Source organism: Procambarus clarkii, chromosome 39, assembly GCF_040958095.1.
Source record: "Procambarus clarkii isolate CNS0578487 chromosome 39, FALCON_Pclarkii_2.0, whole genome shotgun sequence".
Lineage (NCBI taxonomy): Eukaryota > Metazoa > Arthropoda > Malacostraca > Decapoda > Cambaridae > Procambarus > Procambarus clarkii.
The window spans coordinates 24,361,455-24,503,349 of NC_091188.1; the positions used below are offsets into that span (position 1 = coordinate 24,361,455).

At 47.2% G+C, this 141,895-nt stretch overlaps 16 protein-coding genes across 16 annotated transcripts; 5 read left to right on the forward strand and 11 right to left on the reverse strand.

Moving 5' to 3' along the window:
• Nucleotides 1-32,202: 32,202 nt before the first annotated feature.
• LOC138372631 (zonadhesin-like) lies at nt 32,203-35,057 on the forward strand. Its single transcript, XM_069338125.1, has 2 exons — nt 32,203-32,281; nt 33,988-35,057. Exons 1-2 carry the CDS (start codon nt 32,203-32,205, stop codon nt 35,055-35,057), a joined length of 1,149 nt encoding a protein of 382 aa, XP_069194226.1.
• Nucleotides 35,058-35,117: 60 nt separating this feature from the next.
• Nucleotides 35,118-37,581, forward strand: LOC123760435 (dentin sialophosphoprotein-like). The gene is made up of 4 exons (XM_069338126.1): nt 35,118-35,457; nt 35,625-35,918; nt 36,822-37,112; nt 37,280-37,581. Exons 1-4 carry the CDS (start codon nt 35,118-35,120, stop codon nt 37,579-37,581), a joined length of 1,227 nt encoding a protein of 408 aa, XP_069194227.1.
• Nucleotides 37,582-37,951: 370 nt separating this feature from the next.
• LOC138372632 (uncharacterized protein C11orf24 homolog) lies at nt 37,952-39,079 on the reverse strand. Its single transcript, XM_069338127.1, has one exon. It carries the CDS (start codon nt 39,077-39,079, stop codon nt 37,952-37,954), a length of 1,128 nt encoding a protein of 375 aa, XP_069194228.1.
• A 1,498-nt stretch (nt 39,080-40,577) lies between these two features.
• LOC123760436 (uncharacterized protein C11orf24 homolog) lies at nt 40,578-41,705 on the reverse strand. The gene has a single exon (XM_045746123.2). The coding sequence runs from the start codon at nt 41,703-41,705 to the stop codon at nt 40,578-40,580; it is 1,128 nt and encodes a 375-aa protein (XP_045602079.2).
• A 13,348-nt stretch (nt 41,706-55,053) lies between these two features.
• LOC123760437 (mRNA decay activator protein ZFP36L3-like) lies at nt 55,054-56,136 on the reverse strand. Its single transcript, XM_045746124.2, has one exon. The coding sequence runs from the start codon at nt 56,134-56,136 to the stop codon at nt 55,054-55,056; it is 1,083 nt and encodes a 360-aa protein (XP_045602080.2).
• A 104-nt stretch (nt 56,137-56,240) lies between these two features.
• Nucleotides 56,241-56,729, reverse strand: LOC138372633 (mRNA decay activator protein ZFP36L3-like). The gene has a single exon (XM_069338129.1). The coding sequence runs from the start codon at nt 56,727-56,729 to the stop codon at nt 56,241-56,243; it is 489 nt and encodes a 162-aa protein (XP_069194230.1).
• An 11,690-nt stretch (nt 56,730-68,419) lies between these two features.
• Nucleotides 68,420-69,238, reverse strand: LOC138372634 (mRNA decay activator protein ZFP36L3-like). Its single transcript, XM_069338130.1, has one exon. The coding sequence runs from the start codon at nt 69,236-69,238 to the stop codon at nt 68,420-68,422; it is 819 nt and encodes a 272-aa protein (XP_069194231.1).
• A 2,233-nt stretch (nt 69,239-71,471) lies between these two features.
• LOC138372635 (keratin-associated protein 9-3) lies at nt 71,472-72,032 on the reverse strand. The gene has a single exon (XM_069338131.1). It carries the CDS (start codon nt 72,030-72,032, stop codon nt 71,472-71,474), a length of 561 nt encoding a protein of 186 aa, XP_069194232.1.
• A 2,961-nt stretch (nt 72,033-74,993) lies between these two features.
• Nucleotides 74,994-75,788, reverse strand: LOC138372636 (mRNA decay activator protein ZFP36L3-like). Its single transcript, XM_069338132.1, has one exon. It carries the CDS (start codon nt 75,786-75,788, stop codon nt 74,994-74,996), a length of 795 nt encoding a protein of 264 aa, XP_069194233.1.
• Nucleotides 75,789-76,357: 569 nt separating this feature from the next.
• Nucleotides 76,358-76,885, forward strand: LOC138372637 (uncharacterized). Its single transcript, XM_069338133.1, has one exon. It carries the CDS (start codon nt 76,358-76,360, stop codon nt 76,883-76,885), a length of 528 nt encoding a protein of 175 aa, XP_069194234.1.
• Nucleotides 76,886-78,721: 1,836 nt separating this feature from the next.
• Nucleotides 78,722-79,435, reverse strand: LOC138372638 (mRNA decay activator protein ZFP36L3-like). The gene has a single exon (XM_069338134.1). The coding sequence runs from the start codon at nt 79,433-79,435 to the stop codon at nt 78,722-78,724; it is 714 nt and encodes a 237-aa protein (XP_069194235.1).
• Nucleotides 79,436-88,164: 8,729 nt separating this feature from the next.
• Nucleotides 88,165-88,863, forward strand: LOC138372639 (collagen alpha-1(I) chain-like). Its single transcript, XM_069338136.1, has one exon. The coding sequence runs from the start codon at nt 88,165-88,167 to the stop codon at nt 88,861-88,863; it is 699 nt and encodes a 232-aa protein (XP_069194237.1).
• A 3,726-nt stretch (nt 88,864-92,589) lies between these two features.
• On the forward strand, nt 92,590-93,294 carry LOC138372640 (uncharacterized). Its single transcript, XM_069338137.1, has one exon. It carries the CDS (start codon nt 92,590-92,592, stop codon nt 93,292-93,294), a length of 705 nt encoding a protein of 234 aa, XP_069194238.1.
• Nucleotides 93,295-96,443: 3,149 nt separating this feature from the next.
• LOC138372641 (sperm mitochondrial-associated cysteine-rich protein-like) lies at nt 96,444-96,836 on the reverse strand. The gene has a single exon (XM_069338138.1). The coding sequence runs from the start codon at nt 96,834-96,836 to the stop codon at nt 96,444-96,446; it is 393 nt and encodes a 130-aa protein (XP_069194239.1).
• Nucleotides 96,837-100,191: 3,355 nt separating this feature from the next.
• Nucleotides 100,192-100,584, reverse strand: LOC138372642 (sperm mitochondrial-associated cysteine-rich protein-like). The gene has a single exon (XM_069338139.1). It carries the CDS (start codon nt 100,582-100,584, stop codon nt 100,192-100,194), a length of 393 nt encoding a protein of 130 aa, XP_069194240.1.
• Nucleotides 100,585-104,057: 3,473 nt separating this feature from the next.
• On the reverse strand, nt 104,058-104,444 carry LOC138372643 (keratin-associated protein 4-5-like). Its single transcript, XM_069338140.1, has one exon. It carries the CDS (start codon nt 104,442-104,444, stop codon nt 104,058-104,060), a length of 387 nt encoding a protein of 128 aa, XP_069194241.1.
• Nucleotides 104,445-141,895: the final 37,451 nt, after the last annotated feature.

Below are 141,895 nucleotides of genomic sequence, written 5' to 3' on the forward strand. Positions count from 1 at the left end.
ATGATCCGTTACCAATTGAGTTACAAGCTAAATGGCAGATACTCACAACGGATTTCAATCAGTTAGGTGTTTTGAAATTTCCTCGTAATGCTTCAGGACCAAACTTGCCCACAAATTTGCACGTTTTTTGCGATGCCTCTGGCAAAGCGTATGGCGCTGTAGCCTACTTAGTTAATAGTGCACAATCAATTTTGCTCACATCTAAAGCAAGAGTTGCTCCCATTAAGATCTTTACCTCAAATGGAGTTAACTGCATTGCTGGTGGGAGTAAGATTGGCTCATTGCCTGACCAAGACACTCAATAATATCCACTTTGGTGAGATTGTCGTGTGGTCAGACAATGAGGCAGTCTTGCAATGGGTAAGAAACAACAACAATAAAATTCCCTACGTCAGTAATCGTGTTAGGGAAATTCATGAATTATCTGCTGGATATAAATTCAGACATGTTCCCACTAAGGACAATCCTGCAGATTACTTATCTCGAGGATTAACATTAAACCAACTTATCAAGTCTTCGATGTGGTTTAATGGACCTTCATGGCTTGTTGGTGGTCAGTGGCCCAAACAAAAGCCACAAGTCATAGTGACCAATATCACTACTCCCATGAATGAACCAGAATCTCATCGAATCTTAGCTATTGATCCTCACAATTATTCCAACTTGAGTAAGTTATTAAGAGTGACAGCACATGTGTTTGACTTTCTTGCTAAGATAGGAATCAGACATAAGTTTCCCAATCCTATCCTCTACTGGATCAAACGTGCACAGCAAGAGACATATGGAAGCGAATATGAAAATCTTCCAGATAAATTAACCAAGTCTCTCGGTATCTGGTATGATGCCAACACTCATAATATATTAAGGTGTGGAGGACGTTTGCTTCATGCAAAAATTTATGTGGATACAAAGAATCCGATCCTTCTACCACGTCACCACATCATTACCAACCTTATAGTTTTACATCACCATCAATATGGTACTTTGCATGGTGGAGTGTTAGACACTCTCACCGACCTTAGACAGAAATACTGGCTTCCTCAAGGTCGTCAGACAGTCAAATCAATTATTAAATTCTATGTGATCTGCAAAAGATACGATGCTCGAGTGTGTCCTTATCCAGGACCTCCACCACTCCCTGAAGAAAGAGTAGTTCATCTTCGTCCTTTTGAGACCACTGGTGTCGATTACACAGGAGCCTTGCTTCTCACTGGCAATCCAGATAAAATACCAGTGAAAGCTTACCTTTGCCTCTTCAGGTGTGCTACCACGCGAGGCGTACATCTAGAAGTGACTTCGGATATGAGTGCTGAAGCCTTCATCCAAGCTTTTCGTCGATTTGCAGCTCGCAGATCCTGTCCCAAACTAATGATATCAGACAATGGTTCAAATTTTGTGGCAGGAGAAGCCTGTCTGTGAGAGGTATGGAATCATCCAGAAGTGCAGTCCGTCCTGCAGAGACGACAATACCACTGGAAATTTATTGCTCCAAGAGCCCCCTGGCAAGGTGGGTTCTACGAACGTATGATAGGAACTGTCAAGAAGTGTTTAAGGAAGACCTTACATGGACAGAAAATTAGTTACTCCGAACTTCAAACACTTGTCGTGGAAATCGAGGCGCGAGTCAACAATCGCCCATTAACATACCTATCAGATGATTTCTCACAGAGAGAACCTCTGAGTCCCTCCCACTTAATACATGGAGGCCTGCAGAGCCCTCTAATACCGTTGGCAGAAGAGGACCCCGTCGACCCTTCACATGTGACCAGGAGTGACTTAGTAGAAAGTTACCAACATATCTCAAGAGTAATTGAAAGGTGTAATGAGGTGTGGACTCGAGAGTACCTCACAGCTCTACGAGAGTACCACTACGGAGCTTCGAGTCCCTATAATAAAGTACAACTTAAACCAGGAGACCTAGTATTGGTTGACAGTGATGGACCAAGGTCCGAATGGCCCATAGGCAAAATTGTTGCTATCCACCCAGATCACCAAGGCATCCTGAGAGTAGTAAAGGTTTTGTGCCGAGGCAACACTACTCTAAAAACCTTAGAGAAGTTGGTACCTCTCGAATTAGCTGAACGAGAGTGTTTACCAGAACCAGCTTCACCAACAGTTTCCGAGGACAACAATTCTGATCCACCGAGCAACCGCCCTACTAGAGCTGCTGCTCAACAATGCAAGCGTTGAGCAGCCTACAAGCCTATTATAGCTCTGACCAAGAGCAAATACCTTCCCATCCAATTTAAGTAATCATGATGATACTGTGTTGTGATGTCAAGTAACAAATCGTTACAAGTCACAATGACCCAGAACATTATCATCACAGTGGATTCTCAGTTACTTTAAATTGTATGATTTAATTCTTAATTTGTTGTATAGACTATTAATAATAACATTATTTCGTCTAGAGTATCTGAGAGTTTACAAGACTTTAAGACTTAGTAACATAAACATTACATGTCATAGCAACACCAGTCCCAGAGTTTATTGTAGGCTTTCTTAGTTATTAACTTTAGATGATTCATAATAACATGTTCCATTCAACATGAATTTCTTTGCAAGACTTAAGTTTCTTGTATGTCCTTGACAATTACGGGACATCCGTTATGTGTGTACTAACATACTAACCTATTAACATTAATACTAACTTCGGGATAGGTATGTCAGTACTCAACATTGCACAGCGACCCGAGAAATCTCCCCCCGGAGTTATGTTGGAAATTTCCAACACTAATACAATACATACATACAATACAGTATTATAATAAATTAGTATTAAAATATACTAACTACTGTAGTTACTAAAACTTACTAACAGTAATGTTCACATGAACTAACTATTATATCTGCATATGGATACTGGAATTCTTACGAAACCAAGCACCAGTATTGCTTCAGATTATACCTAGTTAAACACATTTATATCCAGTGTGTTAGAGAATTGAATGTGATTCTCTAAAATCATCAGTATTCCGTGTGATAATTATTTATGGATAACATAACTCCCAAATAATTCTAAATCGAGAGTTTTTAGTTACAATTGTTATCAAGTAATAATTTTACCATCACGCGTGAATGCCATGGAGAAAACTAAAATCTTCTCCATTTCTTGTTTACTACTATAAGACGAGAAAGTAATAATATTTAAATCCCTAGAATTACAACCCAGTCTTTATTAAAGTCTTTCAGCCACAATTGCACGAAATAATATTATTCGTGATAAATAATTTCTGTGGTGAATGCGGGACGTGGGTTGGGGGAGGAGGGAGAAGCCATTGTGGATCGAGACGCCATTGTGTGTGGCGTGGAGGACTCGTGTTGCGGAATTGAGCAACAAGGTCGTGGCGTCAGAGTCTGAGACACGTGACGTTGAGATTATCAGCAAGAATTACACTGGTATTCAACACAGAATGAGTTATTATTGTTCTACGTGATCTGCAGTGACCGGCCAACTAATAACGCGTCGATATTCAAGCCAAGCTATCAACCACGTGTACGACATTGCGGAAGTTTGAGCTTGAGACGCAGTATCAGCAAGCTTCAACATAATTTGTACCCTTAGATAAGTATATAGTTCCCTTTTGATGCATCATTAGAGATTGTATATGTCGGGACAGCTTGTCGTTATATCGAGCGACCATAACAAATCCAACGTTAGTACCACATCAAATATATTTTCCATTTCATGAATATAGAGATTTAAGTAGCCTAGTTCAATGCTACGTAATATCCCTTAAATTACAGCTCGCATGTGAGGAGTCAACGAGCTGTTACCTAACTTCGTGTTATTCACCTCTAAGTGTTTCTACGAGGAATTCCGGAGATCACGAGGATGAGGCGTGAATGATGTCATAGAAATCGTCTTAAAGCTAAGACTTTTTTGTACTCATTTATTTACTCTAAAATTCATTATTTATACATCATTCTATCTAATCGGATGCTCATCATGTGCATTGGAGATAATCTGTGTTTATTTGAATGATTAATTTCTGATGCTAATAATCTTTATAATTTCTGGTGATAATCTTCTATAGATTCTTTAATTTGGTCATAAGATTAGTTATTATACAATGGACTGGTGCACGAACCACACTAGTTCCTAGACGTATATGAAGTTCTAGCAATACCCCCCCAACGTAGGTGTTTGAGGCTTTGATTTAAATTAATTAACTATACAGCCCATTAATTATTTAAGTGATTATGCTTCATAATGTTTAGCCATAGACACTGGTTCTTCCTTGTGTTTCTTATGATCACTTTTTATTAGTTTCCCTCTTTTCTTAAAAATGGGTGGTCCTTCGTAATTGTTTTCATTAATTTAATAATAAAATAAATTGAGTCAAGCCCCAGATATCCCACAGACATACCCTGTGGGTAGTAATGGACCCCCATACTGACACTATGAGGGGTAGTGGACACTATACAAACACTATGGGCGGTAGTGGACACTATACAAACACTATGGGCGGTAGTTGACTTCATGGCGACCCTGTGGGTGATAGTGGACCCCCTGCCGACCCTGTGGGCGGCAGTGGACTCCCCTACCAACCCTGTGGGCGGTAATGGACCCCTACCGACCCTGTGGACGCCCTACCGACCCTGTGGGCGGTAGTGGACCCCATACCGACCATGTGGGTGGCAGTGGACTCCATACCGACCCTGTGGGTGGCAGTGGACCCCATACCGACCCTGTGGGCGGTAGTGAACCCCTTACCGACCCTGTGGGCGGCAGTTGACCTCCTACCAACCATGTGGGCGGTAGTGGACCCTTTACCGACCCTGTGGGCGGCAGTGGACCCTATATACTAATCCTGTGGGCGATACTGGACCCTATACTCATCCTGTGGGCGGCAATGGACGCCAAACACATCCAGTGGGTGTTATTGGACCCCATACTTATTCTGTGGGTGGTTGGAGCCCACAGAAGATAACAGTGAAGGAACAGGTGATGAAACTTAGGACGGGCGAGGACAGGAACATAGAGAATGATAAAGAGGTGTGTGAAGAACTCAACAAAAGGTTCCAGGAGGTCTTTACAATAGAACAAGGAGAGGTCACGGTGCTAGGAGAGGTGGCAGCAAACCAGGTGACCTTTGAAAGGTTCGAAATTACAAGAGATGCGGTCAAGAAGCACCTATTGGAGCTGGACGTGAGAAAAGCTGTTGGGCCGGACGGAATCTCACCATGGATATTGAAAGAGTGTGCAGGAGCACTTTGTTTGCCACTCTCCATAGCGTATAGCAGGTCACAGGAAACGAAAAACTTACCAGAAATATGGAAGACGGCTAATGTAGTCCCAATATTCAAAAAGGGTGACAGACAAGAGGCACTGAACTACAGGCCAGTGTCCTTAACTTGTATACCATGCAAGGTGATGGAGAAGATTGTGAGAAAAAAACCTAGTAACACATCTTGAGAGAAGGGACTTCGTGACAAACCATCAACTTTGGTTCAGGGAGGGTAAATCTTGCCTTACAGGCTTAATAGAATTCTACGATCAGGTAACAAAGATTAAGGAAGAAAGAGTAGAATGGGCAGACTGCATTTTTTTGGACTTTCGGAAAGCATTTGACACAGTACCCCATAAAAGGCTGATGCATAAGCAGGAGAAACAGGCAGGAGTAACTGGTAGGGCGCTCCAGTGGATAAAGAAGTACCTCAGCAATAGGAAGCAGAGAGTTACAGTGAGGGGTGAGATCTCAGATTGGGGTGAAGTCACCAGTGGAGTCTCACACGGCTCTGTACTCGGACCTATCCTGTTTCTGATAAACGTAAATGATCTCCCAGAGGGTATAGACTAATTCATCTCAATGTTTGAAGACGACGCCAAAATTATGAGAAGGATTAAGACAGAGGAGGACAGCTTGAGGCTTCAAGAAGACCTGGACAAGCTGCAGGAATGGTCAAACAAATGGTTGTTAGAGTTTAACCGAAGCAAATGTAATGTAATGAAGATTGGGGTAGGGAGCAGGAGATCAGATACAAGGTATCATTTGGGAGATGAAATACTTCAAGAGCCAGAGAGAAACCTGGGGGTTAATATCACGCCAGACCTGTCCCTGTAGCTCATATCAAGAGGATAATATCAGCAGCATATGCCAGGTTGGCTAACATAAGAACGGCTTTTAGGAACTTGTGAAAGGAATCTTTCAGAACATTATATACCACATATGTCAGACCAATCCTGGAGTATGCGGCTCCAGCATGGAGTCCATATCTAGTCAAGCATAAGACTAAACTGGAAAAGGTTCAAAGGTTTGCCACCAGACTAGTACCCGAGCTGAGAGGTCTGAGCTACGAGGAGAGACTACGGGAATTAAACCTCACTTCGTTGGAAGACAGAAAAGTTAGGGGGGACATGATCACCTCATTCAAGATTCTCAAGGGAATCAACAGTGTAGATAAAGACAGGCTATTTAACACAAGGGGCACACGCACTAGGGGCCACAGGTGAAAACTGAGTGTCCAAATCAGCCACAGATATATTAGAAAGAACTATTTTAGTGTCAGAATGGTTGACAAATGGAATGCATTAGGAAGTGATGTGATGGAGGCTGACTCTAAACACAGTTTCAAGTGTATATATGACAGAGCTCAATAGGCTCTGGAACGTGTACACCTGTTGATTGACGGTTGAGAGGCGTCAATCAACAGAGCTAGAGCTCAACCCCCGCAAGCACAATTAGGTGAACACACACACACACACACACACACACACACACACACACACACACACACACACACACACACACACACGCACACGCACACACACACACACACACACACACACACACACACACACACACACACACACACACACACACTTACACACACACACATGTCAGGGTGAGAAGAGAGGCAGAAAGACGATACGAAAATGACATCGCAAGCAAGGCAAAGACTCAGCCTAAATTGCTGCACAGCCACATCAGGAGAAAAACAACAGTAAAGGAACTGGTTATGAAATTAAGGATAGGGGCAGAAGGATTCACTACAAACGACAAGGAAGTGTGTGAGCACCTTAATAAGAAATTCCAGGTCTTCACCATAGAGCAAGGAGAAATTCTAGAGATAAGAGAGGGAATAGTTAACCAGGAACCACTGGAAGAATTTGAGATTACCAGCGGGGAAGTAAGGAAGTGTTTACTAGAGTTGGATGTGACAAAGGCTATAGGCCCAGACGGAATCTCCCTTGGATACTAAAGGAAGTTGCAGAAGAACTGTGCCTGCCATTCTCCATAGTGAATAACAAATCACTGGCAACAGGGGAACGACCAAAAATTTGGAATGCAGCTAACGTAGTCCCTATATAAAAGAAAAGGGATAGACAGGAGGCACTGAACTACAGGCCAGTGTCCCCTAACCTGCATACCATGCAAGCGGATGGAGAAGATTGTGCGAAGAAAGCTAGAGGAACATCTGGAGCGAAAGAACTGTGTAGCACAGCATCAACATGGGTTCAGGGATGGCAAGTCCTGCCTCACAGGGTTACTTGAATTCTACGACCAGGCAACAAAAATTAGGCAAGAAAAAGAAGGGTGGGCAGACTGCATATTTTTTGGATTGCCAGAAAGCCTTTGATACAGTGCCACACAAGAGGCTAGTGAAAAAGCTGGAGATGCAGGCTGTAGTGAAAGTTAAGGTACTCCATTGGATATAGGAGTACCTAAGCAACAGGAGACAACGAGTTAGTGTAAGCGGTGAGGTCTCAGATTGGCGAGACGTTACAAGTGGAGTCCTGGAGGGGTCAGTCCTTGGACCTATACTGTTTCTGATATATGTAAATGATCTCCCGGAGGATATAGTCTCGTTTCTCTCAATGTTTGCTGATGATGCAAAAATTATGAGGAGGATTGAAACAGAGGATGATAGTAGGAGGCTACAAGATGACCTAGACAGACTGAGTGAATGGTCCAACAAATGGCTGTTGAAGTTTAACCCGAGTAAATGCAAAGTAATGAAACTATTCGGTGTAAACAGGAGGCCAGACACAGGATAAAGATTAGGAGATGAAGTACTTAATGAAACGGACAGAGAGAAAGATCTAGGAGTTGATATAACACCAAACCTGTCTTCTGAAGCCCACATAAAAAGAATAACGTCGGCGGCATATGCGAAGCTGGCTAACATCAGAACAGCCTTCAGGAACCTGTATAAGGAATCATTCAGAATCTAGTATACCACATATGTAAGACCAATCCTGGAGTATGCGGCCCCAGCATGGAGCCCGTACCTTGTCAAGCACAAGATGAAGATGGAAAAAGTTCAAAGGTATGCCACTAGACTGATCCCGGAACTGAGAGGCATGAGTTACGAGGAAAGGCTATGGGAAATGCACCTTACGACACTCGAAGACAGAAGAGTAAGGGGACATGATCACAACCTACAAAATCCTCAGGGGAATCGACCGGGTAAACAAGGATAAACTATTCAACACTGGTGGTACGAGAACAAGGGGACACAGGTGGAAACTGAGTACCCACATGAGCCACAGGGACGTTAGAAGGAACTTTTTCAGTGTCAAAGTAGTTAACGGATGGAATGCATTAGGCAGTGATGTGGTGGAGGCTGACTCCATACACAGTTTCAAATGTAGATATGATAGAGCCCAGTAGGCTCAGGAATCTGTACACCAGTTGATTGACAGTTAACAGGCGGGACCAAAGAGCCAGAGCTCAACCTCCGCAAGCACAAATAGGTTAGTACACACACACACACACACACACACACAGGGTGGGCCTTGTAGGCCCGTAGGCCTCATAGGCCTCGTAGGCCTCGTAGGCCTCGTAGGCCTCGTAGGCCTCGTAGGCCCCTTACACGAGGCCCCTTGTGTAAGGGGCCTCGTAGCCTGGTGGATAGCGCGCAGGATTCGTAATTCTGTGGCGCGGGTTCGATTCCCGCACGAGGCAGAAACAAATGGGCAAAGTTTCTTTCACCCTGAATGCCCCTGTTACCTTGCAGTAAATAGGTACCTGGGAGTTAGTCAGCTGTCACGGGCTGCTTCCTGGGGTGTGTGTGTGTGTGTGGTGTGAAAAAAAAAAAAAAATAGTAGTTAGTAAACAGTTGATTGACAGTTGAGAGGTGGGCCGAAAGAGCAAAGCTCAACCCCCGTAAAAACACAACTAGTAAACACACACACACACACACGGAAAGAGACAGACAGACAAAAACTGAAGGGCGAGTGAAATACAACAGCATGAGCCAGGAATCAACCCTCAATTTCCAGCTATATCCAGATATTAACTAGCGCTATTGAGAAGAGACTGGCGACCAGGTCCCCATTTTGAGGTCATTAAGGTGTAGTTGGCCGACGATACAAGTCAGGAAATATCGGTAAGGCAAAAATAGCCAGGAAAATTGGAGGTGGAAATTGCAACATTGATTATATCCTCCTTTGGTACACGGAGCAACGTGTCCCGTCTCAAGGCCGCGGTCTACAGATGTCGGTTGTATGCGAATGCAATACAAGTAAAAAATGATTGAATGTATGTTATTACAGACGGTGAAGTGTGTCACAGAAGACGCATGAAGAGTGCTGGACACAGTGAAGTGTGCCACAGAACACGCAGAAAGAGTGCTGGACACTAGCGGTGCTGGACAATAGCGGTGCTGGACATTAGCGGTGCTGGACAATAGCGGTGCTGGACATTAGCGGTGCTGGACACTAGCGGTGCTGGACATTAGCGGTGCTGGACACTAGCGGTGCTGGACAATAGCGGTGCTGGACATTAGCGGTGCTAGACATTAGCGGTGCTGGACATTAGCGGTGCTGGACATTAGCGATGCTGGACAACTCATTGCTCATGAAATCGCTGATTTATGCCTCGCAATAAATTTATGCCTTTCTTCAGTCTCACTGTTAACGTAAATATTGCTGCTTTTTTATCTTTATTGCTCGAGTGTGTTTGGTGCGGACAGGTTAGTGGTGAGCATGCTGAAGTAAGAACAAGAGAACATAAAAATAAAGGTAACTGCAGAAGGCCTATTGGCCCATACGAGGCAGCTCCTATATAAAACCACCCAATCCTCCACAGCTACAGTTACAGTTAAGTTACAGCCCCTCTCCTGTGCCAGTTAAGTCCACGACGGGCTCACCATACCCCGTGCTACTTGTGAGAATGCCTAGGGGTGGGTTATTGGTGAGTATGCTGAGGGGTGGGTTAATGGTGAGTATGCTGAGGGGTGGGTTAGTGGTTAGTATGCTGAGGGGTGGGTTAATGGTGAGTATGCTGATGGTTTGGTTAGTGGTGAGTATGCTGATGGTTGGGTTAATGGTATGCTGAGGGGTGGATTAGTGGTGAGTATACTGAGGGGTGGGTTAATGGTGAGTATGCTGATGGTTAGGTTAGTGGTGAGTATGCTGAGGGGTGAGGTTAATGATGAGTATGTTGATGGTTGGGTTAGTGGTGAGTATGCTGAGAGGTGGGTTAGTTGTGATTATGCTGAGACGAGGGTTAGTGGTGAGTATGCTGAGGAGTGGGTTAGTGGTATGCTGAAGGTTGGGTTAATGGTGAGTATGCTGAGGGGTGGGTTAATGGTGAGAATGCTGATGGTTGGCTTAGTGGTGAGAATGCTGAGGATTGGGTTAATTGTGAGTATGCTGAGAGTTGGGTTAATGGTGAGTATGCTGAGGGTTGGGTTTGTTGTGAGTATGTTGAGGGGTGGGTTGATGGTGAGTATGCTGATGTTTGGGTTAATGGTGAGTATAATGAGCGTTGGGTTAGTGTTGAGTGTGCTGAGGAGTGGATTAGAGGTATTCTGAGGGGTGGATTAGTGGTGAGTATGCTGAGAGGTGGGATAGGGGTGAGTATGCTGACTGGTGGGTTAGTAGTAAGTATGCTGAGGGTTTTGTTAGTGGTACGACTGCTGATGGTTGGGTTAGTGGTCAGTATGCTGAGAGGTGGGTTAGTGGTTAGTATGCTGATTGAAGGGAAAGAGGTGAGTAAGCTGATGGTTGGGTTAGTGTTGAGTATGCTGAGGATTGGGTTAGTGGTGAGTATGCTGATGGATGGGTTAGTGGTGAATATGCTGAAGGGAAGGTTAGTGGTGAGTATGCTGAGGGGTAGGTTAGTGGTGAGCATGCTGAAGGGTAAGTTAGTGGTGAGTATGCAGATAGTTGGGTTAGTTGCGAGTATGTTGAGGGTTGGGTTATTGGTGAGTATGCTGAGGGGTGGGTTAGTGGAGTGTATGCTGAGGGGTGGGTTAGTGGAGTGTATGCTGAGGGGTGGGTTTGAGGTGAGCATGCTGAGGGCAAGATAGTAGTGAGTATACTGAGCGGTGGGTTAGTGGTGAGTATGCTGAGGGTATGATAGTAGTGAGTATGCTGAGGGTATGATAGTGGTGAGTATGCTGAGGGTATGATAGTAGTGAGTATGCTGAGGGTATGATAGTAGTGAGTATGATGAGGGTTGGGTTAATGGTGAGTATGCTGAGGGGTGGATTAGTGATATGCTGAGAGGTGGATTTAGTGGTGAGTATACTGAGGGTTAGGTTAGTGGTGAGTATGCTGAGGGATGGGTTAGTGGCGATTGTGCTGAGGGGTGGATTAGTGGTATGCTGAGGAGTGGATTAGTGGTATGCTGAGGGGTGGATTAGTGATGATTATGCTGAGGGTATGATAATAGTGAGTATGAGGGATTGGTTAGTGGTATGCACTAGACAAGTGTACACCAGGATTATGCATGTCCAGACTACTGTAGTCACTGCTGGTCTAGTGTACACCAGGATTATATATGTCCAGACTACTGTAGTCACTGCTGGTCTAGTGTACACCCGGTTTATATATGTCCAGACTACTGTAGTCACTGCTGGTCTAGTGTACACCAGGAATATATATGTCCAGACTACTGTAGTCACTGCTGGTCTAGTGTACACCAGGAATATATATGTCCAGACTACTGTAGTCACTGCTGGTCTAGTGTACACCAGGTTTATATATGTCCAGTTGTCATGACCTCATGCTCCACAGCATCGCTGGAATCCATAGCCTGACCAATATCAATAATTGTCTAGGGTTTAATCAAAGGCTAGCAAAAATATTCCAGTTTACTGGGGTATATGACATAGGTCACCGTAAAACAATAAGAAAATTACACTCTCTACAACTCACTTATATCACATTATCCAGCTTCTTAAAGCTTTGCTAGATCATCAACAGGCCTTAAACTGCACACCCTCGGGACTAGCTGACACCAGGCTTTTTATCCTGGAGCAGTGGTACACTTGCCCCTTGTATGCTGCAAATATAATTACAGGCTAGTGGTATCACACTCATTAATCAGTGAGGTTGAGGAATCAATATCATAACACCAGTCTCCGTGGTGTAGTGGTAAGACACTCTCCTGGTGTTCCGCGAGCGCTTCGTCATGGGTTCGTATCCTGGCCGGGAAGGATTTACTGGGCGCAAATCCTTAACTGTAGCCTCTGTTTAACTCAACAGTAAAATGGGTACTTGGTAGTAAAAGCGTTTCTTCGTTGGGGTCGTATTCCAGGGACCATAGGATTAAGGACTTGCCCGAACGCTACGCGTGCTAGTGGTTGTATGTTACATCCCTTGAGATCTTAGTAAGGTTCTTTTCCCGCAGTGATCAAAGTATACGAAAATCGGCCTTGCCAAATAGTGTCTAGGGTATGAATAAAACACTGCATCAACGGGAAAACAATATAACTACGCTAAGGGTGACAAAACATAACAAATAAATGGTAAAAATATAACAGCCAGAAATATTCTTTAGCATGCAATAATATCAATGAAAATCCTTAGTAAACCCAAATCATCGCTTAAAACACATGAATGAATAAATAGTGTAGCACAATTAGTCATACCAAGAGAATTAACCGAGTAATGAGCTAAATAAACAATATCCCCTCACTTGTACACGTCTCCTCTCCATGCAGCTACCCACGCGTCTGGCTAAGGCTCCCAGAGCAGGCGTCCTACCAAAACATCGACTAAACATCCACAAGAACTCTTGTGAAACTCTACTAACAAAAGTATATTACTAAGAACTAAATAATTGTTAATCTTAAGAGTATATAATACTGTTACATTACTCAGTAGAATTTAATGGCAAACAATAATAAGAAGTAATCAAGGTTGAAATATAAACGCTAGCTTGACAACAAGCCCACACTCTGGACACATCCAAATATGGTCATCCCCCCACACGGAAGAAACCACACTCCCGCCAAAAGGAAATAACTTGCACAATCCTCATAAAATAATAATTAAATTCAGGGACACTACAGCATGTTACAATATACATCATATAATAGTCTATAATCATACAATGTCAATCGGATACACAACTGGATACTATACTAACTATAGAACAGAACAATAAAGTATTATAAGCATCATGATAATGTTAGAATCCATACAAGATTCGTAACATCCCTCCCGGCACCCTAAGAAAAAATGAAATTAACTGAAGGTTGATTTCATTTTTTGACTGCATGAAATATAACATGAAAATACAACATGAAGATACTTCAACAAAAGATCAAAGTAGAAAACAATAAAATTTCACACAGTAAAAATAAATAAAAAGAATTTGCATGCATCTTATGAGTATAGAACACTACATATTATGGCACTGCAATAGGAAATCCTCTGTATATGGCATCAGCAATAACATTTTGCCTCCCAGGAATATGCCGAATTACAGTATTGAATTCTTGCAGAATCAATGACCATCTAAGTATTCTCTGGTTTTTACCTTTCATAGAGTTAATGAATGTCAATGGATTATGATGTATATATACTACAACTTGATTTCCTGACAAGTATGTCTCAAACTTCTTAACGGCCAATATCAAACAAAGTGCTTCTTTTTCAACTACAGAATAATTAGTTTGTGTCCTGTCAAATTTACGAGAGAAATAATATACAGGATATTCTAACTCACCTGGTCCTACTTGGAACAGAACAGCACCTGCTCCTAGATCTAAAGCGTCTATGTGCAGAATAAAAGGTTTATCATACTGTGGACTAGCTAGCACAGGTGAGGTAGAAAGAATTCCTTTCAACTTCTGAAAAGAATTCTGACACTCCTGTGTCCACTTAAATTTTACCGTTACCTTAGAACATTGGTTATAGGTGCAGCAACAATGGAAAAGTTTTTACAATATCTCCTATAATACGCACACATCCCAATAAATCTCTGCACAGACTTCTTATTTGTTAGTACTGGGTAATCCACAATTGCCTGGATCTTGTCTTGCAATGGGACTATCCTACCTTGTCCGACCTCATGTCCTAAGTACACTATTGTTCCTTTAGCCCAACTACATTTCATCATATTCACAGTCAAATTAGCATGTTGTAACAGAGTAAACAATTTCTTTAAACTGGACATATGAACTACCCTACTCTTACTGAATATCACAATGTCATCCAAATATGCCCTACAATCTGGCACATCCTTCAACAAAGAATTCATTAACTTCTGAAAGTTGCTGGATCATTCCTTAATCCAAACGGCATTACATTAAACTCGAAAGCTCCATCAGGAGTGATAAATGCTGTCACTTCCCATGCAAAATCAGTAAGTGGTATCTTGTGAGATCCCTTAGATAAGTCCAATTTAGATACAAACTGAGCATGACCTATAGTATCGATACAGTCCTCCAATAAAGGTAATGGATACATATCAACTACAGTTACCTGGTTGAGTTTTCTATAATCCACTACTAATCTCCATTTATCCTCTGGTTTTGGTACTACTAACCACGGTGAACTCCAGGAGCTCTGACTGGGTCTAATGAACCCATATCGAAAAAGATAATCAACCTCCTCCTGGATCATACGTCGTTTCTCGTGTGTCACTCGATAAGGGTGTAGCCGAATTGGAGTTACATCTGTCAGCTTAAGGTCATGAGTAATGAGAGAAGTCTGAGTGGGGACCTCCCCAAACAAGTTAGAGGACATCTCCAAAAGGTCCTGGAACTCTGCTCTCTCCTCATCCTGCAAATGACACCATTCTTCCCCGGAACTGGAATTAGACAAACAAGGATTACCATCTTTCCCTGCAACAGTCGATTCTTCAGGATTTACCTCCTCAGTAACACAACAAGCCACAATAAGCCTTCAACCGGTTCACATGTACACTCATGGTCTGACGTTTCTGTTGGGGATGGCAAACTTTGTAAATAACTTCCCCAAGACGTTTTACTACTTGTAACGGTCCTGAAAATTTATGTCATGGAAGTACCCATACGAGGCTTCAAGACCATTACCAAATCTCCTGGCTCAAAAACTCTAAGTTTGGCCTTGAACCTCTGGTCATGTTTCTCTTTCATTACCTGTTGTTGTTCCCTCGTTCTGGACAGCTTGCTCTTTACATCCGTCAGGTAACGCTCACTCTGCCTGGCTGTAACATCTCCTAACATTTTCCCATGTAACATTTTTAAAGGTCCTCTCACCTGATGTCCAAAGACAAGATCAAATGGAGAGCAGCCTAGGGCACTGTGCAATCCATCTCTAGCAGCAAATAAAACAAATGGTAAATTATCGTCCCAATGTCTGGGTGAATCTTCCCCAGTTGCTTTCAATATTTTCTTGAGAGTTTGGTGGAACCGCTCGATTCCCCCTTGACTCTGAGGATGGTAAGGACTGGAAAAATTATGCTGAATACCAAATGAATTACAAAAGGTTTTAAATGTGGTGGAACAAAAATTGCTCCCATTATCAGTTTGAATTATACGGGGCATACCAAATAGTGAGAAAAATCGTCCCAACTGCCTTATAATAGTAGAAGCTCTAATGTTACGTAAGGCATATGCTTTAGGGAACCTGGTGGTCATACATAAAATTGTAAACGTATACATATTTCCGGATTTGGTACGGGGTAAAGGTCCGACACAATCCAGTACCACATAAGTAAAAGGCTCCTCTGGCACTACAATAGGGTATAATGGTGCTCGTGGCACAGTCTGATTAGGCTTACCAACAGTTTGACACACAACACAATTGTGACAATATCTGACCACATATTTTTTGAGTTTTGGCCAATAGAAAAATTTACAGATCTTTGATACATACTGGTAATGCCTTGATGGCCTCCCATCAGGTCATCATGGGCAGCTTGCAATACCTGCTCCCTATACTCTGTTGGCACAACGAGCTGAGTTTTAGATTCACAATCATCTGATGAGGGAGTTCCTGATGGTCTCCATCTTCTCATCAGACAACGATCATTGAAATAACAACCCATAATCTTCTCCGAAGTATCAATTAAGTCGGCTGCTTCTGCATAACATTCAGCTAGACTGGGGTCAGTACTCTGCAACTTACTCAAGGTGTGGAACTCAACAGCTGGAGCGAGCGGGCAAGGAACTGGTACCTGGGCCACCTCTTCCAGACCATCTGGGTCAGAATAAATTAGGGCTTTGGCACCGGCCTCACTCTTGACATCCGCGTGAGCTAAAAATGTATCTTCAAGGTCCACCTCCACCTCCCTATCTGAAGGGGTCCTGGTCTCGAGAATCTCCACCTTGGTAGTAGCATGATTTACGACATTCTGCTTACCCATGGATCTGGTCACAACACAGGCTGGATAAATGACACCATCATCCGCATCTGGTTGAGCCAATACTGCACTAGGGTTAGTAAACATAACAGGACAATCGGTCCCACTAACTTGACACTTGTCAAAATCATTACCTTCAATGATATCAATCCCAGGGATGGGCAACTGCTCACTGACTGCTACAGTGCACCAACCCGGTGTAATAGAATTCAGGTTAACTTTAATTAATGGTACACGCTGGATATGACCTCCAAGTCCTTGCAATAACACTACTTCTCCAGTGTCTTCTGTGCTAACATCAGTAAGAACACGGCGAGAAATTAAAGACTGGGAAGCACCAGTGTCCCTTAACAACTGCACTGGCTTCCAGGTTCCACTAGTACATAATAAGGTACCGGAATGTAGGTATGGTTCAAAATTAGTCATCCACTTGGGCGTGACTGGAGCAACATTGGCATTAATGGTTTGCAAACCCCTACTCATAATCAGACCAGTTGGTCTCAACTCAGGGTGCAAAGCATAACAGGAATTTACCACATGACCTCTTCTCCTGCAATGCGTGCAATATCTGCCAGTGGTCGGAACAGCCGAACCAACTGCAGGCTTAATACCTACAGTACATGAGGTTGACAACCCTGTCTGTTGTTTCTCAGTTTTAGGCTTTACAGGAGCAGGGTTCAAGGACGAAGGTGAGGTAGCTGGTCGGGCCTGGAAAACATGATTTTTAGGAGCATAATAATTAGTTTTAGCATTATAACGATTAATTGGTGCTCGAAAAGGCACTGTAGTAAGTAATTCGTGCTCATCAGCTAGCTTAGCTAGTTTCATAAGATCAGTGGTTTGTTTATTTTCTGCTATAAACAAAGCTAATTTCTCTGGTAGACATCCCAATACTTCCTCAGTTACTATGAGGTCTCTCAAAGTCTCAAACTCTGCAATATTAAGTGCTTTAACCCATCTATCAAAGTGATTTAATTTAACCCATACAAAATCAGAAATAGTCTGGTCATGTGCTCTTTTTAAACTTCTGAATTTTTGTCTGTGTCTCTGGGATCTGTTGGTATGCATTCAAGATGCTCTGTTGAACAAATTTAATATCGAAAGAATTCTCAGCAGGAATAGATGCAAATACCATTTGAGCTTTACCCTTAAATTGTCCCTGCATAATGGCAACCCATTGATCCACAGGCCAGTTCATGCTGACTGCTAATTTCTTAAAATGCAAAAAGAATATTTCTGGATCTTCTTCATTAAACTTAGGTAAATCTACATTTTACTGTTCTTGGAAGAACTAATTGTACTCTCTGGATTATTACTAATGTTACTCAGCCCTGCTGCAATTCTCTGCTGTCCTAACCTGTTATTATTTTCAGCCATACTCTGCTGAATTTCTAATTGTTTAGTTTGCTCTTCGGCTTGTTGTTTCTTTGTTGCCTCAAGTTGCAACTGGGTTACTAAACGACTATTTTGTGCCTCAATCTCCAACCGTCGAGTTTCAAGCTCTCTCTGTTGAGCTTCAACCTCTAATATTTTCTGTTGCTTTTGAAATTCACATTCTTTCTCTCGAGCCTCAATCTTAGCATATGCTACTTGCGCTTCTAACTCAAGATGCCTTAAAACAATCTGGTCACTTGTCTCCTCTCATAACTCATCCAGAATTTCTTCTAACTCACCATTCTCTACTAAATGGATCACTATTACTCTCAATATTTGTATTACTCTCAACTCTTGTATATATCTCAAAAAAAAAAATGTCATCACTTAAGATACTCAGGTACCCACCTCAAGATATACATATAAAAAGCACCTACCCCCTGGCATACATAATGTACATCTGTAGAACTGATCCATGGCAACTACTATCTTGAGGTTATCTTGAGATGATTTCGGGGCTTTAGTGTCCCGCGGCCCGGTCCTCGACCAGGCCTCCACCCCCAGGAAGCAGCTCGTGACGGCTGACTAACACACAGGTACCTATTTTACTGCTAGGTAACAGGGGCATAGGGTGAAAGAAATTCTGCCCATTGTTTCTCGCCGGCGCCAGGGATCGAACCCGGGACCACAAGTCCAATGTGTTGTCCGCTCGGCTCCTAATAATAATATCTGCATAATCTTATATATCCTAGTAGTCAACAAACACAAAAAAACGCAAGTAAAACCAGAGCTGGAGCACACGTCCACCACTATGGGAAGCTCAAAAAGTGTTAACGGCTCAGGGTCGGGCGGGGCCGCTCAACACACTATTTCCAACTCGGCAAGTCAACCGACTTTCTTCTTTCAAATATCACAATTAAGCTCATATCAAACCATTTATCACTTAATAACTTCTAAATCATAAAAGTACTGAATAAATTACCTTACATGAGTATACATATCAATGAATAAATACTTAAGAGAATATATATATATATATATATATATATATATATATATATATATATATATATATATATATATATATATATACATATATATATATATATATATATATATATATATATATATATATATATATATATATATATATATATATATATATGTCGTACCTAGTAGCCAGAACGCACTTCTCAGACTACTATTCAAGACCCGATTTGCCTAATAAGCCAAGTTTTCATGAATTAATTGTTTTTCGGCAACCTAACCTAACCTAACTTTTTCGGCTACCTAACCTAACCTAACCTAACTTTTTCGGCTACCTAACCTAACCTAACCTATAAAGATAGGTTAGGTTAGGTTAGGTAGGGTTGGTTAGGTTCGGTCATATATCTACGTTATTTTAGCTCCTATAAAAAAATTGACCTCATACATAATGAAATGGGTAGCTTTATCATTTCATGAGAAAAAAATTAGAGAAAATATATTAATTCAGTAAAACTTGGCCTATTAGGCAAATCAGGCCTTGCATAGTAGGCTGAGAAGAACGTTCTGGCTACTAGGTACGACATATATATATATATATATATATATATATATATATATATATATATATATATATATATATATATATATATATATATAAAAATGGTATATATATATATATATATATATATATATATATATGTCGTACCTAATAGCCAGAACGCACGTCTCAGCCTACTATTCAAGGCCCGATTTGCCTAATAAGCCAAGTTTTTATGAATTAATGTTTTTTCGTCTACCTAACCTAACCTAACCTAACCTAGCTTTTTTTGGCTACCTAACCTAACCTTACCTATAAATATAGGTTAGGTTAGGTTAGGTAGGGTTGGTTAGGTTCGGGCACATATCTACGTTAATTTTAACTCCAATAAATAAAAATTGACCTCATACATAGAGAAAAGGGTTGCTTTATCATTTCATAAGAAAAAAAATATAGTAAATATATTAATTCAGGAAAACTTGGCTTATTAGGCAAATCGGGCCTTGAATAGTAGGCTGAGAAGTGAGTTCTGGCTACTAGGTACGACATATATATATATATATATATATATATATATATATATATATATATATATATATATATATATATATATATATATATATATATATATATATATATATATATATATATATAAAAGTGGTAGGAGAAAAGCACACAGAAACTGTATTGGAGGGGACCTACATTCCCTCCAATGCGTTATGTGTGGTTTCCTCCGAGGCTATGGGTCCCCCTTCTTCCAGCCAGAGGTGGTACTCCCTTCCCTATAAAAAAAAAAAAAAAAAAAAAAAAAAAATATATATATATATATATATATATATATATATATATATATATATATATATATATATATATATATATATATATATATATATATGTCGTACCTAGTAGCCAGAATGCACTTCTCGGCCTACTATGCAAGGCCCGATTTGCCTAATAAGCCAAGTTTTCCTAAAATAATATATTTTCTCTATTTTTTTTTTTATGAAATGATAAAGCTACCCATTTCATTATGTATGAGGTCATTTTTTTTTATTGGAGTTAAAATTAACGTAGATATATGACCGAACGTAACCAACCCTACCTAACCTAACCTAACCTATCTTTATAGGTTAGGTTAGGTTAGGTAGCCGAAAAAGTTAGGTTAGGTTAGGTTAGGTAGGTTAGGTAGTCGAAAAACAATTAATTCATGAAAACTTGGCTTATTAGGCAAATCGGGCCTTGCATAGTAGGCTGACAAGTGCATTCTGGCTACTAGGTACGACATATATATATATATATATATATATATATATATATATATATATATATATATATATATATATATATATATATATATATATATGTATGTGTGTGTGTGTGTGTGCGTGTGTGTGTGTGTGTGTGTGTGTGTGTGTGTGTGTGTGTGTGTGTGTGTGTGTGTGTGTGTGTGTGTGTGTGTGTGTGTGTGTGTGTGTATCACGAAAGTAGACACGTGATTAAAAATGTGACAGTGTCAGACCAGGGAGGAAAATTGAAACAGGAATTTCCTTAAGTACTTTCGTTTATTATTACATCTTCAGAAGGAGTGGTTTTACAGGTCGAGTACTGGACATAAATAGGCAGGTGAGAATGTTGGAGTGAGGTGAGGTACAATACGTGTTCACTGCAGAGGGCCTATTGGCCCATTCGATGCAGCAACCACACACAGGCCCACACATGGATAATTATAGCATAAAATAGTAAATATTTACAATGAATTAGTGATACAAATGTGTTCCAATGATCCTACTTAAATCGCCCTTTAATTGATCTATTAAAAATGGATCTAAGTTATATAGATCACTGCTAATGTTCAAATTATTTTCTTTTGTGATCTGTATCAAAGCAGATTCTTCATTTGAATTTGATACGATTCAAAGCGTATAAAAAATGTCGTCAACGTACCTGCAGTATATGGCCGGTTTCAAGTTCATGTCGACTAAGACCTTTTGTTCGATGGGTTCGATGTACGATGTCCCATCGAACAAAAGGTCTTAGTCGACATGAACTTGAAAGCGTTCTGCAGGTACGTTGACGACATTTTTACACAGGTACCTGATGTCAGACATATGCAGGAGCTGAAGGAGGCATTTGAGCGGAACTTTGTGTTGCGTTTCACTTACGAGATAGAGAAGGATGGGAAACTACCCTTTCTAGATGTAACAGTCATGGAAAGGAGCGGAGGTTTCCACACTGCAGTCTACACTAAGGAAACAAACATAGGAATGTGCCTCAATGCCAACAGTGACTGCCCAGACAGGTACAAGAGGAGTGTTGTTAACACTTATGTCGACCGTGCTCTCAGCCACAGCTCAGGATGGAAGCAAGTCGATGAAGAACTCTGTAGGGTAAGGCAGGTCCTAGTCAACAAAGGCTTCTCCAATGGTTTCGTTGAAGACATCATAAGAAGGAAGGTGAAACGCCATGCAACCTCTGAAGAGACAACTAACACAACACCTGTACCCCCTATTAGACTATTTTACGGGATCTTCTTTTCCACAGCTCATAAAACGGAGGAAAGGGTCCTGAAAGATATTGTTAATAGAAACGTTATCCCTACAGATAAAAATCAGAAGATACAATTGACGATTTACTATAAAACCAAGAAAACGGCCAACCTACTCAAAAGAAACTCTCCAGACACAAAGCAGAACGCTTTAAAAGAGACCAATGTCGTCTATGCCTTAAAATGCCCTCTTGGGGACTGTAAGCCTCAAAGAACTCAGTATATAGGCAAGACAACAACATCTCTTTCCAGGCGATTAACGATGCATAAGCAACAGGGCTCCATTAAGGAACATATAATCTCTTCCCACAACCAGACAATCACCAGAGAAGTCTTAACAAAAATCACGGAAATCATCGATAGATACAGCGATAGCAGGCGGCTTGATATCTGCGAGGCACTACACATTAAGAAGTCAACACCAGCAATCAACAGCCAATTAATGCACAACTATATTCTACCCACTTCAAGACTCTGCACCAGTATAGAAGCATCAAGAAATATGGGCCAATAGTCCCTTTGCATTTACTTCCATTCTTCCCCTTTAAATTTACCCAATATTTCGTGTTCTATCTTGTGTTGAAAGTTTGTTTTTACCTCATCCAAAACTGTTGTAACATATCACCTCACCCAAATGCAGGTATATAAAATGAAAAGCCGTTTGATTTATAGCATAGTAAGAACTCTGTTTAGTGTTTGCAGGTTATAGTTGTGTGTGTGTAAACTAAAGTCTTTGAAAATGTAATAAGTTATTACGAAACACGTTCAAGTGTCGCGTCAGAGAAGAAATAAAAATGAATTTTGGAGAATTGATTTTTCAATTACCATCGATAGTGAAAAGAAACATAAGAAATATTGAGAAAATTTGTGTTAGAATTATTAATCTTACTTTTTCGATCATATTTAATAATATATCTCTACAGGAAAGACTGCTACCAATATATACTAATATATATATATATATATATATATATATATATATATATATATATATATATATATATATATATATATATATATATATATATATATATATATATATATATATATATGTCGTACCTAGTAGCCAGAACTCACTTTTTGGCCTACTATTCAAGGCCCGATTTGCCTAATAAGCCAAGTTTTCCTGAATTAATATATTTTTTCTAATTTTTTCCTTATGAAATGATAAAGCTACCCATTTCATTATGTATGAGGTCAATTTTTTTTTATTGGAGTTAAAATTAACGTAGATATATGACCGAACCTAACCAACCCTACCTAACCTAACCTAACCTATCTTTATAGGTTAGGTTTGGTTAGGTAGCCGAAAAAGTTAGGTTAGGTTAGGTTAGGTAGGTTAGGTAGTCGAAAAATAATTAATTAATGAAAACTTGGCTTACTAGGCAAATCGGGCCTTGCATAGTAGGCTGAGAAGTGCGTTCTGGCTACTAGGTACGACATATATATATATATATATATATATATATATATATATATATATATATATATATATATATATATATATATATATATATATATATATATATATATATGTCTTCTGTGTTGGCATCATTATGTTGTGGTCTTGTCCCTACTCTCATGGTGGGTAGAGTAAATAGTTTCGTGATTTGGGTGTTCATGGTAGGTTGTTCTATTCATATGTGAATTGCTTCAAGAATTTGTAATCTTCTTGCATCTTGGGTTTTGTCTATTATACAGGTATTTATGTTCAACATTTCTCTTGTAATGGTGATGTCATGGGCTTGTCTCATGTGATTCCTTGGGGCACCGGATTGAAGATGGCTTGTCAAACGCCTCGTCAGCTTGGTCGACGTCATACGTACGTACTTAGATTGAAGGTTACATCCTTCGTGGGGGCAAGAGTACATGTATACAACGCTTGACTGCTGTAGAGGGTTCTCCGTCGGCTTCGGGCTGTTTTTGATAAGGAGTTCGGAAGTCTTCTTGGTTTTGTAGAATATTATCAGGTTTATGTTTTGGTTTGTGCGGGTATAAAATCAACCAGTCCTGAAAATTCTTTCACTTGAGAATGAACCATGGAGGTTCGAAACGTTGTGCAAATTGTATAAATAAGTGTAATACATTCTATAGTAATTCACTTCTTATCTTCACCTTGAAATTACGAAAATAAGTTTTAGAGAACTCCAATTTCAGCTAAGCCCTGATGCTAAGAAAATAGTTAGAGGGATAGAAGCCCTAAATCAGAAAATAGTAAATACAGAATATGCGGTCATATTCATTGAGACATACATATATATATATATATATATATATATATATATATATATATATATATATATATATATATATATATCTATATATATATATGTATATATATATATATATATATATATATATATATATATATATATATATGTGTGTGTGTTGTACCTAGTAGCCAGAACGTCGTACTCGGCCTACTATTCAAGGCCCGATTTGCCTAATAAGCCAAGTTTTCCTGAATTAATATATTTTCTCTAATTTTTTTCTTATGAAATGATAAAGCTACCCATTTCATTATGTATGAGGTCAATTTTTTTTATTGGAGTTAAAATTAACGTAGATATATGACCGAACCTAACCAACGCTACCTAACCTAACCTAACCTATCTCTATGCGTTAGGTTAGGTTAGGTAGCCGAAAAAGTTAGGTTAGTTTAGGTTAGGTAGGTTAGGTAGTCGAAAAACAATTATTTCATGAAAACTTGGCTTATTAGGCAAATCGGGGCTTGCATATTAGGCTGAGAAGTGCGTTCTGGCTATTAGGTACGACATATATATATATATATATACATATATATATATATATATATATATATATATATATATATATATATATATATATATATATATATATATAAGTCAACAGGGAATTCATATTAGCAAGACATGGTAACACTGGCTGGAGACTTCGGTACGCAAAAGGGAGGGGGGGGGGGGGGTAAGGGGGAGAATTACAAGACATTACCGGTCAGCCATAATACATAAGTATACATGAAATATAGTAAAGCATCATATACCAACATAAGGACCAAAATCTTGCCTCTGTGGCATACATTTCACAGTACCAGAACATAAATTACTGACATGATAAGAGGACAGTGCAATGAACAGTAATGAATTTGATGTATCACAGTACACATGCTCGTCATACATTAATTATTTAAATGTATACATTCTACATCATAATACTCATAGCATGTCCTATTCAGTAATACGCACCATTCCATGCCATAGGCACATAATGATGTTTTTCAAGCTTCAGGACATTAGGTTTCTGCTATTAACTCTACTTCCCATTTATCCACAAATACATGGCATATACCTTTGGTACTAAAACATAATATGTATACGTATATTAAACATACATTGGCAATACGTAATTTATACTAAGGTATTGTCAAAAAGAGATTATATAGATATAAATATATTTGTGATAATAGGCTAATCAACCATGATATTTCTATAAAGTTTGAACGCATCATACACCAGCCACAGTATGATCATACTGGTGTATGTGTGGTCATAACTCCAGTCTACTGTAGTCACCGTTGGTCTAGTGTACACCAGGATTATATATGTCCAGACCTTTGTAGTCACCGCTGGTCTAGTTTACACCAGGATTATATATGTCCACACTACTGTAGTCACCGCTAGTGTACACCAGGATTATATATGTCCACACTACTGTAGTCACCGCTGGTCTAATGTACACCAGGATATATATGTCCACACTACTGTAGCCCCCACTGGTCTAGTGTACACCAGGATTATATATGTCCACACTAGACACCGCTTAGCTAGTGTACACCAGGATTATATATGTCCAGACTACTGTAGTCGCCTTTGAGCTAGTAACCACAACTCTCACTGTGGTGAGGATTAAAATGTTTCTGATGTCTGACTGAGAGTAAAAAAATATACCATCCTGTGCCACATATCAGTACAGACTCACATCAAAGTTAGCCTCAACATTTTCCTGTCACCTAACAGTACCTGCATAATTTTGGTCCAAAATATGAGGCAGCAAATACTTGTCGTTAATATTCCCCCCCACTAAACAACTCTGCCACGCTGGCACAGCAGCAAAAATACATTTGTAATTAAGTCTGAACATGAAATATATTGACTCTATGCCATAATTAAGTCACGGCAAAATAGAAATGTAATTTTAAATATGACTGAGTGTATCAGGAGGTTTTGATTTTTTGCCGGGTTGTGGCTCGTTTTTTTCCCCCTGTGCAAGAGATTGTCCATTTGTGAATGAAGGGGTAACGCTTCCATTTGATGGTGTGTATGTGTGTGTGTACTCACCTAGTTGTGCTTGCGGGTGTTGAGCTCTGGCTCTTTGGTCCCACCTCTCAACCGTCAATCAACTGGAGTACAGATTCCTGAGCCTACTGGGCTCTATCATATCTACATTTAAAACTGTGTATGGAGTCAGCTTCCACCACATCGCTGCCTAATGCATTCCACCTGTTAACTACTCTGACACTGAAAAAGTTCTTTCTAACGTCCCTGTGACTCATTTGGGTATTTGTGTATGTGTGTGTGGGTATTAGTGAGCAATATATGTAGTAGAAATAATAGAGGAAAAATAAATTTGTTACAAAGGCAGGGTCTAAGAGCTAATAGTTGGAATCTGCAATACAAATAGTGAATACGTACATACACATGTACAAGAATGTAACTACTCGATAGCAATTTGATATGATGTTTAGCGGACTATATTTCTGCAAATTCTCACAAATCGATCCTTACACATTAGGGGGGTTTACATTAAATTTATATATATAAAGCTAATCAAACTACAGTATTAAACTACATATATTAGTAAATGTATTGAGGAGGTGTCTTATTGTATGGTAGGCTTAGTCCACCAGGCATAACTAGGATGTAGACACAAAATTATCCTCGTGAGAGGCTAGCTTCCATCACCCAAGTAACTGATGTACCAAGATTAATTCTTGCTTCCTCTTCTTGTTCCTGTGAAAGGGCACTAGCTGTAAGCTGGCATCCTAATATATGACAGCTATATCAGGGAAAACACTTTATATATTATTAGATAAGAACCAAGGACTAATTACCTGTGTTTAGTGGCTTGTCTAGTGTCCTAACCGCTTCGCCCTATATTTACTTAACATTAACTGGCCAGAAATGATTAGATAAACGGGTTTCGGTAAGACACTTCCCTTGTTTAGATGTTGACTGCGTGTTGATGATGGAAGAAGCACTAATTTGATCTCTATAACACTTCGTCCTAAGGAAAATTTATAAGAGCTAAATTTGCTCCAGCCACTATGGTCTTAAACAATGGCTGACCTGTGGGAACCGACCTGTGAGATTTATATTTATTTAATTTATATGAATATATATAGAATTTATATTTACGTTAATTTATATACTTCGATAGCAATTTGTATAATGATGAGTGGACTGTATTTCTGCAATAATCTCATAATCTCACAAATCGATCCTCTACACATTAGGGGGGTTTATATTAATTGAATATATATGCAGCCAATCAAACTACAGTAATAGACTACATACATTGAAGAGGTTCCTTATCTTATAGTACAGCAGGCTAGTCCACCAGGTATAACTAGGGTGTAGACACCAAATTATCCTCTTTGAGGTAGCTTCCATCACCCAGTAACTGATGCACAAAGCATATGCTTCCTCGTCTTGACCTGTCAAAAGGGCGCTAGCTGTAAAGCCAGATTCTATATATGACAAGTATTTCAGAGAAAACTGTACATGGAACATGAAGACCTGGCTTAATTACCTTTAATTTGAGGCTTCCACGTGCTCTAACAGGATCACCCTATATAATGACATTAATGGCCATAATGAAAGATACATGGGTTTCGGAAAGAACACTTAACTTGAATTTGTTGACAGCGTGTGATAATGGTACACCTTTGGTTTCCATAACACTTCGTCCAAGTAAAATTAACAGGAGCCGAATTTGCTCCCGTGTGAGCCTCTGGTCTAGTATCAACAACAATGGCTGCCCTCCTTCCCCACTGACGCCTGGCCTACATTGTCCAAATGTCAGAAAGTGATAGAAGGGTCACATTTACTCTACTTTAATATTGATAATTAAGTTAATTTATATATGATGTTTTTATGATGGTAAAGTCCAAAGACTAATGTATTTAAGAATAATTCCCACCATAATAGGTGGTGAATTATAATAGTATGTGGTGATGATATCCCGTTTTCTTTAGACGGTAATTCCACTACAAGTTACATTTTCTATGGTTAACTTGTTTATACAACAGCTATTATCTGTCTGTATGATTATTAAATGGTGTTGGATTTTCCGACATGACCTCCCTCTCCACTGACGCCTCGCTCTCCTTGTCCAGATGTCAATAACTGATAGAAGGGTCACAATTTCTCTATTTTGATACTGATAATTAAGTTGATTCAAATGAGATGTTTTTATGATGTTAAAAGTACAAAGACTAATGTATTTAAGAACAATTCCCAATAGAATAGCTGGTGAATTTATAGTACTATGTGGCAATGATATCCCATTTTCTATTGATGGAAAATTCCACTACAAGCTACATTTTCTATGGGTTAACTTGTGCATACAACAGCAGCAATATTATCTGCATTTTGCATTTAATATTAGTAATGGTGTCGGGTTTTCCGATAAATGCATCTGTTCTTGTATTTTTAACTCCTTTAAATAGGACACTAGCATGCCTGATGGATAGGTAGCTCTTTATCCAACTCAGAAGATTACCTTTGATTCCAAATTCAGCAAGTGGCTCTAGTATTATTTCGCTGTTCGCTACATCGAAATCTGACTTTAGGTCAATAAAGGCTGCCTGTGTCCCATCCTGGGAGTTTACAATATATTCAGCAAAGAATGTTTGTGTGCTACACTTGGGCATAAACCCATATAGGTTAGGAGCCAGTTTTTCTTTGACCTGAAACATGACACGATTGAAAACAATTCTCTCCAAGACTTTATACATGCAAGATGTAAGGGAAATGGGTCTGAATTTTTGAGTTAGGTTTAGGGAGTCGGCCGAGCGGACAGCACGCTGGACTTGTGATCCTGTGGTCCTGGGTTCGATCCCAGGCGCCAACGAGAAATAATGGGCAGAGTTTCATTCACCCTATACCCCTGTTACCTAGCAGTAAAATAGGGAGGGTGGAGGCCTGGTCGAGGACCGGGCCGCGGGGACACTAAAAAAAGCCCCGAAATCATCTCAAGATAACCTCAAGAAAGAATTGATATTATGAGACTTTGTGTCCATTTCTTTAGCAAGATACCTTGTGAGAGGTTCATTTGATAGAAGTCAAGCAGAGGGTGCTAGGGATATCATTCAGTAAGCTTAAGGTGTTATAAGTTATACCATCCTCACCAGGAGCAGCTTGTTTAGGTTTCCCTAATGCTGATGTTAATTCAAAGGGGGTTAGTAGCAAACTGATCTATTAAATCTGGTGAGGAGCGTGTTGTTTCAATTTTAAAGTTTCTGTTAATGTTAATATTATTTAAATGCTGCTGTATATCTGGGGGTAAGGAAGAAATTTGTGAGACACTAGACCATTGAGCTAGGAGCATGTCAGCATATTTCTGCAGGAGTATGATGAAGCTGAATTGGGGCTGAAGGTTTGGTAATGTTTTTAATTTTGTTCTACATTTCCGATAATGCTGTAGTTCTATTGATACCTTGTAGGAATTGTTCCCAATATTTGTCCTTAACTTGACCCTTAAGCTCGCGAAAAGCTCTGTTGGCATTGGAAATGCAAGTAAATTGTCAGCTGTTTTGTCTCGTTTATAACAGTCAACAAGCTGAAGCACTTTAGCTCGCTCTGCAATAATAACAGGATACTCTGTGCATGAGGAACAACGAGTGTTCTTTTTTTTCCTTGATTTAACCCAGGTATCATAATAACTGGTGATGATACTGACAAGATCATTCTAAAAGTGGCCCACTGATACAGGTGTATACCCAGTGTACCACTTTTGTATATAAGCCTTAGAGTGCGGTTTAAGATTGTCTGGAATGTTAATTTTAACTCTAGGATGAGGATTAGACCTAATATCAGCTATATTGTATTCACAATATATTGCAAAATGATCACTTTCTAGTTCTGGGATGAGCTTAACGTTGACGTTTGTTACAACCCTGGGTTCTTCAGTGGAAACCAGAAGCCAAAATTGAACTAAATAAGCTACGTTAGAGTAGCAAAACGCAACTCGATGTGTCTTTGTTTGCATCTTCCCTGCCAGACGTAAGACTATTCTTGTTTCTCAAAGAACATTTAAAGACTGAGCTGGGGGTTGATTATTAAATAATAACATAGGCACCAACTATGCTTACTAATACTTTCTAATCATTTGTAAAGTAAACCTGAGTAAACTTGGTATAGGGCTGCGGTACGATTAGTTGAGCAGTCTGCCGGCAGCGAGCCAGCTGGGGGAAGGAGACTGAGACCCCATCTTTTTCTGAGCTGGCGTGGTGTGGACAGGATCCTCCTACCCCTCCTCTTCATTTCCTTATTTCTGTGTCTTGTTCAAGATAAGTATATACTGAGTACATTATTCAATCTCTGGCATACTCATGTTCTATGTGTAGAGTAGTATATTTTGTGTGTAGTAGGTGTTTTTAGAGGTTATATTACGAGTTATTCTAAAGGGGGTTCCATTGGAACCACGTGGTCCCCCTACCCTAAGCTGACTCTAACTTCAAGTAATTCAATAGTAGAGCTTTACCCTAGCTTGTGTTCAGTGTAAAACCTTGTATCCTGCTTATGTGGACCAAGGCTTTTAACGTAAGGTAGTGTGGTAAAGTTATTATTATTATTGTTATTGGTGTGAATGTATATGGGGGGCTGTTAAGGGGGTTAATAAATAAGTACATGAATTATAAGAGTATCGTTCTTCCTGTGTAGGAGATCTTGATCATTCCCTAGACTGACCTTGTTGTGTAGCCAAGTAGTCAGCACTACTTCTAGTTTCCAAGGGGGCCGGGCCTTACTGATCTCCCCAAATAGATACATCTTTATTCTGACTGATCTTACCCCTGAATAGCACTAGTTTCCCCATAGCAAGCCCACCATTTTTTATAACAACGTTGCTATCTGCTAGGCTGTACCCAATCATATAATCCAGCCTACCTCCCAATAAATGGGTCTGTTTATCAGTATCATACACAGTAATATTATGATCATTAAGGTATTTCAAGAAGACCCTTCCATTATTGTTACACTGAACATCACCAAGAGTTCTTAAATAGTGTGACGAACATTAAAGTCACCCATACATAACATAGCTGTGTTACCTGTAGGTTTTGGTAGCAGGTCTGCATTAAGTACACTTCATCGTTCATATATGTTATACAGTAGGAAACGGCTATTTGCAGTTTGTAATTTGATTTTTTGATAATGTATACTATCACTCCTGTGATTTTTTTATTAGTTTACAGATTAATCCACTTTTAATATACGTGAGTAAACCAGTTCCAATATCGTTGTTGTATGTTATATATATCCAGGTATCCTGGGTGGAACCTTCTTGATAGTTGTGAACGTATATGGTTCCTGTAAACAGGTCACATCCACGTCTCTCATTTTAGCATACAAGATTACGTTATTAATCCGAAGATAAACACTTCGAATGTTCCAAGAAAAAACTTAATTGTTTTTGTTTGATGAGCTATAGTTAAGTATCAAGGGAATTAGGGTAACATTTATGCTCGTTAAACACTTGGAGAACATAACAAACTTTGCCCCGTGTGTCCTAAGTAATATCACCTTTGCGTAGGATGCGTTTTACCTGAGTAACAATTGGTGTTTTTCTAAACGCTTTATCTGTAACCATCTCAAGGGTTTCATCAGTGATCTAGTGGGGGTGTCAGTGAGGGATCAATAACTACTCTAACACCATTTCCCATGGAGGTTTAACACTCATGTTCCGTAGGGATTAGATAGAGTAGCCTCAACAGCTGAAAGATTGTCCCTTGCATCGCTACTGATGCTGTGAGAATTTACTTGATCACTATTGCTAGCATGATTCACTTCACTATCACCGGGCAGATTCGTCTCTAATGGTTTTATTTTAATTTCCAATTCATTAATTTTATTTTTTAACCAGTCAATTTCTTCTGTATCTTTGCTTGTTTGCTTTAGTCCTACCATGGTTGGAAACTGCTTACCAGAGGTGACATCAAGAGCTTCCTGCTGTCGAGGGCAGCCACGATGCCAAACATCTACGGCTTCACACAAACACCTGGGACACTCCCGGACCGGAGGAGAGGCTTCCTCCCCATCCTCAAGGGTAAGGGGGTCCCTGTGAGGACACTGCCTCGTATCGTGGTGTTGAGCTGAGCCCACACACAGGGTCATGTCGACAGTACAGAGAGATATGATGAGTACTGTGGCACTTATAATAAACAACAGGGAGGGAGGGGGGGATACCCAAGGTCTGATAGGACTTGATGGGATGAAATGTCCAAAGGTGTAATGTTCAGGAAAGGAACACTGCCTTTCCAAACAATGATGATCCTGTTGAGAAGTTGACCGTCCTTATGCATCCGTCTTTCCTTGTAGACCCCTTCAAGGTTATAAGCTCTCTCAAGAGGATACGCTTTGGGGAAACTGGTAACAAGATATTCCTTAAACTCGATAAATATCTCCGAAGGGTATCTGGTCAACCTGGCTGTGACTCGTATGTGATTCATATGCCGCTGCGAGCAGCTGCGCCTAACATCCTGGTTGACTACACGACCTAGGAATCACCACAAGGTAGCCAACCGTCACCTGACATTCGGAGCACTTTGTATAAAGTGTCACATTCACATTTTGTCAGTAACGTAAATTCACTTATTAATATTTTTTCTTTGCTTGTGTAAAGTCAAGTGGTAAAGGGATTTTTTTGTTTTTAATTTTTTTTGTAAAGTTTAAGTCTTTTTGTTATATTAAATATTTAAAGTTTTTATTTTCTTATTTTTTCCCACAATTGGTACACCGTTAAGGACTCAGCAGCTTTATTTCATTTTGAATTTTTTTTTATTAATGTGAGATTGGCACACCACCTGCCAAGGTAGTTAAAGTGCTATTCCAGATCGGTCACAATACATACATACATAAAAGCATACAAAGAAATATACATACACACGTATTCTTATATTTCAACCCTGCTTACGTTTGTACATACGAACTAATATGTTACATCCATATTAATACACACACATACATCAACTAAATACTTACACAAATTACGTAAATACTTACAAAAATTTATTGCGTACATATTTACACAAACATATTTTTGTACATACATGCTGTTATGACTGGCTCCATCAAGGAGTCACAAAATTTTGCTTCTCAGTGGTTGTATTCTTAATAACACTAACGTGTGCATAAGCTTACGTCTGCCTAAGCTTACGTCTACATAAGCTTACGTCTGCCTAAGCTCACGTCTACATAAGCATACGTCTGCCTAAGCTTACGTCTGCATAGGCTTACGTCTGAATAAGCTAACGTCTGCATAAGCCTTACGTCTGCCTAAGCTTACGTCTGCATGAGCTTACGTCTGCCAGAAACGTACGTCGGCATAAGCTTACGTCTGCCTAAGCTAACGTCTGCATAAGCTTACGTCTGCCTAAGCTTACGTCTACATAAGCTTACGTCTGCCTAAGCTAACGTCTGCATAAGCTTACGTCTGCCTAAACTTACGTCTGCATAAGCTTACGTCTGCCTAAGCTAACGTATGCATAAGCTTACGTCTGCCTAAGCTTACGTCTGCATAAGCTGTCGTCTGCCGAAGCAAACGTCTGCATAAGCTTTCGTCTGCCTAAGCTTAGGTCTGCATAAGCTTACGTCTGCCTAAGCTTACGTCTGCATAACCTTACGTCTGCCTAAGCTTTCGTCTGCTTAAGCTAACGTCTGCCGAAGCTTACGTCTGCCTAAGCTTCAGATATTGAGCCTGGATTATGGCAGATGCAGTGTCACGTCTACCTGTATATAGTGTGCAACTTTAAGAGAGTGAGGAAGCCACTTGTGACAGTGATTGGCACCACAATGTGACAGTGATTGGCACCACATGTGACAGTGAGGGTACCACTTGTAACAGTGAGGGTGCCACTTCTGACAGTCAGGGTGCCACTTGTGATAGTGAAGGTGCCACATGTGACAGTGAAGGTGCCACATATGAAAGTGAAAGTGTTACTAGTGAGAGTGAGGGTGAGACATGTGACAGTGAAGGTGCCACATGTGACAGTGAAGGTGCCACATGTGACAGTGAAGGTGCCGCATGTGACAGTGAGGGTGACACTTGTGACAGTGTGGGTGCCACTTGTGGCAGTGAGGAAGCCACTTGTGACAGTGAAGGTGCCACTTGTGACAGTGAGGGTGCCACTTGTGGCAGTAAGGGTGCCACTTGTGATAGTGAAGGTGCCACTTGTGACAGTGAGGTTCCATTTGTGGCAGTGAGGGTGCCACTTGCGGCAGTGAGGGTGACACATGTGACAGTGAAGGTGCCACTTGTAACAGTGAAGGTGCCACATATGACAGTGAGGGTGCCACTTGTGACAGTGAAGGTGCCACATGTGACAGTGAAGGTGCCACATGTGACAGTGACGGTGCCAATTGTGACAGTGAAGGTGCCACTTGTGACAGGGAGGGTGCCACTTGTGATTGTGAGGGTGCCACTTGTGAAAGATGGTGCCACCTGTGACAGTGAGCGGCCACTTGTGACGGTGAGGGTGCCACCTGTGACAGTGAGGATGCCACTTGTGACAGTGAGGGTGTCACATGTGACAGTGAGGGTGCCACATGTGATAGCGAGGGTGCCATATGAGACAGTGAGGGTGCCCCTTGTGAGAGTAAGGGTGCCACACGTGACAGTGAGTTTGCCACTTGTGACAGTGAAGGTGCCACTTGTGACGGAAAAGATGCCACTCGCGACAGTGAAGATGCCACTTGTGATAGTGAGGGGTGCCACATGTGACTGTGAGGGTGCCACTTGTGACAGTGAAGGTGCCACATGTGAGAGTGAGGGTGCCACTTGTGTCAATAAAGTTGCCACTTGTGGCAGTGAAGATGCCACTTGAGACAGCGAGGGTGACACTTGAGAGAGTGAGGTGCCACATGGGACTGTGAAGGTGCCAGATATGACAGTAAAGGTGCCACATGTGACAGTGTACGTGCCACTTTTGACAGTGAGGGTGCCACATGTGAGTGAGGAGGCCACTTGTGGCGGTGTGGGTGCCACTTGTGACAGTGAGGGTGCCACATGTGGCAGTGAAGGTGCCAGATATGACAGTAAAGGTGCCACATGTGACAGTGTACGTGCCACTTTTGACAGTGAGGGTGCCATTTGTGACAGTGAAGGTACCACATGTGAAAGTGATAGTGCACCATGTGACAGTGAAGGTATCACATGTGACAGTGAAGGTGTCACATGTGACTGTGAAGGTGCCACTTCTGACAGTGAGGGTGCCACTTGTGACAGTGAGGAGTGACACATGTAACAGTGAAGGTGCCACATGTGACAGAGAAGGTGCCACATGTGACAGTGAAGGTGCCACTTCTGACAGTGAGGGTGCCACATGTGACAGTGAAGGTGCCACTTGTGACAGTGAAGTATCCACAAGTGACTGTGAGGGTGCAACTTGTAGGTCAGGGTGTCACATGTGACAGTAAAGGTGCCACTTGTGACAGTGAAGATGCCACATGTGACAGTGGGGGTGCAATTTGTGATAATGAACGTGCCACTTGTGACAGTAAAGGTGCCACATGTGAAAGTGAAGGTGCCACTTGCGGCAGTGAGGGTGCCACTTGTGACAGTGAGGGTGCTACACGTGAAAATGAAGGTGCCCCAAGTGACAGTAAAAGTGCCACATGTGATAGTGAAAGTGCCACATGTGACAGTGAAGGAGCCACTTGTGAGAGTGAGGGTGCCACTTGTGACAGTGAGTGAGCCACTTGTGACAGTGAAGGTGCCACATGTGATAGTGAAGGTGCCACAAGTGACAGTGAGGAAGCTACACGTGACAGTGAAGGTTCCACATGTGACTGTGAGGGTGCCACTTGTGACACTGGGAGGTGACACTTGTGACAGTGAGGGTGTTACATGCAACAGAGTGGGTGCCACATGTTACAGTGAGGGTGCCACTTGTGACAGTTAGGGTGCTACATATGACAGAGTGGGGTGCCACTTGTGACAGTGAGGGTGCCACTTGTGACAGTGAAGGTGCCACATGTGACAGTGAAGGTGCCACATGTGACAGTGACGGTGCCAATTGTGACAGTGAAGGTGCCACTTGTGACAGGGAGGGTGCCACTTGTGATTGTGAGGGTGCCACTTGTGAAAGATGGTGCCACCTGTGACAGTGAGCGGCCACTTGTGACGGTGAGGGTGCCACCTGTGACAGTGAGGATGCCACTTGTGACAGTGAGGGTGTCACATGTGACAGTGAGGGTGCCACATGTGATAGTGAGGGTGCCATATGAGACAGTGAGGGTGCCCCTTGTGAGAGTAAGGGTGCCACACGTGACAGTGAGTTTGCCACTTGTGACAGTGAAGGTGCCACTTGTGACGGAAAAGATGCCACTCGCGACAGTGAAGATGCCACTTGTGATAGTGAGGGGTGCCACATGTGACTGTGAGGGTGCCACTTGTGACAGTGAAGGTGCCACATGTGAGAGTGAGGGTGCCACTTGTGTCAATAAAGTTGCCACTTGTGGCAGTGAAGATGCCACTTGAGACAGCGAGGGTGACACTTGAGAGAGTGAGGTGCCACATGGGACTGTGAAGGTGCCAGATATGACAGTAAAGGTGCCACATGTGACAGTGTACGTGCCACTTTTGACAGTGAGGGTGCCACATGTGAGTGAGGAGGCCACTTGTGGCGGTGTGGGTGCCACTTGTGACAGTGAGGGTGCCACATGTGGCAGTGAAGGTGCCAGATATGACAGTAAAGGTGCCACATGTGACAGTGTACGTGCCACTTTTGACAGTGAGGGTGCCATTTGTGACAGTGAAGGTACCACATGTGAAAGTGATAGTGCACCATGTGACAGTGAAGGTATCACATGTGACAGTGAAGGTGTCACATGTGACTGTGAAGGTGCCACTTCTGACAGTGAGGGTGCCACTTGTGACAGTGAGGAGTGACACATGTAACAGTGAAGGTGCCACATGTGACAGAGAAGGTGCCACATGTGACAGTGAAGGTGCCACTTCTGACAGTGAGGGTGCCACATGTGACAGTGAAGGTGCCACTTGTGACAGTGAAGTATCCACAAGTGACTGTGAGGGTGCAACTTGTAGGTCAGGGTGTCACATGTGACAGTAAAGGTGCCACTTGTGACAGTGAAGATGCCACATGTGACAGTGGGGGTGCAATTTGTGATAATGAACGTGCCACTTGTGACAGTAAAGGTGCCACATGTGAAAGTGAAGGTGCCACTTGCGGCAGTGAGGGTGCCACTTGTGACAGTGAGGGTGCTACACGTGAAAATGAAGGTGCCCCAAGTGACAGTAAAAGTGCCACATGTGATAGTGAAAGTGCCACATGTGACAGTGAAGGAGCCACTTGTGAGAGTGAGGGTGCCACTTGTGACAGTGAGTGAGCCACTTGTGACAGTGAAGGTGCCACATGTGATAGTGAAGGTGCCACAAGTGACAGTGAGGAAGCTACACGTGACAGTGAAGGTTCCACATGTGACTGTGAGGGTGCCACTTGTGACACTGGGAGGTGACACTTGTGACAGTGAGGGTGTTACATGCAACAGAGTGGGTGCCACATGTTACAGTGAGGGTGCCACTTGTGACAGTTAGGGTGCTACATATGACAGAGTGGGGTGCCACTTGTGACAGAGAAGGTGCCACTTGTGACAGAGAAGGAGCCACTTGTGACAGTGAAGGTGCCACTTGTGACAGTGAGGGTGTCACTTGTGACAGTAAAGTTGCCACTTCTGGCAGTAGGAGGTGCCACTTGTTTTAGTACAGATGCCACTTGTGACTGTGAGGGTGCAACTTGTGACTGTGATGGTGCAACTTGTGACAGATGATGCCACATGTGAGAGTGAGGGTGCCACTTGTGTCAGTGAAGGTGCCACTTGTGACAGTGAGGGTGCCATTTGATAGAGTAAAGTTTCCACATGTGACTATGAGGGTGCCACTTATGACAGTGAGGCTGCCACTGATGGGAGTGAGGGTGCCACGTGTGACACTGAGGTGCCACATGTGACAGTGAGGGGTACCACTTGTGACACTGAGAGGTGCCACATGTGACTGTGAGGGGTGCCATATGTGACAGTGAGGGTGCCACATGTGACAGTGAGGGGTGCCATATGTGACAGTGAGTGTGCCACATGTGACAGTGAGGGTGCCACTTGTGAGAGTGAGGGTGCCACCTGTGACAGTAAAGTAGCCCCTGGTGGCAGTGAAGGTGCCACTTGTGACAGTGAGGGTGCCTTTTGAGAGAGTGAGGGTGCCACATGTAACTGTGAGGGTGCCACTTGTGACAGTGAGGGTGCCACTTGTGACGGTGAAGGTGCCACATTTGACAGTGAGGGTGCCATTTTTCACAGTAAGGGTGCCACATGTAACAGTAAAGGTGCCACTTGTGACTGTGAGGGTGCCACTTGTGAGAGTGAAGGTGCCACATGTGACAGTGAAGGTGCCACATGTGACAGTGAAGAGGCCACTTGTGACTGTGAGAGTGCCACTTTTGAGAGTGAGGGTACCACAGGTGAAAGTGAAGGTGCCACTTTTGACAGGGAGGGTGCCACATGTGACAGTGAAGGTGTCACATGTGACAGTGATGGTACCGCTTGTGACAGTGAGGCTGACACATGTAACAGTGAAGGTGCCACATGTGACAGTGAAGGGGCCACATGTGACAGTGAAGGTGCCACATGTGACAGTGAAGGTGAATTTTGTGACAGTGAGGGTGCCACATGTGACAGTGAAGGCTCCACTTGTGACAGTGAAAATTCCACAAGTGACAGTGACGGTGGAACTTGTAAGTCTGGGTGCCACATGTGACAGTGAAGGTGCCACTTGTGACAGTGAGGGTGCCACAAGTGACTGTGAGGGTGCCACTTGTGACAGTGAGGGTGCCATTTGTGACAGTGAAGGTGCAACATGTGAGAGTGAAGGTGCCGCATGTGACAGTGAAGATTCAACTTGTGACTGAGAGGGTGCAACTTGTGACAAATCGTGCCACTTGTGACAATGAGGGTCCCACTGGTGGCAGTGAGGGTGCTACATGTGACAGTGAGGGTGCCACTTGTGATAGTGAGGGTGCAACATGTGACAGAGAGGGTGCCACTTGAGAGAGAGTGAGGGGTGCCACATGTGACTGTGAAGGTGTCGTTTGTAACAGAGAGGGGTGCCACTTGTGACAGTGAGGAGGCCACTTGTGGCAGTGAAGGTGCTACTTGTGACAGTGAGGGGGGCCACATGTGACAGTGAAGGTGCCACATGTGACCGTAAAGGTGCCACATGTGACAGTGTATGTGCCACTTTTGACAGTGAGGGTGCCATTTGTGTCAGTGAAGGTTCCACATGTGACAGTGATAGTGCACCATATGACAGTGAAGGTACAACATGTGACAGTAAAGGTGCCACAAGTTACAGTGAAGGTGCATCATGTGACTGTGAAGGTGCCACTTGTGACAGTGAGGGTGCCACTTGTGACAGTGAGGCTGACACATGTAACAGTGAAGGTGCCACATATGACAGTGAAGGTGCCACATGTGACAGTGAAGGTGCCACATGTGGCAGTGAAGGTGCCACTTTTGACAGTGAGGGTTCCACATGTGACAGTGAAGGCTCCACTTGTGACAGTGAAGGCTCCACTTGTGACAATGAAGGTTCCACAAGTGACAGTGACGGTGAAACTTGTAAGTCAGGGTGAAACATGTTACAGTGAAGGTGACACTTGTGACAGTGAATTTGTCGTTTGCGACAGTGAGTTTGCTATTTGTGACAGTGAGTGTGCCACTTGTGATAGTGAGTGTGCACTTGTGACAGTGAAGGTGCCACTTGTGGCATTGAGGATGCCACTTGTGACAGTGAATGTGCCGCTTGTGACAGTAAAGTTGCCACTTGTGGCAGTGAGAGGTGCCACTTGTGGCAGTGAAGGTGCCCCATGTGACAGTGAGAGTTCAACTTGTGGCAATGAGGGTGCCACTATTGACAGTTACAGTGCCACTTGTGACAGTGAGGTGCCACTTGAGACGATGAGGGGTGCCACATGTGACAGTGGGGGTGCCACTTGTGACAGTGAAGGTGCCACATGTGATAATGAGGGTGCCACTGGTAACAGTGAGGATGCCATTTGTGACAGTGAGTGTGCTATTTGTGACAGTGAGTGTGCTATTTGTGACAGTGAGTGTGCCACATGTGACAGTGAGTGTGCCACTTGTGACAGTGAGGGTGCCACTAGTGACAGTGAGGGAGCCACTTGTGACAGTGAGGATGCAACTTGAGGCATTGAGGGTGCCATTTGTGACAGTGAAGGTCCCATTTGAGTCAGTGAGTGGGCCACTTGTGACAGTGAGGGTGTCACTTGTGACAGTAAAGTTGCCACTTCTGGCAGTGGGAGGTGCCACTTGTTTTAGTACAGATGCCACTTGTGACTGTGAGGGTGCAACTTGTGACTGTGATGGTGCAACTTGTGACAGATGATGCCACATGTGAGAGTGAGGGTGCCACTTGTGTCAGTGAAGGTGCCACTTGTGACAGTGAGGGTGCCATTTGATAGAGTAAAGTTTCCACATGTGACTATGAGGGTGCCACTTATGACAGTGAGGCTGCCACTGATGGGAGTGAGGGTGCCACGTGTGACACTGAGGTGCCACATGTGACAGTGAGGGGTACCACTTGTGACACTGAGAGGTGCCACATGTGACTGTGAGGGGTGCCATATGTGACAGTGAGGGTGCCACATGTGACAGTGAGGGGTGCCATATGTGACAGTGAGTGTGCCACATGTGACAGTGAGGGTGCCACTTGTGAGAGTGAGGGTGCCACCTGTGACAGTAAAGTAGCCCCTGGTGGCAGTGAATTTGCCACTTGTGACAGTGAGGGTGCCTTTTGAGAGAGTGAGGGTGCCACATGTAACTGTGAGGGTGCCACTTGTGACAGTGAGGGTGCCACTTGTGACGGTGAAGGTGCCACATTTGACAGTGAGGGTGCCATTTTTGACAGTAAGGGTGCCACATGTAACAGTAAAGGTGCCACTTGTGACTGTGAGGGTGCCACTTGTGAGAGTGAAGGTGCCACATGTGACAGTGAAGGTGCCACATGTGACAGTGAAGAGGCCACTTGTGACTGTGAGAGTGCCACTTTTGAGAGTGAGGGTGCCACAGGTGAAAGTGAAGGTGCCACTTTTGACAGGGAGGGTGCCACATGTGACAGTGAAGGTGTCACATGTGACAGTGATGGTACCGCTTGTGACAGTGAGGCTGACACATGTAACAGTGAAGGTGCCACATGTGACAGTGAAGGGGCCACATGTGACAGTGAAGGTGCCACATGTGACAGTGAAGGTGAATTTTGTGACAGTGAGGGTGCCACATGTGACAGTGAAGGCTCCACTTGTGACAGTGAAAATTCCACAAGTGACAGTGACGGTGGAACTTGTAAGTCTGGGTGCCACATGTGACAGTGAAGGTGCCACTTGTGACAGTGAGGGTGCCACAAGTGACTGTGAGGGTGCCACTTGTGACAGTGAGGGTGCCATTTGTGACAGTGAAGGTGCAACATGTGAGAGTGAAGGTGCCGCATGTGACAGTGAAGATTCAACTTGTGACTGAGAGGGTGCAACTTGTGACAAATCGTGCCACTTGTGACAATGAGGGTCCCACTGGTGGCAGTGAGGGTGCTACATGTGACAGTGAGGGTGCCACTTGTGATAGTGAGGGTGCAACATGTGACAGAGAGGGTGCCACTTGAGAGAGAGTGAGGGGTGCCACATGTGACTGTGAAGGTGTCGTTTGTAACAGTGAGGGGTGTCACTTGTGACAGTGAGGAGGCCACTTGTGGCAGTGAAGGTGCTACTTGTGACAGTGAGGGGGGCCACATGTGACAGTGAAGGTGCCACATGTGACCGTAAAGGTGCCACATGTGACAGTGTATGTGCCACTTTTGACAGTGAGGGTGCCATTTGTGTCAGTGAAGGTTCCACATGTGACAGTGATAGTGCACCATATGACAGTGAAGGTACAACATGTGACAGTAAAGGTGCCACAAGTTACAGTGAAGGTGCATCATGTGACTGTGAAGGTGCCACTTGTGACAGTGAGGGTGCCACTTGTGACAGTGAGGCTGACACATGTAACAGTGAAGGTGCCACATATGACAGTGAAGGTGCCACATGTGACAGTGAAGGTGCCACATGTGGCAGTGAAGGTGCCACTTTTGACAGTGAGGGTTCCACATGTGACAGTGAAGGCTCCACTTGTGACAGTGAAGGCTCCACTTGTGACAATGAAGGTTCCACAAGTGACAGTGACGGTGAAACTTGTAAGTCAGGGTGAAACATGTTACAGTGAAGGTGACACTTGTGACAGTGAATTTGTCGTTTGCGACAGTGAGTTTGCTATTTGTGACAGTGAGTGTGCCACTTGTGATAGTGAGTGTGCACTTGTGACAGTGAAGGTGCCACTTGTGGCATTGAGGATGCCACTTGTGACAGTGAATGTGCCGCTTGTGACAGTAAAGTTGCCACTTGTGGCAGTGAGAGGTGCCACTTGTGGCAGTGAAGGTGCCCCATGTGACAGTGAGAGTTCAACTTGTGGCAATGAGGGTGCCACTATTGACAGTTACAGTGCCACTTGTGACAGTGAGGTGCCACTTGAGACGATGAGGGGTGCCACATGTGACAGTGGGGGTGCCACTTGTGACAGTGAAGGTGCCACATGTGATAATGAGGGTGCCACTGGTAACAGTGAGGATGCCATTTGTGACAGTGAGTGTGCTATTTGTGACAGTGAGTGTGCTATTTGTGACAGTGAGTGTGCCACATGTGACAGTGAGTGTGCCACTTGTGACAGTGAGGGTGCCACTAGTGACAGTGAGGGAGCCACTTGTGACAGTGAGGATGCAACTTGAGGCATTGAGGGTGCCATTTGTGACAGTGAAGGTCCCATTTGAGTCAGTGAGTGGGCCACTTGTGACAGTGAGGGTGCCACTTGTGACAGTGAGTGTGCCACTTGTGGCAGTGAGGGTGCCACGTGTGAGTGAGAGTGCCACTTGTGACAATGAGGGTGCCACTTGTGGCAGTGAGGGTGCCACGTGTGAGTGAGAGTGCCACTTGTGACAATGAGGGTGCCACTTGTGGCAGTGAGGGTGCCACGTGTGAGTGAGAGTGCCACTTGTGACAATGAGGGTGCCACTTGTGGCAGTGAGGGTGCCACGTGTGAGTGAGAGTGCCACTTGTGACAATGAGGGTGCCACTTGTGGCAGTGAGGGTGCCACGTGTGGCAGTGAGGAGTGCCACGAGGGTGCCACGCGAGGGCCACATTACCGTCGGGTCAACATTAATTTCCTGTCATCACCTGAGTAAATTTGATGGTGGCGAGGGATCATCAACACCTACACTAATACACCTACACTGCCTCCAGTGTGTCTGGTGCTGCCCTTTCCTGTCTGTCGGCGGGTATTGTACACCTGCGTGTGTATGTGTGGGTGTGGGCTGCTGTTGGTGCACCTGCATATGTATGTTGTGACTATGGGCGGTTTTGTGTGTGGGGGCGGGTGTTGTGGGTGTGGGAGGGTGTTGTGGGTGTGGGCGGGTGTTGTGGGTGTGGGAGGGTGTTGTGTGTGTGGGCGGGTGTTGTGGGTGTGGGAGGGTGTTGTGGGTGTGGGAGGGTGTTGTGGGTGGTGTGGGTGTGGGTGTGTTAGTGTACTCGCGTGTGTATGTTGTGTGTGTGGGTGGGTGGTAGAGTACCCGCATGTATGTGCACCTGGTGATAGTGTTGTGGATGACTTCTCGAGCGCGGTGGTGCACGAGGAGCACTGGACAGCTGGGTGGTGCAGTGTGTACACCTGTGTGGTACAGTGTGTACACCTGGGTGGTACAGTGTGTACACCTGGGTGGTGCAGTGTGTACACCTGGGTGGTGCAGTGTGTACACCTGGGTGAGTAGTGGAAAGAGAGACAATGACCGGCCATTTTCATTTTCCCAAGCCGGTCATTGAATCGTGGGGGGGGGGGTCATATTTTTCTCCATGCCAGTTATTGAGCAGTGATTATTTTCGTGGATGTCGACGGCCGGACATTGAGTTGTGATTTTTTTCTGCGAATGTCGAAGGCCGGTGTATGAGTCGTGATATAGTGATATATTATCCATGGATTTCAATGGTCTGCCTTTGGCCCCAGACTATGTGCACCATGGGGATTAAAAGGCTGCCTCCCGTTGCACTTAAATTTCTTTACCTCGGTGACCCTGCACAGACTATTGTTAATGGTAAATGACATCAGTCAATCGGTCATCTCCCCTGAATAACTGACATTGTGTTGGATCAACACAGATCAATTCCAACTGACATTGTGTTAGAATTGATCTGTGTTGTTTACCATACCGTTCATATCGTTATTATACGTATAGGATGCCATACCTGTGACAGGTAAAAACATGCTTTTTAAAAAAAAAAAAAAAGCGCCATATGTCGCAAGAAAGAGCAACACACGTTATACTAAATATGTTACAATTCCATTTCAATGTTTCAGATTGCATTGATAAATTGAATTTTCAAAGATTTCGATTTATTTTCATTTTGATTTAATTATTATGTGACATTGCTTTGAAATTGAGCTGTGTTGTCTATAATACAGTTTATTTCATGAGTACAATTTATTTTTAATTCTTTTACTGTTTTCATTTCGTTTTTTTTTAACTGTTCTTTTTATTTTTCAGTGAAAGGAACATTTAGATCATTTGATGTTCCCGTTTTTCTGATGGGAGCATCAGCTCAGTTGGGAACGCATTGAAAGAGGGAGTGGAGAATGGTGGGGAGGACGAGGGGACGGGCAGGGGGTAATAGTGGGGAGGAAGAGGGGACGGGTGAGTTGGAGATGGTGGGGAGGATGAAGTGGATAGGGGAGTGGAGAATGGTGGGAAGGGCAAGGGGACAGGGGAGTGGGGATGGTAGGGAGGACGAGGGACGAGGGAGGGGGGGATGGTGGGGAGGATAAGAGGAAGAGGGAGTGGGGGATGGTGGGGGTGGACGAGGGGACGGGGGAAGTGGGGAATGGTTGGGAGGATGAAGAGACAGTGGAGTTGGGAATGGTGGGGACACGGGGACAGGGAAGGTTGCTGTGGCATCAGCCTACTTGGTACCTGCTTGTTGGGGTTCTGTGAGTTCTTCTACTCCCCAAGCCTGGCCCGAGGCCAGGCTCGACCAGTGAGAGTTTGGTCCACCAGGCTGTTGCTTGGAGCGGCCCGCAGGGTCACATACCCCACCACAGCCCGGCTGATCCGGAACGTCTCTTAGAAAACAGTCCAGTTTTCTCTTGAAGATGTCCACGGCTTGTAACGGCAGTATTTCTTATAGTCGCTGGGAGGACGTTGAACAACCGCGGACCTCTGATGTTTATACAGTGCTCTCTGATTTTGCCTATGGCACCTCTGCTCTTCACTGGTTCAATCTTGCATTTTCTTCCATATCGTTCACTCCAGTACGTTGTTATTTTACTGTGTAGATTTGGGACCTGGCTCTCCAGTATTTTCCATGTGTATATTATTTGGTATCTCTCTCGTCTCCTTTCTAGAGAGTACATTTGGAGAGCTTCGAGACGATCCCAATAATTTAGGTGTTTTATCTCGTCTATGCGTGCCGTATATATTCTCTGTATTCCCTCTATTTCAGCAATCTCTTCCTGCTCTGAAGGGGGAAGTGAGTACTGAGCAGTACTCGAGACGGGACAACACAAGTGACTTGAAGAGTACAACCATTGTGATGGGATCCCTGGATTTGAAAGTTCTCGTAATCCACCCGATCATTTTTCTGGCTGACGCGATATTTGCTTGGTTATGCTCCCTATACGTTAGATCGTCGGACATCATTATTCCCAAATCCTTGACATGCTGTTTTTCTACTATGGGAAGATTCGATTGTGCTTTGTACCCTGTATTATGTTTCAGATTTTCATTTTTGCCGTACCTGAGTACCTGAAATTTATCACTGTTAAACATCATGTTATTTTCTGCTGCCCAATCGAAAACTTTGTTGACATCTGCTTGTAGTTTTTCAATGTCTTCAGTAGAGGTAATTTTCATGCTGATTTTTGTGTCATCTGCAAAGGATGACACGAAGCTGTGTCGTGTATTTTTGTCTATATCAGATATGAGAATAAGGAACAGTAGCGGTGCAAGGACTGTACCTTGAGGTACAGAGCTTTTAACATCGCTTGGACTCGATTTTATCTGATTGACTGTTACTCTTTGTGTTCTGTTCAACAGGAAATTGAGTATCCAGCGTCCTACTTTTCCAGTTATTCCCATTAACCTCATTTTGTGAGCTATCACCCCATGGTCACATTTGTCGAACGGCTTCTTGAGGTTATCTTGAGATGATTTCGGGGCTTTTAGTGTCCCCGCGGCCCGGTCCTCGACCAAGCCTCCACCCCCAGGAAGCAGCCCGTGACAGCTGACTAACACCCAGGTACCTATTTACTGCTAGGTAACAGGGGCATTCAGGGTGAAAGAAACTTTGCCCATTTGTTTCTGCCTCGTGCGGGAATCGAACCCGCGCCACAGAATTACGAGTCCTGCACGCTATCCACCAGGCTACGAGGCCCCTAGGCCCCACCAAGCCCCGAGGCTTTGCAAAGTCTGTGTATACAACATCTGCATTTTGCTTTTCTTCTAGGGCTTCTGTAATTTTGTCATAGTGGTTGAGTTACTGTGACAGACAGGATCTTCCCGCTCTAAATCCATGCTGTCCTGGGTTGTACAATTCATTGTTTCCATAAAACTAGAAATTTAATTCCTAATCACTCTTTCAAACTCTTTTATTATGTGTGATGTTAGTGCAACTGGCCTCTAATTTTTTGCCAAGGCTTTACTGCCCCCTTGTGCAACGGAGCTATATCTGCAGATTTAAATGCTGCTGATATCTCCCCTGTATTCAGGCTCTTTCTCCATATTACGCTGAGTGCTCTCGCTACTGGTACTTTACATTTCTTTATGAATATTGAATTCCATGAGTCAGGCCCAGGAGCTGAATGCGTAGGCATATTGTCACTTTCTCTTTCAAAGTCTTCCGAGTTTGTGGTAATATCCGTTATATTATCTGAAGCTTGAATGTCATTCATAAAGAAACTGTCTGGGTCATCAACTTTCATGTTGTTTATTGGTGTGCTAAACATAGCCTCATACTGGCTTCTTAGAATTTCACTAATCTCTTTGTTGTTACCTTCATTTGTAATTAACGGTCCGATACTGGTCGAGGTTTTTTATTTTTATTTTGCGAATGTGAAAACATATTTCGTATTTTTCCTTATCTCTTGTATAGCTTTCTGTTCCAATTCCATTTCCTCAAACTCATATGATCGCTTCAATGTTTGTTCTATTTCTTCGATCTCCCTGCTTAGGCTTATTTTCCTTGCTTGTGATAGTTGTGTCTGCCGAAGTATTTCCGTTATTTTGTTTTCCTTCTCCTGTACAGTCGTCTGCGTTCTCTTTCTAGAGTGGTCCTCTTTCTGCCCCTCCTCACAGGCACGTACGTGCTTCAAGCAGACCTTGTAAGATTAAGCTGTCAGTTGAGCTATTCCCTGTGTGGGAGTTTTGTCGCTTAAGACCGTCTCCCATTGAATGGTTGCAAGGTCTACAATTATTTTTTCCCAATCGATCCTCTTATTGTTGAAATTGAATTGATTGAATATTCCTTCTCGCTTGTTGGGTCTCTTAGACCTACTACCGTTATTTATGCTAGTTTGCACTTCAATGAGCTTATGGTCTGAGTATGAAGTATCTGAGATTGTGATGTCTCTGATTAGTTCATCATTGTTTGTGAATAACAAGTCTAGTGTGTTTTCGTTCCTAGTTGGTTCTGTAATCTGTTGATTGAGCGAGAATTTGTCACAGAATTTCAAAAGTTCTCTGACCTGTGGTTGGTTATTTCCCGGGTCATTCCCTGCTATGATATTTGTGTTTGCCATTCTCCATCTTAGACTCGGTAAATTGAAATATCCAAGGAAGATAAGTATCTGGAGCTGGGTTTGCTAGGTAATCAAGTATGTTCTCTACTTTGTGCATCTGCTCTGTGAATTCCTCAACCGTTGTATCTGGCGGTTTATATATTAGAATAATAATTAGGTTTCGTTTCTCCACCTTAATTCCAAGTACCTCTACCACCTCATTAGTTGATTTTAGTAGTTCTGTGCATACCAGGTCCTCTTTAATATACAGATCCTACTCCTCCATTTGACTTAGTTTTTCTATCACATCTATATAAATTATAATTTGGAATCCAGATTTCAAGATCCATGTAATCTTTTGTATGAGTTTCCGTGAATGCCCCATATATTGAGTTTGACTCTAATAGGAGGCCATTTATGAACTTAACTTTATTTCTTGACTTTGGCTTTAAACCTTGAATGTTTGCAAATATGAATGATTGTCCATATTGTGTGTCACTTCTGGAAGGTTTTGGTAGTTCTCCCTCCTCTCTACCCTGACCCAGGGTGTGTTGTTGTGGCAATTGTTTGTCCAGTTTTGGAAGTGATACTAGGGAGTGTGGTAGTCTCTGTGTAGTTGGGGGCTGTAGTATGTGTGGGCTTGATGACGAACCGTAGTCCATTCTTGGGCATTTCCCCCTCTCCATCCGTACTCCTGCCACGTTTCTGCCTACCTCTAAAAAAAATTCAGGCTATTATATTGTCTTCCTCTCTTATATAGCGCTGTGTACCTCTGACGTGGAAATCAGGGCAATGAAGATCGTAGCATTTCCTCTCATTAACTGAGAGTTTGCATAACTTAGGGTGAAAATATCTACATTCTGTATCAAAACGACATCTGCCTTTCCCTAACCAGTTTCGGTATTTCCGTGAGTGCATGAATGAGCATCCCGTGCCTCTGGGTCCATATCTACACTGTCCTTTTGCATAATACCTTCAAATATTTTCATCTGTGATTGTATTATTCTTGTTTGTACCCATGCACGACTTGGCTACCTCTGTGTTTTTTGTTCCAACTTTCTCGTTTCTGCATTCATTCTCGGTATTGCCCTTATCTTTCTCCTTGTTCCTTTCGTCTTTATCATTTGTGTTCTCATTCGTCTCATTTTTTCTCTCCTTATTCATATCACCAGTTTGCTCTACAATATTGCCTTTCACAATATTGCCTATCAGCAATGCGCGCATGCATTGCTGAGCCACAGCAATGTGTGGCCGGGTACAGCTAGTTAGTAATAAAAATATAAGAATGAAGGTAACTGCAGAAGGCCTATTGGGGCGTACGAGGCAGCTCCTCTCTCTCTCTCTCTCTCTCTCTCTCTCTCTCTCTCCATCTTATCTCATTCATATATATGTATGAAATTGGATGGATATATATGTATGTTGTATGAGATTCAATCTTATTGTTACGGCCCTACTGGGACGCAACTGGGTTCTCCTCTGATGGTAGTAGAGTTTGGGAATCCGGCCCCAAGTTAGTAGAGGCTTTCAAGGGGGGGTATTCCAGTAACGCAAGTTAAATTAAAGGGGGAGGGATACAAATGTTCCAGTTTTTCTGATATATTTACCACCACCATATATAAATAAATAACAGTCGCACGCGGGGATTATTACTACACTTATGTACAGTTGCGTCTTCCTCCTGAAGACACTGGATGCTCAACGATGCTCACTCTGGGTAGCCCTGGTTCCTTCTTCCATGGCCCACGATGAATCCACTATGACTCTATGACGAATCTACCCTAGCCACAGGCCAGTCCAAATCACAGTCCCACTGGGTGCTTCGTCGTGGAGGCCTTCAACCACAATCCAGCCTGTAGCTGGCAGGTACCAATCAGCTCCGCTGTGTAGGCCACTCCACGACCGATACTTAGGGTTGCGAGCCCTAGCCAGGAGCCTCGTGTGACTCGCTGGTCACTCTCCTCACACAGCATCACAGTGGCTAGTCTCTTCCACCAGCCAGCCCCGGATAAGGCGATACCCGACACTGCCACGCCTCAGGCAGGCTATTACACTCTCAACAGAGTTCGTCCGGGGGTGACTCACGGCTTCTTCAGCAGACTGGTGAAGAGACCTTGGCTGCCTTGGGTAGACTGATCCATCGTCCAACACAGCAGTCCCAGGTCGACTCTGCAATCAGATACGTCATTAATACTGGGACGCTCTAGGGAACCTCACTTACAAGCTTAGACACAAACGTCCACCTCTTCACTCCATAGATGGCGTTGCTGTCTAAGCGCCACCTCACTAGAGGTCAGCGGCGGCTATGTTATGAGCTGATTAAGACAGGAATCCAGCACGTATTGCCGGCGTCTCTCGTCATCACTAGATGGCGTCGTCCATTTGGAGGGGGTTTCAGGGAGCGGACTCACAGATGGCGTTGTTGTCACTGCTCCGTGCTCCGACGATGGACTCGGGTCCGTAACACTTATCCAACCTACGCTTCAAACAATACAGGGTCCCCATTTCCAATAGTAGTTTACAATAATAGTTTATATTAAATAGCTTACATTCTAGATTTACACACAACTATAACTGTAACTATGACCCACTAGTAGTTACCGTACATCTGGCAGCTGAGCAGATAAGTACCTGTGTTCATAGGTTAGTAAACTTTACTCCGATCTATCAAATAGCTGAGCAAATGTCGCATCGCAGTTCATCCATTCGTCTATCCTGCTGATCGAAACTCACCAGGATGTTCGCCACTATATTCATAGTTTAATCACTCTCAAACCTCAAAAATCCTAATCTTGCTACACAAATCAGCTAACATGTTTCTAAACCAACAGGCGTAAATACATACATTCATACCTACACATACTCCACAACCCATACATGCATAGAGAATAGCCTGTTTTGCCACCATAGCCCCATTAATGAGATGTAATTTATACCATATTAATTCCTAAAATGTATTAAGCACAAGATTTCAGTAACCCCACTGCTCATTCACCCCAAGTTATCTTAAAATTTTATACGGTTAATTCATATTAATGCATACCAATCAGCAAGGTAACCCTATTATTCAAGCAAGTCCAAATTATTATTAAATACCCGTATTATATTCAAACACATACATTTTATTCATACATATAAACATACATTCATACATACATACATGTATGTATATATACAGACGTACATATATACACCCATAGTTAATAATCCCATTTTATATAAATGACACCTCTATTTAGACAGGTGTAATTAGTTGAACCCTAAACCCTTTTTTTTCAATTATCGGTCATATTCTAGCAATAAATAAAGGGTACATTCCTCCCAATAATCGTTCAGTTGATAATACCCATAATATTTATGCCTAACAATCAAAGAGATTAATATATAATTTAAGCAACTCCGAATAATATATCGCAAATTACCCTATTTATACCTATCCTATCCTAGTCTAAACCAATCCTACACTATCCTATCCTATCTTAATCCTGCCCTGCCCCAATCCAATTTATCTAAACCTACCCATACTCCTTAAGATCCCTACCTATCATAGCCAAAATTCTATCTTATCCTAACCTATCGTAGTCTAAACTTACCCTACACTAACCTATCGAAATTCTGCCCTGCCTAAATCCAATCTATCCAAACCTACCCATACACATATCAGATCCTTACCTATCATGACCGGGAGCCGGCCGACCGGGAGCCGGACGACCGGGAGCCGGACGACCGGGAGCCGGACGACCGGGAGTCGGCCGACCGGGAGCCGGCCGACCGGGAGCCGGACGACCGGGAGCCGGACGACCGGGAGCCGGACGACCGGGAGCCGGACGACCGGGAGCCGGACGACCGGGAGCCGGTAGGCCGAGCGGACAGCACACTGCGCTTGTGATACTGTGGTCCTGGGTTCGATCCCAGGCGCCGGCGAGAAACAATGGGCAGAGTTTCTTTCACCCTATGCCCCTGTTACCTAGCAGTAAAATAGGTACCTGGGTGTTAGTCAGCTGTCACGGGCTGCTTCCTGGGGGTGGAGGCCAGGCCTCGGGGACACTAAAGCCCCGAAATCATCTCAAGATAATCTCAAGATAATCATAGCCAAAAAACTGTCCTATCCTAACCTAATCTATCCTAGTCTAAACTAACCCTACAGTAACCTATCCTAATCCTGTCCTGCTCCAATCCAAAACCTAACTTGCCCTATCCTATCCTATCCTAACATATCCTATCCTAATCTAACCCTGACCCAATCCAATTCTAGCCTATCCTAACTACACCTATCCTGTCCTATCTCAACATATCATAGCTTTGCTAGTCCTTCTTTAGTTATATTAAGAGTTATATATACCTACATTCATAATTTAAAAATAAAAACGCACAAAGTATGACATTTCCACGCAAATGTGCCATTTACGCACAAACATATCATTTTCACACAAAATATAATATTTACAAGCAAAATTTATAACTCACGAAATATATCATTTACTCACAAAATATGTCATTTACACACCAAATATACCATTTATATACTAAATATGCCAGTTGCACACAAAAATATACCAGTTACACAAATACTGCATATCCACTCAGAGTATGACATTTACACAAGTAGGGTGTTTGTACAAATATAGCAAATTGCTTATACACTCATACAAACGAAAATGCACTCTCATTAAATTTTCACAATTACATAAACATAATTTTCACAAAACTCCACACACACAGACACATAACCCAAATACACTTTCCCAATTGCTCATTAAGATTTTTTTTTCAGATAACATTGTACAGAATTTACACATATACACAATTTGCGCGAAAAATAGTTTAATCAGTTCCACATCACCAATTAAATCACAATTTGCATATATACACATTTCGCACAAAGATGATTATAAAACATGGACAATTAATAATCAACGTGTGGAACTGATACACATCTTTGCACAATTAATACACTCCAAACTTCTAAATAAATGTACTAATTGCACAAATGTTAATCAATATACAACAGGCGCAAATACACAATTCCTCCATATACAATCAAACAACATGCCCAATTAATACACAAATCGCACAGTTATTACACATCTTTCATAATTATTACACAACTTGCATCAATACAATCAAATACATATTCCAGCACAAAATACATGCAATACACAACTAGCTCAAATATGTAAAATACACAACTAGCATTAATACACAATTCACACACGTACAATTAAATTACAACACATACACAATTAATACACAACACGCACAAATATAATCAATACACAACTAGCACAAAATATGATCAATACATAACTAGCACACATACATGAAATACACAGTTACACTTACAAAACACATGTAATTAATACACAACTTGCACAGACAATACACAATTTGCAGGAATATGATCAATACATAATAACAATCATCATACAACATGTGCAGAAAACTATCAATACATAACCTGCACAATTAATACACAACTTGCACAATTATAATCATTGTGCTATATGGGCACACTGCACCCTATGGCCTCAGGCAGCATGGGGGATCAAGGCACCTTTTGGCCTCCAGGCAGCATGAGCTCTAGGTAGACATGTGAGTTCTAGGCAGCAAGTGGGCTCCAGCCAGCATCTGGGCTCCAGCCAGCATGTGGGCTCCAGGCGACATGTGGGCACCAGGTAGCATGTGGGCTGCAGGCCGCATCTGGGCTCCAGGAAGCCATTGGGCTCCAGGCATCAAGTGGGCTCCAGGCAGCAAGTGGGCTGCAGGCAGCAAGTGGGCTCCAGGAAGCAAGTGGGTTCCAGGCCGCATGTGGGCTCCAGGAACCAAGAGGCTCTGGGCAGCATGTGGGCTCCAGGCAGCAAGTGGGATCCAGGAAACATGTGGGCTCTAATGAGCATGTGGGTTCCAGGCAACATGTGGTCTCTAGGGAGCATGTGGGTTCAAGGCAACATGTGGGATCTAGGGAGCATGTGGGCTCCAGGCAGCAAATGGGCTCCAGGCCGCATGTGGGCTCTAGGGAGCATGTGGGCTTCAGGCAGCATGTAAGCTCTAGGGAGCATGAGGGCTAAAGCAGCAAGTAGGCTCCAGGCAGCAAATGGGCTCTAGGCAGCATGTGGGCTCCAGGCAGCAAGTGGGCACCTGGCAGCAAGTGGGCTCCGGGTATCAAGTGTGCTCCAGGCAGGAAGTGGGCTTCAGGCAGCATGTGGGCTTCAGGCAGCATTTGGGCTCCAGGAAGCATGTGAGCTTAAGGCCCATTGTGGGATCCACGCAGCATGTGGGCTCAAGGCAGCATGTGGGCTCCAGGCAGCAAGTGAGCTTCAGGCAGCATGTGCACACCAGGAAGCTAGTGGGCTTCAGGGAGAATGTGGGCTCCAAGCAGCAAGTGTGCTTCAGGCAGCAAGTGGGATTCAGGAAGAATTTGGGCTGCGGGCAGCATGTGGGCTCCAGGCAGCATGTGGGCTCCAGGCAGCATGTGGGCTTCAGGCCAGCATGTGGGTTCCAGGCAGCATGTGGGCTCCAGGAAGATTTTTGGGCTCCAGGCAGTATGTGGGCTCAAGACAGCATGTGGGCTCCAGGCAGCATGTGAGCTCCAGACAAAATGTGAGCTCCAGAAAGCAAGTGGGTTTCAGGCATCATGTGGGTTCCAGGCAGCATGTGGACTCCAGGCAACATGTGGGCTCCAGGCAGCATGTGAACTCCAGGCAACATGTGGGCTGTAGACAGTATGTGGGCTCTGGCAGCATGTGGGCTCCAGACAGCATGTGGACTCTTGCAGCATGTTGGCTCTGGCAGCATGTGGGCTTAGAAGCATGTGAGCTCCGCATGTGGACTCCAGGCAGCAAGTGGGCTTCAGGCAGAATGTTGGCTCTAAGCAGCAAGTGTGCTTCAGGCAGGAAGTGGGCTTCAGGCAGCATGTGGGCTTCAGGCAGAATTTGGGATGCAGGAAGCATTTAGCCTCCAGGCAGCATGTGGGCTCCAGGGAGCACGTAGGTTCCTGGCAGCATGTGGGCTCCAGGCAGCATTTGGGCTCCAGGCAGCATGTGGGATCCAGGCAGCAAGTGGGCTCCAGGTAGCATGTGGGCTCCAGGTCGCATGTGGGCTCCAGTCACCTTGGGGGCTCCAGGCAGCATGTGGGCTCCAGACAGCAAGTGGGCTCCAGGAAGGAAATGGGCTCCAGGCAGCAAGTGGGCTTCAGGCAGAATGTGGGCTCCAGGCAACATGTGGGCTCCTGGCAGCATGTGGGCACCAGGCAGCATGTGGGCTCGAGTCAGCATGTGGGCTCCAGGCAGCACGTGGGTTCCAGGCAGCATGTGGGCTCCTGGAAGTATGTGGGCTCCAGGCAGCATTTCGGCTCCAGGCAGCATGTGGGTTCCAGGCAGCATGTGGGTTCCAGACAGCAATTGGGCTCCAGGCAGCAAGTGGGCTTCTGCAGGCAGCATGTGGGCTCCAGACAGCATTTGGGCTCCAGGCAGCATGTAGGCTCCAGGAAGCATGTGGTCTCCAGGCAGCAAGTTTGCTCCAGGCAGCAAGTAGGCTTCAGGAAGCATGTGGGCTCCAGGTAGCAAGTGGGCTGCAGGCAGCATGTTGGCTCCAGGCAGCAAGTAGGCACCAGGCAGCAAGTGGGCTCCGGGTATCAAGTGTGCTCCAGGCAGGAAGTGGGCTTCAGGCAGCACGTGGGCTTCAGGCAGCATTTGGACTCCAGGCAGCATGTGGGCTTCAGACACATTGTGGGCTCCACGCAGCATGTGGACCCCAGGCAGCAAGTGAGCTTCAGGCAGCATGTGGACTCTAGGTTGCAAGTGTGCTCCAGGCAGCAAGTGGGCTTCAGGCAGCATGTGGGCTGCAGGCAGCATGTTGGCTCCAGGAAGCAAGTAGGCACCAGGCAGTAAGTGGGCTCCGGGAATCAAGTGTGCTCCAGGCAGGAAGTGGGCTTCAGGCAGCATGTAGACTTCAGGCACATTGTGGGCTCCACGTAGCATGTGGGCTGCAGGCAGCATGTTGGTTCCACGCTGCAAGTGTGCTCCAACCAGCATGTGGGCTCCAGGCAGCAAGTGGGCTCAAGGCAGCATGTGGGCTTCAGGCAGCACGTGGGCTCCAGGCAGCATGTGGGCTCCAAGGAGCAAGTGGGCTCCAGGCATCATGTGGGCTTCACGCAGCATGTGCGCTCCAGGCAGCATAAGGCTCCAGGCAGCATGTAGGCTTCGGTCAGCATATAGGCTGTAGGAAGCATGTGGTCTCCAGGCAGGAAGTTTGCTCCAGGCAGCAAGTAGGCTTCAGGCAGCATGTGGGCTGCAGGCAGCATGTTCGCTCCAGGCAGCACGTAGGCACCAGGCTTCAAGTGGGCTCCGTGTATCAAGTGTGCTCTAGGCAGGAAATGGGCTCCAGGCAGCATGTGGGCTTTAGGCACATTGTTAGCTCCTCGCAGCAAGTGGGCTGCAGGCAGCAAGTGGGCTTCAGGCAGCATGTGAGCTGCAGGCAGCATGTTCGCTCCAGGCAGCACGTAGGCACCAGGCTTCAAGTGGGCTCCGTGTATCAAGTGTGCTCTAGGCAGGAAGTGGGCTTCAGGCTGCATCTGGGCTCCAGGCAGCATGCGGACTTTAGGCACATTGTTAGCTCCTCGCAGCATGTGGGCTCCAGGCAGCATGTGTTGGATATTTCCTACACCGAATACAACACTGTTGTATTCTCATTACTTATTACTAACTCTATTAATTATTGTAGTAAGTAAAATTAACAACACGTAGAATTCTCATGTACTAATAATTTCATCTGTGCAGTAGGCTAGAATTCTCACGTCACCCGACGCCAGTATTGCGTCAGATTTCATTACAATAAACACATTATATCCAATGTATGTGAGAATTAAATTCGATTCTCTATAACTAAGGCATTCTGTATGATAACTAATTACCGATGGTTTGACCTCCAACTAAAAGCCGAATAGAGCGTTGGAGTCATAGCGATTGTCTAGTAATAAAAGTTAACGTCGCCAGTGAATGCCATGGGGAGACATTAATTCCTCTCCCTTATATATTTACTATCTCTAAATTGGCAAATAATAATATTTTCCTCTTCTAAATAATAAACCCGTCCAGTCTTCAACATTTCAAGCGTAAATGCGAGAAATATTAATGTTCGTGACAATAATTTGTTTTATGAACGCGGGACGCGGCGTGGGTTGAGGAAGCTTACAGTACACGTGGAGAGCCGCTCGGAAGCAGACCTGCTCATACCGTACTCACAAGGAGACGCCATTGCCCAGCCATTAGGGTAGACGTTATCCATCCCCAGATGAAAGTCGCCACTGTGAGGCGTGAATAACCTTGCAGATAATATCTTCAACTGGTGCTGGTGTCAGATAAGGAACCTCTCTAACCTGGTTCTTGACTACACGTGACCGGCCAGTGAAGCGCGCCACGATCCAGGATAGGCTTAGCCGGAGCCTGGAGACGCGAATTTCGGCAATCTTAAAACTTATACAGTGCCCTTTCAGCTAAGTATATTCCCTTTATGTGATGCATCTTGTAAAGTGTTTTGTAGTAGCTGGGTGCTTGACCGTTACGACGCACGATAACATCTAATAACAGGTTATTAAATTTGTCACTTGTAACTCTCAATTTCTTGAATATAGAGATTCAGTAGTTAAATTAGTTGCTACTGTAAATATTTGTCTTGCAGCACGTGAGAAGAATTCTCCCTGCCGCCTTCTCCCATGTTAATCCGTCCCATTCCTCAGCCAACCGAGTTCAGAGAATTAGAGGAAACGTCGTGACTTACCTAAAGGAATCATCTTTAAGCTAAGATTCTTTATATTCATTCATGAATTTATTACCATTATTTATATGCAGAATTCCTCAGGATTAACATGTGTTTATTGTGACTCTCATTACTATACTTATAATCTATGTTCCCATTTATGGTAATGACGTTAGTTTCACTATAATTCATAGGATTAGATTATTATTATTTGGATTAGTGAACGAACCACACTAGTTCCTGGACGTACTTACCTCCAGTAATAACCCCCCAATGTAGGTGTTTGAGGGTTAGATTCATTTAATTATACAGCCCATTAATTGTTTCTATGATCATATTCTCTAGTATTTTATCCATAGTTACTGGTTCATCTAGGAATTATCTAATAATCAGAAATTCTCAGTTTCCCTCTTTACTATAAAAGCGGGTGGTCCTTCGTAATTTAATTTACTACATTAATATTTAAATAATCAGATTCAAGCCCCAAATATCCCACATTATGGTCCTTATCGAACCGGATAGGCATTAAATTTATAATTAAAATATTAATCATTAATAACTAATCCTTGTGTGATAGAAGCTAGACTAACTATTTAATTAATTGTGTCAACTAACAGTGTAACACATCAGTTAGCCTAGATCACACTAACATATTGCTACTTTCACCTCATGTATAAGGTAGCTTTAGTGGGTCATAGTCAATTACCCACAACACTTAGACCTATACCTCACACAGAGGTGAGAATCTTTAGGTCACCAGGAGCAACAGCTCACAACTTTTACAATAACCCCACCCTAACACCTGCGTTAGAGTGGCCTCACCATCTAACCATTATATACTTAGGTGGTAATGACATCCACCCCACTCGTCATCCAGCTGAGGTGATCAAACACCTCAAAGCCATAATTTCTTTTTTCAAGCTCATCAGTGAATCAGTAGTATTCACATTAGTGGAACCTCGCCAACCAAGTCAAAATAATCGTTGGGGAGTAACCCCAGAATACTACCTGAGAGCTGCTAAGTACATAAATTTCAGGCTGAAAAAAACGAGTGAGATTGGATGCCACATATATCCAATTTACAGCCAGACCTTACAGACAGAACCTGACCAGAGATGGTGTACACTTGTCAGGGGAATCTAGGTTGCATGTGGTTGACAAGTTAATTAACACCATCAACCATCACAAACGGCAGTGGCTAGCAAGCCAAACTTAACTGTGCATAATTGTTCACCTGTGTGTGCCAGAGCACTCTTATAAAACAAAAAAAACAAAAATACAGCACAACTATATTCACCTTACTGCACCACAATAATCTTTACCCATGTTATTAGGTAGAATTTAGGCTGAGATTGTGCTGAATTTGGTACAAGCCCAGACTAAATAACTTTATAGTTCTTAGTTAGGAATTATTACGACTAGATCTAAGCTAGTCAGTGTTGTATGTATTATATTATTTGTGCTGACCCTATACAGGGTGGGATTAATTTTTGAGATAACTCTGATTGGAGTGTCTCCATAATATTTCTCTTGTAATGCATTATTTTGTGTATCTATTTTGTGTATTGCTAGATAATCCCCATTAACTCTGATGGTGATATAGAAGAGCTAACCGGACGAGAACTAATGGTGAAGTTCAGACAGTACACAAAATATCTAGCTATTTGTTGTTAGGTAGGTACATTCAACCTCAAGTGAGGTAAAATATAAAGTAGTCACCTTAAATTAGGCTACAATTAATGTTACTTATTCACTAATGAACAAGTACCCAAGCTTCATTAGTAATACATATACTAACACTGTGAAGTTTGAACCTAAGCCCAACATGGCTACTCCTGAGCAATTGAGGAGAACCTACATTGGCCTTAAAGGTCATTTGACCAGATTAATTAATAAGGCTGAGGGCTTAACTAAAGATACTCCCATTGACTCTTATCACTTAGAGACATCAGTTAGATTGGCTGATCTGAAATTTGATCAAGTCAGATCTGCAGGTCAATCTTATCTTGATCTGCTAAATACTGTAGAAACTGATCCTGAGGAAGCAAGTCAAATTGTAGACGACATCTCCCAGTATGAAGATGAGACTCAAGATAGAATTATCAGGCTAAATCTAAATTAGCCAAACAATCTGGATCCAATACCAGTAACAATGGGTCTCACTTGAATAATCACTTACCCGAGGTTCGTTTACCTACTCTAGACTTGCCTACATTTTCAGGATTAGATACAGAAAATTGGGACAATTTTTGGACTTCCTTTGAAGTTCGCATCCATAAGAAACAGTCTCTAGACAAGGTTTCTAAATTTTCATACCTACTTAGTCTTCTCACAGGAGAGGCTAAAAAGGTCATCCATAACCTTACTCTTAATGAGAGTAATTATGAGGAAGCTATAAAACTCCTGAAGTTGAACTATTGCAACCAAGAGTTAAGTATAGCTACCCTCTATTATCAATTGCTAGATCTGAATGCACCAAACAGTAGACCAGAGTCACTTCAAAGCTTCAGACTAGAAGTAGAGTCTCTAGTAAAGGCCTTAGATACTAAAGTTAATATACCTGCTTCTGAATGGTCTATCAAGCTACTATTACAGAGGAAATTACCTCGAAATGTCTTGACAGAGCTCTGCTCACATTATAATACTGAGTTTCTTACTCTCGATCAAATTTTCGAGGGGTTGAGGATCACAGTTAACAGGTTGAAGACTCATGACAAAATTAAACCTGAGTCTAAGCCAACTAATGCTGATATTTCAGTCAAACCTAAACAGACTCAGAGTAAGTCTAATAAATATAAATCCAAACCTACTCCATCCACTAGGAAAAGAAGTGGAAATGTAGGTACATATTCAGTATCTCCTTCAGAGATAACCAATGACTTGTCTACTAAAGAGACTAAGTCTATTAACCAGAGAAAGTGTCTGTTCTGCAATCAGGAACACACCACTTACCAATGCTCTGTTTATCCTACTTATAATGTTAGGGTTAAAAGGTTACAGGAATTGCACAAGTGCACCAAGTGCATGGGCTCTCATGATCCCAAGAAATGTGCAGTACCGCTACGTACCTGCAACCGTTGTAACCAAGGTGTACACCACTACGCCTTATGTAGAAAATCTTCTACACCAACCATGACCACTGGAGAGAATTCTACTAATTCTACTGCAGTGCAATATTGTAAAGTACATCACGAAGTAAATGTACTTGCTACTGAGTCAGGCAATCATACTACTTTGCCTACAGCTCAACTTAAACTAATAAACCGAAGATCTAGAATTAACACTAGGGGTCTTTTTGACCAAGGTTCACAGAAAACCTTCATTACACAACAGTTGGTAGATGAGTTAAAATTAAAACCTGCCAAAAGTGTGAGGTTAAACATTTCTGGTTTCCTGTCAAATAGTGGACCTCGTGACTACAAGGTAGTTAAAGTATTAGTTAGATTAGGATCTTCTACTAGCCCAATCCATGCGGTAGTAGTGGATAAGATTCCTACGGACCTGCAGGTCACAGGATTAGCTCGCACTGCGAGACACCTTAAACGAAACCGCATGAGGCTAGCATATCATAAAATAAATTCTGACTGCCTCACAGATATTGGAATACTAATAGGCGCGGATCATTATTACAAGTTTATAACTGGATGCACTAGGCAACATGGTATGAATTTGTTGTCGTCCGCAGGGGGCAAATTGCTCACAGGACCAGTGCTTTTCAGACAAGGTCCAGCGTCCACAAACCAACAATCCAATAATGTAATTGTGGCGTGACTAGGCTTAGAACAGTCACCCCTACGCTTCAGGGAAATAGCCGAGGACATAGAGTCTGACCCACCAATACATCGTTTGTGGGATTTAGACACGTTAGGCATCATCCCTGAGCAACCAAGTCCTGATGATACATGGACTTACCAGCAATATCTGGATACAGTTGTCTACTCAAATAAACAATACTGGGTAAGACTCCCATGGAAGTTAGATCATCCACAACTTCCAGTGAATTATTTTATGGCAGCCTTACAATTGCAGTCTCAATTAACACGACTGCAGAAGCAGCCAGACAAACTAAACCTGTACCATCAACTTATCCAACAACAACTTAACAATAAGTTCATTGAAGTTGTTGAACACGATGACCGGAAAACAGGTCATTATTTACCTTACCATGTTGTGGTGAAAGACTCATTGACAACACCTATTCGTATTGTCTTTAACTGCAGTGCTAAAGTAAAGCCGAGCAGTGTGTCTTTAAATGATTGTCTCCAAACGGGACCTAGCCTAACACAAAGGCTACATGACGTGTTGTTACGATTTCGCACAGGCATTTTTGCCTATACAGCTGACATCAGCAAAGCCTTTCTCCGAGTAGGATTGCAGGAGGAAGATCGTGACTACACAAAATTCCTCTGGTTCAAGGATCCACTGGATCCTAACAGTGAAGTAATCACCTATCGGTTTGCCTCCGTATTATTTGGTGCTACGTCCTCACCGTTTCTTTTGCAAGCAACATTAGACACGCATTTGAGGAAATCAGACAGCCCTTATAAGGCAACCATTAGCGACAACTTGAATGTCGACAATTTCCAGGGGACAACTAATGATCAAGCTGATCTGGTAGAAATCTACCATGAGGCTAACCGTGAACTGTTAGGAGCCAATATGCCACTACAGTCATGGGCCTCAAATAATAAACTGCTTAACCAGGTAATCGAGAAAGAATTTCCAGATTATCAGGTACCCAGTCAATTAAAGGTTCTAGGCGTGGAATGGAACACCAGCACTGACGAGATGAATGTCAAGTCAGTGCAAACTGATAATTCAACCCTTACCATGAGAACACTGCTCTCATTTGTCAGTCAATCATTTGACCCTTTAGGCCTACTTAGTCCTATATTAATAAGGGGCAAACTCCTAATGCAGGAGTGCTGGCAGAAACATATGGGATGGGATGATCCGTTATCAAGTGAGTTACAAGCCAAATGGCAAATACTCTCAACGGATTTTAATCAGTTAGGCGTTTTGAAATTTCCTCGTAATGCTTCAGGACCAAACTTACCCACCGATTTGCACGTTTTTTGCGATGCCTCTGGCAAAGCATATGGTGCAGCAGCCTATTTAGTTAACAGTGCTCAATCAATTTTACTCACATCAAAAGCAAGAGTTGCTCCCATCAAGAAGAGATCTTTACCTCAGATGGAGTTGACTGCATTGCTAGTGGGAGTAAGATTGGCTCATTGCCTGACAAAGACACTCAATAATATCCACTTTGGTGAGATTGTAGTGTGGTCAGACAACGAGGCAGTCTTACAATGGGTAAGAAACAATAACAACAAAACTCCCTACGTCAGCAATCGCGTCAGGGAGATTCATGATTTATCTGATGGATATAAGTTTAGACATGTCCCTACTAAGGACAATCCTGCGGATTATTTATCAAGAGGATTGACATTAAAACAACTTGTCAAGTCTTCGCTGTGGTTCAATGGACCTTCATGGCTTGTTGGTGGTCAGTGGCCCAAACAAAAGTCACAAGTCATAGTGACCAATATCACCACTCCCATGGAGGAACCAGAGCCTCAGCGAATATTAGCCATTGATCCTCATCATTATTCTAACTTAAGTAAATTGTTACGAGTGACTGCGCACGTGTTTGATTTCCTTGCTAAAGTAGGAATTCGACATAGATTTCCCAATCCTATCCACTATTGGATCAAGCGTGCACAGCAAGAGACATACGGAAGCGAATTTGAGAATCTTCCAGATAAATTGACTGAATCTCTAGGCGTCTGGTATGATGCCAACACTCATAACATATTACGATGTGGAGGACGTTTGCTACATGCAAAGATTGACTTAGACACTAAGAATCCAATTCTTTTACCTCGTCACCACATCATCACTAAACTTCTTGTCTTACATCACCATCAATATGGTACCCTACATGGTGGAGTTTTAGATACTCTCACCGACCTTAGACAAAAGTACTGGCTTCCTCAAGGTCGTCAGACTGTTAAGACAATTATTAAATCTTGTGTAATCTGTAAGAGATACGACGCTAGAGTATGTCCTTACCCAGGACCTCCACCACTCCCAGAAGAGCGAGTGGTTCATCTTCGTCCTTTCGAAACCACTGGTGTTGATTATACAGGAGCCTTACTCCTCACTGGTAACCCAGATAATATACCAGTGAAGGCGTACATTTGTCTCTTTACATGTGCTACAACCAGAGGCGTACACTTAGAGGTCACTCCAGACATGAGTGCTGAAGCTTTCATTCAAGCTTTCCGCAGATTTGCTGCCCGCCGACCGTGTCCTAAATTAATGATATCGGACAACGGATCTAATTTTGTGGCAGGAGAAAGTTGTTTGCGAGAAGTCTGGAACCACCCAGAAGTACAGTCAGTCTTACAGAGAAGACAATGTCACTGGACAATTAATTCATAGCACCGAGAGCCCCTTGGCAAGGTGGGTTCTATGAGCGAATGGTAGGCACAGTCAAGAAGTGTCTAAGGAAAACTTTACACCGACAAAAGGTCAGTTACTCAGAACTCCAAACCATTGTTGTGGAAATCGAGGCGCGAGTCAATAACCGCCCAATCACCTACCTGTCTGATGATTTTACCCAGAGAGAACCTCTGAGCCCCTCTCACTTGATCCATGGAGGTCTACTGAGCCCTCTCATCCCTTTAGCCGAAGAGGACCCTGTAGACCCGTCACATGTGACCAGAGGAGACTTGGTGGAAAGCTACCAGCATCTTTCTAGAGTTATTAACAGGTGGAATGAGGTGTGGACTCGAGAGTATCTCACAGCTCTACGAGAGTACCACTACGGAGCTTCGAGTCCTTACAATAAGGTGCAATTAAAGCCAGGAGACCTAGTACTTGTCGACAGTGATGGACCAAGGTCAGAGTGGCCTATAGGTAAAATTGTTACCATTCATCCAGATCGACATGGTGTCCTAAGAGTAGTCAAAGTTTTATGCCGAGGCAACACTACTCTAAAAACTTTAGAGAAGCTGATTCCCCTTGAACTGACTGAGCAAGAATATCAGCCAGATCCAGTTTCCCCAGTAATTTCAGAAGACAATGATTCTGTTCCTCCAAGCAACCGCCCCACTAGAGCTGCTGCTCAACAATGTAGGCGGAATTTGCAAGCCTATTACAACTCTGAACAAGAGTAATTTCCTTCACTTCCCACTGAGATAACTATGATGATGCTACGATGTGATATCACGTAACAAAACATTACATGTCACTATGACCCAGGATATCGCATCACCGTAAATTCTGTTAGTTTAAATTGGGGGAGTTAAATTCTATAAATATTCTGTAGGCTACATGCAACATGTTTCATTTGACATGTAAATAGCAAGACTCAAGTTCTTGTAAGTCCTTGATAAATCCGGGACGTTCGTTATGTGTGTACTAACATACACCCGACGTCACCATACTGGCGTCACCCGACGCCAGTATTGCGTCAGATTTCATTACAATAAACACATTATATCCAATGTATGTGAGAATTAAATTCGATTCTCTTTAACTAAGGCATTCTGTATGATAACTAATTACCGATGATTTGACCTCCAACTAAAAGCCGAATAGAGCGTTGGAGTCATAGCGATTGTCTAGTAATAAAAGTTAACGTCACCAGTGAATGCCATGGGGAGACATTAATTCCTCTCCCTTATATATTTACTATCTCTAAATTGGCAAATAATAATATTTTCCTCTTCTAAATAATAAACCCGTCCAGTCTTCAACATTTCAAGCGTAAATGCGAGAAATATTAATGTTCGTGACAATAATTTGTTTTATGAACGCGGGACGCGGCGTGGGTTGAGGAAGCTTACAGTACACGTGGAGAGCCGCTCGGAGGCAGACCTGCTCATACCGTACTCACAAGGAGACGCCATTGCCCAGCCATTAGGGTAGACGTTATCCATCCCCAGATGAAAGCCGCCACTGTGAGGCGTGAATAACCTTGCAGATAATATCTTCAACTGGTGCTGGTGTCAGATAAGGAACCTCTCTAACCTGGTTCTTGACTACACGTGACCGGCCAGTGAAGCGCGCCACGATCCAGGATAGGCTTAGCCGGAGCCTGGGGACGCGAATTTCGGCAATCTTAAAACTTATACAGTGCCCTTTCAGCTAAGTATATTCCCTTTATGTGATGCATCTTGTAAAGTGTTTTGTAGTAGCTGGGTGATTGACCGTTACGACGCACGATAACATCTAATAACAGGTTATTAAATTTGTCACTTGTAACTCTCAATTTCTTGAATATAGAGATTCAGTAGTTAAATTAGTTGCTACTGTAAATATTTGTCTTGCAGCACGTGAGAAGAATTCTCCCTGCCGCCTTCTCCCATGTTAATCCGTCCCATTCGTCAGCCAACCGAGTTCAGAGAATTAGAGGAAACGTCGTGACTTACCTAAAGGAATCATCTTTAAGCTAAGATTCTTTATATTCATTCATGAATTTATTACCATTATTTATATGCAGAATTCCTCAGGATTAACATGTGTTTATTGTGACTCTCATTACTATACTTATAATCTATGTTCCCATTTATGGTAATGACGTTAGTTTCACTATAATTCATAGGATTAGATTATTATTATTTGGATTAGTGAACGAACCACACTAGTTCCTGGACGTACTTACCTCCAGTAATAACCCCCCAATGTAGGTGTTTGAGGGTTAGATTCATTTAATTATACAGCCCATTAATTGTTTCTATGATCATATTCTCTAGTATTTTATCCATAGTTACTGGTTCATCTAGGAATTATCTAATGATCAGAAATTCTCAATTTCCGTCTCTACTATAAAAGCGGGTGGTCCTTCGTAATTTAATTTACTACATTAATATTTAAATAATCAGATTCAAGCCCCAAATATCCCACAGCATGAGGGCTCCAGGCAGCAAGTGAGCTTCAGGCAGCATGTGGACTGCAGGCAGCTAGTGGGCTTCAGGCAGAATGTTGGCTCCAAACAACAAGTGTACTTCAGGCAGCAAGTGGGCTTAAGGCAGCATGTGGGCTTCAGTCAGAATTTAGGGTCCTGGCCGCATGTGGGCTTCAGGCAGATTGTGGGCTCCAAGCAGCAAGTGTGCTCCAGGCAGCAAGTGGGCTTCAGGCAGATTGTGGGCTCCAAGCAGCAAGTGTGCTCCAGGCAGCAAGTGGGCTTCAGACAGCATGTAGGTTTCAGGCAGAATTTGGGCTCCAGGCAGTATGTGGGCTCCAGGCAAAATGTGAGCTCCAGGAAGCAAGAGGGCTTCAGGCAGCATGTGGGTTCCATGCAGCATGTGGACTAAAGGCAAAATGTGAGCTCCAGGCAGCATGTGGGCTCCAGACAGCATGTGCGCTCTGACAGCATGTTGGCTCCAGGTAGCATTTGGGCTCTGGCAGCATGTGGGCTCTAGGTAGCATGTGGGCTCCAGGCAGCATGTAGGCTCCAGGTAGCAAGTGGGGCTCCAGGCAGCATGTGGGCTCCAGGCAACATTTAGGTTCCAGGAAGCATGTGGGCTCCAAGCAGCACGTGGGTTCCAGGCAGCATGTGGACTCCAGGCAACATGTGGGCTCCAGGAAGCATGTGAACTCCAGGCAACATGTGGGTTCTAGACAGCATGTGGGCTCTGGCAGCATGTGGACTCCAGACAGCATAAGGCTCCAGGCAGCATGTAGGCTTCGGTAAGCATGTAGGCTCTAGGAAGCATGTGGTCTCCAGGCAGCAAGTTTGCTCGAAGCAGCATGTAGGCTTCAGGCAGCATGTGGGTTTCAGGTAGCAAGTGGGCTCCAGGCAGCAAGTGTGCTTCAGGCAGAATGTGGGCTGCAGGCAGCATGTTTGCTCCAGGCAGCAAGTAGGCACCAGGCAGGAAGTGGGCTTCAGGCAGCATGTGGGCATCAGGCAGCATTTGGGCTCCAGGCTGCATGTGGGCTTCAGGCACATTGTGGGCTCCACGCAGCATGTGGGCTCCAGGCAGCATGTGGGCTCCAGGCAGCAAGTGAGCTTCAGGCAGCATGTGGACTCCAGGCAGCTAGTGGGCTTCAGGCAGAATGTGGGCTTTAGGCAGAATTTGGGCTGCAGGCAGCATGTGGGCTTCAGGCAGCAAGTGGGCTTCAGGCAGCAAGTGGGCTTCAGGTAGCATGTGGGCTTCAGGCAGAATTTTGACTCCAAGCAGCAAGTGTGCTTCAGGCAGCAAATGGGCTTGAGGCAGCTTGTGAGCTTCAGGCAGAATTATGGTTCCTGGCAGTATGTGGGCTCCAGGCAAAATGTGAGCTCCAGGAAGCAAGAGGGCTTCAGGCAGCATGTGGGTTTCAGGCAGCATGTGGACTCCAGGCAACATGTGGGTTCCAGGCAGCATGTGGGCTCCAGACAGCATGTAGGCTCCAGGTAGCAAGTGGGCTCCAGGCAGCATGTGGGCTCCAGGCTACTTGTGGGCTCCAGGAAGTATGTGGGGTCCTGGCAGCATGTGGGCTCCAGTAAGCTTTTGGGCTCCAGGCAGCAAGTGGGCTCCAGGCAGCATGTGGGCTTCAGGCAGCATGTGGGCTTTAGGCAGCATGTAGGTTTAGGCAGCACGTGGGTTTCAGGCACATTGCGGGCTCCAGGTAGCATGTGGGCTTCAGGCAGCATGTGGGCTGCAGGCAACATGTGGGCTCCAGGCAGCAATTGGGCTCCAGGCAGCAAGTGGGCTCCTGGCAGCAAGTGGGCTCCAGGCAGCAAGTGGGCTCCAGGCAGCAAGTGGGCTCCAGGCAGAAAGTGGCTTCAGGCACATTGTGGGCTCCAGGCATCAAATGAGCTCTAGGTAGCATATGGGCTCCAAGCAACATATGGGATCCAGGCACCTTGTGAGCTCCAGGCCGCATGTGGGTTCCAGGCACCTTGTGGGCTATAGGCAGCAAGTGGGCTTCTGGCAGGAAATGGGCTCCAGGCAGCAAGTGGGCTTCATGCAGAATGTGGGCTTCAGGCAGTATTTGGGCTCCAGGCAGCATGTGGGCTTCAGGCAACATGTGTGCTCCATGCTGCATGTGGGCTCCAGGCAGCATTTGGGCTCCAGGCAGCATGTGGGCTCCAAGCAGCATGTGGGCTCCTTGCAGCATGTGGGATCCAGGCAGCATTTGGGCTCCAGGCAGCATGTGGGTTCCAGGCAGCATGATGGTTGCAGGCTGCAAGTGTGCTCCAGGCAGCATGTGGGCTCCAGGCAGCAAGTGGGTTCCAGGCAGTAAGTGGGCTTCAGGCAGCATGTGGGCTCCAGGCAGCATGTGGGTCTCCAGGGAGTAAGTGGGCTCCAGGCAGGAAGTGGGCTTAAGGCAGCATGTAGGCTTCAGGCTGCATTTGGGCTCCAGGTGGCATGTGGGCTTCAGGCACATTGTGGGCTCCACGCATCATGTGGGCTGCAGGCAGCAAGAGAACTTCAGGCAGCATGTGGACTCCAGGGAGCTTGTGGGCTACAGGCAGAATGTGGGTTCCAAGCAGCAAGTTTGCTCCAGGCGGCAAGTGGTCTCCAGGCAGCATGTGGGCTCCAGGTAGCATGTGGGCTCCAGGAAGAATTTTGGGCTCCAGGCAGTATGTGCGCTGCAGGCAGCAGGTGCGCTATAGAATGTGTGGGTTCCAAGCAGCATGTGGGCTCCAGGCAGCATGTGGTCTCCAGGCAGCATGTGGGCTCCAGGTAGCATGTGGGCTCCAGACAGAATGTGGGCTCCAGACAAAATGTGAGCTCCAGAAAGCAAGTGGGTTTCAGGCTGCATGTGGGTTCGAGGCAGCATGTGATTTCCAGGCAACATGTGGGCTCCAGGCCATATGTGAACTCCAGGCAACATGTGGGCTCTAGATAGCATGTGGGCTCTGGCAGCATGTGGGCTCCAGACAGCATGTAGGCTCCAGGTAGCAAGTGGGCTCCAGGCAGCATGTGGGCTTCAGGCAGCATGTGGGCTTCAGGCAGCATGTAGGCTTAGGCAGCACGAAGGTTTCAGGCACATTGTGGGCTCCATTTAGCATGTGGGCTTTAGGCAGCATATGGGCTGAGGCCGCATGTGGGCTCCAGGCAGCAATTGGGCTCCAGGCAGCAAGTGGGCTCCTGGCAGCAAGTGGGCTCCAGGCAGCAAGTGGGCTCCAGGCCGGAAGTGGGCTATAGGCAGCGTGTGGGCTCCAGGAACCAATAGGCTCTAGGCAGCAAATGGGCTCAAGGCAGCAAGTGGGCTCCAGAAAACATATGGGCTCAAGGGAGCATGTGGGTTCCAGGCAACATGTGGTTTCTAAGGAGCATGTGGGCTCCAGGCAACAAGTGGGCTCCAGGCAGGATGTGGGCTCTCGGGAGCATGTGAGCTGCACGCAGCATATGGGCTCTAGGAAATATGTGGGCTTAAGGCAGCATGTGAGCTCTAGGGAGCATGTGGGCTCAAGCAGCAAGTAGGCTCCAGGCAGCAAATGAGCTCTAGGCAGGATGTGGGCTCCAGGCAGCAAGTGAGCGCCAGGCAGCATGTGGGATCTAGGGAGCATGTGGGCTCCAGGCAGCATGAGGGTTCCAGGCAGCAAGTGGGCTCCAGGCAGCAAGTGGGCTCGAGACAGCAAGTGGGCTTCATGCAGCATATGGGCTTCATTCAGCAATTGGTCTCCAGGCAGCATTTGGGCTCCAGGCAGCAAATGAGCTCTAGGTAGCATTTGGGCTCCAAGCAACATATGGGATCCAGGCACCTTGTGAGCTCCTGGCCGCATGTGTGTTCCAGGGACCTTGTGGGCTCTAGGCAGCAAGTGGGCTTCAGGAAGGAAATGGGCTCCAGGCAGCAAGTGGGCTTCATGCAGAATGTGGGCTTCAGGCAGTATTTGGGCTCCAGGCAGCAAGTGGGCTTCATGCAGAATGTGGGCTTCAGGCAACATGTGTGCTCCATGCAGCATGTGGGCTCCGGCCAGCATTTGGGCTCCACGCAGCATGTGGGTTCCAGGCAGCATGTGGGTTGCAGGCTGCAAGTGTGCTCCAGGCAGCATATGGGCTCTTGGCAGCAAGTAGGCTCCATGCAGCATGTTGGCTCCAGGGAGCATGTGGGCTCCATACAGCATGTAGGCTTCACGCAACATGTGGGCTCCACACAGCATAAGGCTCCAGGCAGCATGTAGGCTTCGGTAAGCATGTGGGTTCCTGGCAGCATTTGAGCTCCAGGCAGCATTTGGACTCCACACAGCATGTGGATTCCAGGCAGCATGTGGGATCCAGGCTGCAAGTGGGCTCCAGGCACCATGTGGGCTCCAGGCAGCATGCGGTCTCCAGGCAGCATGTGGGCTCCAGGCACCAAGTGAGCTTCAGGCAGTATGTGGACTCCAGGCACCTGGTGGGCTTCAGTCAGAATGTGGGCTTCCGACAGAATTTGGGCTGCAGGCAGCATGTGGGCTTCAGGCGGCAAGTGGGCTCCAGGCAGCATGTGTGCGTCAGGCACATCGTGAGCTCCTCGAAGCATGTGGGCTTCAGGCAGCATGAGGGCTCCAGGCAGCAAGTGAGCTTCAGGCAGCATGTGTACTCCAGGCAGCTAGTGGGCTTCAGGCAGAATGTGGGCTCCAAACAACAAGTGTGCTTCAGGCAGCAAGTGGGCTTAAGGCAGCATGTGGGCTTCAGGCAGAATTTGGGCTCCAGGCCGGATGTAGGCTTAGGCAGATTGTGGGTTCCAAGCAGCAAGTGTGCTCCAGGCAGTAGGTGGGCTTCAGGCAGCATGTAGGCATCAGGCAGAATTTGGGGTCCAGGCAGTATGTGGGCTCCAGGCAAAATGTGAGCTCCAGGAAGCAAGAGGGCTTCTGGCAGCATGTTGGCTCCAGGCAGCATGTGGGCTCTAGGCAGCATGTGGGCTCCAGGCTACATTTAGGCTCTAGGAAGCATGTGGGCTGCAAGCAGCACGAGGGTTCCAAGCAGCATGTGGACTCCAGGCAACATGTGGGCTCCAGGCAGCATGTGAACTCCAGGCAACATGTGGGCTCTAGACAGTATGTGGGCTCTGGCAGCATGTGGGCTCCAGACAGCATGTGGACTCTGGCAGCATGTCGGCTCTGGCAGAATGTGGGCTCAGCAGCATTTCGGTTCAGCAGCATGTGGGCTTCAGGCACATTGTGGGCTAAAGGCAGAAGAAGGGCTCCAGGCAGCGTGTGGGCTCCAGCTGGCAGCAAGTGGGCTCCACGCATCATGTGGCCTCCAGGCAGCCTGTGGGGTCCAGGCAGCCTGTGGGGTCCAGGCAGCCTGTGGGGTCCAGGCAGCCTGTGGGGTCCAGGCAGCATGTGGGCTCCAAGCAGCACGTTGGTTCCAGGCAGCATGTGGGTTCCTGACAGCATGTGGGCTCTACGCAGCATGTGGGCTCAAGGCAGCATGTGGGCTTCAGGTAGCATCTGGGATCAAGGCAGCATGTGGGTTTCAGGCCGCATGTTGGCTCCAGACAGCAAGTGGTCTCCAGACAGCAAGTGGTCTCCAGACAGCAAGTGGTCTCCAGACAGCAAGTGGTCTCCAGACAGCAAGTGGTCTCCAGACAGCAAGTGGTCTCCAGACAGCAAGTGGTCTCCAGGCAGCAAGTGGTGTCCAGGAAGAATTTTGGGCTCAAGGCAGTATGTGGGCTCCAGGCAGCAGGTGCGCACCATAATATGTGGGTTCTAAGCAGCATGTGGGCTCCAGGCAGCATGTGGCCTCCAGGCAGCATGTGGGCTCCAGGTAGCATGTGAGCTCCAGACAGATATGGGCTCCAGACAAAATGTGAGCTCCAGAAATCAAGTGGGTTTCAGGCAGCATGTGGGTTCCAGGCAGCATGTGGACTCCAGGCAACATGTAGGCTCCAGGAAACATGTGAACTTCAGGCAACATGTGGGCTCTAGACAGCATGTGGGCTCTGGCAGCATGTGGGCTCAAGACAGCATGTGGACTCTGGCTACATGTCGGCTCTGGCAGAATGTGGGCTGAGCAGCATGTGGGCTTCAGGCACATTGTGGGCTCCAGGCAGAACGAGGGCTCCAGGTAGCATGTGGGCTCCAGCTGGTAGCAAGTGGGCTCCAGGCAGCATGTGGCCTCCAGACAGCATGTGGGCTCCAAGCAGCACGTGGGTTTCAAGGTGCATGTGGGTTCCAGGCTGCAAGTGTGCTACAGGTAGCATGTGGGCTCCAGGCAGCAAGTTGGCTATAGGCAGCATGTGGGCTCCAGGGAGCAAGTGGGCTCCAGGCAGCATGTGGGCTTCACGCACCATGTGGGCTTTAGGCAGCATAAGGCTCCAGGCAGTATGTAGGGTTCGGTAAGCATGTGGGCTCCAGGAATCATGTGGTCTCCTGGCAGCAAGTTTGCTCTAAGCAGCAAGTAGGCTTCAGGCAGCATGTGGGTTTCAGGTAGCAAGTAGGCTTAAGGCAGCAAGTAGGCTTCAGGCAGCATGTGGGCTGCAGGCAGCATTTTGGCTCCAGGCAGCAAGTAGGCACCAGACAGCAAGTGGGCTCCGGGTATCAAGTGTGCTCCAGACAGGAAGTAGGATTCAGGCAGCATGTGAGCTTCAGGCAGCATTTATGCTCCAGGCTGCATGTGTGCTTCAGGCACATTGTGGGCTCCACGCAGCATGTGGGCTCCACGCAGCATGTGGGCTCCACGCAGAATTTGGGCTGCGGCAACATGTTGGCTTCAGGCAGCATTTGAGCTCCAGGCAGCATGTGGGTTCCAGGCAGCATGTGGGTTCCAGGCAGCATGTTAGCTCCAGGCAGCAAGTGGTCTCCAGGCAGCATGTAGGCTATAGGTAGCATGTGGGCTCCAGGAAGAATTTTGGGCACCAGGCAGTATGTGGGATGCAAACATCAGGTGGGCTCCAGAATATGTGGGTTCCAAGCAGTATGTGGGCTCCAGGTAGCATGTGGTCTCCAGACAGCATGAGGGCTCCAGGTATCACGTGGGCTCCAGCCCGCATGTGGCGTCCAGAATATGTGGTTTCCAGGCAGCATGTGGGCTTCAGGCAGCATGTGGTCTCCAGGCAGCATGTGGGCTCCAGACAAAATGTGAGCTCCAGAAAGCAAGTGGGTTTCAGGCAGTATGTGAGTTCCTGGCAGCATATGTGGATTCCAGGCAACATGTGGGCTCCAGGCAGCTTGTGGACTCCAGGCAGCATGTGGGCTCTAGACAGGATGTGGGCTCTGGCAGCATGTGGGCTCCAGACAGCATGTGGACTCTAGCAGCATGTTGGCTCCGGCAGCATGTGGGTTCAGGCAGCATATGGGTTCAGGCAGCATGTGGGCTGCATGCCGCATTTAGGCTCCAGGCAGCAAGTGGGCTCCTAGCATCATTTGGGCTCCAGGCAGCATGTGGGTTCCAGGCAGCATGTGGGTTCCATGTACCAAGTGGGTTCCAGGCAGCAAGTGGGCTTCAGGCAGCATATCGGCTCCAGGCAGCATATGGCCTCCAGGCAGCATATGGGCTAAATGGAGCAAGTGAGCTCCAGGCAACATGTGAGCTTCACGCAGAATGTGGGCTCCAGGCAGCAAGTAGGCACCAGTCAGCAAGTGTGCTCCAGGCAGGAAGTGGGCTTAAGGCAGCATGTGGGCTTCAGACAGCATTTGGGCTCCCGGTAGCATATGTGGGTTTCAGGCACATTGTGGGCTCCACGCAGCATGTGGGCTTTAGGCAGCAAGAGAGCTTCAGGCAGCATGTGGACTCCAGGCAGCTAGTGGGCTTCAGGCAGAATGTGGGCTCCAATCAGCTAGATTGCTTCAGGCAGCAAGTGGGCTGCAGGCAGCATGTGGGCTTCAGGCAGAAATTGGGCTGCGGCAGCATGTTTGCTTCAGGCAGCGTGTGAGATCCAGGCAGCATGTGAGCTCCAGGCAGCAAGTAGGCACCAGGCAGCAAGTGGGCTCCGGGTATCAAGTGTGCTTCAGGCAGGAAGTGGGCTTCAGGCAGCATGTGGGCTTCAGGCAGCATTTGGACTCCAGGCAGCATGTGGGCTTCAGGCACATTGTGGGCTCCACGCAGCACGTGGGCTCCAGGCAGCATGTGGACCCCAGGCAGCAAGTGAGCTTCAGGCAGCATGTGGGCTGTAGGTTGCAAGTGTGCTCCAGGCAGCAAGTGGGCTTCAGGCAGCATATGGGCTGCAGGCAGCATGTTGGCTCCAGGAAGCAAGTAGGCATCAGGCAGAATCAAGTGTGCTCCAGGCAGGAAGTGGGCTTCAGGCAGCATGTAGGCTTCAGGCACATTGTGGGCTCCACGTAGCATGTGGGCTCCAGGCAGCATGTTGGTTCCACGCTGCAAGTGTGCTCCAACCAGCATGTGGGCTCCAGGCAGCAAGTGGGATCAAGGCAGCATGTGGGCTTCAGGCAGCACGTGGGCTCCAGGCAGCATGTGGGCTCCAAGGAGCAAGTCGGCTCCAGGGAGCATGTGGGCTTCACGCAGCATGTGCGCTCCAGGCAGCATAAGGCTCCAGGCAGCATGTAGGCTTCGGTCAGCATATAGGCTGTAGGAAGCATGTGGTCTCCAGGCAGGAAGTTTGCTCCAGGCAGGAAGTAGGCTTCAGGCAGCATGTGGGCTGCAGGCAGCATGTTCGCTCCAGGCAGCACGTAGGCACCAGGCTTCAAGTGGGCTCCGTGTATCAAGTGTGCTCTAGGCAGGAAATGGGCTTCAGGCAGCATGTGGGCTCCAGGCAGCATGTGGGCTTTAGGCACATTGTTAGCTCCTCGCAGCAAGTGGGCTGCAGGCAGCAAGTGGGCTTCAGGCAGCATGTGAGCTGCAGGCAGCATGTTCGCTCCAGCCAGCACGTAGGCACCAGGCTTCGAGTGGGCTCCATGTATCAAGTGTGCTCTAGGCAGGAAGTGGGCTTCAGGCAGCATGTGGGCTCCAGGCAGCATGCGGGCTTTAGGCACATTGTTAGCTCCTCGCAGCATGTGGGCTCCAGGCAGCATGAGGGCTCCAGGCAGCAAGTGAGCTTGAGGCAGCATGTGGACTGCAGGCAGCTAGTGGGCTTCAGGCAGAATGTTGGCTCCAAACAACAAGTGTACTTCAGGCAGCAAGTGGGCTTAAGGCAGCATGTGGGCTTCAGTCAGAATTTAGGGTCCTGGCCGCATGTGGTCTCCAGACAGCATGAGGGCTCCAGGTAGTACGTGGGCTCCAGCCCGCATGTGGCGTCCAGAATATGTGGTTTCCAGGCAGCATGTGGGCTTCAGGCAGCATGTGGTCTCCAGGCAGCATGTGGGCTCCACACAAAATGTGAGCTCCAGAAAGCAAGTGGGTTTCAGGCAGTATGTGAGTTCCTGGCAGCATATGTGGATTCCAGGCAACATGTGGGCTCCAGGCAGCTTGTGGACTCCAGGCAGCATGTGGGCTCTAGACAGTATGTGGGCTCTGGCAGCATGTGGGCTCCAGACAGCATGTGGACTCTAGCAGCATGTTGGCTCCTGCAGCATGTGGGTTCAGGCAGCATGTGGGTTCAGGCAGCATGTGGGCTGCATGCCGCATTTAGGCTCCAGGCAGCAAGTGGGCTCCTAGCATCATTTGGGCTCCAGGCAGCATGGGGTTCCAGGCAGCATGTGGGTTACAGGCTGCAAGTGTGCTCCAGGCAGCATGTGGGCTCCATGTACCAAGTGGGTTCCAGGCAGCAAGTGGGCTTCAGGCAGCATATCGGCTCCAGGCAGCATATGGCCTCCAGGCAGCATATGGACTCCATGGAGCAAGTGAGCTCCAGGCAACATGTGGGCTTCACGCAGAATGTGGGCTCCAGGCAGCAAGTAGGCACCAGGCAGCAAGTGTGCTCCAGGCAGGAAGTGGGCTTAAGGCAGCATGTGGGCTTCAGACAGCATTTGGGCTCCCGGTAGCATATGTGGGTTTCAGGCACATTGTGGGCTCCATGCAGCATGTGGGCTTTAGGCAGCAAGAGAGCTTCAGGCAGCATGTGGACTCCAGGCAGCTAGTGGGCTTCAGGCAGAATGTGGGCTCCAATCAGCTAGTTTGCTTCAGGCAGCAAGTGGGCTGCAGGCAGCATGTGGGCTTCAGGCAGAAATTGGGCTGCGGCAGCATGTTTGCTTCAGGCAGCGTGTGAGATCCAGGCAGCATGTGAGCTCCAGGCAGCAAGTAGGCACCAGGCAGCAAGTAGGCACCAGGCAGCAAGTGGGCTCCGGGTATCAAGTGTGCTTCAGGCAGCATGTTTGCTTCAGGCAGCATTTGGACTCCAGGCAGCATGTGGGCTTCAGGCACATTGTGGGCTCCACGCAGCACGTGGGCTCCAGGCAGCATGTGGACCCCAGGCAGCAAGTGAGCTTCAGGCAGCATGTGGGCTGTAGGTTGCAAGTGTGCTCCAGGCAGCAAGTGGGCTTCAGGCAGCATGTGGGCTGCAGGCAGCATGTTGGCTCCAGGAAGCAAGTAGGCACCAGGCTGTAAGTGGGCTCCGGGAATCAAGTGTGCTCCAGGCAGGAAGTGGGCTTCAGGCAGCATGTAGGCTTCAGGGACATTGTGGGCTCCACGTAGCATGTGGGCTCCAGGCAGCATGTTGGTTCCACGCTGCAAGTGTGCTCCAACCAGCATGTGGGCTCCAGGCAGCAAGTGGGATCAAGGCAGCATGTGGGCTTCAGGCAGCACGTGGGCTCCAGGCAGCATGTGGGCTCCAAGGAGCAAGTCGGCTCCAGGGAGCATGTGGGCTTCACGCAGCATGTGCGCTCCAGGCAGCATAAGGCTCCAGGCAGCATGTAGGCTTCGGTCAGCATATAGGCTGTAGGAAGCATGTGGTCTCCAGGCAGGAAGTTTGCTCCAGGCAGCAAGTAGGCTTCAGGCAGCATGTGGGCTGCAGGCAGCATGTTCGCTCCAGGCAGCACGTAGGCACCAGGCTTCAAGTGGGCTCCGTGTATCAAGTGTGCTCTAGGCAGGAAATGGGCTTCAGGCAGCATGTGGGCTCCAGGCAGCATGTGGGCTTTAGGCACATTGTTAGCTCCTCGCAGCAAGTGGGCTGCAGGCAGCAAGTGGGCTTCAGGCAGCATGTGAGCTGCAGGCAGCATGTTCGCTCCAGGCAGCACGTAGGCACCAGGCTTCGAGTGGGCTCCGTGTATCAAGTGTGCTCTAGGCAGGAAGTGGGCTTCAGGCAGCATGTGGGCTCCAGGCAGCATGCGGGCTTTAGGCACATTGTTAGCTCCTCACAGCATGTGGGCTCCAGGCAGCATGAGGGCTCCAGGCAGCAAGTGAGCTTGAGGCAGCATGTGGACTGCAGGCAGCTAGTGGGCTTCAGGCAGAATGTTGGCTCCAAACAACAAGTGTACTTCAGGCAGCAAGTGGGCTTAAGGCAGCATGTGGGCTTCAGTCAGAATTTAGGGTCCTGGCCGCATGTGGGCTTCAGGCAGATTGTGCGCACCAAGCAGCAAGTGTGCTCCAGGCAGCAAGTGGGCTTCAGACAGCATGTAGGTTTCAGGCAGAATTTGGGCTCCAGGCAGTATGTGGGCTCCAGGCAAAATGTGAGCTCCAGGAAGCAAGAGGGCTTCAGGCAGCATGTGGGTTCCATGCAGCATGTGGACTAAAGGCAACATGTGAGCTCTTGGCAGCATGTGGGCTCCAGACAGCATGTGGGCTCTGGCAGCATGTGGGCTCTAGGCAGCATGTGGGCTCCAGGCAGCATGTAGGCTCCAGGTAGCAAGTGGGGCTCCAGGCAGCATGTGGGCTCCAGGCAACATTTAGGCTCCAGGAAGCATGTGGGCTCCAAGCAGCACGTGGGTTCCAGGCAGCATGTGGACTCCAGGCAACATGTGGGCTCCAGGCAGCATGTGAACTCCAGGCAACATGTGGGTTCTAGACAGCATGTGGGCTCTGGCAGCATGTGGACTCCAGACAGCATAAGGCTCCAGGCAGCACGTGGTCTCCAGGCAGCAAGTTTGCTCGAAGCAGCAAGTAGGCTTCAGGCAGCATGTGGGTTTTCAGGTAGCACGTGGGCTCCAGGCAGCAAGTGTGCTTCAGGCAGCATGTGGGCTCCAGGCAGTATGTTTGCTCCAGGCAGCAAGGAGGCACCAGGCAGCAAGTGGGCTCCGGGTATCAAGTGTGCTCCAGGCAGGAAGTGGGCTTCAGGCAGGAAGTGGGCTTCAGGCAGGAAGTGGGCTTCAAGCAGCATGTGGGCATCAGGCAGCATTTGGGCTCCAGGCTGCATGTGGGCTTCAGGCACATTGTGGGCTCCACGCAGCATGTGGGCTCCAGGCAGCATGTGGGCTCCAGGCAGCAAGTGAGCTTCAGGCAGCATGTGGACTCCAGGCAGTAAGTGGGCTTCAGGCAGAATGTGGGCTTTAGGCAGAATTTGGGCTGCAGGCAGCATGTGGGCTTCAGGCAGCAAGTGGGCTTCAGGTAGCATGTGGGCTTCAGGCAGAATTTTGACTCCAAGCAGCAAGTGTGCTTCAGGCAGCAAATGGGCTTGAGGCAGCTTGTGAGCTTCAGGCAGAATTATGGTTCCCGGCAGTATGTGGGCTCCAGGCAAAATGTGAGCTCCAGGAAGCAAGAGGGCTTCAGGCAGCATGTGGACTCCAGGCAACATGTGGGTTCCAGGCAGCATGTGGGCTCTAGGCAGCATGTAGGCTCCAGACAGCATGTAGGCTCCAGGTAGCAAGTGGGCTCCAGGCAGCATGTGGGCTCCAGGCTACTTGTGGGCTCCAGGAAGTATGTGGGGTCCTGGCAGCATGTGGGCTCCAGGCTACTTGTGGGCTCCAGGCAGCAAGTGGGCTCCAGGCAGCATGTGGGCTTCAGGCAGCATGTGGGCTTTAGGCAGCATGTAGGTTTAGGCAGCACGTGGGTTTCAGGCACATTGCGGGCTCCAGGCAGCAATTGGGCTCCAGGCCGCAAGTGGGCTCCTGGCAGCAAGTGGGCTCCAGGCAGCAAGTGGGCTCCAGGCAGCAAGTGGGCCCCAGGCAGAAAGTGGCTTCAGGCACATTGTGGGCTCCAGGCATCAAATGAGCTCTAGGTAGCATATGGGCTCCAAGCAACATATGGGATCCAGGCACCTTGTGAGCTCCAGGCCGCATGTGGGTTCCAGGCACCTTGTGGGCTATAGGCAGCAGGTGGGCTTCTGGCAGGAAATGGGCTCCAGGCAGCAAGTGGGCTTCATGCAGAATGTGGGCTTCAGGCAGTATTTGGGCTCCAGGCAGCATGTGGGCTTCAGGCAACATGTGTGCTCCATGCTGCATGTGGGCTCCAGGCAGCATTTGGGCTCCAGGCAGCATGTGGGTTCCAGGCAGCATGATGGTTGCAGGCTGCAAGTGTGCTCCAGGCAGCATGTGGGCCCCAGGCAGCAAGTGGGTTCCAGGCAGCAAGTGGGCTTCAGGCAGTATGTGGGCTCCAGGCAGCATGTGGGTCTCCAGGGAGTAAGTGGGCTCCAGGCAGGAAGTGGGCTTAAGGCAGCATGTAGGCTTTAGGCTGCATTTGGGCTCCAGGTGGCATGTGGGCTTCAGGCACATTGTGGGCTCCACGCATCATGTGGGCTGCAGGCAGCAAGAGAACTTCAGGCAGCATGTGGACTCCAGGGAGCTTGTGGGCTACAGGCAGAATGTGGGTTCCAAGCAGCAAGTTTGCTCCAGGCAGCAAGTGGTCTCCAGGCAGCATGTGGGCTCCAGGTAGCATGTGGGCTCCAGGAAGAATTTTGGGCTCCAGGCAGTATGTGCGCTGCAGGCAGCAGGTGCGCTATAGAGTGTGTGGGTTCCAAGCAGCATGTGGGCTCCAGGCAGCATGTGGTCTCCAGGCAGCATGTGGGCTCCAGGTAGCATGTGGGCTCCAGACAGAATGTGGGCTCCAGACAAAATGTGAGCTCCAGAAAGCAAGTGGGTTTCAGGCTGCATGTGGGTTCGAGGCAGCATGTGATTTCCAGGCAACATGTGGGCTCCAGGCCATATGTGAACTCCAGGCAACATGTGGGCTCTAGACAGCATGTGGGCTCTGGCAGCATGTGGGCTCCAGACAGAATGTAGGCTCCAGGTAGCAAGTGTGCTCCAGGCAGCATGTGGGCTTCAGGCAGCATGTGGGCTTCAGGCAGCATGTAGGCTTAGGCAGCACGAAGGTTTCAGGCACATTGTGGGCTCCATTTAGCATGTGGGCTTTAGGCAGCATATGGGCTGAGGCCGCATGTGGGCTTTAGGCAGCATATGGGCTGAGGCCGCATGTGGGCTCCAGGCAGCAATTGGGCTCCTGGCAGCAAGTGGGCTCCAGGCAGCAAGTGGGCTCCAGGCCGGAAGTGGGCTATAGGCAGCGTGTGGGCTCCAGGAACCAATAGGCTCTAGGCAGCAAATGGGCTCAAGGCAGCAAGTGGGCTCCAGAAAACATATGGGCTCAAGGGAGCATGTGGGTTCCAGGCAACATGTGGTTTCTAAGGAGCATGTGGGTTTCAGGCAACATGTTGGATCTAGGGAGCACGTGGGCTCCAGGCAACAAGTGGGCTCCAGGCAGGATGTGGGCTCTAGGGAGCATGTGAGCTGCACGCAGCATGTGGGCTCTAGGAAATATGTGGGCTTAAGGCAGCATGTGAGCTCTAGGGAGCATGTGGGCTCAAGCAGCAAGTAGGCTCCAGGCAGCAAATGAGCTCTAGGCAGGATGTGGGCTCCAGGCTGCAAGTGAGCTCCAGGCAGCATGTGGGATCTAGGGAGCATGGGGGCTCCAGGCCGCATGAGGGTTCCAGGCAGCAAGTGGGCTCCAGGCAGCAAGTGGGCTCGAGACAGCAAGTGGGCTTCATGCAGCATATGGGCTTCATTCAGCAATTGGTCTCCAGGCAGCATTTGGGCTCCAGGCAGAAAGTGGCTTCAGGCACATTGTGGGCTCCAGGCAGCAAATGGGCTTCATGCAGAATGTGGGCTTCAGGCAACATGTGTGCTCCATGCAGCACGTGGGCTCCAGGCAGCATTTGGGCTCCACGCAGCATGTGGGTTCCAGGCAGCATGTGGGATGCAGGCTGCAAGTGTGCTCCAGGCAGCATGTGGGCTCTTGGCAGCAAGTAGGCTCCATGCAGCATGTTGGCTCCAGGGAGCATGTGGGCTCCATACAGCATGTAGGCTTCACGCAACATGTGGGCTCCACACAGCATAAGGCTCCAGGCAGCATGTAGGCTTCGGTAAGCATGTGGGTTCCTGGCAGCATTTGAGCTCCAGGCAGCATTTGGGCTCCAGGCAGCATGTGGATTCCAGGCAGCATGTGGGATCCAGGCTGCAAGTGGGCTCCAGGCACCATGTGGGCTCCAGGCAGCATGCGGTCTCCAGGCAGCATGTGGGCTCCATGCACCAAATGAGCTTCAGGCAGCATGTGGACTCCCGGCACCTAGTGGGCTTCAGTCAGAATGTGGGCTTCCGACAGAATTTGGGCTGCAGGCAGCATGTGGGCTTCTTGCGGCAAGTGGGCTCCAGGCAGCATGTGTGCGTCAGGCACATCGTGAGCTCCTCGAAGCATGTGGGCTCCAGGCAGCATGAGGGCTCCAGGCAGCAATTGAGCTTCAGGCAGCATGTGTACTCCAGGCAGCTAGTGGGCTTCAGACAGAATGTGGGCTCCAAACAACAAGTGTGCTTCAGGCAGCAAGTGGGCTTAAGGCAGCATGAGGGCTTCAGGCAGAATTTGGGCTCCAGGCCGGATGTGGGCACAGGCAGATTGTGGGTTCCAAGCAGCAAGTGTGCTCCAGGCAGTAGGTGGGCTTCAGGCAGCATGTAGGCTTCAGTCAGAATTTGGGGTCCAGGCAGTATGTGGGCTCCAGGCAAAATGTGAGCTCCAGGAAGCAAGAGGGCTTCTGGCAGCATGTTGGCTCCAGGCAGCATGTGGGCTCTAGGCAGCATGTAGGCTCGAGGCAGCATGTAGGCTCCAGGTAGCAAGTGGGCTCCAGGCAGCATGTGGGCTCCAGGCTACATTTAGGCTCTAGGAAGCATGTGGGCTCCAAGCAGCACGAGGGTTCCAAGCAGCATGTGGACTCCAGGCAACATGTGGGCTCCAGGCAGCATGTGAACTCCAGGCAACATGTGGGCTCTAGACAGTATGTGGGCTCTGGCAGCATGTCGGCTCTGGCAGAATGTGGGCTCAGCAGCATTTCGGTTCAGCAGCATGTGGGCTTCAGGCACATTGTGGGCTAAAGGCAGAAGAAGGGCTCCAGGCAGCGTGTGGGCTCCAGCTGGCAGCAAGTGGGCTCCACGCAGCATGTGGCCTCCAGGCAGCCTGTGGGGTTCAGGCAGCCTGTGGGGTCCAGGCAGCCTGTGGGTCCAGGCAGCATGTGGGCTCCAAGCAGCACGTTGGTTCCAGGCAGCATGTGGGTTCCTGCCAGCATGTGGGCTCTACGCAGCATGTGGGCTCAAGGCAGCATGTGGGCTTCAGGTAGCATCTGGGGTCAAGGCAGCATGTGGGTTTCAGGCCGCATGTTGGCTCCAGACAGCAAGTGGTCTCCAGACAGCAAGTGGTCTCCAGACAGCAAGTGGTCTCCAGACAGCAAGTGGTCTCCAGACAGCAAGTGGTCTCCAGACAGCAAGTGGTCTCCAGGCAGCAAGTGGTGTCCAGGAAGAATTTTGGGCTCAAGGCAGTATGTGGGCTCCAGGCAGCAGGTGCGCACCATAATATGTGGGTTCTAAGCAGCATGTGGGCTCCAGGCAGCATGTGGCCTCCAGGCAGCATGTGGGCTCCAGGTAGCATGTGAGCTCCAGACAGATATGGGCTCCAGACAAAATGTGAACTCCAGAAATCAAGTGGGTTTCAGGCTGCATGTGGGTTCCAGGCAGCATGTGGACTCCAGGCAACATGTAGGCTCCAGGAAACATGTGAACTTCAGGCAACATGTGGGCTCTAGACAGCATGTGGGCTCTGGCAGCATGTGGGCTCAAGACAGCATGTGGACTCTGGCTGCATATCGGCTCTGGCAGAATGTGGGCTGAGCAGCATGTGGGCTTCAGGCACATTGTGGGCTCCAGGCAGAACGAGGGCTCCAGGTAGCATGTGGGCTTCAGGCACATTGTGGGCTCCAGGCAGAACGAGGGCACCAGGTAGCATGTGGGCTCCAGCTGGTAGCAAGTGGGCTCCAGGCAGCCTGTGGCCTCCAGGCAGCATGTGGGCTCCAAGCAGCACGTGGGTTTCAAGGTGCATGTGGGTTCCAGGCTGCAAGTGTGCTACAGGTAGCATGTGGGCTCCAGGCAGCAAGTTGGCTATAGGCAGCATGTGGGCTCCAGGGAGCAAGTGGGCTCCAGGCAGCATGTGGGCTTCACGCACCATGTGGGCTTTAGGCAGCATAAGGCTCCAGGCAGTATGTAGGGTTCGGTAAGCATGTGGGCTCCAGGAATCATGTGGTCTCCAGGCAGCAAGTTTGCTCTAAGCAGCAAGTAGGCTTCAGGCAGCATGTGGGTTTCAGGTAGCAAGTAGGCTTAAGGCAGCAAGTAGGCTTCAGGCAGCATGTGGGCTGCAGGCAGCATTTTGGCTCCAGGCAGCAAGTAGGCACCAGGCAGCAAGTGGGCTCCGGGTATCAAGTGTGCTCCAGACAGGAAGTAGGCTTCAGGCAGCATGTGGGCTTCAGGCAGCATTTGGGCTCCAGGCTGCATGTGTGCTTCAGGCACATTGTGGGCTCCACGCAGCATGTGGGCTCCACGCCGCATGTGAGCTCCAGGCAGCAAGTGAGCTTCAGGCAACATGTGGACTCCAGGCAGCTTGTGGGCCACAGGCAGAATGTGGGCTCCAAGCAGCAAGTTTGCTTCAGACAGCAAGTGGGCTTCACGCAGCATGTGGGCTTCAGGCAGAATTTGGGCTGCGGGCAGCATGTGGGCTTCAGGCAGAATTTGGGCTGCGGCAGCATGTTGGCTTCAGGCAGCATGTGAGCTCCAGGCAGCATGTGGGGTCCAGGCAGTATGTGGGTTCCAGGCAGCATGTTAGCTCCAGGCAGCAAGTGGTCTCCAGGCAGCATGTAGGCTATAGGTAGCATATGGGCTCCAGGAAGAATTTTGGGCTCCAGGCAGTATGTGGGATGCAAACAGCAGGTGGGCTCCAGAATATGTGGGCTCCAGGCAGCATGTGGTCTCCAGACAGCATGAGGGCTCCAGGTAGCACGTGGGCTCCAGCCCGCATGTGGCGTCCAGAATATGTGGTTTCCAGGCAGCATGTGGGCTTCAGGCAGCATGTGGTCTCCAGGCAGCATGTGGGCTCCAGACAAAATGTGAGCTCCAGAAAGCAAGTGGGTTTCAGGCAGTATGTGGGTTCCTGGCAGCATATGTGGATTCCAGGCAACATGTGGGCTCCAGGCAGCTTGTGGACTCCAGGCAGCATGTGGGCTCTAGACAGTATGTGGGCTCTGGCAGCATGTGGGCTCCAGACAGCATGTGGACTCTAGCAGCATGTTGGCTCCGGCAGCATGTGGGTTCAGGCAGCATGTGGGCTGCATGCCGCATGTAGGCTCCAGGCAGCAAGTGGGCTCCTAGCATCATTTGGGCTCCAGGCAGCATGTGGGTTACAGGCTGCAAGTGTGCTCCAGGCAGCATGTGGGCTCCATGTAGCAAGTGGGTTCCAGGTAGCAAGTGGGCTTCAGGCAGCATATCGGCTCCAGGCAGCATATGGCCTCCAGGCAGCATATGGGCTCCATGGAGCAAGTGAGCTCTAGGCAGCATGTGGGCTTCACGCAGAATGTGGGCTCCAGGCAGCAAGTAGGCACCAGGCAGCAAGTGTGCTCTAGGCAGGAAGTGGGCTTAAGGCAGCATGTGGGCTTCAGGCAGCATTTGGGCTCCCGGTAGCATATGTGGGTTTCAGGCACATTGTGGGCTCCACGCAGCATGTGGGCTCCAGGCAGCAAGAGAGCTTCAGGCAGCATGTGGACTCCAGGCAGCTAGTGGGCTTCAGGCAGAATGTGGGCTCCAATCAGCTAGTTTGCTTCAGGCAGCAAGTGGGCTGCAGGCAGCATGTGGGCTTCAGGCAGAAATTGGGCTGCGGCAGCATGTTTGCTTCAGGCAGCATGTGAGATCCAGGCAGCATGTGAGCTCCAGGCAGCATGTGGGCTCTGGCAGCATGTAAGCTCACGGCAGCATGTGCGTTCTTGCAGCATGTGGGCTCAGCAGAATGTGAGCTCAACAACATGAGGGCTTTGTCAGCATGTGGGCTCAGCTGCATGAGGGCTCCGGGCATCATGTGGGCTCAGCAGCATTTGGGCTCAACAGCAAGTGGACTCCAGGAAACATGTGTGGTTCAGACAGCATATGGGCTCCAGCCAGCATGTTGGCTCCAGGCAGCAAATGGGTTCCAGGCAGCATGTGGGCTCCAGGCAGCATGTGGGCTCCGTGTAGCATGTGGGCTCCAGGCATCTTGTTGGCTTAAGGCAGCAAGTGGGCTCAAGGAAGCATGTGGGCTCCAGGCAGCAAGCGAGCTCAAGACAGCAAGTGAGCTCAAGACAGCATGTCAGCTCTCGCCGCATGTGGGCTCCAGGCCACAAGTGGGCTCCAGAGAGCATGTGGGTTTCGGGCAGCAAGTAGGCTACAGGCTGCAAGGGGGATCCAGAGAGCCTGAGGGCTCAAGGCAGCATGTGGCCTCCAGGCAGCATGTGGGCAGAGGCAGCATGTGGGCTCAGCAGCATGTGAGCTAAGCAGCATTCTGACTCAGCAGCATATGGGCTCAGCAGCAAGTGGGCTAAGCAGAACGTGGGATCAGCATCAAGTGAGCTAGGCATCATGTGGGATCTGGCAGCATATGGGCTCAGCAGGATGTGGTGCTCTGGCAGAATGTGGGCTTCAGACAGCATGTGGGCTCCAGGACGCATTTGGGCTCCAAGCAGCATGTGGGCTTCAGGCAGCTTGCGGGCATAGCACATTGTGGGCTCTGGCAGCGTGTGGGCTCCAGGCAGCATGTGGGCTCAGGCAGCATGTGGGCTCACGGCAGCATGTGGGTTCTTGCAGCATGTGGGCTCAGCAGAATGTGGGCTCAGCAGCATGAGGACTCTGTCAGCATGTGGGCTCAGTAGCATGTGGGCTCAGCTGCATGAAGGCTCCAGGCATCATGTGGGCTCTGGCAGCTTGTGGGCTCAGCAGCATTTGGGCTCAACAGGAAGTGGACTCCAGGAAACATGTGGGCTCCAGGCTGCATTTGGACTCCAGTAAACATGTGGGCTCCAGGCAGCATGTGGGCTCTGGCAGAATGTGGGCTCCAGGCATCAAGTAGAATCTGGCAGCATTTGGGATCAGCAGCATATAGGCTCTGGTAGTATATGGGCTCCAGACAGCATGTGGGCCCTTACACCATGTGGGCTCAGCAGCATGAGGCTCCTGCCTGCATGTGGGCACTGGCAGCATGTGAACTCTGGCAGCATGTGGGCTCAGAAGCATGTGGGGCTCAGCAGCATATATGCTCAGCAGTATGTGAGCTCAACAGAATGAGAGTTCAGCAGCATGAGGCTCTGGCAGCAAGTTGTATCTTGCAGCATTTGGGCTCAGCAGCATGTGGGCTCCAGCCAGCATGTATTCTATGGTAACATGTGGGCTCAGCAGCATGTGGGCTCCAGCAAGCATGTGGGCTCTGGCAACATGTGGGCTCTGCAGCATGTGGGATCAGCCACATGGGGATTCCAGGCAACATGTGGGCTCCAGGACGCATGTGGACTCTGGTAGAATGTTGGCTCAGCAGCATGTGGGCTTCAGGCACATTGTGGGCTCCAGGCAGAATGAGGGCTCCAGGAAGCATGTGGGCTCCAGCTGGCAGCAAGTGGGCTCCAGGCAGCAAGTGGGTTGCAGGCAGCAAGTGGGCTCCAGTCAGAATGTGGCCTCCAGGCAGCATGTAGGGTCCAGGGAGCATGTGGGGTCCAGGCAGCATGTGGGCTCCAAGTAGCATGTGGGCTCCAGCAGCATGTGGACTCCTCGCAGCATGTTAGCTCCAGGCAGTATGTGGGCTCAGAACACTGTGGGCTCTGGCAGCATGTGGGCTCCAGGCAGCATGTGGTCTCTGTCAGCATGTGGGCTCACGGCAGCATGTGCGTTCTTGCAGCATGTGGGCTCAGCAGAATGTTGGCTCAACAGCATGAGGGCATTGTCAGCATGTGGGCTCAGTAGCATTTTGGCTCAGCTGCATGAGGGCTCTGGGCATCATGTGGGCTCAGCAAAATGTGGGCTCAACAGCATGAGGGCATTGTCAGCATATGGGCTCAGTAGCATGTTGGCTCAGCTGCATTAGGGCTCCGGGCATCATGTGGGCTCTGGCAGCTTGTGGGCTCAGCAGCATTTGGGCTCAACAGCAAGTGGACTCCAGGAATCATGTGGGCTCCAGGCAGCATGTGGACTCCAGGAAACATGTGGGCTCCAGGCAGCATGTGGGCTCTGGCAGAATGTGGGCTCCAGGCATCATGTAGAATCTAGCAACATTTGGGCTCAGCAGCATATAGGCTCTGGCAGCATGTGGGCTCTAGCAGCATGTGGGCTCAGCAGCATGAGGCTCCTGCCAGCATGTGGGCACAGACAGCATGTGGGCTCTGGCAGCATGCGGGCTCAGCAGCATATAGGCTCAGCAGCATGTGGGCTCAGCAGAATGAGGGCTCACCAGCATGAGGCTCTGGCAGCATGTTGGATCTGGCAGCATATGGGCTCAGCAGCATGTGGGCTCCCGCCAGCATGTGGGCTCTGGCAAAATGTGGTCTCAGCAGCATGTGGGCTCCAGCCAGCATGTGGGCTCTGGCAACACGTGGGCTCTGCAGCATGTGGGATCCTCCACATGGGAACTCAAGGCAACATGGGGGCTCCAGGAAACATGTGGGCTCCAGGAAACATGTGGGCTCCAAGCAGCAAGTCAGCTGTGGTAGAATGTGGGCTCAGCAGCATGTGGGCTCCAGGCACATTGTGTGCTCCAGGCAGAATGAGGGCTCCAAGCAGCATGTGGGCTCCACCTCGCAGCAAGTGGGCTCCAGGACGCATGTGGCCTCCAGGCAGCATGTGGGGTCCAGGTAGCATGTGGGCTCCAGCCAGCATGTGGGCTCAAGGCAGCAAGTGGGCTCCAGGCAACATATGGTTTCCAGGCAGCATGTTGGTTAAAGCCAGCATGTGGGCTCCAGGCAGCAAGTTGGCTCCAGGCAACATATGGTTTCCAGGCAGCATGTGAACTCCAGGCAGCATGTGGGCTCCAGCTCGCACCAAGTAGGCTTCATGCAAAAAGTGGGCTGCAGGCAGCAAGTGGGCTCCAGTCAGCATGAGGCCTCCAGGCAGCAAGTGGGCTCCAGGAAGCATGTGGACTCCAGGCAGCATGTTGGCTCCAGGCACCTTGTAGGCTTAAGGCAGCAAATGGGCTTACGGAAGTATGTGGGCTCAAGGCAGCAAGTGGGCTCAAGGCAGCCAGTGGCCTCAAGACAGCATGTCGGCTCTGGCAGCATGTGGGCTCCAGGCAGCAAGTGGGCTCATAAGAGCATGTGGGCTCCGGGCAGCATGTAGGCTTCAGGTTGCAAGTGGGCTCCATAGAGCCTGAGGGTTCCAGGCAGCACGTGGCCTCCAGGCAGCATGTGGGCAGAGGCAGCATGTGGGCTAAGAAGCATTCTGGCTCAGCAGCATATGGGCTCAGCAGCATGTGGGCTAAGCCTAATGTGGGATCTGGCAGCATGTGGGCTCAGCAGGAACTGGTGCTCTGGCAGAATGTGCGCTTCAGACAGCATGTGGGCTCCAGGCAGCATTTAGGCTCCAAGCAGCATGTGGGCTCCAGGCAGCATGTGGGCTCTGGCAGCATTTGGGCTCACGACAGCATGTGGGCTCAGCAGAATGTGGGCTCAGCAGCATGAGGGCTCTGTCAGCATGTGGGCTCAGTAGCATTTGGGCTCAGCAGCATGAAGGCTCCGGGCATCATGTGGGCACTGACAGCTTGTGGGCTCAGCAGCATTTGGGCTCAACAGCAAGTGGAGTCCTGGAAACATGTGGGCTCCAGGCAGCATTTGGACTCCAGGAAACATGCGGGCTCCAGGCAGCATGTGGGCTCTGGCAGAATGTGGGCTCCAGGCATGAAGTAGAATCTGGCAGCATTTGGGCTCAGCAGCATATAGTCTCTGGTTGTATATGGACTCCAGACAGCATGTGGGTTACGGCCGCATGTGAGCTCCAGGCAGCATGTGGACTCTGGCAGCATGTGGGCTCTTGCAGCATGTGGGCTCAGCAGCATTTGGTTCCTGCCTGCATGTAGGCACTGGCAGCATGTGGGCCCAGAAGCATGTGGGGCTCAGCAGCATATAGGCTCAGCAGCATGTGGGCTCAGCAGAATGAGGGCTCAGCAGCATGAGGCTCTGGCAGCATGTGGGCTCTGGCAGCATATGCGCTCAGCAACATGTGGGCTCCAGCCAGCATGTAGGCTCTGGCAACATGTGGGCTCAGCAGCATGTGGGCTCCAGCAAGCATGTGGGCGCTGGCAACATGTGGGCTCTGCAGCATGTGGGATCAGCCAAATGGGGATTCCAGGCAACATGTGGGCTCCAGGCTTCATGTGGACTCTGGTAGAATGTTGGCTCAGCAGCATGTGGGCTTCAGGCACATTGTGGGCTCCAGGCAGAATGAGGGCTCCAGGAAGCATGTGAGCTCCAGCTGGCAGCAAGTGGGCTCCAGGCAGCAAGTGGGCTGCAGGCAGCAAGTGGGCTCCATTCAGCATGTGGCTTCCAGGGAGCATGTGGGGCCCAGGCAGCATGTGGGCTCCAGCCAGCATGTGGGCTCCAGGCAGCAAGAGGGCTCCAGGTAATATATGGTTTCCAGGCAGCATGTGGGCTCCAGCCAGCATGTGGGCTCCAGGCAGCAAGTGGGCTCCAGGCAACATATGGTTTCCAGGCAGCATGTGAGTTCCAGGCAGCATGTGGGCTCCAGGTAGCATGTGGGCTCCAGCAGCATGTGAACTCCACGCAGCATGTTGGCTCCAGGCAGTATGTGGGCTCAGCACATTGTGGGCTCTGGCAGCATGTGGGCTCCAGGCAGTATGTGGGCTCTGGCAGCATGTGGGCTCACGGCAGCAAGTAGGTTCTTGCAGCATGTGGGCTCAGCAGAATGTGGGCTCAGTAGCATGTGGGCTCAGCAGCATGAAGGCTCCAGGCATCATGTGGGCTCTGTCAGCTTGTGGGCTCAGCAGCATTTCTGCTCAACAGTAAGTGGACTCCAGGAATCATGTGGGCTCCAGGCAGCATGTGGACTCCAGGAAACATGTGGGCTCTAGGCAGCATGTGGGCTCTGGCAGAATGTAAGCTCCAGGCATCATGTAGAATCTGGCACCATTTGGGCTCACCAGCATATAGGCTCTGGCAGCATGTGGGCTCCAGACAGCATGTGGGCTCTGGCCACATGTGGCCTCTTGCAGCATGTGGGCTCAGCAGCATGAGGCTACTGCCAGCATGTGGGCATTGGCAGCATGTTGGCTCTGGCCGCATGTGGGCTCAGAAGCATGTGGGCTCAGCAGCATATTGGCTCAGCAGCATGTGAGCTCAGCAGAATGAGGGCTCAGCAGCATGAGGCTCTGGCAACAGGTTGGATCTGGCAGCATATGGGCTCAGCAGCATGTAGGCTCCAGCCAGCATGTAGGCTTTGGCAACAGGTGGGCTCAGCAGCATGTGGGCTCCAGGAAGCATGTGGGCTCTGGCAAAATGTGGGGTCTGCAGCACGTAGGATCAGCTATATGGGGATTCCAGGCAACATGTGGGCTCCATGCCGCATGTGGACTCCAGGAAAAATGTAGGCTCCAGGCAGCATTACGGCTCTGGTAGAATGTGGGCTCAGCAGGCTGTGGGCTTCAGGCACATTGTGGGCTTCAGGCAGAATGAGGGCTCCAGGCAGCATGTGGGCTCCAGCTGGCAACAAGTGGGCTCCAGGCAGCAAGTGGGCTGCAGGCAGCAAGTGGGCTCCTGTCAGCATGTGGCCTCCAGACAGCATGTGGGGTCCAGGCAGCATGTGGGCTCCAGCCAGCATGTGCGATCCACGCAGCAAGTGGGCTCCAGGCAACATATGGTTTCCAAGCAGCATTTGGGCTCCAGGCAGCATGTGGGCTCCAGGTAGCATGTGGACTCCAGCAGCATGTGGACTCCAGGCAGCATGTTGGCTCCAGGCAGCACGTAGGCTCCTGGAAGCAGGTGGGCTCCAGGCAACATGAGGGTTCCAGGCAGCACGTAGCCGCCAGACAGCGTGTGGTCTCCAAACAGCATGTGGGCTCCAGGTAGCATGTGTGCTCCAGGCAGCATGTGGGCTCCAGCCAAAATGCTAGCTCCCAGTATCGTGTGGGCTCCAGGCAGTATGTGGGCTCTGGCTGCATGTGGGCTCCAGGCAGCATGAGGACTCTGGCAGCATGTGGGCTCAGCAACATGTGGGCTCAGAAGGATGAGGGCTCTGGAAGCATGTTAGCTCTGGCAGCATGTGGGCTCAGTAGCATGTTGGCTCGGCAGCATGTGGACTCCAGGCAACATGTGGGCTCCAGGCAGCATTTGGACTCCAGGAAACATGTGCGCTCCAGGCAGCATGTAGGCTCTGGCAGAATCTGGCCTCCAGGCATCATGAATCTGGCAGCATCTGGAAGCATGTGACCTCTAGGCAGCATGTGGGCACTGTCATCATGTGTGCTCAGCAGCATATAGACTAACCAGCATGAGAGCTCTGGCAGCAAGTGGGTTCTGGCACCATGTATGCTCAGCAGCATGTGGGCTCAGCAGCATGTGGGCTCCAGGCAGCATGTTTGATCTGGCAGCATGTGGGCTTAGCATCAAGTTGCCTCAGCATCATGTGGACTCCAGGCAACATGTGTGCAACATGCAGCATGTGGACTCCAGGAAACATGTGGGCTCCAGGCAGCATGTGAACTCTGGCAGCATGTAGGCTCTGCAGCATGTGGGCTCTGGCAGCATGTGGGCTCCAGGCAGCATGTGGGCACTGGCAGCATATGGGCTCAGCAGCATATGGGCTCTGGCAGAATGTGGGCTCCAGGCAGCATGTGGGCTCCAGGCAGCATGTGGGCTCCAGGTATCACGTGGGCTCCAGGCAGCAAGTGGGCTCCAGGCACCTTGTGGGTTCCAGGCAGCATGTGGGCTCTAGGGAGCATGTGGGCTCCAGGCAACATGTGGGCTCCAGGCAACAAGTCGGCTCAAAGGATACATCTAAACTCCATGCAGCATGTTGGCTCCAGGCAGCAAGTAGGCACTGGCAGCATTTGGGCTCCGCAGCATGTGGGCTAAGCAGCATGTGGGGTCTGCCAGCATATGGGCTCAGCAGCATGTGGGCTCTGGCAGCATGTGGGCTTCAGGCAGCAAGTGGGCTCCAGGAACCATGTGGGTTCCAGGCAGCAAGTGGGCACTGGCAGAATGTGGGCTCCAGGCAGCATGTGGGTTCCGGACAGCATGTGGGCTCCAGGCAGCATGTTGGCTCCTGGCAGCAAGTGGGCTACAGGCACCTTGTGGGTTCCAGGCAGCATGTGGGCTCTTGGGATCATGTGGTCTCTAGGACACATATGGGCCCCAGGGAGCATGTGGACTCCAGGCAGCATGTGGGCTCCATGCAGCATGTGGGCTCCAGGCAGCATGTGACCTCCTGGTAATATGTGGGCTCTAGGGAACATCTGGACTCCAGGCAGCATGTGGGCTCTAGGGAGCATGTGGGCTCTAGGCACCTTGTGGACTCAAGGCAGCAAGTGGGCTCAAGCCAGCATGTAAGCTCCAAGCAGCAAGTGGGCTCAAGGCAGGAAGTGGGCTCAAGGCAGCATATGTCGCCTCTGACAGCATGTGGGCTCCAGGCAGCAAGTGGGCTCCAGACTGCAAGTGGGCTCCAGAGAGCATGAGGGCTCCATGCAGCCTTTGGCCTCCAGGACGCATTTGGGCAGTTGCAGCATGTGGGCTCAGCGGCATATGGGCTAAGCAGCATGTGGGCTCAGCAGTTTATGGGCTCAGCAGCACGTGGGGCTAAGTAGCATGTGGGCTCAGCAGCTTGTGGGCTAAGCATCATGTGGGCTCTGGCAGCATGTGGGCTCAGGAGCATGTGGATCTCTGGCAGAATGTGGGCTCCAGGCAGCATGTGGGCTCCAAGCAGCATGTGGGCTGTAGGCAGCATGTGGGCTCTGGCAGCATGTGGGCTCCAGGCAGCATGTGGGCTCTGTCAGCATTTGGGTTCACGGCAGCATGTGGGTTCTTGCAGCATGTGGGTTTAACAGCATGTGGGCTCAGCAGCATGAGGGCTCTAGGCAGCATGTGGGCTTTGGCAGCTTGTGGGCTCAGCTGCATTAGGGCTCAGCAGCAAATGGACTCCAGGCAATATGTGGGCTTCAGCCAGCATGTGGACTCCAGGAAACAAGTCGACTCCAGGCATGTAGGCTCTTGCAGAATGTGGGCTCCAGGCATCATGAATCTGGCAGCATTTGGGCTCAGCAGCATATGGGCTCTGGCAGCATGTAGGCTCCAGGCAGCATGTGGGCTCTGGCAGCATGTGGGTTATAGCAGCATGTGGGTTCAGCAGCATGACGCTCCAGCCAGCATATGGGCACTGGCAGCATGTGGGTTCTGGCAGCATGTGGGCTCAGAAGCATGTGGGCTCAGCAGCATGTATGCTCAGCAGCATGTGGTCTCAGCAGAATGAGGGCTCAGCAGCATGAGGCTCTGGCAGCATGTGGGATCTGGCAGCATATGGGCTCAGCAGCATGTGGGACCAACCACATGGGGACTCCAGGCAACATGTGGGCTCTGGCAGCATGTGGGTTATAGCAGCATGTGGGCTCAGCAGCATGTATGCTCAGCAGCATGTGGTCTCAGCAGAATGAGGGCTCAGCAGCATGAGGCTCTGGCAACATGTCAGCTCTGGCAGAATTTGGGCTCAGCAGCATGTGGGCTTCAGGCACATTGTGGGCTCCAGGCAGAATGAAGGTTCCAGAAAGCATGTGGGCTACAGGCAGAAAGTGGGCTGCAGGCAGCAAGTGGGCTCCAGTCAGCATATGGCCTACAGGCAGCATGTGGGGTCCAGGCAGTATGTTAGCTCCATCCAGCATGTGGGCTCCAGGCAGCAAATGGGCTCCAGGCAACATATGGATTCCAGGCAGCATGTGGGCTCCAGCAGCATGTAGACTCCATGTAGCATGTGGGTTCCAGGCAGTATGTGGGCTCCTGGAAGCAGGTGCGCTCCAGGCAACATGTGGGTTCCAGGCAGCACGTCGCCGCCAGGAAGCACGTCGCCGCCAGGCAGCATGTGGCCTCCAAGCAGCATGTGGGCTCCAGGTAGCATGCGTGCTCCAGGCAGCATGTGGGTTCCAGTCAAAATGCTAGCTCCCGGAAGCAATCGGGCTTCAGGCAGCTTGTGGGTTCCAGCCTGCATGTGGACTCCAGGCAACATGTGGGCTCCAGGAAGCATGTGGACACTGGCAGCATGTGGGCTCCAGGCAGCATGTGTGCTCAGCAACATATGGGCTCAGCAGCATGAGGGCTTTGGCAGCATGTTGGCTCTGGCAGCATGTGGGCTCAGCTACATGTGGGCTCAGCAGCATGTGGGCTCCAGGCAGCATGTGGGCTCTGGCAGCATGTGGGCTCAACAGCATGTGGGCTCAACAACAAGTGAACTCAAGGCAGCATGTGGGCTCTGGCAGCATGTGGGCTCAACAGCATGTGGGCTCAACAACAAGTGAACTCAAGGCAACATGTGGGCTCCAGGCAGCATTTGGACTCCAAGAAACATGTGGGCTAAACGCAGCATGTGGGCTCTGGAAGCATGTGGGTTCTAGGCAGCATGTGGACTCTAACAACATGTGGGCTCAGCAGCATGTGGGCTCTTGCAGCACGTTGGCTCAGCAGGATGTGGGCTCCATGCAGCAAGTCTGCTCTGGCAGCATGTGGGCTCCAGACAGCATGTGTGCTCAGCAGCATATTCACTAACCAGCATTTGAGCTCTGGCAGCAAGTTGGCTCTGACACCATGTGGGCTCAGCAGCATGTGGACTCAGCAGCATGTGGACTCCAGGTAGCATGTGGGCACTATCAGCATGTGTGCTCAGCAGCATATGGACTAAGCAGCATGTGGGCTCTGGCAACATGTGGGCTCAGCTGCATGTGGGGCTCAGGCACAATGTGGGCTCCAGGCAGCATGTGGGCTCCAGACAGCATGTGGGCTACAGGCACTATATGGCATTAGGCAGCATGTGGGCTCCAGGCAGAATTTGGGTTCAGCAGCATCTTAGCTATGGCAGCATGTGGGCTCCAGGCAGCAAGTGGGCTCCAGGCAGCATGTGGGCTCCAGGCCGCATGTGGGCTCCAGGCAGCATGTGGCCTCCAGGCTGCAAGTGTTCTCCAGGCAGCATGTGGGCTTCAGGCAGCATTTGGGCTTAAGCCAGAATGTGGGCTTCAGGCAGTATGTACGCTTCAGGCAGCATGTGGGCTTCTAGCAGAATTTGGGCAACAGGCAGCCAGTGGGCTCAAGGCCGCATGTGGGCTCTGTCAGCATGTGTGCTTAGCAGCATAGGGGCTAAGCAGTATGTGGGCTCTGGCAGCATGTGGGCTCAGCAGCATGTTGGGGGTCTGGCAGAATGTCCTCTCCAGGCAGCATGTGAGCTCCAGGCAGCATGTGGGTTCCAGGAAGTATGTGGGCTTAGCAGCATGTGGGCTCTGGCAGTATGTGGGCTCCAGGCAGTAAGTGGGATCTAGGCAGCATATGTGCTCCAGGCAGCAAGTGGGCTCCAGGCAGCAAGTGGGCTCCAGGCAGCATGTGGGCTCCATCAGGAAGTTGGCTCCTGGCAGCATGTGGTCTCCAGGCAGAATGTGGGGTCTAGGCAGCATGTGGGCTCCATGCAACAAGTGGGCTCCAGGTAGCATGTGGGCTCCAGGCAATATGTGCGCTCTAGACACCTTGTGGGCTCAAGGCAGCAAGTAGGCTTCAGGCAGCAAGGGAGCTCCAGGCAACATGTGGGCTCCCGGTAGCAAGTGGGCTCCAGGCACCTTGTTGGGTCATGGCAGCATGTAGGCTCCAGACAGCATTGGGGCTCAGCAGCATGTAGGCTCCAGACAGCATTGGGGCTCAGCAGCATGAGGGCTCTGGTAGGATGTAGGCTATGGCAGCATATGGGCTCAGTAGCATGTGTGCTCAGCAGCATGTGGGCTTCAGGCAGCATGTGGGCTTCTAGCAGAATTTGGGCAACAGGCAACCAGTGGGCTCAAGGCCGCATGTGGGCTCTGTCAGCATGTCTGCTTAGCAGCATAGGGGCTAAGCAGTATGTGGGCTCTGGCAGCATGTGGGCTCAGCAGCATGTTGGGGGTCTGGCAGAATGTCGGCTCCAGGCAGCATGTGAGCTCCAAGCAGCATGTGGGTTCCAGGAAGTATGTGGGCTTAGCAGCATGTGGGCTCTGGCAGTATGTGGGCTCCAGGCAGTAAGTGGGATCTAGGCAGCATGTGTGCTCCAGGCAGCAAGTGGGCTCCAGGCAGCAAGTGGGCTCCAGGCAGCATGTGGGCTCCATCAGGAAGTTGGCTCCTGGCAGCATGTGGTCCCCAGGCAGAATGTGGGGTCTAGGCAGCATGTGGGCTCCATGCAACAAGTGGGCTCCAGGTAGCATGTGGGCTCCAGGCAATATGTGCGCTCTAGACACCTTGTGGGCTCAAGGCAGCAAGTAGGCTTCGGGCAGCAAGGGAGCTCCAGGCAACATGTGGGCTCCCGGTAGCAAGTGGGCTCCAGGCACCTTGTTGGGTCATGGCAGCATGTAGGCTCCAGACAGCATTGGGGCTCAGCAGCATGAGGGCTCTGGTAGGATGTAGGCTATGGCAGCATATGGGCTCAGTAGCATGTGTGCTCAGCAGCATGTGGGCTTCAGGCAGCATGTGGGCTTCTAGCAGAATTTGGGCAACAGGCAGCCAGTGGGCTCAAGGCCGCATGTGGGCTCTGTCAGCATGTCTGCTTAGCAGCATAGGGGCTAAGCAATATGTGGGCTCTGGCAGCATGTAGGCTCAGCAGCATGTTGGGGGTCTGGCAGAATGTCGGTTCCAGGCAGCATGTGAGCTCCAGGCAGCATGTGGGTTCCAGGAAGTATGTGGGCTTAGCAGCATGTGGGCTCTGGCAGTATGTGGGCTCCAGGCAGTAAGTGGGATCTAGGCAGCATGTGTGCTCCAGGCAGCAAGTGGGCTCCAGGCAGCAAGTGGGCTCCAGGCAGCATGTGGGCTCCATCAGGAAGTTGGCTCCTGGCAGCATGTGGTCTCCAGGCAGAATGTGGGGTCTAGGCAGCATGTGGGCTCCATGCAACAAGTGGGCTCCAGGTAGCATGTGGGCTCCAGGCAATATGTGCGCTCTAGACACCTTGTGGGCTCAAGGCAGCAAGTAGGCTTCAGGCAGCAAGGGAGCTCCAGGCAACATGTGGGCTCCCGGTAGCAAGTGGGCTCCAGGCACCTTGTTGGGTCATGGCAGCATGTAGGCTCCAGACAGCATTGGGGCTCAGCAGCATGAGGGCTCTGGTAGGATGTAGGCTATGGCAGCATATGGGCTCAGTATCATGTGTGCTCAGCAGCATGTGGGCTTCAGGCAGCATGTGGGCTTCTAGCAGAATTTGGGCAACAGGCAGCCAGTGGGCTCAAGGCCGCATGTGGGCTCTGTCAGCATGTCTGCTTAGCAGCATAGGGGCTAAGCAGTATGTGGGCTCTGGCAGCATGTGGGTTCAGCAGCATGTTGGGGGTCTGGCAGAATGTCGGCTCCAGGCAACATGTGAGCTCCAGGCAGCATGTGGGTTCCAGGAAGTATGTGGGCTTAGCAGCATGTGGGCTCTGGCAGTATGTGGGCTCCAGGCAGTAAGTGGGATCTAGGCAGCATGTGTGCTCCAGGCAGCAAGTGGGCTCCAGGCAGCAAGTGGGCTCCAGGCAGCATGTGGGCTCCATCAGGAAGTGGGCTCCTGGCAGCATGTGGTCTCCAGGCAGAATGTGGGGTCTTGGCAGCATGTGGGCTCCATGCAACAAGTGGGCTCCAGGTAGCATGTGGGCTCCAGGCAATATGTGCGCTCTAGACACCTTGTGGGCTCAAGGCAGCAAGTAGGCTTCAGGCAGCAAGGGAGCTCCAGGCAACATGTGGGCTCCCGGTAGCAAGTGGGCTCCCGGTAGCAAGTGGGCTCCAGGCACCTTGTTGGGTCATGGCAGCATGTTGGCTCCAGGCAGCTTGTGGGCTCTAGGAAGCATGTTGTCTCCATGCAACATGTTTGTTCTAGGCAGGATGTGGACTCCAGGCAACTTGAAGGCTCCAGACAGCATTGGGGCTCAGCAGCATGAGGGCTCTGGTGGGATGTAGGCTATGGCAGCATATGGGCTCAGTAGCATGTGTGCTCAGCAGCATGTGGGCTCCAGGCAGCATGTGGGCTCTGGCATCATGTGGGCTCAGCAGCATGTGGGTTCAGCAGCATGTGGACGCCAGGCAACATTTGGGCACCAGGTAGCATTTGGACTCCAGGTAACATGTTGGCTCCAGGCAGCATGTGGACTCTGGAAGCATGTGGGCTCTGCAGCATGTGGGCTCTGCAGCATGTGGGTTCTGCAGCATGTGGGCTCTTGCAGCATGTTGGCTCAGCAGGATGTGGACTCCAGGCAGCATGGGTGCACTGGCAACATGTTGAGTACAGGCAGCATGTAAGCACTGTCAGCATATAGACTAACCAGGATGAGAGCTCTGGCAGCAAGTTGGCTCTTTCACCATGTGGGCTCAGCAACATGTGGGCTCAGCATCATGTGGACTCTAGAAAACATGTTGGCTCCAGGCAGCATGTGGACTCTGGCAGCATGTGGTCTCAGCAGCATGTGGGCTCTGCAGCATGTGGGCTCTTGCATCATGTTGGCTCAGCAGCATCTAGGCTCCAGGCAGCATGTTGGCACTGGCAGCATATGGGCTCAGCAGTAGGGGGGCTCCAGGTAGCATGTGAGCACTATCAGCATGTGTGCTCAGCAGCACATGGACTAAGCAGCTTTTGGGCTCTGGCAACATGTGGGCTCAGCAGCATGTGGGGCTCAGGCAGAATGTCGGCTCTTGGTAGCATGTGGGCTCCAGGCAGCATGTGGCCTCCAGGCTGCAAGTGTTCTCCAGGCAGCATGTGGGCTTCAGGCAGCATTTGGGCTTAAGCCAGAATGTGGGCTTCAGGCAGTATGTACGCTTCAGGCAGCATGTGGGCTTCTAGCAGAATTTGGGCAACAGGCAGCCAGTGGGCTCAAGGCCGCATGTGGGCTCTGTCAGCATGTGTGCTTAGCAGCATAGGGGCTAAGCAGTATGTGGGCTCTGGCAGCATGTGGGCTCAGCAGCATGTTGGGGGTCTGGCAGAATGTCCTCTCCAGGCAGCATGTGAGCTCCAGGCAGCATGTGGGTTCCAGGAAGTATGTGGGCTTAGCAGCATGTGGGCTCTGGCAGTATGTGGGCTCCAGGCAGTAAGTGGGATCTAGGCAGCATATGTGCTCCAGGCAGCAAGTGGGCTCCAGGCAGCAAGTGGGCTCCAGGCAGCATGTGGGCTCCATCAGGAAGTTGGCTCCTGGCAGCATGTGGTCTCCAGGCAGAATGTGGGGTCTAGGCAGCATGTGGGCTCCATGCAACAAGTGGGCTCCAGGTAGCATGTGGGCTCCAGGCAATATGTGCGCTCTAGACACCTTGTGGGCTCAAGGCAGCAAGTAGGCTTCAGGCAGCAAGGGAGCTCCAGGCAACATGTGGGCTCCCGGTAGCAAGTGGGCTCCAGGCACCTTGTTGGGTCATGGCAGCATGTAGGCTCCAGACAGCATTGGGGCTCAGCAGCATGTAGGCTCCAGACAGCATTGGGGCTCAGCAGCATGAGGGCTCTGGTAGGATGTAGGCTATGGCAGCATATGGGCTCAGTAGCATGTGTGCTCAGCAGCATGTGGGCTTCAGGCAGCATGTGGGCTTCTAGCAGAATTTGGGCAACAGGCAACCAGTGGGCTCAAGGCCGCATGTGGGCTCTGTCAGCATGTCTGCTTAGCAGCATAGGGGCTAAGCAGTATGTGGGCTCTGGCAGCATGTGGGCTCAGCAGCATGTTGGGGGTCTGGCAGAATGTCGGCTCCAGGCAGCATGTGAGCTCCAGGCAGCATGTGGGTTCCAGGAAGTATGTGGGCTTAGCAGCATGTGGGCTCTGGCAGTATGTGGGCTCCAGGCAGTAAGTGGGATCTAGGCAGCATGTGTGCTCCAGGCAGCAAGTGGGCTCCAGGCAGCAAGTGGGCTCCAGGCAGCATGTGGGCTCCATCAGGAAGTTGGCTCCTGGCAGCATGTGGTCCCCAGGCAGAATGTGGGGTCTAGGCAGCATGTGGGCTCCATGCAACAAGTGGGCTCCAGGTAGCATGTGGGCTCCAGGCAATATGTGCGCTCTAGACACCTTGTGGGCTCAAGGCAGCAAGTAGGCTTCGGGCAGCAAGGGAGCTCCAGGCAACATGTGGGCTCCCGGTAGCAAGTGGGCTCCAGGCACCTTGTTGGGTCATGACAGCATGTAGGCTCCAGACAGCATTGGGGCTCAGCAGCATGAGGGCTCTGGTAGGATGTAGGCTATGGCAGCATATGGGCTCAGTAGCATGTGTGCTCAGCAGCATGTGGGCTTCAGGCAGCATGTGGGCTTCTAGCAGAATTTGGGCAACAGGCAGCCAGTGGGCTCAAGGCCGCATGTGGGCTCTGTCAGCATGTCTGCTTAGCAGCATAGGGGCTAAGCAATATGTGGGCTCTGGCAGCATGTAGGCTCAGCAGCATGTTGGGGGTCTGGCAGAATGTCGGTTCCAGGCAGCATGTGAGCTCCAGGCAGCATGTGGGTTCCAGGAAGTATGTGGGCTTAGCAGCATGTGGGCTCTGGCAGTATGTGGGCTCCAGGCAGTAAGTGGGATCTAGGCAGCATGTGTGCTCCAGGCAGCAAGTGGGCTCCAGGCAGCAAGTGGGCTCCAGGCAGCATGTGGGCTCCATCAGGAAGTTGGCTCCTGGCAGCATGTGGTCTCCAGGCAGAATGTGGGGTCTAGGCAGCATGTGGGCTCCATGCAACAAGTGGGCTCCAGGTAGCATGTGGGCTCCAGGCAATATGTGCGCTCTAGACACCTTGTGGGCTCAAGGCAGCAAGTAGGCTTCAGGCAGCAAGGGAGCTCCAGGCAACATGTGGGCTCCCGGTAGCAAGTGGGCTCCAGGCACCTTGTTGGGTCATGGCAGCATGTAGGCTCCAGACAGCATTGGGGCTCAGCAGCATGAGGGCTCTGGTAGGATGTAGGCTATGGCAGCATATGGGCTCAGTATCATGTGTGCTCAGCAGCATGTGGGCTTCAGGCAGCATGTGGGCTTCTAGCAGAATTTGGGCAACAGGCAGCCAGTGGGCTCAAGGCCGCATGTGGGCTCTGTCAGCATGTCTGCTTAGCAGCATAGGGGCTAAGCAGTATGTGGGCTCTGGCAGCATGTGGGTTCAGCAGCATGTTGGGGGTCTGGCAGAATGTCGGCTCCAGGCAACATGTGAGCTCCAGGCAGCATGTGGGTTCCAGGAAGTATGTGGGCTTAGCAGCATGTGGGCTCTGGCAGTATGTGGGCTCCAGGCAGTAAGTGGGATCTAGGCAGCATGTGTGCTCCAGGCAGCAAGTGGGCTCCAGGCAGCAAGTGGGCTCCAGGCAGCATGTGGGCTCCATCAGGAAGTGGGCTCCTGGCAGCATGTGGTCTCCAGGCAGAATGTGGGGTCTTGGCAGCATGTGGGCTCCATGCAACAAGTGGGCTCCAGGTAGCATGTGGGCTCCAGGCAATATGTGCGCTCTAGACACCTTGTGGGCTCAAGGCAGCAAGTAGGCTTCAGGCAGCAAGGGAGCTCCAGGCAACATGTGGGCTCCCGGTAGCAAGTGGGCTCCAGGCACCTTGTTGGGTCATGGCAGCATGTTGGCTCCAGGCAGCTTGTGGGCTCTAGGAAGCATGTTGTCTCCATGCAACATGTTTGTTCTAGGCAGGATGTGGACTCCAGGCAACTTGAAGGCTCCAGACAGCATTGGGGCTCAGCAGCATGAGGGCTCTGGTGGGATGTAGGCTATGGCAGCATATGGGCTCAGTAGCATGTGTGCTCAGCAGCATGTGGGCTCCAGGCAGCATGTGGGCTCTGGCATCATGTGGGCTCAGCAGCATGTGGGTTCAGCAGCATGTGGACGCCAGGCAACATTTGGGCACCAGGTAGCATTTGGACTCCAGGTAACATGTTGGCTCCAGGCAGCATGTGGACTCTGGAAGCATGTGGGCTCTGCAGCATGTGGGCTCTGCAGCATGTGGGTTCTGCAGCATGTGGGCTCTTGCAGCATGTTGGCTCAGCAGGATGTGGACTCCAGGCAGCATGGGTGCACTGGCAACATGTTGAGTACAGGCAGCATGTAAGCACTGTCAGCATATAGACTAACCAGGATGAGAGCTCTGGCAGCAAGTTGGCTCTTTCACCATGTGGGCTCAGCAACATGTGGGCTCAGCATCATGTGGACTCTAGAAAACATGTTGGCTCCAGGCAGCATGTGGACTCTGGCAGCATGTGGTCTCAGCAGCATGTGGGCTCTGCAGCATGTGGGCTCTTGCATCATGTTGGCTCAGCAGCATCTAGGCTCCAGGCAGCATGTTGGCACTGGCAGCATATGGGCTCAGCAGTAGGGGGGCTCCAGGTAGCATGTGAGCACTATCAGCATGTGTGCTCAGCAGCACATGGACTAAGCAGCTTTTGGGCTCTGGCAACATGTGGGCTCAGCAGCATGTGGGGCTCAGGCAGAATGTCGGCTCTTGGTAGCATGTGGGCTTCAGGCGGTATGTGGGCTCCAGGCAGAATGTGGGCTCAGCAGCATGTGAGCTCTGGCAGCATGTGGGCTCCAGGTAGCAAGTGGGCTCCAGGCAACATGTGGGCTCCAGGCAGCATGTGGGCTACAGGCACTATATGGCATCAGGACGCATGTGGGCTCCAGGCAGCTTTTGGGCTCCAGGTAGCATGTGGGCTCCAGGCAGCTTTTGGGCTCCAGGTAGCATGTGGGCTCAAGGCAGTTTTTGGGCTCCAGGCAGCATGTGGGCTCCAGGCAGCATGTGTGCTCCAGGCAGCAAGTGGCCTCTTGGCAGCATGTGGGCTTCAAGCAACATGTGGGCTTCAGGCAACGTGTAGGCTTCAGGCAGCATGTGAACTTCTGGCTGCATTTGGGCTCCAGGCAGCATGTGGGCTCTAGGCAGCATGTGGGCTCTAGGCACCAAGTGGGCTCTAGGCAGCATGTAGGCTCAAGGCAGCATGTAGGCTCTAAGCAGCATTTGGGCTCTAGGCAGCATGTGAGCTCTAGGCAGCAAGTGGGCTCCATGCAGCATGTGGGCTCTAGGCAACAAATGGGCTCTAGGCAGCATGTGGGCTCTCGGAATCATGTGGGCTCTAGGCAGCATGTGGGCTCCAGGCAGCAAGTGGGCTCCAGGCAGCATGTGGGCTCTAGCCAGCATGTGGGCTCCAGGCACATTGTGGACTCCAGGCAGCATGTGGGCTCTCGGCAGCATGTGGACTCCAGGCAGCATGTGGGCTCCAGGCAGCTTGTAGGAGGTTCAGGCAGCATGTGGGCTTCAGTCAGCATGTGGGCTCCAGACAGCATGTTGGGGTCCAAGCAGCATGTGGGTTCCATGCAGCATGTGGGGTCCAGGTAGCATGTGGGCTCTAGGCTGCAAGTGGGCTCCAGGCAGCATGTGGGCTCCAGGCAGCATATGGGATCTCGGCAGCATGTGAACTCCAGGCAGCATGTGGGAGGATCAGGCAGCATGTGGGCTTCAGTCAGCATGTGGGCTCCAGGCAGCATGTTGGGGTCCAGGCAGCATGTGGGTTCCAGGCAGCATGCGGGGGCCAGGTAGCATGTGGGCTCCAGGCAGCAAGTGGGCTCCAGGCAGCATGTGGGCTCCAGGTAGCATGTGGGCTCCAGGCAGCATGTGGGCTCCAGGCAGCATGTGGGCTCCAGGCAGCATGTGGGCTCCAGGCAACATGTGGGCTTCCGACAGCATTTGGGTTCCAGGTAGCATGTAAGCTCCAGGCAGCATTTGGGCTCCAGGCAGCATGTGGGCTCCAGGCAACATTTGGGGTCCAGTTAACATGTGGGCTCCAGGCAGCATGTGGGCTTCAGGCAGCATGTGGGCTTCAGGCACATTGTGGACTCCAGGCAGCATGTGGGCTCCAGGCATCATGTGGTCTCCTGGCAGCAAGTGGGTTCCATTCAGCAAGTGGGCTCCAGGCAGCAAGTGGGCTCTAGGCAGCATGTGGCCTCCAGACAGCGTGTGGGCTCTCGGCAGTATGTGGACTCAAGGCAGCATGTGGGCTCCAGGCAGCATGTGGGAGGTTCAGGCAGCGTGTGGGCTTCAGTCATCATGTGGGCTCCAGACAGCATGTTGGGGTCCAGGCAGAATCTGGGTTCGAGGCAGCATGTGGGGTCCAGGTAGCATGTGGGCTCCAGGCAGCATATGGGATTTCGGCAGCATGTGGACTCCAGGCAGCATGTGGGCTCCAGGCAGCATGTGGGAGGATCAGGCAGCATGTGGGCTTCAGTCAGCATGTGGGCTCCAGGAAGCATGTTGGGGTAAAGACAGAATGTGGGTTCCAGGCAGCATGCGGGGGCCAGGTAGCATGTGGGCTCCAGGCTGCAAGTGGGCTCCAGGCAGCATGTGGGCTCCAGGTAGCATGTGGGCTCCAGGTAACATGTGGGCTCCAGGCAGCATGATGGCTCCAGGCAGCATATGGGCTAAAGGCAGCATGTGGGCTCCAGACAACATGTGGGCTTCTGACAGCATGTGGGTTCCAGGTAGCATGTAAGATCCAGGCAGCATTTGGGCTCCAGGCAGCATGTGGGCTCCAGGCATCATTTGGGGTCCAGGTAGCATGTGGGGTCCAGGCAGCATGTGGGCTCCAGCCAGCATGTGGGCTCCAGGCAGCATGTAGGCTCCAGGCAGCATATGGGATCCATGCAGCATGTGGGGGGCCAGGCGACATGTGGGCTAGATGCAGCATGTGGGGTCATGTAGCATGTGGGCTCGAGGCAACATGTGGGCTCCAGGCAGCATGTGGAATCCAGGCAGTATGTGAGGGCCAGGAAATATGTGGACTCCAGGCAACATGTGGGGTCCAGGTAGCATGTGGGCTCCAGGCAACATGTGTGCTCCAGGCAGCATGTGGGCTCCAGCCAGCATGTGGGCTCCAGGCAGTATGTGGGATCCAGGCAGCATGTAAGGGACCAGGCAACATGTGGGCTCTAGGCAGCATGTGGGCTCCAGGGAACATGCGGGCTCCAGGCAGCATGTGGGGTCCAGGTAGCATGTGGGCTCCAGGCAACATGTGTGGTCCAGGCAGCATGTGGGCTGCAGCCAGCATGTGGGCTCCAGGCAGCATGTGGGATCCAGGCAACATGTGAGGGGTCAGGCAACATGTGGGCTCCAGGCAGCATATGGGCTCCAGGGAACATGTGGGTTACAGGCAACATGTCGGTTCCAGGCAGCATGTGGGCTCCAGGCAGCATGTGGGCTCCAGGCAGCATGTGGGCTCCAGGCAGCATTTGGGCTCCAGGCACTATGTGGGTTCTAGGCAGCATTTGGGCTGCAAGGAGCAATTGGGTGCATGGCAGCATGTGGACTCCATGGAGAGCGATAAACTTTCTCATTAGGCCAGACTGGGGGAGCTTGCCGGGGTGCCGATCGCGTCAACGATCTCGAACTGCAATTTTCTGGTAATTTCACTATTTATTATCATTACTATGGCTACCTCTTCGAAGGCACTCTACTCCTGCTCTAATTACTCCTATAATCACCTCCTTACTACTATTATTGCTATTACTGGGAAGGGCTGGGGCCGCTCAGGAGGGAACTCATTATCCTCTGGGGATATCCAACGATGCTACACGGAAATCATCCAGTGTGGAGGAAATTCCCACAAGAAATGCCAATGTTAACTTGTACACGAGGACAATCCTTAAATAACATCTTGGTAAATGAAACATTTCCCTAACAAACTCATACATAGTATTGTCAAGGAGTATATATATAACAACCACAACCAGTTAAGTATGGAGTGAACAATAAACTACCACTCAAAGGATGAGTATGGGGTGCATAATAAACTACTACTCAAAGGATGAGTATGTGGCACATTAAACTACCACTCGCATGATGAGTATGGGGCACAAAATGATGAAGCTCAAAAGATGAGTATGGGGTGCACCTTAAGTTACCGCTCATGTGAGGAGTATTGAGCACAATAAACTACCTCTCTCAGGATGAGTATGGAGTGCACAATAAACTACCACTCATATTCTGAGTATGGGATGCACAATACACTACTGCTCACAGGATGAGCATGGGGTGCACAACAAGCTACCGTTCACCAGATGAGTATAGGGTGCACAATAAACTTCCGCTCATAGGATGAGTATGGGGTGCACAATAAACTACCGCTCACAGGATGAGTATGGGGTGCACAATACACTGCTGCTTACAGGATGAGTACGGGGTGCACAATAAACTACCGCTCACAGGATGAGTATTGGGAGTACAATACACTACCGCTCACAGTATGAGTATGGGGTTCACAATACACTACCGCTCACAGGATGAGTATGGGGTGCACCATAAACTACTGTTCACGTTCACAGGATGAGTATGGGGGTGAACAATAAACTACATTTCACAGGATGAGTATGGGGTGCACAGTAAACTAGCGCTCACAGGATAAGTATGGGGTGCACAATAAACAAGCGCTCAGAGAATGAGTATAAGGTGCACAATAAACTATCCCTCACATGATGCGTATAGGGTGCACAATAAACTACCCCTCACAGGATGAGTATATGGGTTGCGCAATAAACTACCCCTCACAGGATGAGTATAGGGGTGTACAATAAACTTCCGTTCACAGGACGAGTAAAGGGTGCACAATATGCTACCCCCTCACAGGATGAGTATGGGGTGCACAATAAACTACTGTTCACAGGATGAGTATGTGGCACACTATCCTACTGTTCACAGGATGAGTATAGGGTGCACAATAAACTACAGTTCACAGGATGAATATGGGGTGCACAATAAACTACATTACACAGGATGAGTATGGGGTGCACAAAAAACTATCACTCACAGGATGAGTATCGGTTGAACAATAAACTATCCCTCACAGGATGAGTACTGGGTGGACAATAAACTATCGCTCACAGGATGAGTATGGGGTGCACAATAGACTACCGCCCACAGTATGAGTATGGGGTGTCCAATAAACTACCGCTCACAGGATAAGTATGAGGTGCACAATAAACAACAGTTCACAATATGAGTATGGGTTGCACAATAAACTACATTTCGTAGGATTAGTATGGGGTGCACAACAAACGACTGTTCATAGGATGAGCATGTGGGCTCCAGGCATCATGTGGGTTCCAGGCAGCATGTGGGGTCCAGGTAGCATGTGGGCTTCACGCAGCAAGTGGGCTCCAGACAGCATGTGGGGTCAGGTAGCATGTGGGCTCCAGGCAACATGTGTGCTCCAGGCAGCATGTGGGATCCAGGCAGCTTGTGGGGGCCAGGCAACATGTGGGCTCCAGGCAGCATGTGGGGTCCAGGTAGCATGTGGGCTTCAGGCAACATGTGTGGTCTAGGCAGCATGTGGGCTCCAGCCAGCATGTGGGCTCCAGGCAGCATGTGGGATCCAGGCAACATGTGAGGGGCCAGGCAACATGTGGGCTCCAGGCAGCATATGGGCTCCAGGGAACATGTGGGTTACAGGCAACATGTCGGTTCCAGGCAGCATGTGGGCTCCAGGCAGCATGTGGGCTCCAGGCAGCATTTGGGCTCCAGGCACTATGTGGGTTCTAGGCAGCATTTGGGCTGCAAGGAGCAATTGGGTGCATGGCAGCATGTGGACTCCATGGAGAGCGATAAACTTTCTCATTAGGCCAGACTGGGGGAGCTTGCCGGGGTGCCGATCGCGTCAACGATCTCGAACTGCAATTTTCTGGTAATTTCACTATTTATTATCATTACTATGGCTACCTCTTCGAAGGCACTCTACTCCTGCTCTAATTACTCCTATAATCACCTCCTTACTACTATTATTGCTATTACTGGGAAGGGCTGGGGCCGCTCAGGAGGGAACTCATTATCCTCTGGGGATATCCAACGATGCTACACGGAAATCATCCAGTGTGGAGGAAATTCCCACAAGAAATGCCAATGTTAACTTGTACACGAGGACAATCCTTAAATAACATCTTGGTAAATGAAACATTTCCCTAACAAACTCATACATAGTAATGTCAAGGAGTATATATATAACAACCACATCCAGTTAAGTATGGAGTGAACAATAAACTACCACTCAAAGGATGAGTATGGGGTGCATAATAAACTACTACTCAAAGGATGAGTATGTGGCACATTAAACTACCACTCGCATGATGAGTATGGGGCACAATATGATGAAGCTCAAAAGATGAGTATGGGGTGCACCTTAAGTTACCGCTCATGTGAGGAGTATTGAGCACAATAAACTACCTCTCTCTGAATGAGTATGGAGTGCACAATAAACTACCACTCATATTACGAGCATGGGATGCACAAAACACTACTGCTCACAGGATAAGCATGGGGTGCACAATAAACTACCGTTCACTGGATGAGTATGGGTTGCACAATAAACTGCCGTTCACAGGATGAGTAAAGGGTGCAGAATCAACTACCGCTCACAGGATGAGTATGGGGTGCACAATAAGCTACCCCTCACAGGATGAGTGTGGGGTGCACAATAAACTACTATTCACAGGATGAGTATGGGTGCACAATATACAATAGTTCACAGGATGAATATGGGGTGCACAATAAACTATCGCTCACAGGATGAGTACGGGGTGTACAATTAACTATCGCTCACAGGATGAATATTAGGTGCACAATAAACTACCTCACAGGATGAGTATGGGGTGCACAAAACATTACTGCTCACAGAATGAGTATGTGGTGCACAATAAGCTACCGCTCACAGGATGAGTTTGGGGTGCACAATAAACAACAGTTCACAGGATGAGTATGGGGTGCACAATAAACTATATTTCGCAGGATTAGTATGGGGTGCACAATAAACGACTGTTCATAGGATGAGTGTGTGGTGCACAATAAACTACCCCCTCACAGGGTGAGTATGGGGTGCACAATAAACTACTGTTCACAGGATGAGTATGTGGTGCACCATAAACTACCACTCACAAGATGAGTGTGTGGTGCACAATAAACTACTCCTCACAGGATGAGTATGGAGTGCACAAAAAACTACCACTCACAAGATGAGTATGGGGTGCACAATAAACTACCCCCTCACAGGATGAATATGGGGTGCACAATAAACTACCCCCTCACAGGATGAATATGGGGTGCACAATAAACTACCGCTTGCAGGATGAGTATGGGGTGCACAATAAACTAGCGTATATACGCTGTGTAATGGAATCAATTCTTGTTTGATAAGCAGCACTTGCAAGTGAGGCCATAGAGGACTAGGGTGTGTGGGAATGTTTGAAGCACAAGCGAGGCTGGAGCTGAGGCTGTTTTAACCTCCGGGGGCGAGGTGAGTCGAGGCCAGGAACACCAGCTGGTCCACCACCAAGCACAACATCGACCAACAACTCGATAACAGGGTGTTCTTTTCTACTAAGAATTGTGCCGCATTCAAGTTGACTACTAAACAAACATTTTAAAACAAAAAATTGTGGAGGTCCGTAGAGGTACAACCTAACACCTGAAGATCCTTGGAGCGGGCAGAACGAGCGCGTATTTTGCAGGTTGATATTGTGCAACATTCTGGGGCGCGTTTGTTAACGTGTACTTCTTATCCTAAGTGTACTATATGCTGCCACTTATCCGGAGTCTTGACTTTACTTGGCGTGTTATCATCTCCTGAAAGTCAAGTCAATTGGTATTCATGGAATGGCCGGCCTTCTTCAGGCACTTTACCTTCCATTTCAATAATGCAAATTATATTTAGAATCCGGGTTTTGTGTGCGGGTGTTATGTATGGCGGGGTTATGGCCGGGTCGGGTTGCTGCACCACACAAACTGCACCTTCCAGCCGGCTTGTGGGGCCTCCTGCTGCCGCTCTAATAACACAACCAACATTTACCTCCGCAACACTTACCCAGGCAAAAGCTTTCAGGAATATGTAGATGGTGTTGCATTCCGTAAACTTAACGGTGCCTGGTAAGATACCGGGTGATGGTGGTTGGTTGTGGTACCAGGTGATGGAGGGCGGTTGTGGTACCGGGTGATGGTGAGTAGTTATGGTACCGGGTGATGGTGGGTGGTTGTGGTACCGGGTGATGGAGGGTGGTTGTGGAACCGGGTGATGGTGAGTAGTTATGGTACCGGGTGATGGTGGGTGGTTGTGGTACCGGGTGATGGAGGGTGGTTGTGGAACCGGGTGATGGTGAGTAGTTATGGTACCGGGTGATGGTGGGTGGTTGTGGTACCGGGTGATGGTGGGTGGTTGTGATACTTGGTGAACATAGTGAGTCTTGTGACCTTGGTGAACCGGTTGAGCCTTGTCAGCTTGGTGAACATGGTGAGTCTTGTCAGCTTGGTGAACATGGTGAGTCTTGTCAGCTTGGTGAACATGGTGAGTCTTGTCAGCTTGGTGAACATGGTGAGTCTTGTCAGCTTGGTGAACATGGTGAGTCTTGTCATCTTGATGAACAGGGTGAGCCTTGTCAGCTTGGTGAACAGGGTGAGCCTTGTCAGCTTGGTGAACATGGTGAGCCTTGTCAGCTTGGTGAACAGGGTGAGCCTTGTCAGCTTGGTGAACAGGGTGAGCCTTGTCAGCTTGGTGAACAGGTCGAGTCTTGTCAGCTTGGTGAACATGGTGAGTCTTGTCAGCTTGGTGAACAGGTCGAGTCTTGTCAGCTTGGTGAACAGGGTGAGCCTTGTCAGTTTGGTGAACATGGTGAGTCTCGTCAGCTTGGTGAACAGGGTGAGCCTTGTCAGCTTGGTGAGCCTTGTCAGCTTGGTGAACAGGGTGAGCCTTGTCAGCTTGGTGAACATGGTGAGCCTTGTCAGCTTGGTGAACAGGGTGAGCCTTGTCAGCTTGGTGAACAGGGTGAGCCTTGTCAGCTTGGTGAACAGGTCGAGTCTTGTCAGCTTGGTGAACATGGTGAGTCTTGTCAGCTTGGTGAACAGGTCGAGTCTTGTCAGCTTGGTGAACAGGGTGAGCCTTGTCAGTTTGGTGAACATGGTGAGTCTCGTCAGCTTGGTGAACAGGGTGAGCCTTGTCAGCTTGGTGAGCCTTGTCAGCTTGGTGAGCCTTGTCAGCTTGGTGAGCCTTGTCAGCTTGGTGAGCCTTGTTAGCTTGGTGAGCCTTGTCAGCTTGGTGAACATGGTGATCTTGGTAAACTTCGTGAGCTTGACAAACTTGATGAGGAGGTAAATTTGGTGAGCATAATGAGCATGGTGATCTTAGTGAACACAGTAAGATTGATGAACAAGGTAAGCTTGGTGAATAAGGTGAGCTTGCCGAGAATAGTGAGCTTTGAAATCTTGTTATAGTCGGTTGACCACCAACTAAAACTGGAGTAGATTTACTGGCTGGTGGCCAGAGGGAGTGGACGTGCTCAGGTGTTGCTCCCCAACTGACCTCCCAAGCGTGGAGTGGGTGGTTGGGTGTCGGTCCAGTGACCTGTGTAGTACCCGGCTGGTGCAGGGGACGTTTTTGCTTAACGATGGGGTCATCTATGCCTCCTCTTAAGCGGACGTCTTCAGCAGGTTTTGAGTTTTCGACGCCAGTTAAACATACGGCGCTTGGGGTTGCGCTCGTGGAGGTGCTCCCTGTGAAGTTGACAGACCTGGTGGGAGTGCAGATCGTTCAAAACCGCCGTGTGGTGGTGAAATTTGTCCGCCTAGATGTGTTCCGGAAGTTCCTTGGTAGGTGTGAGGGTTGCTAGTTCCCTATGCCTGATGATGCTGGTACGGTATGAGTGGTCAACTTAAGTGTAACATTGACATATGTGGTTGTTGTTGTTGTTGTGGTTGTTTTAGATTTAGCTACTCAGAACGAAATGTCCATGTAGCACGCGCTATGGTGAGCCCATAATTGACTTCGGTTATTCGCAATAACTGTGTTACTCTGATATTTGGGTCAAAGTTCTAAATGTTGGTGAGGATTCCTCCTTTTCCCTGTTTCTTTTTCCCTTCTGTTTTAGTCGTGTTTTAATAACATTATCTTGGTGACGGATGTAGGTGCAGAATGTTCACTAGTGAGTCCCATTCTTTACCGGATTTTCTAATCATTGTAGTGGCTGTGGAATGTGCATCTAATGCAGATGCTGTCGTTGGATTAATGTTTAGTTTGATGTGCAGGACTTCAGTAGTTTCACATTCCAGAAGTAGTGCAATAGTAGAACACTGCTTCTGTTCCACAGATACAGCACTCTTTAACTATTGGGTTTATTACCTCCCAGCAGCACTTGTAACCAAGTCTGAGTCTATGTATGGCTACTGCAATGTCTCTGGATATCTTTTTGTCAGGCCTGAAATAGTAGTACCCAGTGGCTTGTTCGTATCATATCGCAGTGGATATTCCTTCCGCTTCTTTGGCTCTGTGGCGACTTTTGATTGTTGGGAGTATTTTCTTCTTGATTTGCTCCTTAATCTGTGAAAAACTTGGAAGTATTTGAAACTGTATAACAGGTAGAGCAGTGGCAGTTTTTGCTAGTGAGTCTGCCTTTTCATTACTATCTATGCCAATGTGGCTTGGTATCCAATTTAGGGTGATTGACAGCCCTAGATTATGGGCTTCTTTTCCTATATGTTGGATTTCTGTGAGGAGTTGTATATTATCTCTGTGTTGACTGGATAACAATGCCTAGAGCGAAGATTTAGAGTCGGTATGAATGATGACATCATGTAAATTATTCTCAATTGTATATGGTGGTACCGGTTGATGGTACACTCGGGGTACACAGGATGAGTATGGCCTCCTTCCGGGCATATAATTCTGTTTTCAATGTTGAGCACCCACTATTCATGCTCCAGTAAGCTTCATGGTTGTTAGTGTAAACTGCTGCCCCAGCAGAACCTCTTTCTTGATCAACTGATCCATCTGTGAAGATGTGAGTCGTTATCGGTCTTGAGATGGTTTCCATTTGTCGTTCTATGACTGCTTTAGGCTTCTGCGAGTCACATGCTGATTTTTTAGCTGGTAGTCCTTCAATGATAATCTTTAGACTAGATTTTTCCTATGGAGGAGGCTACCGAAAGTGTTGATATGGTTTATCTTCTCCTTTGTTTTTAATGGTCCATTTCAAGTCCACTTTCTCTAGAATCTTTACTAGATTATCCGTCCATACACTTGTTCTATACTGAAGGTTTCTCTGAAGCTATCTGTGTAAGCTATCTTTGATCGACAGTCTGGCAGTTGTTCCAACAAGTTTTGCTGCTATGGTTGCTATCCTTTGTTTGATCCTGTTTTCTAAGCTGGTAAGTTGGTTTCCATCCTTAGATTCTCTCGAGGCGTCCATATAGGTGCTCCCAGCATTGTTCTGAGGGCATCATTTTGAGACACTTCCAGTTTCTCTCATTGGATATCACTGAGGGATGTAAAAGCAGGAGCAGCATAGTCAATGAGTGACCTAACTGCTTGAACGTAGTACATTTTGAATACTGGTAGAGATGCACCCTCTCTAACACTTGTCAGGGAGCGCAAAGCTGAGTTTCTGTCTTTACAACGTTGCCAAAGATATTAATTTTTTTGAGTGAATTTCAACTGGCTGTCTATTATGACTCCTAGGCATGAAAAAGAGGTAACCCACTCAATTTCATGTCCTTGTATTGCGAATCTGATGTCTTGAGTTCCCATTTTAACGGCCATTGCTTTGGTTTTATTGCTGTTTATTTTCACTGCTATGCGTTCCGCTTCCCTGCTGATAATATCTAGGCATTTTTTAGCATAGTTCCTGGCGCCTTTGCCATTGATGATGACCACAAAATCGTCTGCATAGTTAAGCAGCTTGGCTATTGGGTAACTTTAGCTTCATGAATTCTTCCGTGAGACAGTTGAAGAGGAAAGGGTTTAGTATTCCTCACTGCGGAGTTTCGTTTTCCAGCCTCTTTAAGGACGATGTTTTTTCTTGGAATTTGACTGTAGCTTCTCGGTTAAGCAGGCTTCGTTTGGCAAAGGCAAGAGCGTTCCTTTGATTTCCTTATCCACAAGGCAGCACAGTGTAGCTGGAGCATTGGCTAGCTCGAAGGCTTTTTCTAGGTCTAGAAAAATAAGGATTCCAGGTTTGTCACTGATTTGTTCCAGAAGGGAGGTAAGATATTCTGTGGTTCCAACACCTTTTCTGTAAGCATACATATTTTGGTGGTGGTACATGGTGTAGCGTTTGAAATGATGGATGGGCTGTTTGGTAAGGTGTTAAGTGTGAGGTGGAATAAAGTTTCCACCTGGTTATTAAAACACTGGCACTCGGACGCTGACGATGTCCCTGACGCGGGGTATACCATCTTCCCTTTCCCTGCTGGAGTTTAAGCTCTGGTGTATGTATTCCGGTCAGCCCCATACCTGTTATCGGTGTGGTCTACAGGGTCATCTGGTTGCAGCTTGCTCCGTGGAGGAGGCTGCTTACATCGATATTATCTTTTAGGAGAGTGATAATCCACACCTCCGCACCCTAGAGGATTCAGTGGTGTTGGCTGGTGATATTGTGGCAACTTCCAGCATGACAGACGTTGCGCCTGGCTGTGTGAGTGTCGCGGTGGCTTGCAGAGCCAGCGAAACGCCTTGTGCCACCAGGGGCTGGCAAACGGCCTGTGCGTATGGATGAGGCTCCGACTATGGGGCTTTGTGTGGTGCCGTATGTGCCAGTGGAGATTCACAGTGGCTGTCTGCTGTGGTGTAGGTACCAGCTCCTCAGGAGACGTCCCTGTCTGCTTTGGAGAGTGGTTCTGATGCACTTGCTTCGCGTGTGTGGTCACATAAGAACATAAGAATAAAGGTAACTGCAGAGAGCCCAATGACCCATACGAGACAGCTCCTATTTATAACCACCCAATTCCACTCATATACACGTCCAATCCATGTTTGAAACAATCAAGGTACCCCACGTCCACCACGTTATGCGGTAATTGGTTCCACAAATCAACAACCCCGTTACTGAACCAGTATTTTCCCCAGGTCTTTCCTAAATCTAAACTCATCCAATTTATAACTATTGTTTCGTGTTCTGTCTTGTATTGATACTTTTAAAACCCTATTAATATTCCCCTTTGTTATGCTCATTCATCTACTTGTAAACCTCTATCATGTTACCCCCTAACTCTTCACTTTACCAGTGAATGCAATTTAAGCTTTGTTAATCTTTCTTCATATGACTTGTTTCTGTTTTGGGGGATTAACTTTGTCATCCTACGCAGGATGCATTCAAGTGAATTTATATTCATTCAATAGTACGGCGACCAAATTTGAACTGCATAACCTAAATGGGGCCTAACCAAAGTAAGATATAGCTGAAGAACATCAGGTGTCTTGTTACTAATGCTTCGATTAATAAATCCCAGTGTCCTATTTGCCTTATTACGAACATTCATGCCTTGATCTTTTGGTTTTAAATTCTTACTAATCATAACTCCCAGATCCCTTTCCCAATCCGACTTCGCAATCTGAACACCATCTAGCTCGTACCTTGTAACTCAATCTTCAATAACTAGCCTCAAAACTTTACATATATCACCATTAAACTGCATCTGCCAATCTTTTGGCCATTTCAAAACCCTATTTAGACCGACTTCAAGTGACAATGACTCTTCTTCCGTATTTATTTCCCTTCCGATTTTTGTTTCATTGGCAAATTTGCAAATGTTGCTACTCAAACCTGAATCTAAATCATTTATTTATATTATAAACAACAGAGGTCCCAATACAGAACCTTGAGACACTCCACTTACAACATTTTTTGCACTCTGACTTAACCCCCATTTATACTAACTCAGCTTTCTTTGGTATAGCCATGCCCAAATCCAACTTAATTCTGCACCCCCAACACCATGTATTTGATATCTTCTTTGATGTATGGTTGTTGTTGGCTGTTATTATTGAATACCATCGAGGTCCTTTTCAATATCATTGTAACTATCTAGCTAGCTAGAGCTTGTCGAGAAGGGACGTCGATTTGGTAGCGTGTCCGAGCGGTGTTAGTATTCAAATTGTACGACGGTTGAGATGTAACCCAATCACAAATCAAGTAAGCCTCTGACTTCATTCTCCACAGAGAGCTGGTACCAGCCGTTCTGGTGACCAGTCAGTATTCTCACAGACCTCAGAGTAGGGAGGACCTCGGCTGGCTGGTTATATACTTTGTAACTGGCCGGTTATATACTTTGTTACCTTGCTGAATAAACTGCAGAAGTGACCATCTGTGACACAGATGGTCACAGGTATATATATAAATTGCTATGGTAAAAATTATAAAGTGAAATGTTGAAAGAATAAATTTCAAATTAAGGCCTGGAGTTATTAAAAAAAATTATATTGTGCAAATCCTTGACTGCTACTAAAACAAGGATTTCTTACTTCTCTTGACTTTGAATTTGATAATAACACTCTATTAACACAATTAATGCACAATGAATTTACTGTGAGAAGCAGGAATGTTGAAATCACTCAGGGAAACTGTGGGAGTGGAGTACTGAGCCAGCTCCAATATTTAAGAAGTCACTGAATGGTTAATTCACACGATGTTAAGGATATTATTATGTAAATTATTTTTTAGAACTTGGCATAGATATCTCATCTATCAATTACTTATCTCGGGGATGCAATTCTTGAGAATCACCAGTAGCCAAAATGGGGGAAGCGTCGTGAAGGTGCGTGAAGAGCACATGTAGGGTTTGTGTACAAATGGTACGGCGGCAGGCAGCGTTCCTAGCGGCCGTGCGCGAAGCTCTTGTGGGACCCTACACTGGGAATTGATGTTGGGAGCGCGAAGATAAATGCTGAGACGACGATGATGGCAAAGGAAGCACGATTTTCTCGGGTTGGTCACAGTAAAATGATATAGCAGGTGCAAGGCTTGATGCTGTCGGCCTGGGTGATGATTGTGGTGATGGTACAGGTTCTAAGATGACGCGGGAAATTCAAAAATCGTAGGCGGCGAATTACTCTCCCCTCACTGATGAAAATTCGTTCTCACTTGTATATATTGCGCCTTACTTCAGAGAACGTCGACCTAGAGTAGTGGCTGATGGCAGGACCCCGGACTGGCACAATAATTGATGCATGGGTGGCAGAATGGCGGCTTATGGCGGCGGTAGCGGCTAGAACACGTGGCGATGTGGGTACTTGAATTGTCGTTTCCAGAAAATTAATTCTGGATCCCACTGCTGCTACCAGTATTTGTTACCTTCTTTGATGTTCGGTTGTTGTTGGCTTGTAGAGAATACACAGGTAGTCACTTCTGCAGTTTATTCAGCAAGGTAACAAAGTATATAACCGGTCAGCCGAGGTCCTCCCTACTCTGAGGTCTGTGAGGATACCGACTGGTCACCAGAACGGCTGGTACCAGCTCTCTGTGGAGAATGACGTCAGAGGCTTACATGATTTGTGATTGGTTACATCTTAACCGTCGTACAATTTGAATACTAACACATGAGCCTCTAGCTTTTTAATCAGTCTTTCTTGTGGCACTGTATCAAAAGCTTTCCTAAATTCAAGGTACACAACCTCACAATCCTTACCACTATCAACTGCCTCAACTATGCTGGAATAAAAAGATAGCAAATTTGTTAAACATGAACAAACGGTAGAAATGATTAACCTATGAATATAGTGGCTAGCGTCCAGCTGAGCTGCCAGATGTATGATTCAGCTTAAATTGCGGTAAAACATTTGGGTAGCTATTTTAGTTTTTTAACTTAACACTGCATAATGAATGATTCCAGTTGTAGATGATTAGCATGTGAATTATTAGAGTGCTTAGCATGTATTAGAGTGCTTAGATGCTAAAAGTATGATATCCACATGTGGAATATAGTGTACAATTCATCTACAGTGATAAATATTCGCTGTTGCTGTTTAGGAATTACCCTGATTTGATATGGTAGAGGAGTTGGTCTCCCTTGCAAATTACTAAGTACTGAGATTGCTATGAGCGACATCTGAAATATTATGCTTTTCCCCATTGCACTTTTTTTGTTAAGACTAGAATGTAAACTTTGATTACCAATATAAATAATAAAAATGCATATTCTCACACACCTCTGTGATGAGGATAGGTTAGGTTTGGGGATGGATAGTATAGCCAATTTTTAATAATAACATTATATATACTACATAAATATTGGATGCCAAGTCCTCATTGGCCTTGGCAGGGTCGATGAATTAAATAACAAAAAAGTATGCCCAATGAGCGAAAATACGAGTGGACACAAGGCATCAAGACGTAGCCGGTGGTGACACTTACAGAGTACAGTTGAACAATTAAGAGATTAAAGGTATGAGCTAATGAGAGTCGAGCACCCTCCTAGGAACCGCTTGTAACATCATGGGGGCTAAAAGGAACGTAGCCTATTTGGTGGATCAAACTGCATTGGGGATGATGATGTCATGAGAACATGAGAATGACGGTAACTGCAGAAGGCCTATTTTATACATACGAAGCAGCTTCTACTCAATCTAGTTCATATTTAAGTACACTGTGTAACGGGAAACATTGATGGTCGTGCAGTCTCTGTAATGCCAGTCACAAAATATTAAAAAAAAAAAAGTTAAACTGCAAAGGTGTCTTCACAGTGAGGTAAACTGTAGGATAAAGCAGAGGGAAAAACATTTAAAAAATACTTTACTTTAAAAAAAATTAAACAAATTACAAAAAATATCCAGGCTTGGCTTTAATACAAAGTGTGCAAAACAAGATGAATAATCAAATTTACGTTATGTTAAGGTGCAAAATAACATATGGTGCGGAATACTGTTAGCTAGTCTGACTAAATCCGTTACAACACCGGGATATGTTAACAGGTCTACTCAGTTGAGCACACAAGGAGTAATCTGAATCTTGGAGAGCTTGGTAGCCCTATTTATACAGAATAACGGCCGGGCAGATGGCACTGATGGCTTCTTTAACTATGAACCAGCTCAATTAAACTGTTGGTTTAGGAGGGCGTGGCCTCCCAGCGACCCAGGTGCGAGGTGGGGTGACGGGCCGTGGTGCAGGAGGGAGACTGGTAGTACTGTCTAGACGTCTGGAAGTAGTTGTTGTTGTTGTTCTTGGCTGCAATTCTTGATTACATAGATGTGAATGAGTAGAATAGGCAATAATGGAGTAGGTCAAATCTCTTCCTAGAGATTTTACCATGACCGCTCTCCCCCGAAGCCTGCTCCTATTGCCTACTCGACTGCAGCGGAGTGTAGAATAGTAGGAGTAGATGAGTCCACCCCGTGGACTCTTGAAAGTGCGTTGGCGATGACGTTGTTGGTGTCTGATGAAGTTGATGTTGAAGTTCTGCAGGTACAGAGCCCAGTGAAGCAGATGTTGGTTGGTGAACTGGGTCTGCTGCAGAAGCTGGAGAGGATGGTGCTCGAAGATGTTGAGGTAGCACTGCAGGACACTGAAGCATGAATCTGCTGTACAATCGAGCCTGCTGAATGGATCGATGAGAATGGTGATCCAAGGAAAGGGTGAGATTGTTCTTCTGATGTAAAACCCAGCGTAGCAAGTGCTGATTGGAGAACTGGGCTAGCAATAGGAACCGAAGGAGATTGTGATACATGAGGTTTACATGGTGATGCAGGATTCAGCAAAGTTTGGAGAACTGATCCTGATGGAGGGACCGAAGAATGTTGAAGTCCGAGATGAGGATGAAGTTATAACCTAGTAGATTGGATGATACATTATGTTGCACGTCAGGTAGGATGTCGAGTGGCTCCTCTCTGACGACTGTAGCTATAGTTCAATCCCATCTCGCGGTGGTGTGATGGTGTTCCTATTGCCAGGGTACACGACTGAAGGTTTTCTAATACCTGGCAGGGCGAGAATGGAGTTAGTACTAGACAAGGATTTACGCCTTTCAAATGCAATGGAAGGCAAGTTTGTCTTACAATATTTTAGCTGAGGGCTGGTAAAGTTGTCTGGAGGACCACATTTATTTGGATTTGGTTCGTAGAGAGAAGGATCTTTCCTGGTGTTGGAATAGATCAAGAATTTAGAACCATTGTAGTCAGTCCAAGTACAACGAGAAGGATTAGATAATACCTTGGTGATGTTGTTTGTCTTACTCAGGTCGTTGGAGAAGATGGTATCACACTTTTCCAGACTTTCCTGACGGTGCCCGTACTGCGAGCACTGCTTCCCGAGGTGTTTCACAACGTTAGCAGCTGTACTGTTCTGGACGGAAACTGCTGTAGAATACCTGATGGTAAAACACGGGACAGTATATAAAGGAATATTACCTGAGCTTGTCTGGGACAGAGGCTCGTCATAGTTGTTATGGCTCAACGGCTCAGAAGACACTGGTACTTTTATTAGGGATGCCTTTAATAGACGAGCGTTCGGCTCACCTGTCATCTGAGATATGTGGCAATTTTTGACATGGTGTTTAATGTCTCTAATCATACCTGGCCAGTAGTAGTCCTGTTTCAGGGCCTTGTAGGCCTTGTAGAAGCCGTAGTGTGAGCGAGATCCCCGGACCAGATGCAAGATATCTGATCGTAGGCTGTTGGGAACTACCAGTTGTTTGATGTTGGTCCGATCGTCGTTCTCCTTCAATTTCCTGGTTCTAATTTCCTGGTTTCCGGTACAACACTTTATTTTCTACAAAGAAACCAGGGATAGAGTTAGGTTGTGTCTCAGCCTGTAAGAATAAAGATGTTAAGGAAGGATTCTCTCTATGCAACTTACGGAACTCTAGCACTGCGAGATTTGGTGGGAGGCTCGGAGAATCTTGAGGAACAGCTGCAGGAGCTAGTTTCGGGCGAGCAGCTGTGGCCCGCTTCGTCACCATAACAGGAGGGAAGACGTTGTCAGAATCTGTTACTTGGACCTCTTCTACTAACTGCAAAACAGGATTTTCCACTGCCGAGTCACATACCTGGGGATCTTCCATGGTGATTACGTTCTCAGGTTGTTGATCTTCTGCCAAGTCGTTACTTAGGAGAAGTTGAACTCGTGACATGGGAAAAGGCTTTTCCCGGAGGGCGACTTGGACTTCACCTTGCATAAACGGACAATCCAGGTGGACTCTGGCAAGTGGATATGGTGTAGTAGCAGTTAGGTCCGTGATGAGAACAGTTTCTCCAGTGTAGGTGACGTTGGGTATAGCTGATTTCAGAAGAATGAACTGTAGAGCAGTTGTGTCCCTCAAGATCTTCACTTTGAACCTTTCCTCTGTATCTCCACGGCTGGCAGAGACTGTTTCAGAGTACAGGTGTCTATTGAAGAGAGAAAGATCAGTGGAAGAAACAAAAATATTCATTACAGGCTTAGGACTCTTGTGAATTTCAGGAGGTGATTTGGGCTTATTTTCACTGCTGACCTTACAGTGAGGATTGATACACTTTTCTATGTTATGCCCATAGTCTTTGCAATAATTGCAATACAACGAGGAGTTCACATTACTGGTACTCACTTTCTCAGGACTAAACCAGGTCTTACTAGATGGTGGGTCGGCTGGTACTCTGTGAATAAGACTGTAGGAGTCAGCCAATTGAGCACATCTGGTAAGATCGTCTTCTTCCTTGTCGGCGAGGTAGAGACGTATTGGATTAGGTACACGCCTAAGGAATTCTTCCACCAGGATGAGGTTGACGAGATCTTTAAAGGTTGGAGACTTTTGCGGCTTCCAGCCACTTCATAAAATATATCTTTTTTGTTATTCGCAAACTCTAGATAAGTGGTAGCACTTGCTTTAAGGTAATCCCTGAACTTACGTCTGTAGGTCTCGGTGGAGAGGAGGTAGGCATCGAGCACTGCTTGTTTCAGTACCTGGTAGTCGCTTTCAGACGCTGTAGTACTGAGAGTCACTGCAGCTTTACCTGTTAAATGAGACCTGAGAAGCACAGACCATTGATCCTGAGGCCAGCTAAGTTGGTAGCTAGAGCCTCAAATGAAATAAAAGACATCTACTTTTGCCTCAACAAAAAATGGCATTAACTTAATTGCATGTGAAAGGTCAAAACGTACCGAAAGTTTAGCTTCGGCTTGTTGGCGCCGAGTGCGGTGTGTAGTTCAAAGTCCACTTCTTTCTTACGGTTGTCTAGAGCACTGGCGGCTTGCTTCTTATCGTGTTCACGTTGTATCTCCAGGTCGCGTTCTTTTAATTCAAGCTGCTCCCTCTCACGCATTGTAGGGCAGCTAGTTCTTTCTGGAGCTGAAGAGCTTCCTTTTCATGCTCACTTTCTAAGGTAGCTTCACGTTCCTTCCTCTGGAGAGTTTCCTTTTCAAAGGCAGCTTGTTCTATCAGACGTTCACGTCCGGCGTTAGCGAGATCTAGCTTCAATTTCATGGCTGCCAAGGCGTTCTTGTCTGCAATTAAGTAATGTTCATGAGTTTCAGGAGTAATAGCATCATTGTCTAATAAGTGGTCCAAGATGAGGTTGTGCAAATAAGTTTTAGTGGCTCCAAGTGGGGCTGTAAGATTTACTAGAGTCAGCATCTCCGCCTTGGTGGCACAAACTAGTGTGCTCACTTCATCATTTGGATTCTGTCTAAATGTGGAAAGACGAAACATGGCGAATGATAGCAAATATATGCAAGAGAATACCCAGGTGGATGTACCAAAATATGAAACGTCAGAGTGACAGGATGACGTGGCAACAGTAAACTATCCTGTTAAACTTAATAATCAAGGTTACAATCAAGATAAAAAATTGAAACTAAGCATTTCAAGGAAGTAGGGAATCTTGTACCCGGTACTCTATATGACGAGGATAAGGGCAAGAGGGATCCTACTTGAATGTTGAGACAATTGTCTCGAAGGTAGTCCAAAAAATGTAGGGATTTCTTACCTTGTCTCTAATGACGAGAGCAAAGGTAAAAGGCTTCCTACTAAAACTAGATAGTACTTAAAGAATTAACAATCTTTGTGCTCTGGAAAAAGAGTGTTAACTCCCTATCTGTGTAAGTACCATATCTCTGACCGATGCATAGGGGTGCGAAGTGTCAATTAATGACGAGAACTGCTTGTAGGGGTTACAACCTTTCAGTATAGTCCGTGCGAGAGGAACTTTGGCCCTCTATATCCTCCTACGTTCGGGTTGCAAAGATGTGGGTGTACTTGACCCGAAGACAGACCAAAGTACCAGGGGTACCAAAGGGGTTGATCTGTCTGCATGAGAACTCTCCTGCAGGGACGAGAATAAGGTGGAAACACAAAATATAGCAAAGATTATGGAACAACTAATCACGAGTATGACTGTGGCCACCAGACACCACGTAATCCAAAGTCATCCAACAATCATAAAATGCTACATCTGGAAAGCAAACAGTATGAAGCACCATTAAAATTAGTCAAAGAATAAGAGTTCTGAAAAATTAAATTTGTAATAAAGCCAAGAACAGTTACCACAACTTTAAGTGAAGGGTCTAGAAGCATTACCTAAGTGAGGCTCCTAGGGCAGGCCCCCAATTTGTGACGGGAAACGTTGGTAGTCGTGCAGTCTTTGTAATGCCAGTCACAAAATATTAAAAAAATAAGAGAAAAAGAAAGTTAAACTGCAAAGGTTTCTTCACAGTGAGGTAAACTGTAGGATAAAGCAGAGGGAAAAACATTTAAAAAATACTTTACTTTAAAAATAAATTAAGCAAATTACAAAAAATATCCAGGCTTGGCTTTAATACAAAGTGTGTAAAACAAACAAGATGAATAATCAAATTTATGTTATGTTAAGGTGCAAAATAAAATATGGTGCAGAATACTGTTAGCTAGTCTGACTAAATCTGTTACAACACCGAGATGTGTTAACAGGTCTACTCAGTTCAGCACACAGGAGTAATCTGAATCTTGGAGAGCTTGGTAGCCCTATTTATATAGAATAACGGCCGGGCAGATGGCGCTGATGGCTTCTTTGACTATGAACCAGCTCACTTAAACTGCTTGTTCCGGAGGGCGTGGCCTCCCAGCAACCCAGTTGCGAGGTGGGGTGACCGGCAGTGGTGACGGGGGGAGACTGGTAGTACTGTCTAGACGTCTGGAAGTTGATGTTGTTGTTGTTCTTGGCTGCAGTTCTTGATTACATAGATGTGAATGAGTAGAATAGGCGATAATGGAGTAGGTCAAATCTCTTCCTAGAGATTTTACTGTGACAACTGGATGAGTATTTTGATTGGATATATGATACAGTGAGGTGCTCTTTTGAGCCTTAATGAGAATACTCGGGATTAGCAGTGTGGGTGGAATAAATGAAAATGTCGAAGTAATGTTATAGCTATGTTATTTTAAACTAGATGATAACAAAAATATTCGCATGTAGCTGGAGACTCCAATAGATGTTTCAGTAGTGTTCCTATGCCCGATTTTTTATGTTATTTTACCGCTGTCGCATGTGAGATGCATATTAGTTCTTGCCCTGTGTATCTCCCTTTGTTTCATTCCTATGCTCAATAAACGATCCTAGAAGAAAGATTGACAAAGATTAAATTACGTTCTTTAGTAAGGTGAAGAATTAGGAGGTGACATGATAGAGGTGTGCAATTGGATGATTGTACATAATAAAGGGGGATATTAATAGGGTATTAAAGTATTAACTCGAGAAAGAACACGAAACAATGGGTTTAAATTGGATAAGTTTTAGATTTAGGAATAAAACTGGGGTAAATATTGGTTGGGTAACAAGGGTGAATGCTGAGATACATGTTAGTTCATGCTCTGTGTTGCCCTCCTTTGTTTAATACGAAATGGTGATGGTGGATTTCATTCATTCCCATGCTCAATAAACGATCCGTGGGCGGACACTATAAATATAAAGCTTCCAGATAAGTAAGGGAGACAAATAGGTCCTTTTGAATATTAATGGAGTAACATTATTGAAAGAGGATATTAATAGGGAATAGTCCTACTGCAGTTCATCTAATAGCGGCAGTTGATGTTATGGTTAACATAGATTGGAAGTAAATAGGAGATCCTGTAAAAGGCCTTCTGGAATGTTCAATATTCAATCTTAGCTAGAAAATGATCTTTGAAAATGTGAAACAGTATGGAAATACGTCACTAAGGACAACGGATTAATGTGGGAAGAGTAATGCATCTGTAGAGGTTGCAGAGGTAACGAAAAACACCTATGCCAAGTTGGATCCCCTTTAATCCACTCGACATAAATATCGAAAATGGTAATAAATTAGAAAATGGGTTTAAATGCAAAATGGGAAATGGACTTGAAAGCTTCGCCGTTGTAACTAAAAACAACTATGCCAAGTCGGATCCTTCGCCGTTGTAACTAAAAACACCTATGCCTACTCGTATCCCTCAGGAAAAGCAAAAGGGATACAACATGGCATAACTCCCACTACTGAGATGGTGTCCCTCTATTGTTTTAAACATGGCTTGGACATGTATATGAGTGGGATTGGGTGATTATAAATAGGAGCTGCTTTGTATGGGCCAATAGGCCTTCTGCAGTAACCTTTGTTCTTATTTTCTTATTACCTAGCTTAAAACCTTACATTTGTCAGCATTAAACTGCATCTGCCAATCTTTTGACCTTTGGAAAATCCTATTTAGATCGCCTTGAAGTAATAGTGAGTCATTTTCCCGTGTTTATTTCCCTCCCAAATTTTGTGTCTTCTGCAAATTTGCAAATATTGCAGCTCAGACCTGAATCTAAATCATTTATATTTATTATAAACAACAGAGGTCTCAGGACAGCGCCTTGAGGCACTCCACTTACAACATTTTCTCACTCTGACTTAACCCCATTTATACTAACTCTCTGTTTCCTTTGGTATAGCTATGCCCTAATCCAACTTAATATAGCACCCCAATACCATGAGCCTCTATCTTTTTAATCAGTCTTTCATGTGGCACTGTATCAAAAGCTTTCCTAAAGTCAAAGTACACAACATCACAAACCTTACCACTATCAACTATGCTGGAATAAAATTATAGCAAATTTGTGAAACATGAACGGCCATTTGTAAAACTATGTTGTGAATCATATATTAATTTATGTTTTTCAAGATGAAGACGAATGGTATTTGCAATTATCGATTCATTTAATTTTCCCACAATAGATGTTAGGATAGTTTGACGCAAGTGATCTATCTCCTTTCTTAAAAATTTTACCACATTAGCAACCTTCGACGACTCTCGCACTCTGCCTGACTCTAATGATTTATTAAATATGGTAGACAGTCGCTCGCAAAGCTCCTCTTTGCACTCTTTAAGAACCCTGGCAAATACTTCGTCTGGCCCTGAGAATTTGTTTGGTTTGAGTTCACTATTTGTTTAATAACATCCTCCCTGGTAACTGCTAAACTAGTCAACCTATCCTCATCCCCACCCACATAGACTTGTTTGGCTGAAGGCGTAGTGTTATGTTCCTCTTTAGTAAATAAAGAGATAAAATATTTATTAACAATACTACTCATGTTTTTGTCATTATCCGTTATCTGACCTGTCTCAGTTTTTAATGGACCTATCCTTTCTCTAATCTTTGTTTGATATAACTGAAAAAAGCCTTTAGGATTTGTCTTTGCTTGCCTTGACATGCGAACAGCTGTGCTTCTTTTTGCCCCTCCTTATCTCATTTTTAACATTTCTAACCAGTTGTACGAATTCTTGTTCTAAACTGACTTCCCCATTCTTAAACCTTTTGTACCAGCACTCTTTCTACCTATAAGGTTATTTAGATCCTTTGTTATCCATTTCGGGTCATTAGAATTCGATCTATGCAATTTGTATGGTATACTAATTTCCTGTACGTTGCTTAGAATATTATCAAATAGGTTATATTTTGAATCCACATCGAAATCCCTTTTGAATCCACATCCAAATCCCAGCGAACAGCAATTTCTATCGAAATAGCTGCTCGCTGGGTTCACATCTCGCTCCAAGACCGGCCCACCCTCCATGCCAAAGACTTTCCAATGTATTTCACCCAAAATTTTTTTTAGGCTGTTAAAATCAGCTTTTCGGAAATCTGGCACTTTGACAGAATTTTCCCCTACAAATCTATTCCATTCTATACTAAATCTGATTTGTTTGTGATCACTGTTCCCTAGCTCACTCCCTATTTCGATGTCATTAATTTGTGTTTCCCTGCTAGTTAACACTAAATTTAAAATATTATTTTCCAGCGTTGGTTCCTTAACATGTTGTCTAAGAAAACAATCTTCAATTATTTCTAGAAAATCATCTGCTTCATTATTCCCTGTTTTGTTAAACCAGTTTATTCCACTAAAATTAAAGTCACCCATGAAACAAATACTGTTAGACCTAGATGCTCTAGATATTTCATCTCACAGATGCTGTGCTTCCATTCTGTCTAAGTTTGGTGGCCTGTATATAACTCCTATTATAAGATTATTTACTTTGTCGTTTAATGCTAGCCATATAGTTTCTTTGTGTGGCTCAGTTTTGATTTCCTCTTTGAGACTACATTTCAAAATTTCCATAACATATATGGCTACTCCATCTCCTCATCAAATATATATATCTGTGTGAAATAGTTTAAATCCATTTATTTATATTCAGCTAGTAGATCTTTATTTTTCACGTTTCAGTAAGTGCAATAATATTTATTTTTTCTGTGCAGACAAGAACATTTAAATTGTTTATTTTTTTCTTAGACTCCTGTTCGTTTAAAATACCCTAAGTGTATCGTTATTTTGAAGCCCTTCTCTTTCATTGAACATTTTCCCAATTTGTTTTTCCCACAAACACATCCTTTTATTACCTCCTTTCTCCATTATTACCTCCTTTCTCCATGTGAATTCCCATATCACTATCTACTAACAGTTTAAGCCCAAACAAACCCTTCCAACCACAGGTTCCAACGAGCTCGCAACAACAACAACCCCAGCACTAGATAGATGAATCCCATCCCGACCATACATGTCATTCCTTCCATAGAAGTGTTCCCAGTTATCTCTGAATGATATTGCATTTGATTTGCAATATTTGTCCAGTCGGCAATTGACACCAAGTGCCCTCGACTACCATTCATTTCCAACTCCCTTTCTAGGAAGAATACCACATATGATCAGGATTCCCCCCTTTGCTCCTAACTAATTATATGGCTGTCTTAAACCTCTGTATCAGTGCCTCACTCCTAACTCGTCCCACATCCTTTCCACTTGCATTGATACAAATAATGGGTTTGTTCCCATTTCCAGCCATAATATCCTTCATGTTGTTAACAATGTCACCAATTCCAGCTTCCGGATAGCAAACCCTTAACCTGTTCCCCCTATCTCTGGCACAAAAAGTAGGTAGTAATTATCAAAGAAGTCACCAAGCCGGGAAGGCTATGTAGGACCATCAAATGTGCGGAATAATCAGAGGACGCTAAATATCACTAACGATGCCAATATTAGAACAGAAACGCATAAGGTGAACGATATCAAAAGTATCCGATTCACCAAGAATTCTATCGAGGGACAAGTGACTGCGAGGGATGGTCGGAAAGCAAGACATGTTCGTCGTGGAAGTCAGGACATTCAACAAGGATATGCACAACTGTTAGAGGGACAATGCAGTTAGGACAATTAGGAGGAGGCCGGCACTTTATTAAGTGTCAGAGAGTTAAGCGTGTATTGCTAATATGCAACCTTGCCAGAGCCGTTTCCCATCGCTGGTTACGGTGGTAGGAGGAAGGCCACAAGAACACACTACTCTTAAGATTAGACAGTGGTTTCTAGTAACAGAAGACCAACAACCCTGCCAAAGGACAAGGGTGGAGGAATGAATAACTGGGTAAAAGTCGGAATAAGGAATACCTTTACGAGAGATGGGACTAGTGCGGGATAGCTTCCTTAGTGGAAGCATCCGCACGCTCATTTAAAGAGACACCAATATTGCTGGAACTCAGCAAAACTCAACTGTCTTAAATCTACTAAAGATAAGAAACCGCCAATGTTGAATTTCAACTACCTCCGGATGGACTGGATTAAAGGACTCCAGAGTCAAAATGGCACTGCAAAAGTCAATTACAACCACAAAGGAGGATTGACAGTGAGAAAGCCGGAGACGAAGAGCATAGAGAATTGCAAAAAGTTCTGCAGTGAAAATGCTAGTCTCCGGAGGCAGGCGACACATATAGGTGTGGTCAGGAAAAACAACTGAATAGCCTACACCGTCTGCTGACTTAGACCCATCGGTGAAGATGGAAATGGACCATGAAGAAAAGTGTTCAAAGTAAAGGCGTTTCAGAACTGTAGGAGGGGTAAAAGCTTTAGTGATGTGGATCAGGGATTTACATTATTTAGATAGGGGGACCAAGTTCTATCCAAATACCTCACCTTGGAATCTCCCACAACCAAAATACGCTTAGGTACTTATATTACTTTCTGAGCACTTTGAGGGACCTGCGCGGCTTTGCTATTTGTTGCTTTTCCTTTCGAGCGAACTGCAGGCTCACGACAGCACTCGTCCTCCAAGATGGCGAATGAGTTAGAAGTCCTTAGGATATCTGTAGGCGATTTTTTCAAAGTCTTATTAAGACCTAGAATGGTTTGGAACCATTTCTCCCCACGTCCAATCCCAAATCCTTTTCCAGACCCCTTCCCATTGCTATATAGTCCTAATGGCTTGGCGCTTTTTCCTGATAATTCCATCCTTTGTTTCTTCTCAACGTTGTTTCAGCTGTCGTACTTCCTCCCGTAGGGAATCCAATTCTGTCCTCAGAGCTCAAACTAGAATCATCAGTTCCTATACTACACCTTCCATTATTACTATGATAATATTACTACAATCGGAGCTCCAGCTAACACACCCCTCTCTCTGGAAGTGGAGGTTTCCCGTTTGTCTTTGGGAGACGTTTCCATCTGCCTCTCCGATAGTAAGCGTCCCCCTCGACGCCTACAGGCCATGTTGTGTCTGGCTCAGCTGGTCCCTTGGCAGAAACGCAGGAAGGGCACTGCCAGGTCGCGGTCTCTTGGTGTTACGACACGTTGAAGTCTATGAAGGACGAGGGTGGCGTGGATGAGGCAGTGATTGGGGAGGAGCAGGGACGGGGTGAGGTGGCTCCCTGTGCTGGTTCCTGCCTGTTTTCCCCCCCGAGTGCCAGTGGGCCGAGGTGGGGGTGGGGGGGGGGGTGATGATAGTGGTAGTTCAGGGCATGATTTGCATTTGGTGTGGAAAAAGAGGGTCTTTTGCCCCTCCTCAAGGGGTTACCCTGACGGTGGACACCCACCCTTCCCCCCTCGGGGAACTGTGGTACTTTGCCGTCCTGCCGCTGGTGGTGGTTGGAACTAATTGGGTCGGGTTCCTCGGGTGTTTGCTTGAGGTTCGTCTCTTTTGGGATTATGTGGTTTTATTTTTGCTTGTGTACTTGTTTTCCATGTGTTCGGTAGTACATATAGTTCTCTTGGGTTTTACTATTGTATGTTACTTTGTTTTTTTTCTGTAATTTTATTTGTTACCTATGTGCTTGTCGGCCCCTAATGTTTGCATGTGCATATTGTGCACGAATGTCTTGTGGCAGGGTTCGGAGGTGTCTCCCCTCCTTGCTTGTGACGCATGTTCTGTGTATGTGTGATGTGCTGGGTTCCGTCTGTTTATATTGTATGTTGTTAACTCGGGTTTAGTGTATGGACTTTCCTTTGAACCGTATTCCCTTATATTTGTTCACTTTGGTTGTGGATGTATGAAGGTTTGTGGTTGAAGACTTACCTTAATTGTCATCTTGTAATTGCTTTCTTTATTTTGGTGGGTGGTAACGGCCTGTGTGTGTTACGGTCCACTGTGTATGTCCCTCTCTTTATGTATTTCTGTATTACTATTTTCCGTGTTTCCTTGTTGTTTGGTTCCCTATCTGGGTGCATGGTGTTGTACCCTGGAGCGTGTACATATATTACACTGGTGTTTGACTATTTCTGTTTTTGTATTTGTAACTTTATGTATTGGTTTGGTGTCTTGTTTATTATTAGTATGCTGCTTGTTATTGGTGTTCCATCCTATGGTGTTCTGGTGCTTTGCTACCTTGTTTTTAATTGTATATATGTGTTGTTTTATAATAAAGAAAAAAAAGTCATCTTCTCTCTCGCGTGTTGAGGCGCCATTGTACGACACCGTGAAGGCTGGGAGTCAGGGGGGATGGGGGGTGTAAGCCTCGCTTACCACAGGCTTTGTAAGGGGGGAGAAGTGGGCAATTATTACATTTACAAAAAAATGTAATAATTGTAAAATTAGTTTATTATTTTAACAGATTACCAAAGTGTGTGTGTGGGTGCGTCAGAAAATAGAAAGACAGGGAGCGCCAAAATACCATCTGAGGTTATTGTAACTGCCTTGTTACATAAGCGTTCACCAGATCAGGTAACCACAACCCCGAGGAGATATTCAAATTTGGATTATTGTTTATAAATGTAGATTCTATTATTTTTCCTTTGACGCCACAGTGTCGGGGATAAATTATTAAAGAATTATCCTATTTAATTTTGTGATCGTTCTCACTTACGCATTTATATATAGCTGAGCTTTTTAAGCAATATCTAACAAACTCTTGTGTTGGGTTATGTGGGTGTTTAGATCCCTGCCAGTTTGACCGTAATAAACTTTGTTACAATCACCACAAGAAATCTTATAGTACCAGAGGGCGTCATAATATTTCTGTTGAGAACTACGGCGCCCTCAGCTTTATCTTTCTTTTCATAGACGTTTACTAATTAAGTTCCGATTTTATTTTGGGAAACTGAAAATTAATTTAGTTTTACCTATTTTGCTAAGGTGGCGGCTGACAGCTGGGTGGACAGCGCTTCGGATTCCTCGTCCTGAGGTTCCAGGTTCGATCCCCGGTAGAGGTGGAGACAAATGGGCAAAATGTTTCTTTCATCCTGATGCTCCTGTTACTTAGCAGTAAATAGGTACCTGGGAGTTAGACAGCTGCTACGGGCTGCTTTCAGGGGGTGTGTAACAAAAAGGAGGCCTGGTCGAGAACCGGGCCGCGGGGACGCTAAGCCCCGAAATCATCTGAAGATACCCTCAGGATAAGGTTTTTAGTGGTGTTGCTCTAAGTTAGAATTATATACAGTGACTAAGCTGTTCTTAGTAGTTATCTCCTGCTGCCTAGAGATAGCAGTCATTGGTAGTAACTGGCTTTGGCATCTTTTATTGCCCCTAACTTCCATATAGTTCTACCATATGGAAGAAAACAATAAACACTGGACTGAAGTGTTGCGCGGTGTTGTGGCAGTGACAGACTTTCTGCCGGAGAGAGGACTGGCATTTAGGGGTAGTGAAGAGATCACAGAATCCAAGCTCAAGGGGAACTTATAAGGAATTATGAAACTTATTGCAAACTTTGATCCATTTCTAACGGGACACTTTAAAGAATCTGGCAATCCTGGAAGTGGTAAGCAGTCACATTTATCACCAAAAATTAGTGTGAATACAGTAATTAATATCTTAAACAGCAGCATACAAAGACAAACTCAGCAGGGATATGCATAAAGTAGAGAAATAAAGTCATCACAACACTTTATACCACATCTGATCAGTAATTAATATCAGTTTAATCTATATTACAAACTGATAAATATAGTCAAAGTTATTCTTAGTCAATGGGAATAAGATAAATAAAATCAGGCCAGAGTGTTTGGAGCCGAACATCATGTTCCCAACACGTGTACTTTCCTAATTGTGCTTGCGGGGGTTGAGCTCTGGCTTTTTGGTCCCGCCTCTCAACCGTCAAACAACAGGTGTACAAGTTCCTGAGCCTATTGGTCTCTATCATATCTACACTTGAAGCTGTGTATGGAGTCAGCCTCCGTGTGGTTTATCACTGTTGTAGTTGACTTTTGGACTTGTCATATAATTTAATTTTTGTGTCGAGGGCTTCTCAAATTAGCAGTGCCCCTGGCTCCCAAGGTTCAAATCAAGGCTGGGCCACGCTGGTGACACGTGGCCATGCTGGTGACACGTGGCCCCGCTGGTGACATGTAGCCACGATGGTGACACGTGGTAACGCTGGTGACATGTAGCCACCCTGGTGACACGTGGCTACGCTGGTGACACGTGGCTACGCTGGTGACATGTGGCCCCACTGGTGACACGTGGCCCCGCTGGTGACACGTAGCCACGATGGTGACATGTAGCCACCCTGGTGACACGTGGCTACGCTGGTGACACGTGGCTACGCTGGTGACATGTGGCCCCACTGGTGACACGTGGCCCCGCTGGTGACACGTGGCCACGATGGTGACACGTGGCCACGATGGTGACACGTAGCCACTCTGGTGACACGTAGCCACTCTGGTGACACGTGGCTACGCTGGTGACACGTAGCCACGATGGTGACACGTGGCCACGCTGGTGACACGTAGCCACGATGGTGACACGTGGCCACGATGGTGACACGTAGCCACGATGGTGACACGTAGCCACGATGGTGACACGTGGCTACGCAGGTGACACGTAACCACGATGGTGACACGTGGCCACGCTGGTGACACGTAGCCACGATGGTGACACGTGGCCACTCTGGTGACACGTGGCCACGCTGGTGACACGTGGCCACGCTGGTGACACGTGGCCACTCTGGTGACACGTGACCACGCTGGTGACACGTGGCCACGCTGGTGACACGTGGCCACGCTGGTGACACGTGGCCACGCTGGTGACACGTGGCCACGCTGGTGACACGTGGCCACGCTGGGGACACGTGGCCACGCTGGTGACACGTGGCCACGCTGGTGACACGTGGCCACGCTGGGGACACGTGGCCACGCTGGTGACACGTGGCCACTCTGGGGACACGTGGCCACGCTGGTGACTTGTGGCTCCAGGTCTTCTACAGGCTAATAGAGATTTGAGAGGTAATATAACGAATAGGAACACGGCAGAATTAAATTGGTCAAACAGATTTACAGTGGACTGATAAATAAAGGAAGCTGGGACATTTGTAACACCTGGGGAAGGAGTCCCTAAACTGTACGAGGTTAAGAGTCGTGGAGACTCAGGTAACATATGGGGTCCTCCAAGGGTCCGTCCTTTACTCATTCTATTTCTGGTATATTCTAATGATCCACAAGGACAAGGGTCCTTGTGGTCTTCTTCTCACTTCTTGACAACATCTCGACAAGACAGCCGATGCACCAGTGGGAGAGAGGCCAGCAGTCGCAAGTGCCATTAAAACCAATCAATTTTAGCTGGGAAAAATCAAGCTCCACTAATTTTCCTTGGACACAAGTGTTATGAGAAGTAAAGTGCTCCCATTATCAACATGATCTACGTCTACTATGAGGGAAGTGTTCTAGCCGAAACCCGTTATAAATCATCTACATTCCTGGCCATTAGTGAAGGTAGATCAAGGTGACGCGGTAAGAATGCATGGCGAGAACAAACAACAGGGTGTGCAATAATCTCATCTCTTTATTTGAATTGCCAATATTTACCCTGGTATAGCTGTCAAACTTAGGATTATGCTATTATTGTGTGTCTTTTGACAGGTGTAATTGAAGGGGAAGAAGAAGCAGAATTGTATCTACCTGGTTCCCCAGTACCATATGGTTATACTAGCCTCACCTACGAGGATTATTTGGTGTGATCATCCATGTTCATAACTGGTGGACCAAGCCCACTGCAATACAGATAAGCTGTATTCAAGTTACTAATATGAAGTCTAATATTGTAGTGAATGCCTACTAATAAAAAATTTTAATTGATAGACTATAAATATATGTATATATATATAACTGAAAACTCACACCCCAGAAGTGACTCGAACCCATACTCCCAGGAGCAACGCAACTAGTATGTACAAGACGCCTTAATCCACTTGACCATCACGACCGGACATAATGAGGTGATAGCCGAGGCTATTTGAACCACCCCACCGCCGGCACTCGGATGGTAATCTTGGGCATAGCATTTTACCAAATCACCTCATTCTTTGGGGCACACGTGAGGAACACAAATGCGAACAATGTATAACAATTTGTTCGCATGTATATATATATATATATATATATATATATATGAGGAAAAAAGATGGAGGAATCAGACCGATAGCTGTCGGCAATTCACTCCGGCGTCTCGTCGCTAAGGCTGCTGCTAGAGCAGTTAGTCAGGCAGCAGCCGACATGCTGAAGCCAAAACAGCTTGGGTTTGGCATTCCCCAAGGGTGTGAGGCAGCGGCTCATGCAGCTAGAGCCTACATTGCCAACATTACGAATGAAAAAGCCCTGATAAAGCTGGACTTCAAAAATGCTTTCAATCTGGTTAGAAGGGATGCAGTACTCAGTGCAGTTCATCGCCTTTTTCCTTCCCTCTACCCGTTTGTAAACTCATGCTACAGCAAGAATCTAACCCTGCTTTTTGGGGAACATGAAATTGAATCACAAGAAGGTGTCCAACAAGGTGACCCCCTTGCTCCTTTTCTGTTCTGCCTAGTTATCAAGGAAGTCACCGATAACCTGTCCAGTGAGCTCAACATTTGGTTTTTGGATGATGGTACTCTAGCCGGCTCCCCAGCCTCACTCTTGGACGACATAAGAATAATCCAGGAGCAAGGAGCAAGCCTAGGCCTCACCCTGAACCCTTCCAAGTGCGAAATAACCTCCACCAACCAGCACATAATAGAGCAAATAAAGGTTGTTTTGCCTGACATTCATACAACCAACCCTGAGGACAGCACACTCCTAGGTGCTCCTCTTGGAAGGAATGCCATCGACGGGGTCCTTGGTAAGAAGATCACTGACCTGAAGAGGATGAACGAGAGGATTGAAGACATCGATGCTCATGATGCACTTTACCTCATCACCAGATGCTTGTCCCTTCCCAGGCTGACCTACTTTCTAAGATGTTCGCCATCTTTCAACAATATTAAATTAGAAGAGTATGACAGCTTGCTGAAATCAACACTAGAAAAAGCCCTCAATCTTTCCCTCAGCGACTCACAGTGGAAACAGGCCTCCCTTCCTGTCAGACTCGGGGGCCTTGGCGTGCGCACAGCAACACAAATTGCTGTACCAGCATTCCTGTCCTCTTCAGTGGGGTCTGACAACCTGGTGAAGGAAATCCTACCTGAGCACCTAGTTCAACAGGCAGGGGTGCATGATCCCAGCTTCACAGACTGCACAACCAAATGGGTCTCTCTCGCAGGACCAGCACCCCAACCACCGCCTTCTGAAGCCCATAAGCAATCCAGCTGGGATCGCCCCATTGCCGACCAAGAAGCTGCAACTTTGCTAGAAGCTGCGACGACACCACATGACACTGCCCGACTTAGAGCTGTAGCAGCTCCCCATGCAGGTGATTTCCTATTAGCAACCCCAATGTCAGCAACCGGCACCCGTCTCACACCGCAGGCCCTCCGAATTGCCGTGGCTCTTCGCCTAGCTGCCCCAATCCACACCGAATACAGGTGTATTTGCGGCGAGGCAGAGGCCGACAGATATGGACGGCATGGCCTTCTTTGCCAAAGGACCGGAGGATGGCATGCAAGACACGGCGAGGTTAATGACATTATTAAGAGAAGCCTTACCACAGCCGGTTGTCCAGCAGAGAGAGAGCCCCGTTACCTAATGTCCCGCAACTCTGATGAGCCTGTCGGTCGCCCAGACGGAATTACGGTGAACCCCTGGAAGAATGGTAGACAGTTGGTGTGGGACTACACTTGCGTTTCAACTTTAGCCAATACCTATGTTGACTTCAGTGCTACACAAGCAGGAGGAGCTGCCAATCACCGGGAAGCGGCCAAGTCACGTAAATACAGAGACCTTGAGCACCACTACAATTTTGTCCCCATTGCCTCAGAGACGCTTGGTGCCTGGGGTAAAAGTGCTGCTAGCTTTTTAAAGGAGTTGGGGTCTAAGCTAATCGAAACAACTAGAGACCCCAGAGCTGCCAGTTTTCTTTTTCAGCGCCTTAGTGTGGCAATCCAGAGAGGAAATGCTCACTGCATCCATGGTTCGTGCCCGCCATCTGAGGAGCTGGAGGAGCTATTCAACTTATGACAAGCAGCCTTGTACCCTGTATGTAATCAATATTGTAACTTTTTTTGTGTAATGACATTTTCAAATAAAGTTAGATAAATATACACACTTAACAAAAGAATAGGGGTGGTAGGAGAAGAAAATATCAAAGTGTTCAGTGAGGATCCAAAAGGTCTTCTCTGAGTACTCTTTATTTTCTTCTCTGAGGCTATGGGTCCCTACATTTGCACCAGAGGTGGTACCCCTTCTAGGAAAAAAAAAAAAAAAAAAAAAAAAAATATATATATATATATATATATATATATATATATATATATATATATATATATATATATATATATATATATATATATATATATATATATATATATATATATATATGTATATGTCGTACCTAGTAGCCAGAACGCACTTCTCAGCCTACTATGCAAGGCCCGATTTGCCTAATAAGCCAAGTTTTCATGAATGAATTGTTTTTCGACTACCTAACCTACCTAACCTAACCTAACCTAACTTTTTCGGCCACCTAACCTATTAGGATAGGTTAGGTTAGGTTAGGTAGGGTTGGTTAGGTTTGGTCATATATCTACGTTAATTTTAACTCCAATAAAAAGAAAATTACCTCATACATAATGAAATGGGTAGCTTTATCATTTCATAAGAAAAAAATTTGAGAAAATATATTAATTCATGAAAACTTGGCTTATTAGGCAAATCGGGCCTTGCATAGTAGGCTGATAAATGCGTTCTGGCTACTAGGTACGACATATATATATATATATATATATATATATATATATATATATATATATATATATATATATATATATATATCTATATATATATATATATCTATATATATATATATATATATATATATATATATATATATATATATATATATATATATATATATATATATATATATATATATATATATATATTGAAATTGATAAATGTTTGCCATTCTTAGATTTGCTTATTCATAGGGAAAACTCTTCATTAAAGTTTAGTGTTTACAGAAAACCTACGAATAATTTATCTTATGTTCATTATTTTTCAGGGCATAGATACAATGTAAAAAAGTCAATTTTTTCTTCAATGTATCTAAGAGCTCTTAGAGTTGTGAGTCCAGAATTCTTAGACGAAGAATTTAAGAATATTGATTCGATTGGTCTTAAGCTTTGTTACCCACTGAATTTTTTGGAAGTTTGTCGTAACAAAGCACGTCGTACATATTATAATAATGTATGCAGTGAAAGGATTCGCCCAAAGAATGTGTTATGTTTACCATATTTCTCTGGGTTTGAGAATATTGTTAAGGCCTTGAAACTTTTTAATATAGATGTAATGTTTAGTTACGAAAACACTGTTGGTAAGCTATTAGTTAGGAACAGCCCTCGTAGTGATAATTGCGTCATTTATAAAATACCTTGTATGGAATGTAATAAGTTCTATGTCGGGCAAACATTTAAAGATTTAAAATGTAGAATATCGCAACATAAATACTCTGTAAGACATGGCCAATTGTCTAATGCTTTGTTTGTTCATTTGTCAGAAAAAGCTCACCAAATTGATTGGGAGAGTGCTTTTTCAATAACAAATTGTAAAAGCACCTATAACAGAAACATAATTGAATCTGCTTTGATACAGATCACCAAAGAAAGTAAATTTGAATATTAGCAGTGGTCTATATAACTTAGATCCATTTCTAATAGATCAGCTAAAGGGCGATTTAAGTAGGATCATTGGAAAACATTTGTCTCACTAATTCATTGTATATATTTACCTCTTTATGTTATAATTACCTATGTATTGTGCTTGTATGTCTGCGGTATCAGATGGGCCATTGGGCTACATCGGATGGGCCAATGGGCCGTCTGCGTTGTCCAAGTATTGTACCTCACCTTACTTCACCACTCTTTCCTGCCTATTTATACCCATCACTCGATCTGTAAAATCATTCCTTCTGAAGATGTATTTAATATACGAAAGTACTTAAGGAAATTCCTGTTTCATTTTCCTCCGTGGTATGACATTGTCACATTCTTAATCACGTGTTTATTTTCGTGATATACACACATATATATATATATATATATATATATTAAATATGACCGAAAAAGTCAGATTAATAATTCTAACACGAATTTTCTCGATCTTTCGTACGTTTCTTTTCACTGTTGGTGGTAATTCAAAAATCAATTCTCCAAAATTCATTTTTATTTCTAGTCTGACGCGACACTTGAGCGCGTTTCGTAAAACTTATTACATTTTCAAAGACTTTAGTTTACACATACACAACTGAATAGAACTTACACATCTTCGATTTGTTTATATCTACATTTGAGTGAGGTGGATTGGGTGAGGTGGTATTAATAGGGTAGTAAATTCCTAAACACAAGACAGAACAGGAAACAATGGGTATTGAATGGAAGTGATTGTAGAAAGCCTATTGGTCCATATTTCTTGATGCTTCTATATTGGAGCGGAGTCTTCAGGTGGGTAGAATATAGTTGTGCATTAATTGGCTGTTGATTGCTGGTGTTGACTTCTTGATGTGTAGTGCCTCACAGACGTCAAGCCGCCTGCTATCGCTGTATCTATCGATGATTTCTGTGTTGTTTACTAGGATTTCTCTGGCGATGGTTTGGTTGTGGGAAGAGATTATATGTTCCTTAATGGAGCCCTGTTGCTTATGCATCGTTAAACGCCTAGAAAGAGATGTTTTTGTCTTGCCTATATACTGGTTTTTTTGGAGCTTACAGTCCCCAAGAGGGCATTTGAAGGCATAGACGACGTTGGTCTCTTTTAAAGCGTTCTGCTTTGTGTCTGGAGAGTTTCTCATGAGTAGGCTGGCCGTTTTTCTGGTTTTATAGTAAATCGTCAATTGTATCCTCTGATTTTTGTCTGTAGGGATAACGTTTCTATTAACAATATCTTTCAGGACCCTTTCCTCCGTTTTATGAGCTGTGGAAAAGAAGTTCCTGTAAAATAGTCTAATAGGGGGTATAGGTGTTGTGTTAGTTGTCTCTTCAGAGGTTGCATGGCGTTTCACTTTCCTTCTTATGATGTCTTCGACGAAACCATTGGAGAAGCCGTTGTTGACTAGGACCTGCCTTACCCTACAGAGTTCTTCGTCGACTTGCTTCTATTCTGAGCTGTGGCTGAGAGCACGGTCGACATAAGTGTTAACAACACTCTTGTTGGACATTTGGGGCTTGACTCTATTTATTTAAATAGTTAATGTAATGAAAATCAAAACGAAGGACCACCCACTTTTATAGTAAAGAGGGAAACTAAGAAAATATGATCATTAGACAATTCCTAGATGAACCAGTAACTATGGATAAAATACTAGAGAATATGATCACTGATATAATTAATGGGCTGTATAATTAACTGAATCAAAGCCTCAAACACCTACATTGGGGGGTTATTACTGGAACTCAATACGTCCAGGAACTAGTGTGGTTCGTTCACCAGTCCAATGTGTAATAATCTAATCCTATGACCATTTATAGAATCATTATCTTTATCATCAATGAGAACATAGATTACGAACATGAGAATTGATTATTATAATAAACACATGTCAATCCAATGAAAACAGAGTTCTGCATGTAAAGAATACAGATAATAGAAATCAAGGAATACGAAAGGAGTCTTAGCTTGAAGACGATTTCCAAGAAGTTAGATACGACTCATCCTCTGATTCTCCTGGACTCATCATGGAACACTGGGAGATGATTAACACGGGAAATGACAGCTCGGAGAATTCTTCACACACGCTGTAAATCAAATTAAATTCAGTAGCAACAGATTAAGCTGCTGGACATCTATGTTCAAGAAATTGAGATTAAATAATAAGAATAAATAATGACCTGTAGTTTTTTATTGTCGCACGGCGTCACGACAAGCTACAACCCCACCCCCTAGATGATGCATCAAATAAGGATAAAGGTACTTAGCTAATATGGGCACTGTATAAGTTAAGGCTTGCCGAAGTTTGCGTCCTAGGTTCCGGCTTCGTAATAAAGAACACGTGGTGTCCAGCCTATCCTAGATACTGACGCGCTCCACTGGCCGATCACGTGGTATTACATAGAACCAAATTTAACAGGTTCTGG

Coding starts and splice junctions, on each gene's coding strand:
- LOC138372631 (XM_069338125.1), top strand. CDS start 32,203: ATGCCAAACATCTACGGCTTCACACAAACACCTGGGACACTCCCGGAC. Junction 32,282..33,987: donor CTTCCTCCCCATCCTCAAGG/GTAAGGGGGTCC, acceptor TGCAACTTTAAG/AGAGTGAGGAAGCCACTTGT.
- LOC123760435 (XM_069338126.1), top strand. CDS start 35,118: ATGACAGTAAAGGTGCCACATGTGACAGTGTACGTGCCACTTTTGACA. Junction 35,458..35,624: donor TGAGGGTGCCACTTGTGACA/GTGAGGAGTGAC, acceptor TGCAACTTGTAG/GTCAGGGTGTCACATGTGAC. Junction 37,113..37,279: donor TGAGGGTGCCACTTGTGACA/GTGAGGAGTGAC, acceptor TGCAACTTGTAG/GTCAGGGTGTCACATGTGAC.
- LOC138372632 (XM_069338127.1), bottom strand. CDS start 39,079: ATGGCACCCTCACTGTCACAAGTGGCACCCTCACAGTCACTTGTGGCA.
- LOC123760436 (XM_045746123.2), bottom strand. CDS start 41,705: ATGGCACCCTCACTGTCACAAGTGGCACCCTCACAGTCACTTGTGGCA.
- LOC123760437 (XM_045746124.2), bottom strand. CDS start 56,136: ATGCTGGTTGGAGCACACTTGCAGCGTGGAACCAACATGCTGCCTGCA.
- LOC138372633 (XM_069338129.1), bottom strand. CDS start 56,729: ATGCTGCGAGGAGCTAACAATGTGCCTAAAGTCCGCATGCTGCCTGGA.
- LOC138372634 (XM_069338130.1), bottom strand. CDS start 69,238: ATGTGCCTGAAGCCCACATGCCACCTGGAGCCCAAATGCAGCCTGAAG.
- LOC138372635 (XM_069338131.1), bottom strand. CDS start 72,032: ATGCGTGGAGCCCACTTGCTGCCAGCTGGAGCCCACACGCTGCCTGGA.
- LOC138372636 (XM_069338132.1), bottom strand. CDS start 75,788: ATGCTGCCTCAAGCTCACTTGCTGCCTGGAGCCCTCATGCTGCCTGGA.
- LOC138372637 (XM_069338133.1), top strand. CDS start 76,358: ATGGGGTTCCAGGCAGCATGTGGGTTACAGGCTGCAAGTGTGCTCCAG.
- LOC138372638 (XM_069338134.1), bottom strand. CDS start 79,435: ATGCTGCCTGGAGCCCACTTGCTACCTGGAGCCTACATGCTGTCTGGA.
- LOC138372639 (XM_069338136.1), top strand. CDS start 88,165: ATGTGGGCTCTAGCAGCATGTGGGCTCAGCAGCATGAGGCTCCTGCCA.
- LOC138372640 (XM_069338137.1), top strand. CDS start 92,590: ATGTGGGCTCTGGCAGCATGTGGGCTCCAGGCAGCATGTGGGCACTGG.
- LOC138372641 (XM_069338138.1), bottom strand. CDS start 96,836: ATGCTGCCTGAAGCCCACATGCTGCTGAGCACACATGCTACTGAGCCC.
- LOC138372642 (XM_069338139.1), bottom strand. CDS start 100,584: ATGCTGCCTGAAGCCCACATGCTGCTGAGCACACATGCTACTGAGCCC.
- LOC138372643 (XM_069338140.1), bottom strand. CDS start 104,444: ATGCTGCCTGATCCTCCCACATGCTGCCTGGAGTTCACATGCTGCCGA.